Below are 128,301 nucleotides of genomic sequence, written 5' to 3'. Positions count from 1 at the left end.
GAGACCATCTCTGGTCTGAAGGTAGAGCCGGCAGAGTATCATCCCAATCAATTAAAAGTCCCAACATAATATTTCCAACCATTTACAACATTATGGCATTAATTGACATGGTATTGATTAACCAATATATTAATAGGAAAATGCAGGTTCTCAACCACAACCTGTGACTTCTTCATAGACATTTCAATTTTGGTTTACATTCAACCGTGTTCTATACACCTTAAAATGGCTTAGATTGCTATTCAGCTGTCTCATGCCTATTTTAATTTTAGTCTTTAGCAGTTTATAGCATTGAAGCATGATTTCGCTGAACCTGGCTGTTTTTCGGGTGGTCTAACTCTGTAATTCTAACAGGATATATGTCAACAGTTTAGGTGAGCGTGTTTAGGACAAGGTCATCGGAACAACAACCAGGATCCCTGAGCGGTCCACAGAAACAGAACAGTAAACTTCCTTCAGGACTAGGGAGAGGAGCTTTCTCTGGTCCTTGCCTGCTTCCAACTTTGAGTCCCCACCCCCTCTCGTAATAACCATCAGGAGCGCTCCAGAAACCCCTCAAAACAAACAAACAAACAAAACGAGAACAGATAGAGAACAACAAGGAAAGCTTAGAACCAGACAGGAAACGGTCAGTGGGGATGCACTTATACCTCACTGGGTGGGACACAAAGATTAGTTATTCCTCACTGGGGTATGGAAGATTTCTCTGCAGAATTAATATCTTTTTAACATCTGTTTTTAAAGACTTATTTTTATTGGAAGGACAGATTTACAGAGAGGAGGAGAGACACAGAGAAAGATCTTCCATCCACAGGTTCACTTGGTAGGTGGCCACAAAGGCCAAAGCTGAGCTGCTCCCACGCCAGGAGCCTCTTCCGGGGCTCCCACATGGGAGGGTCCAGGGCTTTGGGCCGTCCTCCACTGCTTTCCTAGGCCATAAGCAGGAAGCTGGATGAGAGGTGGAACAGCCAGGACACGGACTGGCGCCCCATATGGGGTCCCAGTACATACAAGGCAAGAATTTAGTCTCTGAGCCATAGTGCTGGGCTCAGGAAGAATTGGTATCAGAAGGCCCATATCACCTAACGTGATTTATGGAGTCAGTGCAACATACATTATGATACTATTGACATTCTTCACTATGAGAAAGACAGTTGTAAAATTCTTTGGCAAAACAGAAGACCTCCGCAGTCAAGGCAGCAGCATCGTGCAAGATTCCAGGACAAGCTACAGAGGCCTTACAACCAAGATACGATATGGGGCTGCCATAAAAACAGTCGCTTAGACCAGCAGAGCCCCAGAAATAGATCCATACGTATGTAAGGCACTGACCCAGGCACTAAACAAAAACAAAAGCTTTTCGGCAAAAGGACATTCACTTCCTATCAGTATGGGCACCAAGGACCATATCCCAACAGCCAAGGAGATCACAGGGAATTGAAGTGCCCTCACAGGCAGAGAACTCTGAGGTCAACCGTTCCCTGTGGTTTCTCCCACACAGGATGGAAGAAGCCCAGAACCCTCCTCACAGGGTCTAATGACATCAGAACAACAGCCAGGAGCCCTGAGCAGTCCTCAGAAATAGAACAGTAAACTTCCTTCGGGACTCAGGAGCTTTCTCTGGTCCTTACGTAGCTCCAACTTTGGCTCCCCACCCTCTCTTGCAGTGACCATCAGGGTCGCTCTGGAGCCCCCAAAATTGGATCAGATAGACAGAGACCAATAAGGAAAGCTTAGAACAGACAAGAAAAAGTCAGCGTGGACTCCCATATACCTTACTAGGTAGGACACAGAGATCAGTTACTCCTCACTAAGGTGTTGAAGATTTCTCTGCACACCCCTCCTGAAACTTCTGCTTCTCAGTCGTTAACATATGGCTTGGTAGAGTTATAAGCCGGTTAGGACTAGTCTAAAATCCGTGAAGCTCAGTAAAAATCACACTTGAATGCTATAAGCTGCTAAATATAAATATGAAGAAAAACAAAAGACACAAGACAGCTGGATAGTACCCTATAACCATTTTAAGGTTCATAGTAGTTGGTTATTTATAAACTAAAATTGAGATGCCAATGAAGTAGTTACAGGATGTGATTAAGAACTTGCATTTTCTAGCACATTGGTCACTCAGTACCATGTCAATTGATTTCATGATGTAAATTTCCATGTTTCTTCCTGTTGTTGAAGTTGTATAGTAGCTTTTCACTGGAGGGGATGATATTCTGCCAGTTCTACTTTCAGACCAAGGATGGTTTCCCAAGGAAACTGTTGAATTTATCTGGACAATAAGATGCTGGACTCCCTGCATGGTCTATGCTGCAATGATGGAATTATGACTAGTTATGAGCTGTACTGCTGTAATAATATGGAGGAAATCAGTATGGGGGAGGGTTTGGATTGGGGGAATCTCAGAGCCTATGGAACTGTGTCTACCCATATAGATCACTGATCAGGCTGGCGAGAGTTGAGGAATGGGGCAAAGCGAATGAGAATTGTTTCTGATTCTTTCCTGTGTCTGGGGATTGTCCGTGGCGTTCCGCCCTCCATGGTCCCAGACATCCGCAACCGAGGAGGGCCAGTTCTGGCAGAGGCGCTCCATGATGAATCGCTGTTTAATGTGGCTTTGGATTAGGCTTGCCAGCTGAATTGGTTGTGATGAATAATCTGTTTCACGTGGCTATGGAGTCATGGTGCTGTTGAGAAACTTGGCATGTGTGACCATTGGGGTGTAGGTCCGTTGTTTGCTTTCTGTTACTGTAATACCAAGGCTGAACGAAGACTGTGACACTGGTTGTGTGAAGTAGTTTGAGTTCTCTCCAGCTTTTGGAATCGCCCTTGGCTCCACTGTAACTGGTTTGTAGAATGCAGCAACAAAGATAGAAGCCGACCGGGCTGTCAGTCCTTCCCTGAGGCTCCCACGCGGTCCATTTGTGCATTTCGTTCACTAGATTGGGATAATACGCTGATAGCAGATGGAAGATCTGTCTCTCTGTAACTCTGCCTTTCAAAGAATTAAAAAAACGCAGAACTTGTGTGATGTTGAATTATGGGAAGCTTTGGCTTTCCAGGCTGTCAGTTCCACCTTGCAAATGTGGGATGTGACTTCATATCCTACAATACGAAGTGCACTAAATGGCAACTTGGGCTTGCAGTCACACATTTCATAGATCTTGAACATTCGCAGAGACTGCCACACTCATGTCGGTTAGTACGACAATTGGAAACCACTGGTAGGCTCGCACTGTCACAACAGCGTAGCATAAGCAGTGTCTTTGTTGGTACTGCCTAAAACTTTGCTTAATGTGCTGAGAAGGTTCAGTGTGTTTCACATAGATACTAAATAGTAAATTCAACATATTATAATACTGTGAACTGATGCCCTCCAAAGAAAAATTTGCTTCTGGAACTGGAGCATCCTGAATAAGTCCAAAATGAAATCAAGTGCATGGCTTTCTTTTAAAATTTATTTATTAGTATTGATAAGGTAGATCTACAGAGGGAAGGAGAGACAGAGAGAGAAGTCTTGTATCCACTGGATCACTCCCCAAGGTGGCTGCAATGGCCAGAGCCGAGTCAATGCAGAAGAGCCAATCCGAAGAAGGAGTCCAGTCTCCCACACGGGTGCAGGATCCCAAGGTGTTGGCCCATGCTCTACCGCTTTCCCAGGCCACGAGCAGTGAAAGCAGGAAGGGAAGTGGGGCAGCCAGGATATGAACCGGTGCCCATATGGGATCCAGGCACATGCAGGCTGAGGATTTAGTCATGAACCAGGCTGAAGCACACAGCTGTAGAGGTTTTCGATACACGTGCTGAGTTGTGTACAAGCAGCATGTCAGTGGTTGTTTTGTTTTTGAGGCAGTTTGGCAGCACCTCCTAAAGGTGAATCTGACCCAGCAAACACTGTCATGGACACCGTTGCCCAACAGGAATTCATGGTGATACGTCAGAACTAATTTCCTCAGTTAGCTGGTGGCACGTTGCTTGCTCACCCCAGCTGTGAAACACATCTTCCTCTCGGAACAAATGATTAAAATCATTGCTTGGCATGGTGACATTCAGTTCTGTGCCTCAAAAGAAGGAAAATTCTCATACCAAAGTGTGTTTTTCCAGTCAAATTTCAGAGTGTGTTCTATGTGATCCCATTTCTATAAAGAACCAGAGAGGTGCAAGAAACCACCGTCTGCCATAGGAAGCCGACCCCTCCTGCCTCATCGCTGGGAGAACCAGACAGGTGCAAGTGACCCAGATGTCACGCGCCAGGATCCGTCTCAGTGTCTTGGGAGACTTGGAGGAGTGTGTGGGGGGCAACCAGGGTGCGTTGCCTTGTTACTGAAAGCTGCTTGCCCAGCTGCGCTCGTGTGAGAAATTCTTGGGATTCGCGCGTGAATTTTGAAACACATTAGCAAATGGAAGTCACGTTTAGATGATAAACAGCTTAGTAGGCATTGTGTGCAAGTTAAGCCACCATTTGCAACACTGAATCCCATATTGGAGTGCTAGTTTGAGTATATGCTATTTCATTTTCTTTTTTTTTTTTTTATTACGTTGCATTATGTGACACAGTTTTATAGGTACTGGGATTCCCCCCCCCCGCCCAAACCCTCCCCCCATGGTGGATTCCTCCACCCTGCTACATTGCCACAGTTCAAGTTCAGTTGAGATTCTTTCATTGCAAGCATATACCAAACAGAGTCCAGCATCTTATTGTCCAGATAAGTTCAACGGCTTCTTGAGGAGGCCATCTCTGGTCTGAAGGTAGAGCCGGTAGAGTGTCATCCTGATCAATTAAAAGTCCCAACATAACATCAGCAACAATTTATAATGTTATGGAATTAGTGGACAGAGTATTGAGTAACCAATATGTTAAAAAAATACAAGTTCTGAACCACATGAGGTTGAGATAATATTGCATTTTACAGGTACTATTTTTCATATTGACATCATTTCATCTTAAATTAAGGCAAACATGTGGTATCTAACCTTTTGAGATTGGCTCATTTCCCTTAGCATTATGGTTTCCAGTTGGGCCCATTTGGCCACAAAGAACAGCCCCAAGATGGAAAAAGATCTAACCAGCAAGATACCATTCAAAATAACAGAGAAAAGTATGAAGTATCTGGGAATAAATCTAACCAAAAATGTAGGAGACCTATTTGAAGAAAACTACAAACTACTTAAAAAAGAAATTGAACAAGACCTGAAAAGATAGAGTAACATCTCATGCTCCTGGATAGGTAAAATCAATATCATTAAAATGTCTATACTGCCAAAAGCAATATATTCATTCAACGCAATCCCAATCAAATTGCCCAAAATTCTTCATGGAACTGGAAACAATGATTCAAAGGTTCATCTGGAAACACAAGAAACCACGAATAGCTAGAATCATCCTGAAGAACAGGAAGTTAGCAGGGGGAAATCACAGTTCCAGACCTCTGGACATACTATAGGGCAGTGGTTATCAAAACAGCTTGGTACTGGCACAAAGATAGAGAGGAAGATCAATGGAGCAGAATAGAAACACCAGAAGGAAACCCACACAGATACAGCCAAATAATCTTTGACAAAAAGACAAACGACAATCCAGGCAAATGGGAAGGTCTGTTCAATAAATGCTGTTGGGACAACTGGTTAACAGCCTGCAGAAACAAAAAGATAGATCCACATCTCTCACCATACACTAAGATCAGATCTACATGGATAAAAGACCTAAACCTACATCCAGAAACCTTCAAACTTTTGGAAGAAAATGTTGGAAATACCCTGCAAGATCTAGGGGTAGGTCCTGACTTCCTAAAAAGGACACCAAAAGCAATAGAAATCAAGACCAGAATAAACAAATGGGACCTCATCAAACTAAGAAGCATCTGTACAGCAAGGGAAACAATCAACAAAGTAAAAAAGCAACCCACAGAATGGGAGAAGATCTTCGTGCACTACGTAGGTGATAGAGGGCTAATCTCCAGAATATACAAAGAACTACGAAACCAAAATGCCAAAACAAGCCACTCAAGAAATGGGCATGGGAAATGGGCAGACATTTCACAAAGGAACAAACCCAAATGGCAAATAAACATATGAAAAAATTCTCAAGTTCCCTGGCAATAAGGGAAATCCAAATTAAAACATCAATGAGGTACCACCTGACGCCAGTAAGACTGGCCCACATGAATAAAAACACCAACAGCACTTGCTGGCGAGGTTGCAGGGAAAAGGGAACCCTACTCCACTGCTGGTGGGGCTGCAGACTGGTACAGCCTCTATGGAAATCAGTATGGAGAACATTCAAACAACTCAAAATCAACATACCGTATGATCCAGCAATAGCACTCCTAGGAATATATCCAAAACACCTGTTTCATGAGAAACGAACATGCACCCCTATGTTCATAGCAGCACAATCAGTAATTGCAAAAACATGGAAGCAACCAAAATGCCCATCAGCAGAATGGATAAGAAAGCTATGGTTCATCTACTCCATGGAATACTACTCAGCTATTAAAAAAAACAAAATACAGTGTTACTTTTTCAAAGGAAAAGATGAAGTTACTAGCTAGCTGCTTTTTGTGAATTATGCTATAATTTCTAGGTCACAATATTGAAAGACTAAATATGCATCAAACCACTCAAAGGAAAAATGTAAAATCTTGGAAACAGATTTGTGAGACATTTTCTGTTATCTTCTGCAGAATTCCATTTTCTTGAAAGTGTGATTTCTTGTGGTTGCAGAGTTCTACATTTTTACTTTCGTCTGATGGCTGTCTCACTGTTGGTTTGGAGCAAGCTGGACAGGACTACGGATTCAGGGCTCTTGTTGCCTCCCCACCCTCCGACTGCTACGTTACTTCTTTCCCAAAACTATGCTTTAAAGATACCGCTTCTACCACTTGCTCAGGGCTTTCTTCTCTTGCAGTTTGACTGGTATTGATGCGAAAGGAGGCATTTATCCTTAATAAATCTGACTTTGCTCACTGGAAAAAAAATTTCCTGTACATCAAACACTAGGTAACTTTGTTCAGATATTGCTGCCCAGAGATATAGCCAAAGTGAGAAAACCAAAAGCAGGCCAATAAAAGATGTATTGCATATACTTTAAGAAGATTAGCCAACTAGAAGAACACTAAACTAGAAAACAAAATAGATTTGCGGTTAAAGTTTGTCTTTGCTGTGGCTTGCATCAGGTTTTTTTTGTTTATTTTTGTAAAGGTTTATTTTATTTTTATTACAAAGTCAGATAGGAGGAGAGATAGAGAGGAAGTGGAGCTGCCAGGATTAGAACCAGCGACCATATGGGATCCCGGTGCATTCAAGGCGAGGACCTTAGCCACTAGGCCACTGCGCCGGGCCCTGCATCAGTTTTAATATAAAACTTACATTTTGCGTACTTTGGTTTGCAGGGATTGCTTGACGGATAATAAGCCCTGATAAACACATCTTTGCATGAGTGTGGACAAAGGTGCTCTCTTGTCAAATGGCTGTGGATCATGGTCATCCCGGTACGGGGATCTGACCACATAAGCAGAGCATTCGAAGGATGTTAAGACTCACGAGTCCCACAGACAGCGGTGGGTTTTCTGTTACTCGTCCAGGCCCAGCAGAGCCTGGACACGTTGGGGTTGCTTCTCATCAGCAGGAAGGGGCTGATTGTAGGGAAACACCCAGAAACAATGGCAGCCCCGTTCACCAGGACTGTGCCGGGGTCATGCAGGAGGCCTAGGAAAGCCTGGAAAATGCAGGAGAGGACGTAGAGATAGACGAAGGCACTCACCAGCAGCAGGATGCTGGTAGTCGCTCTGGTCGCTGGGGAGACGTTGGTACTGCGGATGTGTCTCACCTGCTGTTGGTGCCTGTGTAGGACAAAGACCATGTAGCTGCTGGCCCAGAGCATGAGCCCCAAACACACCACATCGGGGCACATCAGCAGGGATGTGTGCAGTGAGTCTGTGTCTTTGTTGTGACGCACAGCAGAGCAGTATCCAAAATCTTTCAAGTTTGTGGTGTTCGTGTTCCTGGATTTTGCAGTTTGATGTAGAGGGAAAAGAACATTTACAAGCAAGGACAGGAGCCAGTTCAGGTAGATGAAGGACCCAGCACACCTGAGAGCTTTGGCTTTGAGCTGTGACCTCGTGGAGAGCCAGGGGCTGATGGCGATTGCCTGGAGGATGCTCAGGAGACAGGTGCTGCCAATTGACACACCCCTGCCCACACGGGAAGCGTAGAACAAAAGTTTGCATTCAATGTCGCTAAAGGAACCTTTCAACTCAAAAGCTACCGTTGTGTTGGGCACAGATCTACCGAAGACATGTAAAAGGTTAGCAACAATCAAATGCCTAAGGATCAAGTAGGTGGACTGTAATTTGTGCCCCTTGAAGGGAAGGGACACCAGGTAGAGAAGAGAGAGATTGCCCACACTCCCCACTACCGTCTGCAACAGGAAGATGAGCCCTACGGCCACGTCACCGGCTGCCATCCTGTTGAGTTCCAACTCTGAGTCAGAAGCCCCTGCATGGATCACAGAAATTCCCAAGGATGTGTTTGTTATGCAGCAATGTTGAATCAGTGTTCTCTCAGTAGGAGGATACCAACAGCCGAATGCATCATTCTTGGCCTGTACGTTGCATAGATTCCTGCTGTGCAGTTTGTAGTCCAGGTGAATTCGTCACTCTGCTATGAGGAAAGAACCGCTGTGACTTCAGTCCGTACACGGAGCGCTCTTAGGCACAGAGACGTTCAGAGCGGTCAACATTCCTGCTACGATTAGGTGTACAGTGGTGTCTGGGAACTGGCTACGTGACCCATGTGATGGCACAACCACCCACTTCCCTACAGACACAGTTGGCTGGATCAATCAGACCTGCGTTGACCTTTACTTATAGACATTCTCGTTGTCTCGTGTGGCGTTTTATGGTTTTGGATGTAGCGAAGGGTCTGTTTTAGGCCCATGTCAGTTGAGAGGAGGTTTAGTCGTAGCAAGCAGGTGAGATGAATCTGCCACCTGTTGTCACAAAGTTAGGACCCAACAATCGAGGTCACCTTCACTAATTACAGAAAGGCTCCTTTGGGTCCGGTCACTGTATGTGTAGGAAATGTGAAGTTGACCCCATCCAGCAGCACAGAAAGCTGTGAATTTCAGATGATTATGCGTGCCTTACAAGAGCCGAGTGCAATGAGAGAGGACTTCAGGTCATCCACAGGAATCGAATTAAAGCTGAAGAAGGTTTACTCCATAAACATTTGACTCCCACCTTTTTTCATCACGCCTTACCTTCTGAAGAGAACTCACCTTGTGAGGATACAGCGTTTGTGAGCGGTATTGAAACAGGAGCCTTGAACGAATCATTGGATAAGTGTACATTTAAAACTGAAATAGAAGATGTAGATTACCAGTATATTTTATATGCTATATAGGATGCAGACTTACAATTTTTAATTCAAGGCAGAATGTTTTCATTAAAACCTAACTTGTTCAACATGTTTAGAATAGTTTTCAGTTGAAAGTCAAGTTGAGCAGAGCATAGACAGGCTTCCCGTAGAACTCCTGTGTATAAAATGCTCTCCACCATCCAATTCCCATCTTAGAAAGACGTTTTCTCAGCGAGGAAAACGTTTTGAAATAGATGAGAACCAGAGCATGTAGAATCTCACCGATGCTGCCAAGAGCCCGTAATTCCCCCGGGAGCCTGGGCACACTCTGCTTGGCAGGCTGGCAGGGAGAAATAGCCACCCCATCCCACAGCTGCTGGCTTCATTGTTCTGTGGATCCCCAAGTTGCAAATCCTTTCCTTGCCATTCACAGCAATGGAAGGACTTCTGTAGCTCCCTCCTACTCCTGGCTGTGAGACGATCAGCTACAAAGCACCATCTAGGCTGTCCCACCTAGGGCGCTCCAGGCTGACCGAGTTTAGAGCCACTGCCTTAAGCATCTTCACCATCAGGTCCTCTTATCCTTTGGAATAGATAGCAGCCTCATGCTTAGCAAGGATCCCATTGAATTAGGGTCCAGCAGGGACTGAGCAGGGTCAAGGACACCCCTCCACACACACACTTACCCCCCATTCCTCTTTCACAGCTCAGTCTATGCTCAGGGATGTTGTCTCCTCCCTGTGTGGATTCTGGACTCAGGTGTATGAGGCCAGGAGCTCTCTGATCCATCACCACCCAGACTCCGGTGGGATGGCCATCAGCAGCCCCTGCTCTCAGAGTGCAGCAAGGAATACTGCCTGTTTGCTGGGTGTTGGGTTCAGAGGGCTGGTCTCTATGAGCAGTCAGCAGGCACGAGGGAGGGTGCCTGTCCCTGAGACATGATTTGGGGCTCTGGGACCTCAACTGTTACACAGCAATTATCCTTTCAGCTACTGAGGCAGGTGTGCACGTTTATGAGACTGATATTTTCGGGAAAACTCTTCCCACTTTGCAATAATAATCAATTACCAGTACTCCCAAGCAGGTCTCCACAGCCCAGTAGTCTGTTGTGGAAGGCTTAGTTTTCTGTCATCTCTGGAAACAGAAGTAATGCTCGGGTCTCATGTGGGGCTGGTTAGGGGAAGCAGCAGATAATGAGCTTTGAAGAACTGATAGCAGGGAGCTCAAAGGTCTAGTCTTGTCTTTTGTAAATGGCTTGCCTCCCTTACATCTGGTTCCTCCCTCAACTTTCACCGAATGGCACTGTCTTTTAAAACACTGGTTAAGGAACGTAGAGACACAAAATGCCGAAGAAAGTAAGTGAATGGAAGCCCATCTTGATAATTTACATCCAAAAATGAACAGGTGCATTTGCATAGCTCAGATCCAATCCACTGCAACTCTCACCGTTCAAAGCCAATCAGCTGGAAATGTCTGCCGGAAGTTCTAGTTTACCATTGTTGATCCATGTCTACCGCAAGGAAACATGTAGCAAGATTCATAGGAGATTCGGAAGGCAGTCACCGGGCCAGTGCGAGCTCAGGCAGTCACCGGGCCAGTGCGAGCTCAGGCAGTGACCGGGCCAGTGCGAGCTCAGGCAGTGACCGGGCCAGTGCGAGCTCAGGCAGTCACCGGGCCAGTGCGAGCTCAGGCAGTCACCGGGCCAGTGCGAGCTCAGGCAGTCACCGGGCCAGTGCGAGCTCAGGCAGTCACCGGGCCAGTGCGAGCTCAGGCAGTCACCGGGCCAGTGCGAGCTCAGGCAGTCACCGGGCCAGTGCGAGCTCAGGCAGTCACCGGGCCAGTGCGAGCTCAGAGGGCTGCTCTGCCCAGTAACCATTCTTGCAACCATCACATGTGATTGATACTGAAGACTAAGCAATCAAACGACTATTGAAGAAATCCACATCTGATTGTTTTGATTCTCAGTGAATATTTGTTCCTTTGCTAATTAGTTAATGGACTACATTCTGAAATTTTTCTGGACTTCCCTACTGATTCACAAACCTATCCATGTTTACTCACCAAGCACTCTCGTGTCAACGCAGGCATTAGAATTAAAATCCTGCACCACCAAAAGTGCATCAGCCACAGCCTCATTCAACCGGAAGTGCGCAGTGACTCACGTGTGCAGGCAGTGAGATCTGACGCATCGACAGACGCACATACACCGAGTTGAACACACCAGCGTATATGCAATCTCCACAAATGCTCGTTGGCAGCTAAGTTCATAAGCGCTGGTGTCATTTGCTTACAGAAAAAATCTGCGCTGCGGGCAGGGTTGTGAGTGGCCTTGGGCAGTGAGGGGGTGCGGGAGGGAGGAAGGGGGGAATCGCTGATCCCATACGCGTCCCTTTCCCAGGGTGGGCACATGTGGGCCGGAGGGCCCTCGGCTCTTTCACTGTAGACACAAAGACAAAAATCACACTGTCATAAAGTCAAACAGTTGCCTTGTGCGTGTGTGTTGATGACACTGAGGTACAAAAGCCTGTTTGTCTCCCCATTTCTGATGTCACATGTAGAGATCTTGTCATTGTATGAAGATTAACAGGAAGATCTGCTCACAGCTCTGTAGTCACTCATTCAGTGCACACTCACGATTAATGCAGAGCTCAAGAATCACTACTCACGTGTTCATCAGTGCTGTATTGGCATGCAGTTAAACCCACAATGTGCTGTCTTGCCAAAATTTTTTTCCATTTCATTTTATTTTATCATTCTATGATATAGTTCCACAGACCCTGGGATTTTCCTTGTCTCCTCCTCGCCTCACTGAATTCCCTTATTACTATAGCATAGCTCTTCATAAACAGTCACATGTTCATCTTTGCGGGCATGGACAATGGCAGAGAGTCCAGCATCCTATTGTCAAGATACAGCTAATAGTTTTGTTAGTCGTTCATCTTTGATCTGGAAGTTGAGATGCACACTGTGCTGCCTCCTCATATCTGGACATGATAGTCTCCATTACACAGTCACCACACACACCCCCGTTAAATGAAAAGCCACAATACAAAAACAGTAGAAAGAAAAATAGAAATTTACAGAATCAAGATGGTGGCAAAGAGTGCAGACATGTTTAAGATGGAGGATTATTAGGTTAAAGAACAGAGCAGATTACAGAGAGATAGGGGTCAGGAAATCAACAGGGAGGTACCTGGACAACCTCTGGACAGAGAAGAGGTGATGATGGCCAAGTGCTGTTACAAGGAAAAAACCCACCAGCCACCAGTGAATGGTGATCCAGACTCCAGCAACAACCAGGGATCCAGGCCAGTCCTTGAGGCAGCCGGGTGGGAGCTCGGGAGGTGAAGGCAGGCTGGAACTAGCCAATCCTGCCAAACACTTTGGCCCAGCAATGAAGGAAAAGGGAGTTGTGGACTCCGCAGGGCAGACTGGTGGTGAGTCAGAGCAAACAGCACAGGGATCAGACGCAGGAGTGGTCACGTATCCAGCTCGGCACACCCGGCTGATCCCATGAGGACAGCGCCGGATTCGTGTCCTGCAGGATCGGTGTGGTTTCCCAGATTGGAAAGCCAATGGCCCCGGCTCTCCAGCCGTGCTCCAGTGGGCGCCATCTTGTGTGTTTAGACAAGATCAGTGCTGCCGGTAAACTAGTTATCTGGGACAGTTGGTGTCTTCCTAACCCAGGACACTGATTGAACATAAGAATTGACTTGTAGGCCTGTAGGTAAACATCTTAAAAAACTACACTAAGGAGAAAAATACACCAAATAGGATTGCAGTGTCAAAAGTTAAGAGACTGAGGCACAATGAATGTTACTGAGGACTCCTCAGTAAAGGAACAAAAGCCTCCACCACCCGCAGAGTTAATCGAGGAAGACGTTGAAAAAATGGGGGACGCAGAATTCAGAAAAATTGTAAGGCTTCTGACCAAGAATAAGAAACACATAATACAAGAGTTCAAAGAATTTAAAGAATTTGTTACACAGGAAATGAATCCAATGAAAGCTGACATTTCAGAAGTTCATACAGTGGAGCAAATTAAAGTACAGTGGGGAGTAAAAAATTGAAGCAGAAGAATCAGAATTGGAAGATATTTCCTGTCATCAGGCGAAACAAAGCTGGAAGCAGAGCTAGGCCAAGCTAAAAAAAGTATCCAGGAATTAAAAGATACAATTAAAAGACCCAACATAAAAAATATGGGCGTTCCAGAAGGCGCAGAAAGAGCAACTGGGATTAAAGGTGTATTCTGTGAAATACACAAAAACTTGCCTGAAATAAAGAATTGAGCAACATCCAGGAGGGGCATAGGACTCCCAACAGGGTTGACAAAAAGCAACCTTCACCAAGACACATCGTCAAGCTCTCCTCAGTTGAACATAAAGAAAAAATCCTTAAATGTGCATGTGATGAAAGTCAAGTGACCTGTAGAGGAGCCCCAGTCACAGCTGACCTCAGGCAAGAGCACATTGTGGGTTTAACTGCATGCTGCTGGGTTCAAGGACCTCAGTCGACACCCAGAAACCATCAAACCGTTAAAGGAAAACAGGAAGCACACTCCAAGATATAGGAACAGGGAAAGACTTCTCAGAAGAGATGCCCAAAGCAAAGGCAGTCAAAGCCAAAATGAACAAATGGTCTACATCAAACTAACAAGCTTCTGTACAGAGAAACGATGAACGAAGTGAACAAGCAACCAACAGAATGGGGGAAATTTTTTGCACACTACACAAATGATAGGGGACTAATATCCAGGATTTACAAAGAGCTTCAGAAACCCAGGGACATAAAGAAAACAACCCTGTGAAAAAATGGGCAAAGGAAATGGACATTTTTCAAAAGAACAGATTCAAATGGCTAACAGACATAGAAAGATGCTCGGGCTCCCCAGCCACCAGAGAGAAATGAAAACCACGTTGAGGTACCACTTAACTCCAGTGAGACTGGTCTACATTCAGAACTCAACACCTGCTGGCGTGGATGTGGTGAGAAAGGCACCCTCCCTCACTGCTGGTGGGAGTGTAGGCTAGTACAACCACTGTGGACATCAGTATGGCGAGTGCTTGGAAAATTGCAAGTAAACCTGCCGTAGAACCCAGCTATCCCACTCGTAGGATTATACCCAATAGAAATGAAATCTGCATACGAGGAGGGGAATATGTAATCCTGTATCTGCAGCAGCACAATCTACAATAGCAAAGACATGGACACAATCCAGATGTGCATCCAGAGTGGTTAAAAGAAGCTGGTACATCTCCATGGAATATTATTCAGCTATTAAGAAGAATGAAATACCATTTGTCAAAGTTCAGGGTCTGGCACTGCAGCCTAGCAGCTGAAGTCCTTGCCTTGCCCGCACCTGGATTCCATATGGGTGCCAGTTCTAATCCTGGTGGCCCTGCTGCCCATCCAGCTCAAGGATGGCCCAGAGCCTTGGGACCCTGCACCCACGTGGAAGACCTGGAAGAAGCTCCTAGCTTTGAATCGGCTCAGCTCTGGCCATTGTGGCCACTTGGAGTGAATCAGTGAATGGAAGATCTTCCTTGGTTCGCTTCTGTGTATCTGACTTTCCGGTTTTTAAGAAAGTCAAAGCTCAGGTTTCTCTCCCTCTTTCACATTTATTTAGGACTTGGTGATTACAGTGGCTCCAGTGCCTAATCCGTGATCATGTTCCACCTCAAGATCGAGTCAAAACAGCTACAAAGTCTTTGTCATGGAGGCTGATGTGGCTTCAGGGTCTAGGGATTAGATGTGCACAGTCGGAGGAGGCTTTGTTCTGTAGTTCTGTCCTGGGCCACTACACTAAGCCCTGGGTGTGACCACGGGTGTTATCCCTGTGTTATACACACCTGTTAGTACCCTCCGTGAATACACCATCTCTTGCAAGGTCTCATTGACACTCAGTTTGTACCTCCCTAAGATGTGTTTGCAGATGACCTCTTACACGGTAGTGAGAGGACTTATGATGTGGTTATGTGTACGCACACAAGCTGGGCATCCGTGTTCATTCCACTTGCAAATAGCCATTGAATTGCTTCATTCCATCTTTCCTGCCCTGCTCTGAGAAAGCACCATTTAGGAGGTTGCGATTCCACCTAGGAACCCTACTTCGAACCTTCAGAAGTAACGATTGGCAGCAAGAGCTAGAGTGGTGTGGTTGGTTTAAGTGCTCTCCTGAGATTTCTGTGCTCCTGTGCATGGCAGAATCCACCCAAACGTAAAGTCAGTGAAGGTAGTGGAGACAGTGAGGAGCACGAAGCCCTGTCTAGTTGCACACGGGTGTAGCCTGACCTGAGGTCTCGTTGACCCACACCTGCTGGCACCCCCTCATGTCCGTTGTACTGCCCGCCTTTTCTGCTTATCATGTATCTTTTCCCATCTTGTCCCTTGGTGGACCCTTTGATGAATCCTGTATCTCAAAGGGCTCATAGCAAGTCCAACACTAAGATGGGGGAAAAATCATTTTGTTAAATTATCTGCTGTAACTAAGTGGCTGTGGCAGTAGATCCCAAGGTTTAAATTCCTTAGTGCAGTTCCATTTAAAAAAGTGAGATATTTAGTGACTGGACACATTTGTGCCTCAACTAACTGTGGGATTACCAGGCTGGGAAATAAAACTTTGTTGCTCTAGCATTTGTTTCCGTCTTGTGGGAAAGCTACACAAATTGGAATTAGAGCCGGGAAGATTCTTCAAAGTCTTGTACCCTTCTCCCCCCCAAACGTTGCACGGATTGGTCACCTGAGGCTGTGAAAAGTGGGAGTATATTTACAATCATGGTTCTAGTGTTGCTGTAGCAGCCCTGGAGGGTCCTAGATATCATGGGTCTCAACCACTCCCAGGTTGTTGTACTGAATTGTGCCTGGCAACAATGGAACTTTCTGATGTGTGCACTCTATGTCCTAGTACCTAGCAGGTGCTCAGACAGTTGGACGAACACTTGACCAAGTGACGACAGGGTCTCAGAATCACAGGGATTTAGGACCTCTTGTCATGCAGCTGTTTCCAGGCACCTGAGTTCTCGGTCCTTACTGGAGTAGTTGTGACTTGGGTGCTCAAAGCCGACAGCTCTGACATCCACTTCCCCTTCCTGTCTTCAGAATGGAATCCTGATGACGTCAAGGGCAGCAGTGAAGGAGTGGAGGGTGTGTGTTCAGTCGAACATGCCCCATTTCCCAGACTCCCTGGCAACTATGTGTGCCCCCCGGCCTTTCCGCACGGGCCGATCCAGGGGACCCAGCTTGGATGTTCCCACTGTTCTGTAGGTTTTGGAGACGTAGCGGACTCAAATGCAGCTCCTGGGGCTCTAGCGCAGATCCAGGCAACTGAAGATATAGAAGTGAGGGGATTTTGGAGTGGGGGCAGTGCTGGAGTCCAGTTCTAGCCGAATGCGGAGCTTGGGAAGGTGCGTGGAGTCGGCGATAAAGACACGGACACTGTCACTTGGTGCGCTCTAACAGCTCAAGAAGCTGTTCTTTGTTTACTCAGACACATTACAAGCTTCTACACAAGCGACTCATTGTTCTATTTTTACTTCAAGACCAAGGGGGCATGTACAGACATTTGGTCATTCCGCCTGCACTTCAGGGCTAAGCAGGTGTCCCTAAAGATATTCTGCAAAATACTGTATTCATATTCTTCAAAGCAAGCCATTATTCATTCTTCAGCAGTAGCCATGGAGCGACAGCCAGGACTCCAAGGCCAAGGCACATGCGATTACCTGCTAATCAGTAATACATTCCTACCACATTTCTAGTTCTACAATTTACCCATTATTTAATGGGAAAATAGGTTACAAGGGAAAAGATAAAATCTAAAAAGTTTCAAATGTTAAATCCCCCTACAACTATAGACTCTACAACTCCATAAACAATGAAATAATCAAAAGCATTTTTCTTTAATAAAAACATCCTTAATTCCTCTAGCTAAAAAGTATAAAAGAGGTTAAGACAGTTAGATTTTCTAATGCTCCAAAAAACTTGCAAAGACAGGCTAGCCTTTGAGATAACGATAACTATTGCCATAGCAGCTTCAGCTCTCACGCCCATCACTTGCATTAGTATTTAGGATATTTTCAAGCCCCTTCCCAGAAGAAGTGTTACATGTCCGGGCCAGATTCTGAGGCAATGGTTAAGTACCCAATAAGGTGTCCAAAAATGGCATGGGCTTCATTGTGCTCCTGTGTGTCAATTGTCAAAGGCCCACTCACCAAGACATTATCAGTGACATGAACTCTCAAGCTCACATCACTTGCAAAAACCGTCTCACAGGGGCAAACAACAATGCCTCAATAGATTACAGAATTCTAAGTGGGGTGCTTGAGTGTCCATGCAGCCAGGGGGTGGAACAGCGTCAGGGTGCTCAGAGAGACTTCTGCCAGGCGGACCCCAGCAGGCGGGCCTCTCCCAGGAGGGCTCTCTGCTCAGTCTAGAGAGGGCAATGACAGGTGCATCACAAGGACTGCAAGGGCGATGGGCAAGGTAAGGCGTGAAAGGACCTGGCCACTTAAAGCATTGAACCAATGCTACTTGTTAGGATCTCTTGATGTTCTACTTTCGCTTTGGAAAAAGCTGCTTCACATATTGCGGAGTGGGGTCACCTGATTTAAATCACCTCAACTGTATGTGACCAGATTCAGACCGCCATGTATGCTTGTCAGTAAAGTTTGGTTGAGACAGCGCCCCATGTACCCTTGTTCCATAATATGAAAGGCTTTCGCACGCCCAGCTGTAGAGGCAGCGGAAACAAGAGGCTGCTCAAGCCCGAGACGTGGACTGCCTGGCCTTTGGCGAAGCAGTGCTGCTCACCCCCAGCCTAACGCGTGGAAGACAGGGAGAGTTATTTATGTCCTCCTCGTTATTGCTGCGTTTGGTTTTCAGCTTCTCTCGCCCTCCCTCAGTGTCACGGGCAGGAATCATTACATGATCTTTTCTGGAGCAGTAATGGCTGTGCAGTGTGACTTCTCTACAGATTAAATTTCCCAAGTGAATATCGGGACTGAAGAACTTACTGTAGGAAGACCACAGACCAAGGTTAATTCCTATAAAATGAGAAATCTGTGTAACAGATTCTTTGAATTCTGTGTTGCTTCAGTTCTTACTATTGGGTATTACAGCCCAGCCTTGCCTGGTCCACCCCCAGACCCAGCTCTCGCATGGTTCAGTGGGTGCTGTGACCTAGCCCAGCCTGTGTAACACTCACCTTGACTTTGAGCACCGGTGGGTGCTGGCATCTAGCCCAGTCTAGCACATCCTAGGCCCAGTCCTCCCCCATGCCAAGGTATACGTCAGCATGTGCAGCCCAGTTCATCTCCCTGTTCTGGTTCTTGCACTCGGTGTGAGCTGCAACCCAGTCAGGGCATCTTAGCTCCAGCCAGGCCTGCCCCATCACAGATCTTGCACATGCTGGTGATACTGACCCGGCCCAGCATAGCCCACCACCCTTCTCGGCCTTTGCCATTGGATGCTGCAACCTGGCTTGGCCCAGCCCTCCTCCCCCATATCCCAGTTTTCTCTGGTGGGTACTGTAGCCTTGCTCTGCCCAGTCTGGCTCCAGCCCTCCACGTACATGCAAACCAGTAGGTGTGATAACCTAGTTCAGCGTGGCTTGCACTCCACCCCAGCTTCTGCTCATGCCAGTTTACTACGGTTTGGGCCAGCTCCTTCCCCCAAAATCAATGCACACATTTTCCCAGCCTGACCAATACCCAGGCCTGAACCACATGCTCACCTGTAGATCAACAGACCATCAGGGGAGTTTCCCCGAGTTTCCCCAGCAGGCTCACTCCCAGACCCAGATCTTACACGTGCCAGACGGCGCTAGACCCTTACCCAGCAGTCTGTCCCCTCCGTCTTATCCTGAGCTGCTGGATGTCACCCAGCCTGCCCCATACCCTGTTCTTGGGTGCACCTATGGATACTGCAGCATGGACCAGCCAGGCTGTTCCCAGCACTAGTACCCAGGAGTGTCTGTGGTTCCATGGTCATGCCTAGCTCAGCTGGTCACTACCCCCAGCTCTTGAGCAAACCAATGGATATTGCAGCTCCACATGAGGCTAGCCCATGTGTATCCGACAGTCTACCCCCAGGCCTGGTTCCTCACATGCTGCTTAGTGTCATACCCAAGCGTAACATTACCCATCCCCTATTTTGATACTCACTGGCAGGTACTGTGGGCATCCAGCCCTGACAAGATTCCAGCTCTTGCTTTAATGTGCACCGGTGGATGGTGGTTGGCAGTGGTCAATGCTAACTAGCCCAGCTCCGCTCTCCCATGTAGGGGGGTCTATCAGTCTGATCCAGAAAGGCCCTCCAGCTTTCTTCCTCCAAACCACTTGGTCTCAGCCCCCTCACTGTAAGTATAGTTTCCTTATTGGAAGTCCCTCAGAAGTCATTCCTCACCTGCAACCTTTTCCCCCCAGCAGTCCTCCCTCCTACATATCCCCACACATTGCCCCGCTTCCCTGAGCAATCCACAGTGCCTGCATCCAGGAACACATGGATTCCCCAGCCGGGTCTTCCCAAGCCTAGTCTTCTGGTGGAGTAAGTCTGGAGCTCCGCTGACCCACCAGGGACCCAAGCTCCTGGCACGCATGCTGGCCTGGGATCCCACCCCTCCCTCCCATCCAAGATCTATGCATATTCAGAGTTCCTTCCCCAAGCCCAGTCCACTAGCACACCATGCCACATGCTTACAACCCAGGGCTCTCCCCTCCTCACCCCATCCTGCTTGAGATCAAGCATGTGTAGAAACCCCCAGGCTTGTTCTGCCTGGCTAGATATGAGCCCCCAAGTTCCTACAAGCCCCTGTGGGTACCATCGCCCAGGCTCCCTGCAAGTCCATACCCTCAGGCTCCCATGAGTCCGCTCATGCCAGCAGAAGTCCAATGCTAGTGCTGACCCTGAGAGCCCCATTCTGAACCTGCTCCACTTTAAGTGCTCCATGCTAGGCACCTTAGAAGTGGGCAGCATGATATGATGTTAAGTATAACATGTTATGTTTTGTATGTTATATGTTGTATATAAACTAAAATTGAAATGTCAATAAGGTGGTCACAGAAGGTGGTTAAGAACTAGCATTTATTTTTAACATATTGGCTATTCATTACTATGTCAATTAATTCCATAATGATGTAAATTTTTACTGATGGTATGTTGGAGCTTTTTTTTTTTTGCTGATATTTATGATCTAAAACATGCTAAGAGCCTGGTGCAGTAGCCTAGTGACTGAAGTCCTTGCCTTGCACATGCCAGGATCCCATATGGGTGGTCAGTTCATGTCCTGGTGGCTCCACTTCCCATCCTGGTCCATGCTTGTGGAAAAGCAGTCCAGGGCAGCCCAAAACCTTGGGACCTTACACACCTGAGTGGGAGACCTGGAACAGGCTCCTGACTCCTGGCCTCTGATCTTTCAGCTCATCCCTTGCAGCCACTTGGGGAGTGAAACAAGCATCTCCCCTCCCCTATGCATATCTAACTTTCCAATAAAAAATACATCTTAAAAAATAAAAAACAAAGCATGCTAATCAAGTATTAATTTGATACTTTCCAACTTGGCATTCAGTTTCCTGTTTCATAATTTTATTATGATAACTGCTTCTGAGATTTGCCTGATGGGAGCCCATCTGTATTTTGACAATTTCTTTAGGCTTGATTTTTAAAGAGAAGTTGACATATAGAAGTTACATAGTTAGGACATAATGGATATAATTATTGAGAAGTATCCAGTTGTTTTTTTTTTTTAAATTATGGTAGGACTCGGCCATCGCAGTTGCATACCAGATCAATCCTCTGCCTACAGCACTGGCATCCAAATTTAGGCAGCATTTCTGGTCATTTCCAAGCCAGCTCCCAGCTGATTGCCTGGTAAAGCAGAAGATGGCACAAGGTGTTAGGCCCATGCACAAACGTGGAAGAAACAAAGCAGCCTTGGCTCCCAATTTCAAATTAGCCCAACTCTGGTCATTGCAGTCATTTGGAAAGTGAAGCCTCAAATAGGTTTTTCTCAATATAGTAAAGCGTATTTTGCCTTAGTAATTGCATGAGTGATGTATTGAAGAAAGTGTATATAAAGTATCTGTTCCAGAAATGATTCACAGTGCAGTAATCTGACATGGGTTTCCTGTACCTTGAGATATTCTGTCATTGACACTTGAAAAACTTTTGGTAGTAGTGAGTTAGTAGAGAATTTCTGACAATAGTATTTCAAATTGAACTTTTAAAATTTCTAAAAATAAAATAATTTTTAAAAATTTTATTGAAAAATAGAGAAAGAAAGCAGAAAATAAAGACAGACCAATATTCCATTTCTTGATTGGCTTGTGGAATGCCCACAGCAGCACATATGTGGGTGATACTGAATTAAAACCTGCATCCAGATTTGCAGTGGGAGTGATAAGTACCCAAGTTTTGGACTATCACCTGCCTTTTCATAAGGTACACATTAGTAGGAAACTGGAATTGGATATCGAGATGGAACTCAAGTCAGGACAAAAGATGTGAGAATCATAGTCTCTACTTCGGACTTAATATTCTAATGTGTGTGTATACCGTGTTAATAAGTCATTTGGGTCCCTGCCATCCACACTGAAGATCTGGATAGAGTTCAGAATCTTGGCTTTGGCCAAGACCAGCTCTGGCTGTTGTGGATATTTGTGAAATGAAATTGTGTATGGAAGATCTATGTCTGTTTCTCTCTGTGTCTTTTTTACTTTCAAATAAAATATGAGAGAGAGAGAGAGAAGAGAAACGGAAATAAAATGGGTAAAATGGCACAAATTCACACTAAACAACAGAGATACACTGTCATGATAACTGTATGTGGAAATTACCTGAATGTTGGAGTGGAATACAGCCAGGGAATACAGAGAAAGAGGACAGTTTCTTTTCCTGTGTCTTCCTCTTTCGTCTTTCATGGCAGAAGGTATACTCTAGAGTAGGCATGGCACTCCCCCAGCATCATGTCATCACTGAGCCCTTGGTGTTTCCTCAACAAACCTTGAAGAGAGGCCCAGTTGATTTATTTATTTTTTTAAAATAAAGCAAACATTTATTAAACTGTAATAAAAACATCCCATCAAATTACAAAACCTGAGCAAGAAAAACAAACGGCACATGCTTAACTGTAGTTGACATTCAAATAAAATTTGAATATGGCAAATTGGCAGTTTCCGTCAGTTGCTGGCAATAGTTTAGAGTGATGACAAATATTACTTTTGATTTTTTTTGGTGTTATTTAGTTATGAGGAAAGTGTATGGTAAGCAGTCCATTTGATGGTTTAGTAATTTCCTCGTTGTTGAGAAGTCCGAGTTGATTATGTATTTAATATGATAACCATTTGTGTGCTGTGAATTGCATTAAGAGTTATGTAGGGCAGAGATGTTGGAGCTTTTAATTGATCGGGATGATACTCTGCTGGCTCTGTCTTCAAACCAGAGAGGGTATACCTAAGAAGCCATTGAACTTGACTGGACAATAAGATGCTCGACTCTATGTTTAGTATATGCTTGCAATGAGGGAATCTCAACTGAACTTGAACTGTGGTTATGCAACAAGGTGGAGGAATCCACCATGGAGGGAGGGTTTGGGGAGAGGTGGGGGAGAATCCCAGTACCTATGAAACTGACACATAATACAATGTAATTAATGAATAATAAAAAAAAAAGAAGTGGGCAGCAAGGCCTGTGATCCTGGCTGAGCCAGTGCTGAGCCACAGCTGGGGCTCCGAGATCATGTACATGAAATGGACGTGGACAGGGGCTTAAAGCACCGCCCCCCGCCCCGCCTTCTTCCTGCTCAGAGGCCCCCTGAGCGTTTGTAAGTCGATGTTGCCTGCCGAGGCTGCCGCTGCATCGCACAGGTCCCTCCCTGTGCCGGAGTCTGATACCTTCTGCTCCGGGAACATCTGCCGCGTTCCCCCAGGAGCCAGCCCCTGCCAGCTCGGCCACTCTGCATGCTTGCAGCCTGAAGATATTGATATCAGGCCTCGATGGAGCTACCCTTCTCTCCCATGCTCCACCCAGTCAGCCCCTCTCAGTGCACTGTGCACTTTCTAGAAGGTTCTGACACGTTTAATTTGGACAGGGGCTGGGGCCCAGCAGGGGCCCAGCATGGGCAGGGGCAGGAGGGAAGGGCAAAGAGGTGACCGAAGAAAATTCCCCTTCACATATCAGAGGGAGACAGGTCCAAACAGTGACCAGACCATCCTTGCAGGCCGTGACAGCCTCTTCGAACTTATCACACCCCAGGACTACATTAAGGCCCCGAGATTACAGTGTGGTTCTGTCAGAGGAACCTCTGTTGGAAGTCAGCATGGAGCAGCCAGATAGGATGGCTACAAACGCAGTCTGGGATGGCCAGGGGAGGCCACTTGGCTGGAAGGCAGAGTGTCCAAGAGACACCACTGCTGCCGGTCTCATGTCAACTGCACAATGGCCGTGAGAACAGCAGTGTTGTCCCCAGGCACAGCCGGAAACCAGGCTTGGCGAAGGCGAGAGGCCTGAGGCCTGGCCATTCACCGACGGCTTGATCAGCTAGCCTGCTTGACATGGGCTGTTTTCCGGGATAAAGGACTTTCAAAGCGAATCTGGGATGCTCCCAGCAGAGTAAGATGAAACACAGTATCCGTCTGATGCTAAAAGTTGTCCTCTCAGGGCAGGTATTGCGGTGCAAGAGTTAAACCCCACTCCTTGGGGCTTAACCTGGGTTCAAGCACCACCTGCTTCCAGACCAGCCAGGAGCTTCTGCCAGGTCTCCCACACAGGTGCAGGATCTCAAGGCTTGGGGCCATCTTCTACTGCTTTCCTAGGCCACAAGCAGGGAGCTGAATGGGAAGTGGGGCTGCCAGGATTAGAATGGGGGCCCCAATGGGATCCTGACATGTGCAAGGGAAGGACTTTAGCCACTAGGCTACCACTCCGTGCCCGCAGCAGCACTTATGTCTCAAGTCCTGTTCTAGAGACTCAAGACACCGTGCGGTAGGTGTATTTACTCCTGAGTGAATGAGTTCATGTTGACAGTATTAGATAAAGAAGCCTCACAATAGGATGTTGGACTTTTTACCACTGTGTACACCTACAATGTCACACACACTTCAAAGGCAGAATGATTGTCGAACTATGCGTTGTGATACAGGGTAAGTCAGCTGGGGTGGGAGGAGGATGGGAAAGGAGCAATGTCCGAGCCCATGGAACAGAACTAGAAGGAAAAGATAGCACCTCACGCTAGCCCACCTGCAACGTACGTCCCCAGCAGTCCTCCCTCCTACATATCCCCACACATTGCCCCCCAGTACCACCCCTGGACCACACGGGGAAGAGGTATGAAAGGCCAAGGAACAGAGCTCGTCAGTGGCGGGGCCGAGACCTGGAACTCACAGGAGGCTTGCTTTAACAAGGACTCCAAGCCACAGGTGGAAGCCATCCATCCCACTCCAAGGGCACCTGCAACTAAGGAACCGAGCAGCCTCCAGACAGTGGACGTGGAGTGGGGGTGGGGGGAAGCCAGAGGCTCTGGAAGAGGGCCAGTCTCGTTAGGCAGGGTCGGGCTAGGCCCCGGGAGGCCAAGTGGACAGCCATGGCTCGTGGATAGGGGCTGTAGAAACCCCAGCATTCACAGTACCTCCTGCAGCCGTGCTTCGTTTAACCCTACGCGGGAGTCTGATGACAGACCCTGGGCAAGCCACAGCCTATGTGCAATACCACCCGCCCACTTGCAGAAACAGAATCGCTATGACTGTCCAAGGAGGAGGCGTCGGAAAGTGGACTGCCAGGGAACAGGTGTAGCCACGAGTCCGGGTTAAATAGGCCCTGGGGCTACGGGGCGTGTCCCCAGGGAGGAGGGGAGCCAGCCAATGGGCAGTAAGGTCAGCCCCCAGAGCACAGTTTAAAAGGCCCTTTTTGGCCTCCTCGGAGCCACTCACTCCGCCCGGCTCACGGCAGCTTTTCTGTTCGTTGCTTTTTTTCTTTTCTGGGCGTTCAGATCAGCACTGCTTCGGGGAGGACCAGGGAGAAAAACCGGGAAGTTTGCTGGGTTTTTTTCTAAGCTCTTCCAGACTTTAGGCGAAAAGCTAAAGTGTCTTAGTAGCTTCCTGAAGCTGAGGAAGGAAGAACGGACTTAAGGCTGAAGTTGCTTTGGGTTGGAGAGTAGGGTACTGCGTGCTGGAGTGGGACGTCAAGTTCCACTAGGCTCTGTGCTGGGGACAGAGCAAGGGCTGAGAACAACGGGGATTGGGGGCCGCTGGGCTGGGAATCCTTACCGCTCTGGAAGCACTTCAGGGAGGGGGATGAGAGCCTCTAACGGCTTCACCTGGCAGGTGACTCCACTTCGATCAGCTGCTGGGGGCTTCACGCAGGCTAGGCAAGCGCTGGTGGGACAGGGGCTGGCTCACGAGAACCAGCTACCAACCAGGCTGCAGCCTAAGGTGCTGCTTGGATACCTGAACCTGCTGTTTGCCTTCGCCTGCTGTGGGAAGTCTGACTTCTAGCACAAGCCTGAGCCCAAAAGCCTAACCGCGGAAGGGTGGGTGATAGGAAGGATGCCAACACTGCCTGCAGTACCAGCAGGTGTAGAGAGATCCTTGACCAGGTTAAACTGTAGGCTTCATCCTTTTCCCTTCAGGATAGGGACAATGGGCCTAGAGCAGCCACTGCAGCTTGACCTACTTCAAGGTCACCACGGCTTCTGGGATCTCCAGTCCCACAGCCAAAATTGAGCATAGGCTGACGGGAAGGCAAGAGGAGCGTGGAAAGCCGTGTTAAAGCTGTGTTCTTGAAGCAGGGAGTTGAACTCTGAAGCGAGGCTGTTCACGCTGGAGCCTGTAGCTTTGCTTCTTGATGGGCCTAGGCAGGCCCGCCTCGCTGCTCAGTGGTAGCCCCTTCATAATCTACAGCTTAAGAGGAAGCAGGGGGCTGGGGAAAGACTCAAATGCTGGAAAGCAAAGCACATCTCTGCCTTCCCAGGCCTAAGCCAAGCCACATGCAACCCACAGGGGGAGCCCTTGACCTGGGCCTCCAGGCATCTGTGCTCCACTCCTAACCTTGGCTGGTCTGCTCTCCTCAGTTCCCCTAGTATGGAGGAGGGGCGTGCCTGGTGGCTCAGGCTTCCTTAGAGAATCCTCTGAAACGGAGGGCAAGAAAGCTGTTCCAAGTGAGACCCCTTTTCCTGTAGGAGACTGGCAAGGCCCCTGGGAGGGGCTGGTGTGCTCACCTGCCGAGTAGCCCTTGACTAGCCTCTAGTCCTCACGCTGCAAGCGGCTAAGCCCCGACACCTGGGAGTGCAGTGGAACATTGCCACTCTAGTAGGTCTTACAGCTGTTCACAGCATCTGGTGCCTCCGCACAAGTATCGCCCTCCTACGGCAAGATAAGCCAGTAGTAGTCGCAGCGAGCGGCCTCCGAGGCCTCTCCCGCTCAAACAAGGTTGAGCTGTGATGGACTCGCTTCCCAACCCCAGGAGCAGAACTAAGGCTTCCTGCAACGTCCTTAACGATGCTCAGCTGAACACCTAAGCTCTCCCAAGTAACACCTTGATGACTTTTCCAAACTGACTTAGCCTGACCTATGAGGGCTTCTAGCAAGCAGCAGCCTCTGAACTGGGGCTCTAGAAGCCCATGGTATCATGTGCCTTGTGAACATGCTGACATGGTGTGTTGCGTGCAGGCGTACCCGGGTGGTTTCCCCTTCCTCCACCTCACTCTGGGCATCACGCATAGAAAACCAGCACTGCTGGGTGTGCTCATGGCCTTCACCTGCCATGGGGTGCTCCCGAGTACTGACAGGCCTACTTCAGTGAGCAGATGAGGGCTAAGACACTCCCATGTGGACCTTAATGAGGGATGGTGAGATTGAACCATGCTGCAGTACTGTGGGCTGGATGGTTGGCTAGTGTGGGGCTGGGGTGGCCCTTATGAACCCCAGCGGAGGCTGCACTGAAGGGGGACACACCCTTTGTGACCAGGGATCCCTGGTAGCATCTCCAACAAACAAGTCCACTGGGGAAAGGACCTGCTCCTGCCAAGGGCATTGAGGCAGGTCAGTCTAGTGCACCCTGAGGCTAGGGGGCTGAATGTGGTAGCCATGACCTGAGCCAATCGGTTCTACCATGGTGAAAGTAAGCTCGCCTGAACTCTTCCCTCATTGGGACCTGTTAACAAACACTTCCTAGAGTGACTGTCTGTGCAGGGATGCAAGCCTGCGGGCTGAATGTTGGAACTCCTGTGGGGAACTATGGGCTCTCGAACGCACCTGAAAATGGTTGCCCTATCCTTACACCTGTCCTCTAAACTACAGGCAAATGGCTACTAAAATACCCTAATCCAGATTAGGCTTAAGTCTGTTGCCTAACGTTAAACTGCTACAAGGCATACCTCCTACGTGCCTTGCTTGGGTATGACTCTTGATGTCTACCAGCCGGGCACTTCCGCGTGCTGCCTTGACCCACATCTTGGCTCCAAACTAGAGCCCAGGGTAAAGTCCTAGTGGGCAGTGCCGTGGAGCGTGAAAGGTAGCACACCGGTAGACCAAGCGTAGGGTGTAAGCAAGGACTCGGCCAAGCTCGGCAGCCGCAGCTCATGCAAGATCCGCTGCACTGTACAGCCGGAGTTGGAGGGTTTGAGCTCCCTTCTCACGTGTCAGTAGCCAGGAATTACCGCCTCTCGAGTGGCACATGCTAGCTACCTTCAGGCCAGTAGGCTAGCAAGCGTGCTTAAAGCAAACTATGAACTACATGGGGTTGCCACCAGCTTCTCTGGGATCGCTCCACTCATGGAGCGCATTGGTCACACCTTCCGGAATCGGCTTTGGTCACTGCACTGAAGCTCAAATAGGGCTGAGCGCATCACCAGCTTATCTGTGTGCTGCCTTGGCTTGGGTCTCCAGCCACTCAGACCAAACCGCATTTTGGCAAATTTCTTGGCAAACAGCATGTGATGGCTACCACTCAGCTCGGCTTGTTCTCATAGCAGCCCTGAGGGTGTTGGTTAGGCGGATCGGGGTGCCCTTGATCCTGGGTGAGCTGGTAAGGTCAAAAGCATCCCGTTACTCACCTGTCTCCCAAATCACAATGGGGCTGTATGTGTTCCAGGCCTGTTCCTCTTGCACAAACCTTGGCGGTTGTACAAACATATGATGGGATACCTGTTGCCAGATCAGACTTCCTGTCAGATTCACTGCTAACCAAAGTGTTAGACTCGCCAGAACTCGGCCAGATCTAAAATTCAGACTGCCTTTATCTCGGGGAACCACGGTCACGAGCTTCTTCCCTGTGCAGCAGATCAGAAGGAATGAGCTGCAGGGAGAGATGGAAGGACCTTTTTAAAGGTCAGGGGAGGGGAAGACGGTCTCGGGATGCCTGCACCTGTGGGTAATTCTGTCGTCTGTATTGGGTTTGGTTGGAAGCAAACTCTGCCCTCCGGCCCCTGTGGCAGCCGTCACCCTCCATGTAACCCAAATGACTTGAGTAATGAACTCAGTGCTGGTAACTCAAGGGTGTAGATTACAAGGAAATAGTCTTAGAGGTTTGGCCAGTAACAGAAGCTAAGGCTGAGGTGTGGGAGCTGAAATGGCGTGTGAGCAGATGCGTTAAATGGTCTGGGTGACGTTCTAGGGAAAGCACCTGACTAGCTGGTGCAGAGATTTGAGGCAGAAACAAGCTTGGATGGGTGAGACCAATGACCAAGCCAAGCAGAATTGTCAAAGGGCAGAGTGACCCTGTCTGTGCAGGTCTTAACGGAAGCTGAGCTACCACCAGGGTAACGAGATAAACTGTCCCTAGCAGTATCCTGGATGCTGCAGCATGTCCGTAGCTGTAAAGCTCTCCTAGCTCCCAAAGGCGGGATGAGCAGCTGAACCACCTGTGCAAGCGGAGCTTGGCAATGGGGTAGCGGTTTACTCAACAGGATACTCCGTAGGAAAGGAATGAGGAACAAGCTAGCTCATCAACTATACACGGGAGCCATGGGAACTCCCATAGGGAAAACTGGGGTGGGGAGGGTCTTGGCGCTAAGTGAAGCTCTGGGCTTACAGAAATGGGTATCCTAAGGGCACTCTCCTAGAGGAAATGACCGCAAGGTCCCTCTATGCCAACCCAACGGTTGTGAGCAAAGGCATTGACACGTGGAGCCAATGACCTATGTACTCCAGGACTGAAAGATGCAGTACAACTCAGCCAAAATGAACAGACGTAGATGGGAACCTAAACTCTGAGCAAGATAACCCAGAGGATGACTACAGTGTCAAAGCAGCCTGCGAACTGTCGACTCTTGTGCTTCTCAAGCCATCTACAGGCATGAGGTGCTAGTAGCGACATGGTAACAGGAAAGTCGTAAGCCGTACTGGTCAGTGTCCTGGACATGTGACTCCAGAAGGCCAATGCTGCTGGAGGTATCGGCTAAATCGCAGGAACCTGGATTACTGAAGCATTCTGGGAAGTTGAAACGCCTCAAGGTGCAAGTGGAGGGGTTCCTGGGTCCTGGTGGCCTGATTGCCCTGCCTTGGGCAGTGAGTGGAAATGGAGCACGACTTGGCTGTCGAAGGTGGCAATGTTTTGCTCTGAGTTCAGATAACTGGAGTGCAGTTAGCTGAAATGACTGGGTCACTGTCCCAAGCCTTTCTGGGAGGGACCCAGGTGAAACGAGCTAACCGACCCAGGCGTGCCTAAATGGAACTCCAAGCAGGCAAATCCTGCAGGTCTGACATGCAGAGCTGTGACACTTGAGAACCAGGGAGCACAGGGCAGCTGTCAGCACAATAGAGCTGGTGGTGGGAACAGTGACAAAGAGCCACGGACGCCTGAGCTCCAGCACTGTGCCCCTTGGAACAAAGCTCAGTGCAGTCATGCTACAGCCTTGAGGATTTTAACTTCTGGTGTACCTAATGAACCCTGCTGAGCTGTGCTGGCACACCTATAATATCCAGCTTGGCATCTGGAGCTTCATACCACATGCCAGCTGCTGAGAATACAGCCTTGGGTATCTGGCGTGGGTTTGGAGTACGAACACCCAGGCAGTGAACCGTCTCACTCCCCTGAGGCTAGCTGGCCGGTGTCTGATGGGATCCCTCACAACTGTTTGAACCTGGCTAAAGCTTCTCTGAACTCGAAGCAGAAGGACCTGCGTGCAGATCCAAGGTAGCGGGGTTTCATGCAAGGCAACAGACGATGCTGTCCCAAAGTGAACTACAGAGCAGGGCTTGGAGTAGATGCCACAGGCTTAGAAAAGGTCTCCCTTTGAGTGGATGAGAAACGCCGAGCGTTGAGACTCGGTCCACCTCCAGGAGGGTGGAATACGGAACATGTGGCTCCCTCGCCTTCCCAGCTTCCGGCATACCAGGCACGGGGCCCATGGTAACGAAGTACACGCTCCTAGCAGCAGGTCCTGGAATACTCCTGAAATGGGAATAAACTTGGGATTAGAACATTGAGGGAACAAACAGGCCTTGGCCTGCTCGGCTGTGGCATACAAGGATGTCTGGGAGACGGCAAATCCAGCTAGCATGCCTCCGCTGTGCCCATTTAGGAGTTGCCTCTCGCACTTACAGAAGCATTAACCAAGCTGAAGCCAGTAGATGAAAGCCCCAGAACCTTAAGTCACGAGGGTCTTGTCTTGCCATAGGGTATCTGCTGTGGCCTTCATTGGGCAGCTGTTGCCCTGACGCACTTGAAGGTTGAGGTGGGCTACCACCATACTACAGGACCCCAAAGATGAGTGAAGCCAGAACTTGCCATAATGGCTGCTTCTGATCCTGTCTTCCCCTAGCCGCCTACAGTGAGATTAGCAGCTGTAGCTCCTGGCATGCAGTTAGGCACACAGCAATCTCCTGCAATACTGAACTGGCATCCTATGAAGTGGGATCTAAACAGACAAGGGTTCAAATCAGGTGTAGTAGGAACGGATACTAAAGCAGCAAACCTGGCTCAGACCACGGAATGGCAGCTTCACACTGCTCAGGTCGTGGTACTACATGACCCAGACTTCAAATGGGCAGCTGAGGTGCCAAGTGAAGTTGACTGGGGATCTGATCGGTTTAATGCTGACTGTGTAACCTCAGCTGAACAAACTCGCCCAACTTGCCTTGCTCCAAGCCTTGCCAAGAAAGCTTCTGGTAGAGTCTGAAGAGTGGAGACGGAGCTGTAACCTGATGGCTTTCCCCTTTATGCTGCAGCTAGAGTTCGTCCTATCCTCCACCATCCCAGGTCCTCCCTGCAAGCGGCCAGATCTAGACATGTGTACCCAGTTAGTCCAGCAGGTAGCAGCAGTACTGATCAGAGGGACTTGGGCCAAACGACCTCTGTTGTGCACACTTCCAGCAGTGGTCACTGCTAAAAACAACCCGCGTAGGCTCTTACCCTTTCAATCATGCCCGTCAGATGTGTAGATGGAAAACCTCCCCCGGTGGGCAATGCCCTGGGTGTTGTTGCTCTCCAGGGGAGCTGGGTACAGCTTGAGTCTCAGTGCACTGAGCTTGCCTGTGTGCTCTAACGGCTTTCATTGTGGCCATGGAGATTCTGTTCCCATAGAAACTTAAGGTGGTGAGCTGGTAGTGCTGGCAGGGCCGGTAGGATGGCATCTTTTGATGGGCTGCAAGATCACCGACTCCCGTCAAGTCCAGGGTCATGAGTGTGGCTGCCACTCACTCCAGCAGTGCTTGGAGGGGCTCCGGGCTGATGTAGGTCAGTGGGACACTGCAGAGTCCGGTAGCTGAGCTCGCTGAAGCATTGGTACTTGGACGGAGAGCAGGCAGGCCGTTAGAGAAGGCTTCCGGGGGCTCATCGGGCACCTGCAGTCAGGTTTTTGGGTTCAAGCACGTAGAGCCCATCCAACTCAGCTTTCAGGATGTCCACTTGCAGCCACTTCATGAGGGTGCCAAGCAGGAGGAAGTCCAAGGTCCAGACCCTCACCATGGCCTTCAGGATGTGCAGGAGCCTCGTGTTGAAGGCCTCCATGAAGAGCGCAGGGAACATCTCTGTGGGATAGATGATCCGAAGGATGGCCAAGGCCTCACTTCTCAGTAGGTTCTATGCCAAGTGAAGGAGCCTGCTGTTCATCCTGCTTAGATCTCAATGACAACCCTTCTGGTTCTGTCCCCCTGGAGACAGAGCCTGGGCTGGTGGGGATCCCTGTGGAGGCTGGTGACTTCCTGGCTCTGGACAAGGCTGGGGGGAGCAGGCACAGGTGCTGGGACCATTGGCTGTGAGTAGGGCCTCTTCCGGTCTCCAATCTTGACACTTCTGTGGATGGGTGCTGCCCCCTTTGGGTCAGGAATTCTTGTGTACTGGCCTCGCAATTCTGGGTGAAACAGGCCCAGGACTACCTCAAATAGAGGCTTACCTCTGGTCTTGTGGGTGCTAACCTCTGGTCTTGTGGGTGCTAGTCTGTCGGAACACTTCACCATCTGCGGGGCCAGTCTGGAAGACATGAATTCTTTCGAGTCTTAAAGAACTTTCACTTGAAGGACAAAGCTTTGGGTGCCTCATTCTAGGCTAATCGTGGCTTCCTTGAATCTGAAGTATAGCTCCACTCTCCTGTGGCCTGTAATGTTTCCCCAGGTCAGCCATGAGTCTGGAGTTTCTGGGTTAGTCTTGATCACTTACTGATGTCTATGTGCTCAAGTGAATGGAGCTTGAAGGTCATGTGTCAGTGAGGATCTCCTTTAGTCAACCCTATTGGGAAACTGAGAAGCCCAAGAGATGTAGTGAACGGTATTGAAAGGGACATCCATAACAGGTGCTTACAAAAATGCCTCCAATGATGTGTTGGACTTAAACAGAAAATGAACAGGAAACAAATTCAGCAAAAATACAAAATGACAACAAGCGCTTAAATGAGCAAAACCAGCTTGCCAAAACTATCAAGAGCAAGAAAAATTGAGACAGCGCTCTTGCTGAACGGATCCTTGGATCACTATGCGGTGGTTGTCCTCTCAACTTACACGTCCAAGTCTAAAACAGCTAAACCCTGTTCCTTGCTATTATCCTGGAGTCTCCCACTGTTCCTGCCTGTCTTGATGTCTCATAGGCAACAGATGGGTTTTTGTGATTCAATTGCTAATCTGACTGGAGGCCCTTTAATATCAGGGCTAATATTGCTAGGTTGTACTCTGGTCCTTTAAGCAGCTGGGTACGTTGTTTGCATTCTCCACGGCATCTGAGGGGGGCCAGTACTTCAAGCAGACCTGAGCTCTAACTGCAAAATGAGAACTTGGTGACTGCACAGCAGCCTTGGTACACCCTCTTGCATCTGTGGCGGACCTCAATCCACCACAAAACCATCAATAGCCTCTCTGAATGGAATACTGAAACCTACATTCTGCTACTAGCAGTCTACTTCAGTGTAGTGCTTACTATTGTCTACGATGTGATGGAACTCAACCCCTAATTACCTACCCAGTAGGTCAATGGGGAGTATCTGGGAGACTGTTACATTTTAACTCCTTTGCAACTTCTATCTGGTCCATGGTTTAAGAGGGTTGGGGGAGGCGCTGTTAACATGCTGCTTAGTGGCTAGAGGGTGTTGGCTAGGCACATCCCGGGGTACCAGGAGGCGCAGGCGAGCCCCGCCCATGGCCACTAGGCTTGGGCCATCCCTAGTTGTACTTCAGGGTGAGCCTTTCAAAGAGGTACTCGCCCAAGCCAGCTTGGGCTCCTTGGGGACCAGTGACTGCAGATGTTGGTCAGGCAGTTGTCCCTGGACAAAGAGATCAGACTCCTAAAGAGGAAGGGGTTCTGTGGGCATGGAATCAAGTTCCCGAAGGCCTGGTTCCAGTTCAGGTTCTTCAAGCTCAAAGCAGCTTCCGAGACATCTTGGGTTTCAACTCCTCTCGGGACAGCTTCTGCACATCCTGGAAGAGGGTGTGGCCACTGCATTTGTTTTACATTTTCAAGATGCTCGGTGCCCTCACACCTTGCCAGCTCAGAAGAATTGGCTCACACTCTCCAGAATTATATAGTCACGGTGGAAATAGCCCAGAGATAGGTGAAGGAGGCCCACAGGTGCAAACTGTTCAGGTGGTTGGCAGCCTCCACCTCAGTGGAGTAATTGAGTATCTGGGAGGTCATGGTTGGTTCTCCAAGAGATGACCCCAAGCAAGATATTTCAAGCAAATGGTAAGGTAAGACAAGCAGGAGTAGCCATTCTTATATTAGATGACATAGACTTTGATGTGAAGAGCATCAAGAGAAAGGATACCACATAATGATCAAAGGATACCTCCAGCAAGAAGAGATCAGCATAATAAATGTTTATGCTCCAAATGCCAAAGCATCTAGCTACGTGAAACAAATATTAATGGGATTAAGGGGAGAAATAGACTCCAATACGATCATAGTGGGGGACCTTAATACCCCATTAACACAAATGGACAGATCAAAAAACCAGAAACTCAGCAAAGAAACAATAGAACTCATTCAAACTCTAGAGCAAATGGACTTAGTTGACGTCTATCGAACCTTTCATCCTACTGACAGAGAATACACGTTTTTTTCATCAGTACATGGAACTCTCCAGAATTGATCATATTATAGACCATAAAACAAGCCTTAGCAAATTTTAAAGTGGAAATCATACCATGCATGTTCTCAGACCACCAAGGAGTGAAGCTTGAGACCAAGAATTCAAAACACCAAGGAAGACTTACACACATGGAGGCTGAACAATATATTACTAAATGAGCAATGGGTTAGAGAGGAAATCAAAGGGGAAATTAAAAAATTGCTTGAAACAAATGAAGGCATCAACACAACTTATCAGAACGTATGGGACACAATCAAGGCGGTGCTGAGAGGAAAGTTCATTTCAGTCAATGCTTATGTCAAGAAACAAGAAAAGCAGCAAGTAAATCAACTAACCTTACAGTTGAAGGAACTAGAAACACAACAACAAATCCCAAGATTAGTAGGAAAAAAGAAATCACCAAAATAAGGGAGGAAATAAACAGAGACCAAGAGGACTAGACACAAGATTAATCAAAGAGTTGGTTCTTTGAGAAAATCAACAAAATAGACTCCCCAGTAGCTCGACTAATTGAAAAAAGGAGGGAGAAAATACACATCAATAGTATTAGAAATGAGAATGGAGATATAACAGATACCTCAGAAATACAAAGAATCATCAGGAACTATTATAAGCAACTATGCGAACAAATCAGAAAACCTAGAGGAAATGGACAATTTTTGAACATACAATCCACCAAAATTGAATCAAGAAGCAATTAACAATCTAAATAACCCAACAACATGCACTGAGATTGAATCAACAATTAAAGCCCTCTCAACCAAGAAAAGCCCGGGACCAGATGGCTTCACTGCTGAATTCTACCAAACGTTCAAGGAGGAACTAACCCCAATCTTACACAAGCTTTTTCAAACAATAGAAAAAGAGGAAATTCTTCCAAACTCGTTCTATGAAGAGATGACCCCAAAGCAAGTGGAGATGGATGACTGACAAATGTTCCCCGAGGCTGCAAAGAGTCCCTGGGCCTGTTCGTTCAAACTGCAGAACCAAACACACAGGTCTGCAGGTCTCCTGACACGTTGCTGCTCTCTGTAGTCCTTACCCAGGCTCAACTTGAATAAGATTAGGTAAGAGGAAGCCCCAAGTCAAAACTGAGGCTACTTTGAGCTCAAACTATTGCATTTTAAAGGCAAAACATGTAAAGCCAGTGTCTAGTCAGAGGGAAGAACTTTTTATAGAAGTTCCAAGTCTGGACTTCCGTGTCTGAGGGTTGGATTGGAAGATTGGCTAGATTTGAGTCACTTGGCCTCTTCAAGATGAACAAATGACTCGCATGTTTGGCGGTCACATGTGGCTGGGAATTGTTGGCTGCTGCACGGAAGAGTTGGGTCAACTTTCACTATTTATGAAAACCCGGTCTTCATTCATACTTGCCATGGGTATTGATGTAGAGTACTGATGTCCTGGTGGGTGCCTTTTCTGGGTGACTGTATATGTTCCCAAGATGAGCATTAGAGGCATGTCAAACCTCACCAAGGTTTCAAGGTCTCTGGGGGTGTGAAAGCCACTGCCAAGAGACTGAGGACCAAAGCCTAGCCTTCAAGTACTTGGACCTAATCATAGTAATCAAAGCATTTGCTCAAGTCCACATCTGTGTCTGGAACAAGGTTTTGGAGATCCAAGCTCACTTGGGCTTGTAGCTTTTCAAGTAGGCTGAAGGCCAATGCTTCTCTAAGCCTTCAGGACCCGTAAGGCTAGCCGTGGCAGACCTTAGGAGGTGTGACATGATAGCTATCTCAAATCCTCTAGCTGGCGAGATGGACCTCTGTAGACCGACAAGACGATGGTGAGAACCTCATGAAAGACTAGGCAGGGAATACCAGGCTTGGTTCTACCCTCACTCCCAAGCTATGGTCTTGGGTAAATGACTTGACCATGCTCACCCCTTCACCTGACCTACAAGTGGCCCACACTCCTGATCCTCTGAACTAGCTTTTAATGAAGCGTCTGTTTTTGCAACCAAAACAGGGAATAAAAGACCCTGGTATCATTACAGCAGCTCCTGGTGCTGGTCTAGAGGATTACAAGACGGGACCCAGAACAGATGCAATGATGTGGCAAGTGCCAACTGCACTTCTCCATCTCTAACTTGAACGGACTCGGGAAGACCGAACGCCCCAATCGATGACACGCACGAGGTTGAAAGACGTTTCCAACCTCAGCAGGAAGCACCCAGAGGGGAGGAGGGAGACCCTTGGCTATGAGGTCCTCGCACGGAGCTGAGGCAGCGTGCTTTGCTTTGTGTCCCAGGTGTGATAGGAACTCAGGTAGTACTGCAACATGAAGTCCCCCGGAGGAAAGCCATAGTGCAGCTCAGGCAACGGCTTTTCACGGCAAAACAAGGGCACCCACATCGTGGCTATACTCATCCCTGACTCGGATTTCCTGCTTCACTTCTGCGTGCCCAGTGGGAAGCGGCTCAGCTGAACTCCTGCTGGTGTATCAGGCGTTTGAGCCCACATGAAACTGGCAGCTTGGGAAACTCCATGCAAGATGGCTTCTCCGGCTCCAGAAGGCGGATGGGGGAATCTGCGCCTAGCAGAGCAGGTGATCAGATGGCGTGGACAAAGCCCCTCGAGGTTTATCATGAATAGATCTCGGCATTAAAGCATCATGAGATCTTTGGGCGAGGATCCCAAACAATTCACTAAAGCAAGCATCCCGAAGACCTCATCCTGCTAGGGTGTGGACTTCTGCTGCAAGTGCCACAAGACACTGCCAACAAGGGTCCACATAGCTTGGTACAACTGCAGCTGTAGCGTTCAGAGTGGAAAAGCTAGCATTCACAGGTTGCCTAGATACTATGTCAGGCTACTTAAGATTTCCCTTTAGAAGACGCATGTAAGTTTGCCTGGAATATTAGTACCAAAAGCCAGTACTACAGAACCTCTATACGTGTTCTTAAAATGGGGAAATAACCAGCATAAGATTGGAAGCAAGTGTACCATCTGCTTGATGCTGGTTGAACCTCTCAAAGCTAGCCGTAAAGGCAGGAGTTAGAATTAGCAGTACTGATCAGCTGAACTTCTAGAGTATAAGCTTAAGCCATAAACGCCAAGCCTACCTTTAGGAACTTCAAGCACGGGGACCCGCCACCCCCCAACCTCGGGACCATAAACCTAATGAAAGCAAGCCAGGTGGGAGCTGGCTAGAGGTGAGACTTGCAGCAATTAGTCTAGCAGTTAGTCTGGCCCACTTAGGCTCGTCTGCTTAACACGAGCTGAAGTATGTTCCATGGGCTCCTGTGTTAGCAGTTACAGGTTTTTGAAATAATTGAACATCAACCTTGCATGTGCTAGATAAGTCACTTCCAGTTTGAACGTGGGCCCAGAATGTCCAAGCCCTGCCCAGCCTGTGCTAAGGAAACATACTTGGAACATGAATTATGGGACAGCTCTTCCGTTCTAGAAGCTGGACACCGTAGGTACAGGTATACTAAAGCAATAGTTCTAACAGCCTACCAACACCCAGGACTTTGTCCTAACAGTTCACTACTCTACGTGACCCAGCACTGGCAGGGATATACCTATTGACGGCACTCTGGTATTCAAATCCTCTTATAAGTTCTAGCAATAACTTAAGGGTCTCAAGTAACCCTCTGACCTGAGGGCTCTGGTCCCCTGCCTCAGCAAGGGTGGAAGCCCATGGATCTGGTGTAGTCATTCCTAAGCTTCTGAATGCCTGTGTTCAAAGAGGAGTCACAGAAGACTATCGTCTTCCTGCTCTTCACAATCGCATCAAGTAACCTTGCTGAAGCTCATGCAAGCTACACTGAGGTGCCAAGCTTAGCATACCTCAGCGACTTGGTTAATCATCTACCAAGATGCTCAGTCACGAGTATCACAGATCTTGTTATCCATGAACAATTATAAGCAGTATGCCTGAAACACTTAACCTGATAGTTCTCAACTATGAAAACTGGTTCCAAGTCACCAGCGTGACTCCCAATAGTGCTGTGCCCTCAGGATGAGGAATGATGGCTTGATTTTCCCTCTGGCTCGAATGGCCAGAATGACTGTCCACTTCCTAGTTCAGTTTGGGACAAAGGTCTTTTAAGAACTTTGCAGTACCTTATTGTAGTTCCAAAGTCTCGTGGCTCCTTTTGGCTTCTTAACTTTCTAAATCTACTGTCCTGAAATCTTGCGAAACTTGCGTGTAAATGCCTCGCCAGAGTAGGCTCCTAGATAGAAACATGTGACCGTAAGGTGCAGGCTTTCAGTGTGAGAGCTGGAGCAACTGCCCGAGTGCAGTCCTGCCACCCATGCCTCTGGGTTTCTCTCATCCTTCAGAACATGTGGAGTTGGCTCCGTGGACACTAGGCTGAGAACGGGACTCTCAAACAATCCCCTAATCGGGTGGGGTCAGACATATTGCGTCATGGCTGGCTCATTTTAAAATTTGCCCCTCAAAAGGAGACCTAAATGCCAAAAATGAACATTCCTAGTCCATGGAGTAGATTGGCAAAGGAGAACCATAATCCTGCCTTTCCCAGGAACTAACCTCTTGAATCTCAATGGTGTAGTCGCCTGATCTCCCTGTATGCTATCCTGTTCACTGAAAGGCACATGAGCAAATCGTCAGATAAGATGACCTAATATCTTCGTGGCCTCAGTGTGGACACCTGTACATCTGAGCCCACGTGGGTAAAAAGGATCCGGTCTTGTAACCAAAACACAAGGCTGCAGAACAGCACACGAAATCCTGGCTTGTCTCCCAGGCTTGGTTCAGCTCTCCTGGCCTTGGTTCAAGGTGGTGTCCTGTTGGTGGACTAAACTCTCACAGTACAGGAAACGGGTGGGAGGACTAGGGAACGGTAAAAGGGGAACTCCGAGATTGTGAAGCTATCGTGGAACTTATTCTAAATGTAGTATCTTTCTCCATTGTAATGTCCTTCATTAAACGTTCACAAAGAAACACAAGTTAGGCATTACTTAGATGTAACATGATGAAACTAATATTAAAAACGGCACTCAAGGACTGCCCATGTTAACCTTCTCACAGCTTTGGAACGAGCACAGGGTATTGCCTGGAAAAAGCACGGGACATACAAGTGTGTTCACCATCTGCCTGTCATCTCAAAGATGTCAGTATTTGTGGACCGAACTGTAGCATGGTGGGCTGAGCTTCCCTTATGGGTGCTGTTCATGTCCAGAGCGATCCACTTCCAGTCCAGTGTCTTTTGCCCGGGAAGGCAACAGGATGGCTCAAGAGGCTGCTGGCTCTGGATTGGCTTCTTGCCACTGCAGCCATGTGGGGAGTAAACTTAGATGTCAAGATGTCAAGACCTCACTCTCGCCTTTCTCCAACGTTGCATTACCTTTTGGTTTTTGAGATGCAACAGGGAACCAGCACTGTGGTTTAGCAAATAAAGCCACTGGCATCTCACGTGGCCATTGGCTTATATCCTGGATGCTCCGCTTCTGATCCAATTCCCAGATAACAGGCCTGGAAAGGAAGTAGAGAATGGATCAAGCACTTGTTCTCTGGACAACTCATGGCTCCTGGCTTCAGACTTGCTCATCTGTGCTCATTCTGGTTGAGTGAACCAAATGGGAGATCTCATACTTAGTAGCTCTGCTTTTTAACTTAATCTGACAAGATCCTGCAATAGGAAATGGCATTGTGGCATATCAGGCTAAGCTACCATCTGCCTCACTTCCAATCCAGGTCGAAGTTGATGTAAATTGGAAACCATGGAAAACTACTCAAGCACTTGGGTTAGACTCCTGGAAGATTCAGACCTCCTGGTTTGACATGATCCAGCCCTGACCATGACCACTTGGAGAATCGGTGGCTAGCAAGAGATGTCATCTTTCTACAAGTCAGTTGAGGGTGTTTGTTTCATGAAAGCATGCTGTGGTCTGCAGAGCTACAGCTTCCCAGCTGCTTGGGAGTCGGATGTCCTTGAGGGCTCCTGCAGGGGAGGAAGTTCACAGGGCAGCAATGACTGAGCTACCCTGGGGCATCTTGCGAACAGAATGAGCAAATTGGCTGTGGTTGCACCTAAGTGTAGCTTAAATTTTAAGCTCCTGATCTTGTTTGCTACTTGTACTACAGAGTCCAGCTGATCTGGCTAAGGCAAGCCCAGGCAGTGCCTATGAAGCCTCACATTAAACCATGTATTGTCTGGCTACCAATTCCTGAACCTCGAAGGAGCTGAGCCCAGCCAGGCATACTTGACCACAAGTGTGGCTGCCAAGCTGGGAGGAGCTGGAACCGAGGCCCCAATCTTGGTTCCCAGGTGTTGTGGGGCAGGTGAGGTGACCTGTGTTCAGTATTCCGGGTGATAGTGTGGTCTGGAAAGGGCCACTTCAAAACCCATGCTCAGATTTCATAATTCAGACTTGAAAGAACACAGTACTTGCCCCTCTTGGGTTAACAGCCTTAAATTCAGTCATGGGCTTTAATGTCCCACTGGAGTCCCAGAAAATGGCTGAAAGATCACTGTTCATCAATATAAGCTAAGGGCTACTGAAGCTAGGGTTGGATGACTTTGCTCTGAAGTCATAAACACTTCAGGTACTGCAGTACAGATACTGCAGGCTTGACTTCAACCTGCCCCTGGGACATCATCAAACCTGGAAAATGATGCCTGGGCCTGTTGCACTACTCAACCCTAAAATCAGTCTTCAGGGTGAGCACGGCTTAAGAGTACCGAACAGGCCTTCAGGCACGCAACACAAATCCGAAATAAACTTTCAAGGATAAATCTCAAAGTAACCATGAATTCACTTGCACTCGTGCGAAGTCAGGGGACCGGTGATCTGTCATCACTCAGGCTCCCACTGCACTGGGTATGCCATAGAAGCTTGCTGTGCTGCGGCTCCTCGATGGACTGAAGTTGCTTGGTTCAGTCACATCCTCAGGCCTGACCTGTCCATTTTATGAGCTCTTGCCTCATCTGAACACTCAAACGCAGTAGAATCACTTCCATACTTGTACTTTAACTTAGCCCATGCTAATGGTTCACTGTCTTGGCTAGCTTAGCATGTGGGACTTTCCCATCCCTTTAACCTGACTAGAAAGAGTCCCTTGGAGATAGGCATGACTTGCAGTTTAACCCAAATCAATGGATTCAGTTGGCCAAGGCTTGGGTACCAATACAAGATGGGCTGGAGGTAGGCCCTTTCCCCATTGCCACACTGCCTTTTGAGAGGCAGGATAGCTGCAAGTTGGGTGGTCTGTCCTCCCTCATCTGACAACTGTAGTGTAGCACTTCCTGTCTGGCATGAGGGGGCACAAGCCAACCAAGCCTTCCATATGTGCCTACCCACCCCCCATCACTTCAGAAATCCCTAACGGGGAGGTGGTAGGCAGTTAACGTGTCAACCTGCAAACCGTGTTCTCCGTGTTCTCCGAAGTCCGTGGGGCCCCATAACCGAGCGAGTGCTTGAACATGAGCGGCTGAAAGCATAGACTGCCCTGACAGTCGCCCACAGGACACATCTACTTCAGACCATGTGGAGAGGCACAGCTGTGCACACCGAAAGGCTGCGTGGCAAAAATGACTTCGGCCCTGAGCAGCTGTAAGAAGTCAAACACCTGTAACCTTCCCCTGAGGTCTGGGGGGATTGACTTAAGTAGACACTCAGTCCCAAAGGCCTTGCACATTAGGAACTAGGTCTCCCGTGGCTTGGTCTCCACCCCCATGCCAATGCTACCAAGCCCGAGGATACTCGAGTTGTCTTGAGACCTCAAGAGGTCTCCAAGTCAATCCCATAAGTGTCCCATGTGTTGCTGAGGTTGACTGTCCCAAGTAAAAGTCCTATAAAATGCTCAAAGACAAATTGTGTACTCAGGACATGAATGAACCTAGTCTAACTGCCTTTTAACTTGGTTCACATCATCTCCCTTGGTACCCCTAAGCAGAAACAGCCTAATGCTGCTCAAGTAACTGCTTATATAATAATGTGGTATGCCTGTCCTTGCATCCAAACTTGTCCTCAATAGAACTGAAAACAGGAGGCTTTCAGTCCTGTGGAGACGGCTGAAAATCCTGGCATCGAAACACAGGAGAAGTTCATGTTTGAACTTACGAGTCATCCTAAACGTTCAGCTTGACCTTTAAGCAGAGACTTGGGAAATTTCAGTATCTCAATACCTAACGTTTCCCGTAGTAAAGTTAATCTGCAGTACAAACGGAAGGGTGCCATGAAGGTTGCAAATGATTCCAGAGAGGATTCCCTAGGAAGCAACTCTGGCTTTCAAAGTGGTTTTTCTAAACGGAGCGAACAGAGATCCGTGTCCTCTCGAACCTGGCCTGCTGAAACAGGCAGAAATGCACAGCTGCTGTGTGAACTTGAAGCAACAGTCCTTCCTAACCCCAAAGGGTTTGTGACAATCAGCACGGCAAGTCAAAGCAGGGGAGGACCTACACATCACCTAATACTACATGTCTGGACAGTAACTCAGGAGTTGAGCAATCACCCACCAAATACCCATAGAAGTTCCTGATCAAGTCTGTTCACGTACTAAAGTGTTTCCTGTTGACTGGGGTCCTCAGTCGGACTTAGGTGACCCTGGGTGTTAGATCCCAATGTACTTCAAGCTGTACATTCTTAGTAGCTTCTCGCCCACCATGTGTTCTAGGCAAACATCTGCCCTCCTGCTCTTCAGTAAGCTCCGTGGAAGCCACATCCCTGCCACTGTAGGGGTACCCAGGTTGCTGACACTGCTGTGACCTCGGATGAGAAACACCGAGTCGTCCCATTCTGATAAGAATGTGTAAAGGAAGCCTTCAGACATGGGTAACCCGACAAGGCAATCTGTTACTCCAATGCACAAGTTCATCAGTCTCCTGTTGAACATGGACTTCAATGGCCTCAACCCCTTTCAGCTGACTGGGCGTATACTATGTGGCCAAGTCCGTTTGTGGCAAGACTCAAATGGCACGGCCCTTGCTATTGGATAAATAGGAAAGGACCTAGGAAAAGCCGAGTAAGTTTTGAGCTCTCCTTTCTTTGGGGGCACTGCTATGAGGGGCTGTCTTCCTGTGCAGAGAGGTCATCACATAAGTGCTAAGCTTGTAGCGTTTGCTCATCTATGTGGGACAGACCACCCTGTCAATCCTCTCTGCATGCCTGGGAAGCGCTGGAGATGCTGGAATACAAGCACGCAAGATGCTTGTGTGCCCGATGAATGAAGTAATGTTCTTAGACTCCTACCAAAGTCTCTTCACCGACATTGTCACCACGCCAGCACTTACGTCAGCCTTTAGTCCTTAGACTGGAAGCGTCCATGGAAGAACCTAACTTGCTTTCTGGGGGTGGAGAATTTCTACAGTGAAAGCAATTGTCTGCCTGATAGTTCTGTACAGTTCTTCTCTAAAATAATCCTATCCACAGGGCAAGATTTGATCCCTGCCTGCCTCAAATCGGGCTTTACCAGGTCAGGAGAGCCTGTCTGTATTACAGTGCTGCCGATCTGGCCTCTAGGGCTAGCATGATCTTGCAAACTACCTGGGCAAGCTAACACTTCCTGCTCCATTTCAAATTCTAGAGGTAGCCCTGTCTACCCTGACCACCATTCAGAGGATCACTTTTGGCTCTACTTGTATTCATTGACTGAACTTGAGCCACAACCCTCTGCTCCTGAAGACCTTGTCTAGGGCCACATAATCCTACCAGGATGGCCTATCCTACTGATCACCCCATTACTCTTCCGCACTGCCTCAGAAATCAAACACCATGACAAGAATGGGCATGGATGTTCTTGCAATAGTAAAACCTGACTTGACTATGGCTGCTCACCTGGTGCAGGTAACATATCTGGTTCATTGACTGCTCCTTCTGGAATGTTCTCCTGGAAAATGTTTACTGGCTTCTAAGCCTGCCTTCTCTGGGTGCTCTGTCATGAGGCTACAACAGATGGCATAAAACATCTACAACGCGCGTAGCTGAAGAATCTAACCTGCAAACTCAGGCTTGTGCTCTAACCTTGACACTCCTTGGAAACTTGAGTTATGGCCACTCACACTCGGCCCTGAGATCATTCCAAACCTGTTGCAGTTAACCTGGCCAGATAAAACTAACCCCAAAACACACACCAGAGAAGGCTCAAAGAAATTCTCCCAGACTGTCCATTCATTCCTGATGAATGAATAGACATCGTGGAGCTTCCATGGCCAGAACCAATTAACTTCAGGGCCATGCTGAGTTTTCAGCACAGATAGCTGGGGTGTGTGTGGGGGGGAGGGGAGACGACTGACTGCTCTGCATCTGAGCCTAATGAGCTGTGTTCTTCATCTAAGGTGTCCACCCCCTCAACTCCCTGTGGAGGCAGACACCGGATAATCACCTCCACAATAGAAGCAAAGATGGTCAGCTTCCCTAATAGACCTGACAGTGACTCCAGCCTCTGACCTTGAGACCCTAGAGTCTAGGAGGGCAAGGGCTGGGCCAGGCCATCTCCAGAGTGTCCCCTCCCTGACGGAGAACAAGGCGGTTCCCCTGCTGTTCAAGGGGCAGATGGGTTCCTTTTGCTCTAAGAGTTGTCTTGCATCAGCTTAAAGTCTTTCCACAACTTGGTCTCACTAAATTAAAATGTAATCCACCTGTTCCTTAGACCTAGTGATTGAATTAGGTTTGAGTTCAAGTAATCCAGACTCCATAACTAAGTTCTGCACTTACAGGACTGAACTTTCCACCAATAGAAGACCAGGCTGTGAGTGTAAGGATGCATGCCATCCATCCCCAATTGTATTGACTGGCTAACCTCTGGCTTAGACATAAAACCCAAGAGGTCTGTCTGCAAGCTCTGAACTTGTGAGGCTTTCTTATGGTCCTATTTGCTAAGGGGACCGGATAATGAATATGAACTGCCATTGTAATAACCCAATGCAGCTTCCTGTAACGGAATAGATGGGAAATCCAAATTTAATTGTCCTAGTCTCCTTTGTTAAACTCCCTAGGAGTTGAAGGCTGGAAAATGAGTTTATGGACAAGAGTACAGGCATTGAACAAATTAGTTTTCCTCCTTGCACCAAGGTTCAGTAGCTGACTTCAGCATTGCCCAAAATGAAGACCTTGTGGGGTATAAACTTTTAAAACCTTGTACTATACCTAGCACATCTGACTGCAGCATGGAGAAATTCTCCCTAGACTGGAAAACAAACGTTCAATGAAGCCACCAGGTGCGAGACTCTATAAACCATGAGGCTTGAACTCTAGAGTGATCAGATTTGCCAACTTAAAGGCCGAAGTCTGGAAGGCACACTTCTCGTCAGGCTGGAATAGTGGCAAGCAACACAGCTAGCCCTTCATCACTAATTCCCCAGGCCTCACCCACTTCCACTCTCTAACTTCCTTACAGAAATCCCAAGTATTCGGACACAAGCGCTCATAGCCTTAAGGCTTGGATCTGGACTCCCATGCTGGTTCAGAACTACTCACACCAGTGTTGACGCAGTTGAGACATCTTGGCCAAAGTGTCCTCTAACACGGATGTTTAGTCCACATGCTTCTGAGTTGTTCTAACTGGCCATGCTAATGGCTGGTTGACCTTTCTATCACTAACTCAGTGCACTTGCCTAAAACCCAAAACACTGAACTCACAAAATGCTGTCACGGAATCCCTCAGCTGGATTCTGGTATGTATGCTTAGAGCTATTGGGAACCCCTGTGTGAGTTCTCAGTACCAGCCTCCAGTGGTCACCTTGTCCACTGTGCTTGAAGCAATGCTGTAGGGAATCGCGCTTCATGGTCAGTTAGCTGCTATGAACCAGCGTAAGCCACTGAGGCTGGATAATGTGCTGCTCTTGGTATATGTGCTGCCGAAGCGAGCACAATGTGCTGCTCTTGGGGCACTTGAAGTTACCAGATGATCAACTCGGGATGACAACCGGAGCTCGCCTCAAGATGCTGTTCAACTTGCTTCAGCTGAAACACATGCCATACAGGGCAAAAGGAATCCTGGAAAACACAATTCTCTCTGCTTGATCTTTGGTCACGTTTTCTTGTTGGGTGTAAAGTACACTGAACTCAGTACTCGAACCTGCCAAGTAGGCATCTTGCAGAGAAATACATGCATCTTACTTCAAATGTATTTTCTGACTCTGACCTCAATTGAATGTTCTTGGGTCATCAGGTCCTATGGTTTGGGGGTGACCAATAGCACCATGGGCTCTTGGTGGGTAGCAGGAAGTGTTCCCTACTGTCTTCCAAAAGCCTCCTAGCTGAAACAAGACAATAACCATCATTCGGTGGGCTCTTCATGTGCTTCCAACCTAGCTTCTTAAATGTCCTGAACATAAATGAGGTTCTATCATGTGTGGATCCCACTTGGGTGAATAAGGCAATGTCTGACCTCTTGGATTTTCCACTTCAGTCACCTACAAATCCTCAGGCACGTACTAGGAAGAACTAGAGGCTAATTGACTCTGGTGACCGAGTGTCTAGGCTTGTACAGCTGAGAACCATGTCTAGGCTAAGCACATAGGTATGAATCCTGGAGGATTCTTACAGCAGCATGTACATAGCTACACGGAACCAATGTCAATGTCCTAAGTGATCTAGGGAGAGATAGTGTCAGACCTGGGGGGCGGCAACACTAGTGGCTTTCCTTTATGGACACCTGCCTACTGGGAAGATGTTTATGCCACTATCAATAGCTGACAACCGCAACTGGTCTACCCAACTTGCCTGATTCCCGAGTGGCCCTATCTTCCCTGGAACCACTGGGTGGTGTCACACTTCAATGGTTCAGCATTCTCAGAAACCAATAGCCTTTAAAAATTGCATCCTTTTCCTTAAAGATTGCAGTACTAAAAGAGCAGTACAGAAATTACTGACCTTTCAAAGCTACCTCCATCTGAAAGGGCTCCCTCAGGTTGACTAAAGCCCCACTGGTCGGGACTGAATCCACGGTGTTCTGGTTTCTTCAGCACATTGTTGCTTATGTTCACCTTTCTCTCCTTGACCTAAGATCACAATGACAAATGATTTTTTCTGTAGTAGCAGCTCGTATTTGGAGACCGCATGGATCAGGTGACCAATGTTTTCACAAATGAAGTATAGGGAACTGTGACGTTAGCTGATCCAACAGCATTTGAAAGGGTTCTAAGAAATACCCCAGGAGAAGGTCGGTGTTGCTCCCCTGCACCAGCTGTCTGCAGGAACACTGCTGTCAATCCTGATACGTCCTCGAATAACTGTAGCAAGACAGTACCTGTCAAATCCTGCTCTCAGCTACCTGCTTGCATAAACCAAGTATTTGGTCAGCTGTGTTTAGCTGAGCCTCTTTGTCAAGTTCTGATCTCCTGACTTTGTCTCTGCAACTCTTCATCTGAAAAGCTTACTGTTAATGTGCACACTGCAGGGCTGATAGAATCTTGATAACTTTGTCTTCTGTAGCTAGTTCTTGGCTTTACACTACTTTCCTTCCCCTTTGAACTAGTGTCACTCCTGAATCGGGCAGGAGTGACACTATACCAGCTTCGGCCTAAGCAAGAACAGTTTCAATGACACAGACCTCTAAGAGGGCCCAATCTGATCCACAAAGCATTAAGAGCTTTTCTGAAAGACCCAAAGAATCAAACAAGCCAGTTGTGCAGCAGCTTGAAGTCTCGAAGGCAGGGTTTGTGGACCCATATCCATTCAGGTGATGCTTCTATCATGGTTAGGTGTGCTGGTTCTGCAGTCTTGTGGATCCGCCCCAGCTCAGCAACTTGGAGTAAGACAGCCGTTTCCTTGAATGTGACTCTCCATGGAGTCCTCAAACGTCAAGCATGAAGGCTTGGTTGTCTGGGGTCCATTAGGTTCCCAAGTCGATCTTTAGAGCTCTGCTGTATCCCAAGATGTGCTTTAAAGCTTCTGTGAAGCTGATACAAACGTAGAGTTCAACTGCCCTGTCCCTTCATCCTTGGCACTATCGGCTCCATGTGAGGTCAAACCTTGTGCAGACCCAAGCAATGGCATTGTACACAGGTACTTAGTGCATATGGGAGTTCAGACAGACTCCTAACTTAAGCAGCCTCAGAATACTTCTAACCTTTGCTGGACATGCTGGGAACACTGCTTCTGAAACTTAGCAGACGTCAAAGCTTTGACTTTCCAGACCATGGCATTGGCAAGGTGGACTAGTCACTGCAAGATAAAGTTGAGGTAACACCGTCAAACATGCCAGAACTTTTCTCCTGGAAGCTATAGGGGCCATGTAAGAATTGAAAGATCTGAGGGCTTGGCATGGTAGCCTAGCAGCTAAAGTCCTTGCCTTGCACATCAGGGATTCCATATGGGTGCCATTTCTAATCCTGGAAGCTCTATTTCCCATCCAGCTCCCTGCTTGTGGCCTGGGAAAGCAGTTAAGGACTCCAAAGCCTTAGGATCTTGCACCCACGTGGGAGACACGAAAGAGGCTCCAGGTTCCTGGCTTCAGATCAGTGCAGCTCCAGCCATTGCGGCTACTTGGAGTGAATCAAAGGACGGAAGATCTTGCTGTCCTTATTTGACCTTAAAATAAAACTGAATCTGAAGTGAAGGATTTGAGTCTAGGGGGTAGACCTGCAAGCTTTTGAGTCAACTACTAATGACATAAACTTACAGCTCTTTAGCTTCTAACCTCATGGAAAGGACTAGAAGTGAGCTTTGTCAAATAAACACACATCAGTCATGGCTTGTTAATGCAAGGATTTGAACCATGAGGAATATCCCCTCAATACCATACTCTTCGTTAACTCCTGTCTTAATCAGTACAGTAACATCCATGGTATAGATGCTCGTAGACCTCATAGAGCCTCCAGAAAGTCAAACTTGCTGGAGTTGGCACCTCCTGGTCATAGAACCTGACCTGTTAGGGGACCCCTATCACTACTAAAACCAAATGAGTGGAATAATGCCTAGCTTGCTCCAGTAGTCCAAGTACAGCTCTACAGGACTGAGTCTGGATCTAGAATGGGAACACAAAGCACTTACGAACTGAAACAGCATTCAGACTGACCTCCTGATCACTGAACTTGACCTAGGCAGGTTAGGACCATAAGCACAAGACCACTTAAAGATCTTGTAAAACCATGTGTAACTCGACAGTGGCTGTCCAGTTAGCCAGGAAAGCTTTCAACTGCTATGAAGACTTTGAACTAAACAGTAGCTCTTACCCCCTTAACGTCATAGTCCTTGACTTTTAGCTCTTAATGTGGTGTTCCCTACTTCCTAGAGTATTTGGGCATCCTTGCTAAATGCCAAGGTGTTGTTGCCTGTCTGGTATCAGATTCCCCACATTCCTCTCCCGTATATACAGCCATCTATAAGGTAGAATCTTGGGAATGATGCCTAGAATGGGAGTTGGAGAACTCGGTTCCCAGGGCTGTGACTGCGGCTGAGGCACTGGGTCACTAGGCAGGAACCAGTAGCATGTCTGTGCCTCTTTCCCCAATTCTTTGCATAGAGCAAAGATCCCAATGTGTGACTTTCCAAACCCCGAACTCCCAGACTTTCTAGGGTAGAAAAAACTAGGAGAGGCTCAGCCTGTCCTGACAGATTGTCAGGTTTATGATCCAAGTTTTGGGTGAGTTTTAAGAGTCGACTGCTGAGACTTCTACCAGTAAGAACCACTGGACTAATCCTGTAAAGACATGGGGGTAGAGGGGTTGTAGTAAGAATAGCTGTAAATCGTCAGGTTTGACTTCTGCCTCCTGAAGGGGGCAGACACCTGTATGTAACCTTCAGTGAGGGTGATACTGGAGTTGAGGGAGGGTTGGTCAGACTTTCGATTATCAAGGACAACTTAAATATGGGGCAGAGTCGAAGCAAATATGGGGATTAAGAGGTGTGGTGCCAGTAGTGGGCTAGTACCAGGATTACTGCCAGGCCTCAAGCCTGTAGGCAAATCCCCTGGGCCAAGGCCGGTCTGCTTCTGCTTGTGTGGGCAGGTGGTTGCTCAAGCTTCAAGACTCCAGCTATTCTGTCTCTCCAGCTGCACTGCTGACGAGCCTGCTTTGTAAGTCCAACAATGACTGTTTCCTGTTCATCTCCATAGGTGTGTTCAGACTAAACATAGTTCAGCTAATGTTCTGTACATGATGTACTTATACCATTAGTTCTACAAAATTGCACATAGCCACGAAGTGATTGACAAGGACAAGGGTCGTTGTCTGTAGCTTGACAATGACACCTGAAGAGGTATACTGTTGGATAGAACCCTAGGAGCCATCAAGTTCCATGTCAGATATGGGAAGGTACTTTGAGCAGGCTTTTGGACATGAAAGAATTGTCTTCTCGCCCATTGGGGCTGGGGAACGCACCCTGATGAACAGACACTGCATTATGCTGGCTCAGACATCCTAGGAAAGTATGGGATCTTGGTCATCTCTTAAAGTCTCTGGCTTCGCAATAAGGCAGCAAGGAAAATGCATGTAGTTGGGGGTACAGGAGAGGTAGCACAATGGAAATTGAGAGGAGCTTGGAGGTCCTACAGCAAAATAGAAAACACTGAATTTAACACGTTCAAAAATGCTGATTTGGAGCCAAAGGGTGGTTCTCTTGTAAGTCTCTGCCTCACAGGACTAGACTACAGCAAAGACCTTGCTAGAATGTTTGCGTTCAAAGCCATTAGGACAATGACCCAACACTGATGTCCATTAAATCTCCAGGCAGAACCCTAAAAGCCCCACAAGCTTTTTGGCAAGGTTTCCATGCTTCCCCAGTAACTTCAGTGGCATGTCCTAAATACTGTGACAACAGCAGTGGCATGCTGGTGGCGCCAATGATTCAGCAGGCTAAGAAGCTGGGAAGCGACAGTCTTCTGGAAGTAGAGTGGCTTATTAAATGCAGGAAATTTTGGCCAGTAAATGCATGGGAATCCTCTGAAATCTGTCAGACAAGCTCTGTGCTACAGCTGCAAATCCCATTCTGTTAGGGACAGATACACACCTAGGTACAAGCTCACTTTTCCAAGGTGACGAGTAGTTTCCCAGCACATCATGAGATTAAAGCTGGTGTCATTAGAAGCAAAGTCCCTTGGCTCTGCCACTTGGAATAGTGGACTCTTCTAGCCTTTATCTATTCAGACTGAGCCATGTTGTAGCCTCATTTGTGGTCACCCAGAGGTTCCTGGGAGCGAATTCCCAGTAAGACATGATTAAGGAAGACATAGGAACTACATCCAAAGTCTCTCAAATCCAAGACTATCTTGGGTAATTCTTGAGCTATGAAGCAAAAGCTTCTATGCTGTCTTCATGGGATCACGTCAAGGAATAGGCCTGACCTAGATGGAAGCAAACTGAAGTGGCAAGCATCTCCAAGAAGCTGAGTCAGGGTTGATGTTGCAGATGAAGTCTCTGGAGGAAAAGCATGATGCAGCTAGGCATACTGGTATCCCTGGAAATTTGAGCATAGGCTTCTGAATCTAGTTCACTTCTCTCTTCACGCTATCCTGATTTCCCCTGTTGAGTGACAAAGTCAATGACTTTAATCCTTCAGCAAGTTACTGTAAAACTGGAGACTGGAGGAAAATGGGTATGCTTGTTTGGCGTGGCCTACGTGTTGAAGTAGCACACGTTTGAGGCAGAAGCCCAGGTGTTTATCTGATGAAGTGTCTGGAGGTGCCTCACACACCTCCAGGCTCTAGTCAAAATCCCCACTAAGTGATCAGATTCCCTTCAAGCTTCCTACTTGGCCACAGTGTCAAGTATGTTGCTTTGTTGAATCTCAACTGCCTGTCTGGTGCCTGACCAAAATCGGCTTTCTATGATGTAGTGCGTTGACCACTCTCTACATCTGTGACCCCACCTTACCCAGTTACTGTAGCCTCAAGTTGAACAAAGCTCTGGACCAACCAAATAAGTTTAACTGCATGTACTGCTTACCTCCAGATCCAAGGACTAAGTCTACCTTGAATGAAGCCAAAATCCTCAAACTTGCTGTCAGCATTTGTTCTGAAGTCCATGTGCTTGAAGGAACTTGGCTGTGAACATCCAGACATCCCATTGGTGACCACAATTCTAGTTCCCAGCATGACCAGGGACTTCTGATCCTACAATATCCCTAGATACAATATTTCTTGATTAGGGTTTGGGAGACACTTCTAAAGCAAAGAAGTCACATGCGGGGTAACAAGTCAACTTAGGCTTGCCTTCTCACTTCTTCTGTGAAGAGCTTACCTTGATGAAACTCTCCATGAAGCTCATGGCTGGGGGGAGGGGCACCTGTATCAATCTCCAGTCAAACGACTATCGGAAGGATGGGAACCTTCCCTAAAACCTAACGGGCCATATTGAACTGCTGGCTATGTGAAGTTGTTACCGAGTGGCCAGTAATGTTAGGTGACACATTGTGGCAGATCAGGTGGTTCTTGCAGTTTCTGAAGTGCGTAGGGCCGCTCACTAGCAGCCCATATTCTACCTTGTTTTGTACTAGAGTTCAATCCTACAATTCCAACCTAAATAGCAAAAGGGAACCAGGCCCAGTGAAGGTTCCTCTGAAAACGAGACATTGGAAAGTTGTCCACGGCTAAGAAAACTGACTGCACAAAGTCCTGAAAAGTAATGTCGCCATTTAAACCCTCTAGCTTTCAAGGCAAGTCATAAAAGCATGACATGGGAAAATGAACGAAACCTCATGAGCCTGGACTTCCAGGGCCTCCTATGTGAAGGCTGACATCTCTAGCCTGGCACTTTTATACTCCAACCTATTCTTGCCCAGAGGGTTCTCGAAATGTCTACATCCATGGCAGTTCTGAAGCTCGTTCCAGTTGAATTGCCTTACTTGATCACTCCAGATTGCTGGCGACAAGATCAGACTTCTTGCACTTGCATCCTGCAAAGGAGCAAACTTGGAGGTTGCAGCATGTTGCATACTTGCTTGGCTCCCAGACTACAAGTGGATACTAGGGATTCCTTGGCATCGAGTATTGCTAAGCAATAGTGTTACAGCTCGTTCTTCATTAGCTCTTCATCTCCAGCCAAAAGCACTAAGTGTGTAGATATCAAGATGAGAATTTGTTCATGTGGCCTTATAAGCAATGTCCTTGTGTTACAAGAAATGAGCCTCAGTGCCTGTCTTAAAATATGGCCCAGTTGGTGTTCCAGTGATTTAGTGTCTTAACAGGTTAGGATTGCAAAAATTACTCAGGCTTTGCATTAGCCTCATTTGGGCATGATGCTCTCCAGTTACATGATATTAATCCACAACCAAATCGGATTGAACACACAAACATCCTGACTCCTGGCCAAGGGTTAGTCTCCGGTTTGGATCTGGAATCTAAGTGGTCTGTGCCTCCCAGCTCTAAATGCATGAGCTTGCTCCCAAATAGTCCCATGTGCTGAAGAAAGTAGGCCAAGAGGAGCAAATTGGCTTTGCAGTGATCACTGCACCAATGCTTCTTGGGTGGTCGGGAGCTACTTCCAATACTGTGACATCTTTATTAAACAGCCCATGTGTTGGAAACAGCACTTGAGTCTGTAGAGGGAGCTACATACCAGAAGGCCTGGCCATTGAGACTTGGGCCACTTTCACAATTCTAGGAAAGATTTCAATGACACTCCACCCCTCCCTCAAAAGTGTATCAGACTTGACACCTCATCCAGTATCCCTACTTAACTGCAGCAGGACCGAAAGTAGCCACGGGTGCAGGAGACATAATGAACAGGAAACCAGGTGAAGAGCTACTGTGTAAGACTTTGCCCTAGTGGTCTGCATTTCCAAATGCAATTCCCTCCTCCACTAGAAACATCAGCCTGATGCTGCAGTGGGCCACCACTGGCTCAAACGGCACTGGACTTGCTATGCCTCAGCATCAACTTTAACTTATTTTGGGCATCCCTAAGTGTGCATCTGTACTTTTGGTGCAGCCTCAGTTTAACTGTAAGCCAAGGTTAGCTGAAGACTTTCCAGGTGCCACATTCCTCAAAGATGGATGCAGGACCCTATTATCCCAACCTTTACCTATGTTACCTTTAAGTGACCTGGGACTGAAATGGAAGAAAACGTATTACGTTCATGCCCCTGCTATCCTTACTTGAGGTTGGTCTGAATTAGGGACCACTCCATCTCCTACATCCACTGAAGTGCACTAAAAGTAACCGCCTGGTGTATCCCCTGCTCTGCCATCGCTCTGTCCAATGCAGTGACTCCAACTCATGTCCACTTCGGCCAGGACCCAAATCCATGTTCCAGTTCAGGTGGATGGAGGCTCCCAAAGTTGGCTGCTGCATACTTGGGGCTTCTTGGGGCTCATTGTTCCTCCTGTCTCGCAATCTCTGCTTAATACTGTTTGCTTCATGACTCGTGGCTCCGCTAGCTTTCTCTAGATATATCTGGGAGACTTAGGTTACCTGCACTGGATATAGGCCTCAAACACTCTGGCTGTAGCCAGAGTTGCACCTGGCATTATCCCTCTTCATCTTCAGTATTAAGTTGATTACATGGAGGGGTTCTCATCTGCTTTTTACCAGGGGTAAAAATGTATTCATCTCATGCCACTGTGCCTGGTAGAGCTAAAAGGGATGCTGAAGGAGGTGGTGTGATGTAGTGGGGGAGATAGATAGTTCCATTTGGGCGAACTCTGCCACACACGGAATTCGCCTCTTGAAAAGTGCAGCAACCCAGCCTACTGGCCTCATACAGTGAGGAAATGAGGGGGAGGACGAGTCTAAGTGCTCACTCCTTCTCATGTAGAAACATGACTCGGTCTATGTGCTGTTGTGCTTGATCCATGGGTTCTTAGTCCTTGGAGTTATTCACATCCAAATTGTTTGCCCAGAAAATGTCTTGGTATACTGGTGCTTTGAGACAACAGAATGCAAGTTCCCATGGATGTATTCGTCAACCTCAAACACCTTCAAGCGATTTGATAAACCATGATCGTGTTGGGTGAGGTGAGCATGGGGAAATGCCTTACGCAGGTCCAGCTGTGTTCATCAGTCCAGGGACATGCTGAGTGCTGAACTTAGGTTCTGGTTGCCATATTGACTGATGCCTTCACTGCCTCCCAAACCTCACAGTAGCTCCATGTAGCACCTCTGGAAGGTGATCTTTCTGAACCATGTTGGCTTGGCTTTGCTGGACCTGCTGTGAAATCTTTCTGCTTTCTTGATAGTCCACGGATGGACTGCATCCTGGAGAATTCAGAACTTCCTCTGTTTGGCCCTAATCAGTCACAGAACTAAGTAAACCCCAGGACTTCAACTCTGCTCATCTAATACTTGATCTTGTTCTCTTAAAGGTCTTTAACGGCACTTGAGTTAGGACCTTCCCTCATGTTCTTCAACCTCTTGGACAGTGAGCCTCATGATCCTGTTGGAGCAAAATACACAAGATTCCTGTAACTTTCACAAGTATCTTACGGGCAATGTGTTGCTGGGCCTGAGCTCTGAAGCGGCTGGAGCCTGGATTTTCAAGCAAAGAACATTTCAAAACTCTAAAACTGCTGGTTCTCACACTGGGAAAGACACGAGCTTGTCTCTGCCTTGCCTGTGGAAAATCCCAGTTGCAGAAGGCTGTGCCACAGCCTAAAATCAAGGGTCCAACAAGGAATCCAGAAAGCAAGAGTAGGCGACATCTTCTAGAAGACATGAGGTGGTAGTACACTTTAAGGACTGTCTTCACCAGTGTTGCAGAGATAAGACTGTCCTAGGGATCTAGTCTTGATGGTACAGCTGAGATCCTTAGTGTCTCCCAAGCCAGCTGAATCCTCATTCTCCTCCACTCCCCCCTCCGCACTCAGCCTTGGGAGGGGAAAACACAACATAATTACACTTGACTCCACTCCACACATGGAGAATTCTGCCTTGCATTAACATGCAAACCACTCTGAAAACTGATACTCGATCAACCTCAGAAGTTAGGATTCAGGTTAGACTGCCTTCAGTACAGTCAAACACGCGAGTTAACGCTAGTGGGAACAGTGCAGTCTGGCCAGTAGAAGTCGGCAGCAGCCTGTACTGCAGCTCGTTCCTCTGCTCCAGTCCCAGCCATAAGCAGCCTCCTCCAGGCCAAAGGCAAGGGTATTGAATGATGTACAAGGACAGGCCAAAGGAGGGCTGTTCAGACTTAATGGAAGCCTTGGGCACTGCAACAGTGTCTTCATCAGACAATATCCAAGCTCAGAGTTGGAGGCCAGGAGGCAAGCCTTCTATTCCTTGTTGACTGACCAAGAAATGAACATAAGCAATGGGCAACCCAAACGCATCAGGGCTGATGGTCTTAGTGAGTTTCCTGTTGACGAAGGCCATCCAGGTAGTTAGACCAGAATGGCATAGGTTCCAAGAAGGTCTTAGGCCAGTTGTGGCCCCAGTCTTGGTTGGGAGTTTAAGGGTGCTGTTTGATGCTCATATCAGCATTTGCAGTTAACAACTGGGGCTCATATACCTCTACATTGCATTGGGAGTGTCCATGAGGGGTGGCAGAACCTCCACATTAACCCAGAAGTGGCTGGGTCACTGTAAAAATGGGTACCATTGCACCTGTGACATGTGCTTCTGCTTTGAGTCTTCACCTTACCAGGATACCTTGACCACAAGTCAACCTGTGCACATAGCTTGCTCTATGAAGGCCCAGACAGGTTGCTTAGTTCCTCCTTGGAAGTGGTCCTCTCCCTAGCTGCTCACATCTAACTCTGCCTGACGTGACTGCTGAGGAGTAATAATGCAATCAGGGGCACAAGGGGTTCCAACTTCTCTCAGCTCCTATTGTAACTGGCAATTAGAGTTGAGAATGGAGTTCCCTTTTCTGTTCTACCAGATTATTGGAGTAGAATAAAACACTGAATGTGTCAAACTGAGCTTGAAGAAAGTTACATGAATTTTGACCATGTCATTGAAACATAGTATACATGACAAACCTAAGTATATAGAGGAATGGGTCTTTGGTTCTCCTTCTTGATCCAACCATAACCAGTAAGTTTAACAATGGTAAGAATCCTTTTAGAAGTAGATGCTAATACACTCCCTAAAAATCACTACAAAACAGTCTGTCACAACCTAGCAGGAATGTCTCCTGAACTCCTATCCTACCAAAACATCCTGATGTGTATATGGGTACTACATAGAGATGAATATTCTCATATTTCATATGGAAAAATGTATCAAATGCCACTAGTCCTGGACCAAGAAAATGCTTAGCATCTGCTATGATGTAATGGTTTGATCATTTTTGCTTGCAACTGATCCAGCCTCACCTGTCTCTGCACTATTCTGGGTCATCTGGTCTCCCTGAAAAGCTCCGGACCCACACAGCCAAGACTGGACACCTCGTGTGTGGAGGCAGAAACTTGGTGATAGCTAAGGAGGAGCTATGGGTAAACTAATGCCTTGTCAGTAACAAGATGGTCTTGCCTTGCAGTTCCTGGAATGGAAACTAATCTGTGGTGCACAAGATGAAGGTTATGACTGGAATAAATATGGCCTGCAAAGCCACGTACCTCTACTCCTAGCCAGTATCTCTGCTCCTAGCCTAGAAGCACCCTCTGCAGAGGAGGCTTCACAGAACTGGGAATAGGGAATGCTGGATCAAGTACTCACAGAATGCTGGTCTGGATTTAAGGAACCTACTTACCCCAAAGCAGTTAGATTCACTGTTGGCTGGTTTAAGCTTCAAATAGCTGCAACAGCTTAGCCTAGGCCAGGCTACAGCCAGGACCTGGAACTTCCTTGTCTCCCACAGAGCAGATTGGAACCATCTCGTACTGCTCTTGCAGGTGTTAGGGAATTAGACTGGACATAGAACCACCAGGACTTGTTCCAGCATCCACAGGGGATGCAGGATCACAAGAGGCAGCTTAACCTGTACAGCATTTGCCCATGGCATGCATGAAAGTAGCCGACTTTGTCACAGCAGATCTATATAGGTGACAATAGATGAAAGGCAACATACCTTATGTCCCCACTCAAGAGGAAGATATGGCAGGCTCTCATGACTGTCACACTGAAGGTACCATGTACTTGTTAACATCAACTCTTGGAGTTGTTGCCGAGATCATGAATTGAGTCTACACCCCATTCATCCTCAAAGGTGCCCCCTGGAGCCTGGATGACTTCCAAGAACCTGTTGCCCATTTCCCTTGAGTATATGGAGCTCTCTGAAGTGGTCTGTTCCAAATCCTCCACTTCTCTTAACTAAGGATGGATAGGAGGAAGTGACTTCTTAACACCCTTCACTGGTCTTTCTTGGGATAACTGGTGAACTGGTCATATCCGGACACCTGGAAACCTTTGCAGTGACATAGCTAGTCTTATTCAAACTCTTGGTTGCAGCTCTCCATCACTTAGCTAAGCACATGGGACTAGATGAAGAATGTGGAAGTTTCCTGTTCCCTGAGTAACTGCCACCACTGGAATTCCTTAGCTGGATGGTGGTGCATACCTTTGGCACCATTGAGGAACTCATTGTGTCTGTAGGCTACCCTAGACTACAGCTCTGCTCAGTGTTCCCATTGCTGCCCCACTGTTCTTGAAGGAATGCTCCTAGGTGTGGGGTTATGCTGCATGTTGGTCATGGGCCAAGTTGTAACCACAATGACTATTCATTGGGGTTATGGTCCTGTTCCTGCAATCACCAACTGGCCAGCTCTACAGGAACACTTCAAGGGCTCATGCCAAGATGACCATGTCTGTTCTAGACTAGGAAACGATTGCCTTACATACATGGGAAGATCAGCCAAGCTTGCCCGAAAAAATGAAGTAATACACTGATGCAATAAAGCTTCGGCTTATCAGATCAGCAATACATGTGGCCTGTAACTTGGGCTGTGAATTTTGCAGTGATAAACTTGTTTAGGTTTTCCTTTCTGAAAGGATGTGACCAGTACATGGTTCATTCCTCAGCACTTGGCCTCGAGTTGTGGGATTGAGCACATAAGTGGTAAATGGGGGTGGAGTAGCCCAAGGGAGGGGCTGATAGACTGGTGGGAAAGCAGGTGCTGCAATTCTCCCAGCTCTGGGGGATCTAAACAGAACAACACCCCAGAGAAGATGGTGTTAGACACTTGTGATCCTGCAAGCATAATCCTGGTCACCCTCTACAGCATTCCATCTTCCTGAAAGTGAAATGGGGGTGCAATTCTCATGAGGAAACATGAGTTAGAACACAATGGCAATAATACTCCTGCAGAAAACTGAAATCCTGATGCCCTTCTGAGGCAAACTGTCCCCAGAGAAACCCAGGGAGGAGACTAGAAAGCCAAGGAAAATGGTGGAGGGCTCTTACTGCTGCTCTGCTCCCTGGTTGGCCCCTTCTCAGTCTGCCCCCTCTGCATGTTCAGAACAGCCAGGTGATTGAGCCATATCCTAGCACCTCATGAAAAACTTCAACCTTGTCATGTACCTGAGGCCTTAAGTTCAGCTACGCTGATGAAGTAGGGAAGTTAACTGTTGTGGCACACAGGTGTGATGTCCGTGTGTGGCACACCTACCACCTGTAGGATTATGGTGCTCACAGCGTCCTGTCTACAGACCTGGGGGGAGGGAGAGGTACTCTGGTGATGGCGTAACACCGGCTTCTTCAGGTAGGCCACATAGCAAAGGAAGAGAAACATCAGCTAGCATGAGAGTGTGAGGAAGATCTCCATCTGTACATCCTGATCTTCTCGAGGAAGTGACTTGCGGATGAACCACGGACACTCATTTCTGCTTGTGTGCTCAGCTTCACAAGCTCTTACAGATTAGACTGATACTTCGACATCTTTGTCTGCTATTGCCAGAGGGTTCTGGGCATGGATCTGTTAACAGGCAGCATTGGAAAGATGAGTTCAGGCTCATGGAAGACATGGCCAACCTGAGAAGCCTGTCTGACTCCCCATCACTACTTGTGGCAGCAATAGCATTGGTCCTAAAATGTTGCTTAGTCATCGAGGAGCCAAGCTGGTCACTAGGTAGAAGCAGGCCCTCTCAACTGCTGTGGAAGTCCCAGATTTTTCCACTGCTAAGGCACACTTAGCAAGCAGATGTAAAGACAAAGGGGGTGAGCATCACTCCTGCATTGGCTCCAGTTGGTGATCAATGGTTTGAGTTGAAAGTTCTTTCCTCACCTGGTCTGCATCATCCCAAACTCCTGATTGTGGAATTTCTAAGGCTAAAATTCCACAGTTGTAGTGTTTAGTCACTCTGGTCTTACCCACTTGCAGCGTATAGCTTTTACTGTAAGTGTTTCCGAGTATTCCTGAACAGGCAAGTGTTAGCCAGAAGTCCAATTCCAGTACTTTCTGGTTGAAAGCACTACATATACACTGACAAACCATCAAGGTGAATACTCATTTAAGTGATGCATGGTCATTCTTCCTTTGAAACCATGTTCAATATCTTCATAGATCCAGAAAAATATAACCCAGCTGGTATACCTGTTCTGACCAGGTTGGGTTTCCAAGAAATGATCCAGGTCCTTCCTATGCATTTGAACTTTCATTGAGTATCAAGTTCAGTGGCACTAGACTCGTGTAGAAATATGATCTCCATCAGTTTACCATTATCCGTGACACCTAGCCCTTGATTATCCACAGCCAAGCCTTCCTGCTTCAGAAGGACCACAGAATCTAATCCATGCAGATGACTTTGTCCAAACCTTAAGTTTCTCCACTTCAACCGGATGCTACGATTTCTGGCTGTGTTGGGAACTCAGGCCTGCTGCAGATAGAATTCAATTTTGAATGTGTGCCTCATCTCAAACAGAAGCCATGGTATCTCGAGCATTTATGCAGACATGGGATCAGGTTTCCTGTCAGCAAAAGCACTTCATGATGAACACGAGCCATCTTAGTGCTTGGAGGCTGATACAAGCTGGTGGTCCTGTTGCTCCTTGATAAGGCCAGGTGGAGTAGAGCCTCAACACCGAGTGATGCTTTGGCCTGGAGACACTACCCCCAAGGAACAGGAGGCACCCAGAATGTAAGACATGGGGATGCCAGCAGGGCTGCTGCCTTGCTGTAGCTCCACCTCATGAGAGGGTCCCTCGTGAAGCCAGGCCTACCTGCATGTGTCCAAGTCCAGGGCAGATAGGGACTGGTGACTCAAATAGCATGACCCTGGACAGGATTTTAAGACCCAGGATCCATTTGGCAAGGTTGAGCCACTCTGGCCAAATTCCTTTGGAGATGGACTAAAGATCTGCAAGAAACAGAACAGATGTCAATAGGAGTAACACTGTAGAACGGTATGCCAGGCTGTGGGTAACCTGAGATTACCTACGTAGGTTCCCTTGATAGGAACATGCAAACGTCTGATAGTAGATCAGCTAAAACATCGAGCCAGCAGACCCAGCACTATGGCTCAATGTCCAAATCCAAATACAGCACTAAGATCCTATACAGGTACCAGTTCATGTCCTGGCTGTTCCACTTCTAATCTACCTACCTGCTTGTGGCCTGGGAGGCAGTGTGGGGGATGGCCCAAAGCCTTGGGACCCAGAAGTTCCTTGGATTGGCTCAATCATAGATGATTCTCGAGCAACCTTCTCGACTGAACTAGTGGATAAAGACCCTTGTCTCTAAACCTGCCTTTTTGAATTACAGAAAGCTTAAATTCAGTCAAAATGCTCGCAGTGTTACATTCAAGACCTTGCCAGATTGACAGGTGCCCATTCCTCCTAATCCAGTTGAGAGGGGATCTGGATCTACTGGATTGCATCACAACCCGTTAAAGGTCTTAGAGCTGTTGACTAGCACATCCTGAGAATGAAACCTCACAGCAGGTAGACCAGAACCTTGAGCTAGGAACCCCAGTGTTGGCATGGGCACCCACGTCCTTGCTCATTCAGGAGACTTGGGAGGCGAAGGCTCTGTGCCTTAACCCTGACCACTACTGCCAAAGGAGTTCTCGGGACATAGCCCTATAGCCAGCAGAAGTAGTCAAAAAGAGCTGTTCTGCAGACTTTCTAGAACTCTTGCCCAGCCCAAGAATGTCCTGACATGCTAATACCTTTCAAAGCTATTGGAATAGAGGCAAGAACGTCGGGCCTCCATTGTGTTCAAGATAGTCACACCCTGAGGAAGTTCCCTTGCACTGAAATAACGCTCACAGGACTGTAACAATTTCTTACCAAAATAGGAAAGTGTCCACTGAGGAAATAGGCTCCAAGAAAACAGTCCCATAAAAATGTCAGGGCCCCATTTTCTTCAGAGCTCTTATCCCTAAAGCCTGTGGATGCTGAACAACATGACATGCTCACAGTTGGCATCTGCGGTCAACATCTGGAGGTTCCATACCTCTGGGCTTGCTGTTCTAGTGGCTGCCTAGAGTATACTGGGATTGCTCACGGCAGGAGGGCGGTGTGCAGCATTGCCGATCATGACCCTCAAGTTACACTGTGTTGAAGCCTCACTGTTCTACTGCATGCGTGCCACAGACTACTCGGCTTCAGCTGCATGTCTAAGCCTTTACCAGCCAGCTCCTGTTAGTCATCAATGTCAGTTTCTCATCCCTGTGTTACTGAAGTAGGGAAGCAAAGATTTCTGGAGTTTGCTTGCCTTTTCTGTTTGCATCGGCACAGATGTGCCTCTTGAGCAGATCAAATGGTTTCACAGTGAAGGTGCTGTAACACCAGAGACCACAGCGACTTGTATAGCTAGTTGGACCATCTTAAGCTTATTTCAACATAGCATGCATACCAAGAAATGCTTGAACATGTGTGCATGAGTCTTAGCGCACTCAAATGGTTGGTTGCATCTTAACGTTAAGATCACGTACGTAAGATAAATGCTAATGACATTCCCTGATTCCCTAAAGGCGGAGTCCAGCAGAGCCTACTGCACTGAGTACATGCTTTGGACTGGGAAATGCATACGGACACCCTATCAAGATAAGAAATCCCACTCATGTGAGTGACTGTGCAATGACTTCTAAGTTAGCAATGGCAAGTGTCTGTTGTCCTGGGCAAACAAACATGGTCCATCAATACATCATAGGAAACTCGTGGCTTTCCACAAGTGACCCACTCTGCACACAACCTGGTTTGTTTGACAGTAAGGGTTTGCCCAGTTTTCTTTGGCTGTGTCTGAGTAAAAATGGCAAGTTATGGGTACTGCTCATCCCCTCGGGCGCACAGGCAGAATGTTAATATCCAGCTTTCATTTAGAAAAACACTTGTCACCAAGTGCTGAACCTAAGACCATCCCTCAGAAAACTGAGGGTACCAGACTGCCAAGAGAACTGTCCTTAAACAACCAATTGCTTATTAGAAAGATTGCCCAGAATGAAGACTTTCAGGCTACTCAACAGTCAAGTAGTCAGGAATTGCAGTTACAGGGCTGCTGCTACCTAGCATTCTGCTCCCCTCCCCAGGCTGCCAACTGCTGAAGAAGTGCTTGGCAGGTCAGGTCCTAAGGTTGTAAATGGGGGGTGAGTATCTCATTCTTGCACCTGTTGCTGGGTGAGCCTGGGTTTCCTTTCAGCTTGCATTACCGCTGAACTTTCTAAATAAAATGCTTAGACCTCTCTGTCTGCAGTACAAAACTGGAGGCTTGAGCATGTTCTGTAGTCACACTTGAGTCGGCTAGCTCTTCTAAAAACATGCAAGTGGCCAGTTAGACTTGGGCAGATCTCTACAGCTCGAGGAAGAACTGAGCCCTGTTCTCATTTCCCAAAAAGGGAAATACGTTTTCTTGAACATCTCCTTCAGCATCCCTCGTTGAATGACAGATTGGAAGTATGTTCAGTATCCTGCACTACAGCCATTGGGTGGCAGACTGCCCCATTTCATGCCTCCTACAGCGTTTCCAACTATCCATTGAAGAAAATCAAGGCCTTGTATGCTGGGTCCTCATGCAAGCTGGGCTATGATAGACTTATTCTGTTACCATGCCATGGTATCAACTTCATTTGAGCCTGCCCCAAGTTAATCTGTACATTTAGCTTTCAATTGAATAGCTAAACTGAGGTGTGATGTCTCATCTAGCTGAGATGCCACCTTGGTCAACTTGCCCCAGTACATGGAGGCTTCTACAGAGAACAGTCTAGCCTTGATCCAGATGCCTGTAAAGTCAACCAGGCATGGAGTGTCAGGAAAGCTGCTGCTACTCTTCATGGAAGCTCTCTTGTGGAGCCAGGTCTACTGGCATGTGAGTTCAGGGCAGACTGCTTTCTATATTGCCACCTGATCAAGAACCACTTGGCAAGATCACTGCCATTCCTTAAGTGCTCTGCAGCAAACAACAGGCACATCAATGGGGACAATCCTTGGAAACTAGTACCTAGCATCACTTGCCCAGCAGATTACGCAAGGTGCCCTTGAGGCAATGGTGTGTAAGCTTCTTGAAGACCGGTCTGTAAAGGAGCTGAGGGTCCCAGCCAGTATATTCCTCAATATACCCTGAGGAAATGCATCACTTTCCAGGTAGACCCTCTACTATAGCAGTGTATACATTGTGACAAAGCTTGGATCCGAGTAGTCAATCACAGGTCTGACAATGTTTGTCTCCCACAGCAGGGGTACTGCATCCTTGACTGTGATGCCTTAGGCTCAAAATGAGGACTCGGGTCTCTGCTTTAACTCCTGCCTACTAAAAGTTGCACTTTCACTTGTGGGTGTGCTCTGAATGCCCCATGCCCCATAGCTATTGGCTGCTGGTTGTGATGCCTAGATTTGGCAAAAGATTGCCATGATGGCTGTCTTTCTCTGCAGGGGAACAAGTGTTTCCTCAGCACTGCCACACAACATGATCTCCTCAGCATAAAATCAGAGCTGGCCTTCTGTTTTCCCTTCCTGGGATGCTCTTCAGTCTGCAGTCCCACTACATCTTGCCAATAAATGTGTTTGTCCTGTGGTCTTGTCCTGAGTAAACGAACATCCGATCCAGGATGTCCTGTTCTGGATCCCATCTCTGCTTTCTAATCTAGTGTACTTGCCTAAGACACGGGAGCATGTTCCAGCTTCTGTGTGGAAATGAAGCCCTCTTCCATCAATTCACCAGAAAATGGGGATTCCAGAGAATCAAGCGGTTTAAGAACCTTTACTGGGTCTTCGTCTACCCTAGATGAACTTTTAATGCTGCTCCCACCACAACTCTCTGGTTTTTTATCCCACCTGTCTATAGGAACGTTCTGGAGACTATAACATATTGTGGATACTGACCATCAAACTAGCTTAAGCCACATTAACCCTGGTTACTACTGTGATCACTATCCTAGATTCTACCTTTGCTCCTATGACTCTGGGAGGGTATCTGGGAGACCATACTAGGACAGTCTTTGACATTCTTCATCTTGGTCTGTTCCAGGCTAGGTCATTGCCGTAAGCTCAAGAGTGACTACTGGTCCTGAAAGGAAATTTAATATGCCAGGGTAAGATGGCTGTCCAGCTAAAACGTCAGCAATAAGACGTAAGGGCTTACAGCTTATACAAGGCCAAATGAAGGCCAGTCCACGCCAGGCACTGACCTAAAACCCAATGGCATGTGTGAGAATTCTGTCTGGGAGGGGATCAGGGGAGAAACGTGGGACACTCCTCTGAGTCACAGCTCCCACTGGTGAACAGGTGGTTCAGACCTGGGGTTGGACAAGCTGCGCAAAGTAGCTCCAACTACTTGTCAGTGTATGAAAAGGCGATGGAACGGGCACACCGGGCAGTACTGAGCAAACCCTAGCCCACAAGTTAAATTAGGCCAGGATGGGGCACAAGACATGCAAAACTAGGTTCTTGCACCAATTGGTCTGCATGAACCATGGACACTGAGCCACAGAGTCTAAGGCAGGGGTCGCGACAGGTGACGGACTGTGTCAAGCTGAGTCGGAGCAACCACTGGCATACTGAACACTGGCAGGGAACAGGCCCGGTTGGGGAGCTAAGGGGAAACCCTAGCTGGGAGGATGAACCCACTAAGGGCGTAAGAGCTGGAATGGGGCTGCGTTCTGATCGGGCTACAGTTGTAGTCTCCCTTGGCAACAGTGTGAACTGGGACTTGACGCACCGGGCCAGGTCAGACTGCAACACCTTCTGGTGTTCTGGAGCACCAGGGTAGATGTGGGACGGACTAGGCTAGGTCTTCACCCCCAACTGAGCCATGTATGAGCTATATGTGGGTATGGACGAGCTGTGGATATACTGAAACATCCAACAGCAAGAACCAGAATGGGTTGAAGGCCTGTTAAGAAAAGCCATTGTTCCTGCTAGGACAGCAGGTGGAGTGCTGGCTCATGGACCCACTGGTATGCGCAAAACCTGGCACTAGGAGGATTCTGATGGAGGAGCCTGGGCGGCAACTCTGACAGGACACAGACCCTGCAAGTAAGCGCAAGAAGCATGCTAGGAAACAGCCCAGAAGAGGCCATGGAGACCAGGGTGACTCAGTTCACGTCATCCACTGGCAAATCCGAGCATCAGAGCAGAGTGTGGGTCGGGCTGGGTTCAGTCATGATAAAAACCAGTCCATGATACGGAATGGCAGGGTGAGGTTGCCTGTAACGGATGTGACTGCAGCACCCATCCAGCACACGTGAGAACCAGGAAGGGAGGGGCAGAGCTGGCAGGGGAATGAGGGATGGTTCCCTTGCGGACAGCTACTCCCACTCGAGAGCGTGAACTGGGATGGGGGTAGACCAGACTAGGCAGGGCTACAACACCTGTGTGCCTCATGTGGGCCAGATCAGGGAAAAGCCAGGCTGGGCTGATTATTCCTATAGGTGCAAGCACAATTAGAGTGGGTGAGGGTTGTTGGGGCTTAGTCGCAGCATCAGCTGGCAGAAGCTGGCACTGGGGGCTAATTCTGTCAAGTCAAACCACAGAACCACCTGGAGAGTGCACAATCTGGGAGTGAGACACCTGGGAGGGAAACAGTGGGCTCCTCCCTCTTGGGGTACCACTCCCATGGGAGGGCACAAAAACTAGCACAGGGGCTGGGGTGGCTAGACAGAGGCACTCAACAACATCCGTGAGGGCTGGATAGTTGAGCTGGTTAGATGGAACTAAGCTTCAGTACTCATCGACATGACATGGACGAGAGCCAAATGGGACGTGGGACAGATTGGACTAGTCTGCTACACAGACTGGCAAACCAGGGTAGGGGCGGGCCTGGTGGGGGTTATTGTGGGTCGCTCTGACTGGGTTGCAGCTCCCACTGGTTTGTGAGGGCTGAGTGTGTGCTGGGCAGAACCAGGCTGGACTGCAACACCCATTGGTTTCAGTGGAAGTCGCGGCTGAAAACAGAACCAACCCAGCAATTGCAACCACCAGCTGATCGGGGCGATGGGCTGTGGCGGCCCTGTACTTGCTAGTACATATAAGACTCTGGTCTGGGAACACCTCAAAGTTTCTTTGGGGATCTCCCCAATAGAAAAGGCAGACTCAGAACCCTGACCAAGAAAAGACGGAAGACAGAACAGGTCAATCAGCCACCTCAGCTGTATGTTGGCAGCGAACTACTGGGCAAACGGAGACTCTAAGATGGACTATGTTAATCAGTGGATTCTTCAACGACCTCATCGTGCTTGGAGTGGTGAGATTGGCAGAGATTCATAACTGCTGGACTATCAAAACCACTTGAGCAAGGATCTCAGAGCATGCCCCACATCCGGGACCTGGGGTGGGTGGGAGACTGGGTGGAGCTTCTCCCTCAATATTCCTTTTACCTTAGATGAATAAAACTAAAATAATCACTACAGCAAAAAAGACTTAAGGGTTTAAATGGTCTGTGGCATATAGGCATATCTAAAACAGTTTCATGATAGAATTACAAAGCTGCTTTGAACAGACATGACTCCCCCCTTGCCTTCTAGGGCATCCTCAACTCAAACTACTTTGCACTCACCTGGGAAAGCTCTCAAGCTAAGGCAAATCCAAAGCTTTTGGGGAATAGATGGCTTTCTGGCAGCATATCATGCCTTTGTCTTGACCTGGCAGGCGGGGTTGGGAGAGGCTGGGAGACTCTCAGGTGAAATGCTTAGCTAGTAGACGGCTGGACTGAATTTCAAGAGCTGTGAGAAAGAGGAAATGCCCCATGGAATGTCCACGGGGGGATATTCAAGTAACTCCTTACAAGGAATTTCCAGGTTCTTGCCTTTCTGATTTTGAGACTCAATGAAAACATCCTCCATGTACCCTAAAGAGCCCACATCTAACTATGATCCTAGCTGCTAAAGGAATTGTGGGGTGCACATAAGGATCGCCCCATCATACCACTTCGAAGTAAATGACATTGGGATAGATGTCTAACTTCTAGTGGGATCTGACCTTGATCACAAAGTCCACTTCTTCAGGCACGTGGAAAGAATGATAGACCTTAAAACTCAAACCAGATGAATTCAATACTATGGGATAACCTATAAAGCCACTAACTTTGACTTGTGAAAGGCATAGGCTTACCATAAGATTCAGAATGTCTCTGAAGGGTTACTTGTAGTTGACGGGTCTTTTATGACACTGAATGTCGAAGTACATGGTGAAACATTTACATTGCTGTTGAGGCAGAGTTGGTCTTCAGTGAGCTGAACATCTCTCCTGTGGGGGGATAACTTGTTTCCAGGACCTGTAGGGATTACTTCGCATCATTACAAATGATACCAATGCTTTCCAAATGTTAACTCTGTGCTGGAAGTTTAGCAACTGCTTTTCCTTAATCCCTGAGGAGTACTAGAACTTCATCTTTTTGCTTTTAACTCCTGTAGAACAGGAACCTGGTCAAGATAGCCACTACTGCGTATCATTCAGTACCTCACTTCTGAGCCTGTGACACAATATTGCTTATTGTGCTACGTCCTGCATTGGGTTATGTAGCTACTAAAAGATGAAGCAGCGACACACAACACAAATAGCATACCAAGTTGTTGCCATACCAAGTCTAGTAACCCTGAACAATTTGGCATTCTCTAACTGAGGAGTGGCTTTAGTAAATGTTTTGGTTGTGGAGGACTTAATTTAGTTCTGGAAGGCATTGCAACTGATTTGGGAGTTTTGTGGAATGTTACTTCAAGACATTCTGACTTCCAAGCTTCCCACGGGGAGTAGAATTGGAAGAACCCCGAAATAGTTAGCTTAATCTGGGTGAGAAACTGGACCACACTCCAGTGGAAATCATTTTCTAAAAATTCATGAGTGGTAATTCTCAGCTGTTTGGTCACTAATGATCGCTTTCTCCTGCACTGGCAGGGAGTGGGGCTATGCCCCAGGCTTGGAGGCTGCTGAACTGAACTTGGCTGAGACTTCAAAGAGGAGCTAGTATCTGCCTGAGCTGTGAGAATGGTTGAATCTGAACTTAAAATCCCAGAATGAGGAACATAAGCCGACGCAGGCTCCCTGAGCAATTCCTCACTTTGAAGAATGCTAAACCAGACCCTTGGAGTGACTTGGCACTGGGGCCATGACATGGAAGCTTCTTAGAGCACAATACTGCCAGTCCCTTCCATAGGAGTGCTACTGTTCTCCCTCACCATGACTCTAGAACGTGCGATCAGACTTGGCAGAAGCATCCTGCGTGGCATTCACGTCTCTGGCTGATGTCGGCCTTGTCCTGGCTTTCAGGTTTGCTTAGAATCCTTGTCACTGCCACTGTGCAGTAACAACTCGAGTGTTGACTGTTCACGATAGTGAATGGCCTCGATTTGCCTTCCAGTCCTTGGAATTCAAGTTGACAATTCAAACATGCCTGAACTAGCCAAAAATAACACTTAGTTCCATAGAAAGTAATCCTGGTCACATAGACTGTTGCTATGAAGTCAACAGAGCCTTTACTCGAAGAGACATAATGGGTCAGGACAGCAGGAAAGGCGACATAACTTCAGGGGGCTTCTGGCTAGCCTGGAAAGCTTCCTTGATTTGCCACTTAGGGGTAGATTGTTTATATGAAGTGTCTCTAACATGAACCATGCCTAACAATCCACTGCTGTGGCATACCTCTACTCCTGGGAAACACTGAAGCTGGGATTAGAACTTCCCTATACCTACAACTCCTCAGTACATCTTAACCACTTAAGTTCCATGATTGACTCATTTTTGATGCTTAGCAAACTCGCAAGTGTCCTAACTTAGTGAATTCAAATATATCCGACTAAAATCACGAGGGTCCCTTCATCCTCAAGATTTCCTTCCAGGCTTCATCCGAAGAGGATTGCTAACGTCTTGATGCCACACATCTCTAGCTCACATAGGTCTAAACTGTTCACTACTTCCTGTGATGAAAGCAATCTGGTTGGGTTTACATCTTGCTCTTTGAGGCTCCATTAGATGTGAGGAACTCGAGGTCTCGGCAGTGAAGGCTTCTATCCGAATGCAGTGCTGAGGACTGGTTTAAGGGCGGAGAGAACAGTAACTAGACAGACCTCTGAAGAAAACTGCGGCATTGACCTACGTTTCCAACTGCTGCTGAAGTGCTCACACTAAGAACCTTGCCAGAGGGCTACCCTGCATCTACGTCATTCCTTCCCCCATTCACCTCCACTACAAGAGGATTTGCAGTAGGCCTGACTTCACAATGCTACGAGAATGGCACACCATCCTCATTGCTGTGGTGGGGAACCACCTCACCTGGACCTGGAAATCCACGAAGGCTGGAGATGGAGTACCTGTCTCAGGCGATCCCTTGTACAAGTCCTAGATACAAAGCAGCTGCCATTCTGCTGTCACTGGTCAGAAGCTTCATCTCACATAAGCCTTTTTCTAAGTATATTCCATGGATCTTACAGTCCAGAGCAGAAGATGAATAAGACTAGTACATCAGGGAGAATTTAAGGCGCTATGAGCTTTGTTCATGGTGGGAAAATGGAGTAAACTTACCTAGTTTTAAACATTGCCTAGTGCCCCTACTGGCTAAAGGGTTCTAGGCAACCTCTCCCTAGTGGCAGGAATTGCTTCTCCCTTTTCAAATATTGCTTTGAAACTAGAATTTGCATGAAAATTTTCTGCGAGAAAAGAACTAAGGTGGTTGCCGTGTTTTGCATCAAAACCTCCAACACTGACGTCATTGCTTGTCATGGTACTCCCAGTTGGACCCCAGGGTTCTAGGCAACCTCTGGGGGCACAAAGTAGACCTATGGAGACAGAAATTGAGAGATGAAGTGGTCATATGACATCACAGCCAAACTAGTCGAACTTTGCCAGTAGTTCTCTGGCCGTGGTGACTTCTGAAAGGGGCTAAGATGTGAATGGTCTGCACCTGGGGCTGAAGGAGCTAAGAACATCCGGTATTTGGGACCAACCAAGCGCCAGTGCTGTCTCCCTCTGGTTGTAAATGGGTTGTAAATTACGGAAGACCCCCAACCCAAAAACTGCTTCAATGGGAAAACCAACCTGAAAACTTAATCATGATCTTGGATAGAACTAACAAAAGCTTGCATATATTGGCCTTCGTAACAAGAGCTTTGTCACACTGGCTTTTTGGGATATGTCTGTTCTTACACAAGATGTGTCATCCTTAAAAGCATGAATGATGGTCAGCTTAATTTCATTTCTAAGTTAAGCATCTTGCTTGATTAATCATGACACTTGGCCATCAACCAGAGCCACCATGAAAGGCTCCAGACTGGCTGTAGCACTGTGACCTATTGTGCCTCTCGGTATCCCAAGTGCTCATGGAGTTGTGTATCTAGACTCCCCATATGCTGCAGTACTGGGTTTCGGACAACCAAGAAATAAAGATGACCCAAGAGGCCTCCTTCATACTCACTTCCCTTACTTTAGAGTGGGTGAAGATGAAGTGATCTACTTTAGCACTTCCCAGATCCCTTTGGAGAAAACCAGGACTGACATGAAGAGGTGTGCCTTCCACACTTACTCTTAATCCCTTTGGGATGCTGTCGAACAACTAGGTGGGCACATAGGCACTGATACGTTCAATGTATGAGTTTATGTAGATGAACCCAATTTTCCCATCTCGTAGCCTCAGCACTTGGTTCTGCAATAAGGTGTCTGCCTGGCTAACATGTCATTTATGGATAGAGAAAATGGCTCCACCATGATCTCACCAGAGGTGGTCTTGTGTGTACTCAGAGCTCCTGTTGCTCATGTTTTTAATTGTTCCAAGATCTTGTACTCTTCATGTTAGCTGTCCTTGTAAGAGTGTCCTGTGTATGTGTTACAGGTCCTGAACCAGTTCGTGTTGCCCTGGCTAGCATCATATTCAGCACCTTGCTTTGCTCTCCAAGTTCCTAAAACCACCAACTCTGAAGGGATTCTCCAAATTTATGTTAATAAATACCTTAGGTTCATTCTCAGTATTTCCCAGGTAGGAAGGATCACTGCATCACATTAACAGAAACAGCAAGCTGCCCTGAAAATGAGGCATGATAGTTAAGTCACTAACAATACAAGAATCAAGACTAGGCTGCTATTGCCTGATCTAGATGTACAATACACACTTTTATAATACACCAAGCAGTCCCTCTTAAGAAACATGACTAGTGGTCGAAGCTTTTTTGCAAATCTCATTTCATCTGAAGGCATCACTAGGCTTGTATCTGGATACAGGGTATAAATGGTGTAGGCAACCTCATCTTGAGCTGGAAGTGTCCAGCTTTGCATAATCTTGAGCTTGTCATCTGCAGTGACCACACAGCACATACCTGTCCCATAGGCTTGAGCCCAGTTTCTGAAGGGACAACATAATACTGTGAAGTCAGATGAGATAGTAGGCAGCTAGGATTTTCAGGGTCCCAGAGTTATCCTTGAACATAAATGGTATTCTACATGTCTCAGGAGAAATGCATTGAGACAATAGCCAAATTAACACAACTTCCCACCTCAGTGCCCACCCAATTGCACCTGCGGGCCATTGTCAAGGGGGGAGTGTCTGATAAGTTCATTAGAAAGGGACTGAGGATGTCAACTGACAACACCTTTCTGAGCTTTTTGTTTGAGCCAGGTACCACGGAAACCGAATTTGTTTCTGGAGAAATGTCTTTCGGGTTTTAAGATGCCAGTACCCCCTGTGCCCAGGTCTTTGCTGCCTTGGAGTTCTCTCCTACCACTAGGCAGGGGTTGCTTCTCCCTTTTCAAATATTGCTTTGAAACTAGACTTTGCATGAAGATTCTGCGAGGCAAGAACTGAGGTGGTTGCCGTGTTTTGCGTCAAAACCTCCAACACTGACGTCATTCCTTGTCATGGTACTCCCAGTTAGACCTGACTGAAAGGTCATGAGATCTAGTAGGATCTTGGCCCAAAGACGTGTCTGGAGGTCATTATGGTTTCATGACAGGGAGACTTGGATTGGGCAACCATCCACGCTTTTGAAACTCCCAGGCTAAGTTCCAGGATCTAGAATAGTCTAGGTGACCATCTTGGGCTCAGTTATTTTCCCTCCCAGATTCTGGTTGAATCCCTCCTGGGATGAATTCCTATATAGCTGATAGCTACTTATGGTGTACCTAGAGCTACGTATGGTGTACCCAGAGCATGGCCAGGCTAGCTAGTGTTTCTAATTGAGGAAGAAACTAAACCTTGTTGACATGAATATCCACTGGGAAACATAGCTCGTGAGATTAATCTGGAAACAAGTATTTGGTACCGTTAAGTTGTCAGGCTTACTCAAATCCTTAATACTAATGGCTTCCTCCCTGTGTCATGTACCAGGTGGTGACATTTCTAACTTGATCATTCTAGTTAACCAGAAACAGGTAGTGACTCTCCTCCCTTCTATATATCATCGCAGTCTTTTGCTTCACTTCAAGTGCTGTCTAGCAGGAACTCCAAGTCAGCTACTGTACTGATTGCCCAATATTCCTAACTACTTACTTGACAGCACAATATTGACCATGATCAAACAGGGTTTCTCTACCTTAGTTCCTTGACCTATAGTCTTCACACAAATAGTTCAGATACTACTTGTTGGAGACACTTGGCAACCGTATGGATACAAGTGTGCTCATTGCCCTAAGACCTGGAGCAGTTTGACAAACTACTTAGGATGTAGAATCATTTGCCTAAACTGGGAATGCCTAGAAGAATCTCCGCTCTCTACTATCAAGCAGCCAACTGTTTGTCACTGCCATGTAACTTATTACTGAGGAATGATATTCTATGAATAGCTGCTAGCCAACAGTATTCCTTAAAGGTCTTCCAGAGACCAAGAGTGCATACAAACGAGACTGAATCACTCGCCATAAGGTGGCTAGTGAAGTGATCAGCTTGAGCTTCTCAGATGTTCAGCCACTTGGTCCTATGAAATCATCTGGCCATCACTCTCTGGCTATAGTGTCAAGCTGTTAGACTAGGTTGAAGACGTGATTTTTGCTATACTTGATCATCCTGAAGGAGTAGACAAATTCTAGCTCAACTGCCTGGTAGGACTACCTCAAAGTCCCCCTTTCCCCTCTACCCAAGATATCCTGACCTGATCTGCTTGTTCACTCAGGATTCTTGGGCAACTGCAGCTGTAGGCTCTAAAAATCTGGAAAACATTTGTTTGAGCCCAAGGATTTCTCAAGGGATGTTAGCTGACCTGAAATCTCAACATCTTAGACTTCAGACCCCCAAGTTTGGTAGAAAAACCGGTATACCCTTATCTAGCAAGTATTCTATCCATTTAATAGCTTGAGAAACACTGAACTGGTCATGAGAACAGACTTGACAATTGAAACTAAACAAGTTCTAACTTGCTGGATCTTGGCTGGGGAATCTTCCTGTATGTATATCAGAGAGCTTTCCAGCTGTGGAGTGATCCCCTTACTAGCTTTAGCATCCTCTTGGCTTATAAACTCTGCTGGTCCACATGGGGGACACCTTCTCTGTGATACTGGACCACGTATCAGATTGAATCTGATATCAAATGTTTATCAAGTGACCATAAACAGAATGGGTCCTGACCACCTTGGTCATGTTAAGATCCATGTGTCTGAATGAAGGTTCTGAGAACTTTGGAACTAAAGCAGTGGCTCTACCATTTGAAAAAACTGCCCATAGGTAACAGTTAACTGCACTCCCATCCCTGCATTAAAATGGAGCAGTGAGCTTCAATTATTACTACAGCATGCATGTATTAACCAACTCAAGGTAATCGCAAACCATAAAATTGAGCAATCAATTTAAACATCACGTTCTTGGCCATAAAGTGCAAAAATCCATACTCCTAACCAGTTGGCATCACAAATACCCTTCAAACTGCGTGAGTATTCTCCATCTATCTAAGAATACGGTCTCGGATGTTCCAAGTCTGTCCACTGCTTCCTGGAGTATCTGCATGGACACTCGGTCTTCAATATTGTGTCCACAGCATGAGACCAGCATGATGTAAGATACACTGAACACTGAAGCCAAGACTGCCCTGTCCTCTGTATGGGATCCTGAGGACTGGGATTTGAAGAGGGCAACAGCTACTTTGAGAAGACGCTTCCTTCCTGGTTATTTTCCCATTGTGTTCCTTCTAAACACGGGACATCCTATGAAAGTTGACTTTTTCCAATCTGGTACTTTACTGGCCTTTCGGAGTAAGGAAATAGCTCTTGAACGGTAGGATACAGTCTTCCTTTATCCTGAAAACTGAGGAAGGGAATCCTGTAAGTCAAACACTTAAAGAATTTCCTGAGCTGAAGTCATTAGGATAGAAAGGCTTCCTTCAAAAGTCCCACCTGGACATCTGGCCCAGGACAGACTCAGCTTCTGGGAGGTACCAAACTGGAACCTATGAGTTGGTCTTGTTTCATCATTGCATTCCAACTGCTCCAGTACTTACCCTAATTTCTTGGTCATCAGGGTTTGTGTATGTGCTCATAATTGATACAATATCTGACCTCAAATGAGGCTATTGCCTTGGTCAGTGCTAAGCATACTTTTTCAAGAGGGTAGAACTTCACAGGATGCAATGTGTCTTGCCAAGTTTTCCTGACGGGCTCATCCTGAATGAAACAGAACATGCAAGATGAGTGACCCAGATTCACCAGTTGCTCAACAGACTGAAGATTGTTCAGTGGTCCCACAGAGGTGATAGAAATGTACTAGTGTCTTGTCTAGAGGCATGTACTCCAGAATACAGTCACTGCAGGGTTGGATGCTACTGCCTGTTTAATCTGAACATGCTTGCTCTACATTGGTTCTTGGTTTCATCATTAATATGTAGGACAATTGACGTTCTTCAATGGCCTTATTACAAACCTCACCAGATGTTAGCTGTTGATCAAAATGTCAATCTCCCTTCCATGGCTAGAAAGTGCTAGACATCTAGTTCTGTGGCAGACAATGAGGTCTGTCTTTCAAGCTGTCACTTTGACTCAAATTCCTCATGAACTTCCAACATAACGGGATACACGACCCAGGATGATCACCGTGTTCTCTGCCCCTAGACTGCCAATTGTCTATGTAAGATTGTCTTGTTAGAGAAGCCTGTTTGGACTAGCCTAAAATTTGCAAAGTTCAGTAAAATCACACTTGAATACTGTAAGCTGCTAAATATAAATATGAAGAAAGACATGAGACAGCTGAATATACCCTATGACCATCTTAAGGTTCATAGCATTCAGTTATTTATAAACTAAAATTGTCAATGAAGTAGTTACAGGATGTGGTTAAGAACTTGCATTCTAACACATTGGTCACTCAGTAGCATGTCAATTTCATGATGTAAATTTTCATGTTTCTGTTGAATTTGTTGTGGCTTTTCATTGGAGGGGTTGATATTCTGTCAGCTCAGATCAAGGATGGTCTCCCAGTGAAACTTGAATTTATCTGGACAGTAAGATGCTGGACTCTGCATGGTCCATGCCCTCAATGATGGAATTATGACTGGTTATGAGCTGTACTACCGTAATATGGAGGAAATCAACATTGGAAGGGTTTAGGGAGGGGTTGGGAATCCCAGAGTTGATGGAACTGTGTCATAAAATGAAATAATAAATAAAAATACATTGTCTACATAAAGCCTGTGGCAGAGTGCACTCTGCTATGAGTCTTTGAGCTTATTGAATCTGGGTGCTTACATGCAGTCTGAGCCATTCCCTTCCAGGGTCCCTACAAAATGAATACAACTTCTCAGGTAAGCTCGGATATTGATGGCCAAGAAGACTCTACCATTTAACAATATTGTACCTGGCCAGTGGACAACTCAAACGTATTCATGGGAGACCCTAACAAAGAAGGTAGCTAGTAAAGTCTGACAGCTGAAGGTTTGGACTCATGGATTCCAGGTCGGCTTCCAGTGCTACTGATCCTGTAGGTCTGAGTCAGAGCCGTATATATATATAGCTTCAGAAAGCAAGGAATGCTAGTCTCCTTTACATGTTGGCTAGCCATCTCCTCTAAAGTGAACTGCTGGACCACTGGATCATGAAACCTCTTGTTGCATCCTTAGGATGCACATGCATGGGTTGGTGGTGGAAGCTACAGAAGACAGCTGACCTTTGAGTAGCTCTGTTCTGTGATGTCTCAGAACTACATAGGAAGGACTGTTAACCTGTGTATCTTAAGCCTACTACTCTGATTCCGCACTGGGCTCTGTCATGGTGGAAGGCAAGGAACGTAAGATCATGGAAGTTGACTTTTCTACAAGCTGATTAATGACTGAATGTTGTGATGAAGATAGCTTGAGGCAATCTGGAGTTTTCCATGTTGCCTTCAATTGGATACCCCGTTCTTCATGTTAGGAAGTTTTCAGTTTCACTGAATAGGTCTTCTAATCAGTGAACTCAATGTGAATGTCTGAAAGAAAGCAATGTAATGGAAAGTGGTAAAATCCAATCTTCCAGGCCTTGAACTCAAACATTCTTGGTCAGTGTCCAATCTCTTGGACACTTTTTGGTCTTAGTAGTTCATCTGCTCTGACTCAGTGGGGGCCACTGATGTATCCTTTCCACAGAGCCCGCTAATTATGCATGAGTAATTAGAGTTGGACACATGACTCCCACAGCAGAAGGACTGGGCATCTTAAGTGGTCATTTATCTCAACTTTTCCTGGTGCCTTGCAGTAGAATGTGGGAACAGAGCCTGTTCCTCCCCCACAATGACCTGCCAGGCTCTCTGCCTTACACTGGCACTTGTCTAGACCTGGCATCAGTATGGGTCTCTGTGCCAGGCACTGTCTGGTTCTAGACATGCTATGTGCCCAGTCTCTGCCTCTTCCTTGGCCCCAGTGACTCAAAGCGGCAGTGAACTGCAGTTCAAGCCGTGGACTGCTCTGCCCAGGCGATTGAAGTGGCACTTCCAAGCTCTGTGCCACGGAGTTCCCAAGTTTCTATTCTTTGCCTTTGCTTCCTTACTGAAAATGCTTCAAACCTCTGAAGATGAAGCCTCCTGTCCTTCTGCAGACAAGCAGCACTAGCAAAACAAAGGCAATCCCTAGCAATGTCCTCTCGCAAGCCAGTTAACTCAGAAGAATGTATCAAGACCTGATTGTCCTGTATCATTTGGACAATCTATCGCATTAAACCTTTGCTCACGGGGGCTGTCCATGCTGGCAGTTGGGAGGATCCATAGTATGTTGTCTCCAAGGCAAAACAAAGTATTAGAGTGAAAACTCCTTATTCTCTTCTCCTTACCAGCACTTACATAACAGGCATGGAAGACCAGTTCAAGAGATGAGAACAGGGTAATATACTGTGCAATCGTGGCAGGGGTAGAAAATCACAGGCAGCAATTGCAGAGTGATGCCTATCTTGAATCAAGGTGTGTCCAGCATGAGGCAGAGTCCAAAACACTTGCCTTTCCGGGGAAATTTTTCCCAGGGATCTCAATACCACCTGTTGCCATAGCCCTCTGACTGTATTGTCTCTACCTTCCTGGCCCTGGTTGGAGCCACGGCTGAGAAGGTAACAGTCTCCTGAGTAACAGATGTCATCATGGTTCACTGCCTTATGAGTGGCAGATCCAGTCAGGGAAGGTGACTCCAGTGAAGTTTGCACTGATGTTCTATTATCACTCATCCTTTGCCTGCCAGTCACTGTTTATCCTACTGATGCCTTATTCCTGATATTCTGATCAGAAATCCTTTTGCTGTATGTTGCCTACATGAACTGCTAATGCTAATTTCAGCCTCCGGTATTGAGTTGAACAGATGGCTTTGGGACCACTCACATCAGAGTGAAGCAGATGCAATGAGCATTGGGGCAAGGGGAGATTGGCAGGTGGTATAAGGACCTCTAAAAGTGACAATGTCAGACCAAGCTTTCTGGCCTCCCATGGATCTTTGGCAATTAATCTTCGCTTGAAATACCTGATGCAGACGGAGTAGGTATTCTAGATACTCACTGTCCTAGTCAACTTGTAACAATGCTTGCTTAAATCTGGAATTCTCATGCTCCTCAGTTTGGAAACTCAACTCCTTTTCTCTTGCATTCTCCATCTTCAGAAGAGAAGTTCAGTTTGAAAGTAAACTTACAATCAAACTATGACCTCAAAGATATCCTAGCAGGTAAATGCAGATCCATTCTGACCTCTACACTGAACCATGTGGATGGAAAATCCAGATTTCAGCCATTGTCATTCTTGTTTGCTACTTTGAAAGTTTTCCCTTCAAATTTCAGCCCAGCGAAGTTTAATCTTGAGTCCAGAGCTGGCACACCTGAGGCAGTGCTGGGGTCTGTGCATGTGGAGGACATGAAGGTGTGAAGAATACTGATCCATTGCAGGCAGGGCCGCAAGGAATCTCCTGCTCTATGGCAGGGCCCAGATATCTCTACAACCACCTGTATGCAGCTCCACCTTCCTTTGGACACTGGATTGCCCTGTGGAATTCGGTAATCCATTCAGGCATTGCTTGCTGTGGAGTTGGCTTTTTACTATCAATGTGAGCTTGGAGGTTAATGTCACTAATAACATCTTGCAAAAGGGCCTTTGATTATTCATGCTGTCCCCATCGACCTTATGTTAATCAAGGGACCTATGTTTAGGGTTTCATTCTTTCCTCGATCTTTAGGGATCTTTAGGTTCTGTTCTTTGTGACATGTTTCTTCCTTTAACTGATTTAAGATTGAGTTGTAGAATAATTGTAGGAACTTGAGTTTTTAGGTGAAACAAACTGAATTATTCTTGGACACACCCACTTGACCATGACGTCCAAAGTCTGTGCCAGAGCTCGTAAGGGTTTCTGTATAAAGGGGACAGCTTTCTTGCATTGTCCATTATGATCCTGAAATTGTACTGGCTCATTTATTCTCATGCCTACTCTATGCACCCTCTTCGAGTTTTGAGCTCAACCAGAGCTGGACTCCGGCCGGGCAGGGCTTATCACCAGGTGCCAAGAAGCCTCTGACGACTTCCTAACCACCAGTTTTGAGATCATGGAGGACAGATTTGCTGACTGTTGGAACTGCTCTTGGAAAATCCCATGTGTGCCAAATGGAACGGTGTATGCACACATGAGCTGTGTAGGTCCTTAGGTTCCCTCACTGCAACATAACTTGGCTACAAAGTTCATTTGGCCACTGTGTCTTTTGAAAACATACTAGCTGAATTCCATCCTGTATGAGAGCATACCCGAGGACTAATGGAAATGCATTCTTAAGCCATCATGATGTAGTTAGTGGAAGATTTTTGGAAGTGATTTGAGCTCTAAGTTCACTACAACAAATTTCCACAAATCTTCTTAAAGAGGGGCTCTTCAATTAGTCATTGGAAACCTACACAATACTAAGCAGGATGAGGGAATCCTTCATCTTCTGACTTCGAGTAGAGCATAAAGCTCTATTGGCTAATGGAAAGGAGCCTGTCGGCTCGCTCAACTGAATTAGAACCTGGAGAAGCTGCCAGCCTCTGAGGCCCTTGGCTGAGCGGGAGATCATAACAATAGTCACTTCACTACGCTCCTAGAGGGTTCCAGAAACTTGAAGCATGAATTTCTCCTCAGAGGAATTCTATAATTGGTCTCAGATAGCTTGATCTTTGTCTCAATTAACATAACTGTGCAACATGAAATTATGAACTTCCAAGGCAATTGTTCCTTGGCAGCCATAACTTGTCACGGTCACTCTGTCCTAGGTCTGGAATCCCAAAGTCCTCAGGCTTGAGCCACTGTGCTGGAAGAATTGGGTTGAAAATGAGTCAGAGTGCTTTGAAGGGTCCCCAACCCGCTGCCCAGTATGGTCAGAAAAGCCTTCACTCAAGGCTCTCAAATTATCATGTGTCTCCATATGTTTTAAGTGATTCCAGCCATACAACTTCATAACCTAAAGGTATGCAAAGGTATGTAGAACTAAAAGCTATGAGAGCACCCAAGCCCCATTTAAGAACCTGCCAATATTTAAACCCAAGAGCACTGGTCATTTTTCCAGCCTTGGAGTTGCCTTGTGATAAATTTTGATGTTGCCTCCTGAGTTACACAGTAATTTGAGACATCAGACTTGGAATGCCTGTGCAGACGGTGCCCAGAATGAAGACCTGAGTCAGCCTATGGCTCCTGAGAGAACCTTGCCTGGCATCACCTTGGATTACGAGTCCCTGCTAGGTGTACAGAGAGAACAAGTGATGGTGTTGGATATCCACAAGAAATCTCGAAACTAGAACTGTCCATGAACTGACGTTGTAACCCTTCCTGAAATGTATCAGCAATCATACTAAGTAAATCACGGAACAGATGGTCTCCTCCTGGTTCTCCTACAAGTTGAGGCTAGAATGTCAAGCTTAAGTTGAAGCCAGATGACACAGTATGCTCTGGACTCGAGCTTTCTCCAGAATACATAAGGATTTACACTGTGTTTTGGAGGTACCAAAATCATGAAACCACTGTGGCAGAGGACACAAAATGCACTAAAGTAGCCAATCCCCATGGTGGGGTCAGGGGAGGGTGGGCAGGATGGGCTGATGCTCCATGTGGCTTCTGGAGGCTGTTTGAAGTTCCAGTGAAAGTCTACTTCTAACATTGCAGAATCCACTTCCAAGTCGGTCCTCAGGCTTAGTAGGGGCCTTAAAAAGCTTACAAGGGGAAACACCCATAGGTGACAAGTCCCATGCTGTTAGAGGATCCAACTTGTTCTGTCTCTCCCTTGATCGCTAGATCACCCACCCCAGTTCAAGACCACCATGTGTCAAAGATGTGTGATAGAGGGTACCATCACAACACACAAATCAACAGTAAGACTAATATATAGGAAGCAGAAAGGGAACCACAATGTAAACCTGCAGGGACATTGGCCCCTAAGCCAGAAGTTGTGAAGTTGGTGCCCCGTGGGAGGTCCCAGAGGCGTTCTCCACATCCAGGCTACAGTCCAGTATGCATCTCTTGGTGCAGACACGCTGGCCTTCACCTGAGTTGCTGAGTTCCTCAGGCTTAGGAAGCCTGTGTCCTCCGGGATGTCTTCAGCATCCAGGGCTCCAGGCATGATGGAGTCCTTCAGGAACGCAAACTTACAAAGTGACTTCTCAGGCTGGCATAGAAATGGGGGCACCAAGGGGCATGTCTACTGTAAGAAGTGACTACCCTGAGTCCAGCTATGATTTCGGACAGCTTGAAGACATACCGTGAACCACTTTAGCAATGAAGTGCCCCAGTATCTCCTATGCACAAATAAGGGATCTGATATGGCTTCCTTACACCTTAGGTGTGGGATCTCTTCATATAATGCCTTGTGGAAATCCCTACTCTGTGCCTCTTCTACTGGTACTCGGATTTTAACTGAGTCTTGGCAAAACATGAAGATCCTCTTGAAGTACACCTCAAAGCCCCGAAATACTCAGCTCTGCTCAGCATTACTTAAAACACCCTGAAACAAATGTGTGAAGATAGGGTAAAAAGATAATTCAGAGATTTGAATGACTATCTATACTTGGAATGTACTGCAAGTTTATCACGAGTTACTAGACTAATTTACAAAGGTCATGTCAAATTCTAACTTTCTGTCTGTATAGAGGGGAGACTAAACTCCGCACGAGTTACATTCTAAGTAAACTCCCGACTCGGCCACAAGTTCACTACCAGTTTGTGCTTACAAGAAGGCTTCTGTAAGAAGCGAATCCGTTCTGAGCCTTAATGCCACGTAACAGAAGCCTGACAAGCCCTTGTTCTTCCAGACTAGGCTTTTGGCACGACCTCATGTGTCAGGATGCTAGGGTTGGGAAAAGAGAACATTAACTTAATGAATACAGCATCCTTTTGCTTATCAATTGCTGTTGGGACACAACACTCAAAACATGTTATCCTTGGACGTTGTATGGCTTCAAATCTTAGTTTTTCAAAAGACATTGAGGCAAATGTCAAGACAGAGAGGCTGACAAACAGCCCGTGGGGTCGGGAAACTTGAGTACATCCTTTTCCTTCACTTCATAGTATCTGTGTGGCTCAATGCGCTTGTGGTTCAAGAAGGTTCCATTGCCTGAGCCAAGCTCATTGATGCAGGGCCTCACCCTGCGTCCCACGGTGCCATCTGCGCGGGTGTACTCCACCAGGCGGTACTGAAAGACGGCATGCTGCTTGGAACACGAGGGATGGTCGATGGGGAGGTGTGCGATGCGGCGGGAGTGCGATTCACGTGACGTCTGCCCGTGTGGGCGGGGCTCCGAGGGCGGCAGTGCTCAGTCTGCAGGTTCGAATCCTGGCTGCTCCACTTTGCCTACTTGTGACCTGGGAAAGCAGAGGTGGACGGGCCACGTCCCTGAGCCCCTCCCAGGAAGAGGCTTCTGGCTTTGGATCAGCTCAGCTCCGGCTGTTGAGCCCATTTGGGGAGTGAAGCAGCAGGTGAAAGGTTTGTCTTTATTTAAAGCAGGTAGCTTGTCAAGCCTATTCGTGGCCGTGCATTGCATGTGGGCCGCCGAGTGCACAGCAGTGGGGAATTCTTTAGCCAATTCACGGGTGTTAACGCGGCTGTCGGAGATGTTCTTTAGCAACCATCTACAGCCGACCTAAACGAGAAAGTGGGACACAGAGCTGTGCCCCAACGGTGTGGAAATCCGAAGTGACGTGAGTGAAACGCTGCGCTAGCAGCCGGCTGCTTCTCCATTTAATTTTTGAAATCCCTGAAAACAGCCGGGAACTTCTAGAAATGGTCCTCCAGCCCTTCCGTGAGGTGGCTAAACAGGGGCTCGGCGAGGAGGACCTGCCCAGCTCACCCAGATCGCGAAGTAGCCCGGGGCAGGGACTCGAACCCCTGTTCTCCCTGCTCCCGAGGAGGCCCAGGAAGCCGAGAAGGGGCCGAAAACGAAAACGGAACCCTCCCTGCCCGCCGGTCGGGAGGAGGGTTTCCATGGTGACGGCAAACAAGGCCCATCAGGAGAAGGTGCCTGCCAGGGGGCTGCCACCCGCACCGCCACCATGATCCCCCCAGCCGACTCTGCACAAGTATGACACTCCCGCGTTGCTAGCAAGGCATTCCTCATTTTCACTGTGTGATACTTTTCACTTATAGCTGTTCACATAGAAATACAAAAATCACACCTACTGACACAGGAAAACCACTTGGGGTTCCATTTCTATGTACGCCGTGATTTCCCATTGGAAATTACAAATACTAACCTTTCTGAAGATACGCAACTGTGTCGCTTTCCCCCAGTAACTGCATACGGTTTTATTTCTATGCTGAGATCTTTACGACTTTACAAAGGCGGACGCTCCCTCCGCCCCCTCATTTTTCAGGATTCCTAGTTTGAGGTGTATAATTTCTCACAGTAAAAGCAGCATTCTGAGCTCATGAGGCCGTGCAGCGTTCGAAGGCAGACCCTTTGCACAGAAATTACAAAACAGAGCAATCACTACACTCACAGTTCTTCATCGAACACGATGAGAAAGTTTTAAAATAAAAACGGTCTTAAAAATAGGATCAATGTTTCATTCCAAAAGTTCCAAAAAGCAAAGTTTTTTTGGAGCATGGATACCGAGAAGTAACCACTCTCACTTGGGAAAACCACTCGTGGATGCACACACAATCAGGGAATCACCCAGTGAGAGCAACAGCTTCATTCCATTGTCATGAGGGCCACACATCCGCTAGTACCTGAGACAAAGCCTGGGACACAGCACCTATGTGGTTCAACAGCCGTGGGGTTTGGGGAAAACCTGGAAGCGCTGCCGTTGTGGGTGAAAGGAGGCTGCTATGGCAGCAAGATGGCCGTCAGCAGGCAGCCGGAGCTCGGGTTCGACACCACTTCAATGCCAGCCTATACTTGCTTCCTTGGGCAGGGCTAGCCACATGTGGAAGGAGACTCTTCAAAGGCAGGGGCGCCTCATTGTGAGCTCTTTCTACTCGCTTCACCATGTAAACTGGATAAGATGCTGCAAGGTGTCGCAGCTAGCTTCTAAGCTGGACACGGCACCAATACTGCACACACAACTGAATGATGACCACATCTTCCTGGTTCCTCCACTGAGCAGGCTCAGAATGCCTGTCTGGATTTGACGGGTGTGATCTTGTTTGAGAAAAGCGTGTAAACAGAAAGCCAAGTCTTATTAGTCTCCGTCCCCTAAAACAAATACTCCTCGGCTCTTGTATAGCTCAATGACTGGCTTCGCGGCGTCCTTATAGCATCTTAGCTGGGCAGCAACCACTTTAGGTTTATCTTCCTCTTGATGACATCACTGGGGAACCATTAATCCAACAATTCCAAGCACATGAGGCGGGTTGAAGTCCACGTTGTATACTCTTCCGCTGGGAGAGTGAACAACAGCTGAGCCGATCTCTCCACGTCTCAAATGGAATGTTCAAAGTGATCACTAGATCCAGGTCACAAATTTTGTCTAAAGCTCCAGCCTGTACTAGTACCCTCGGAAAACCAGCCAGAAGCCAGTGCTGGCCACTCCTGCTCTCCAGGTCTGAGAGTGTCAGGCATGTGATGACATGATCTGGGACCAAATGGCCTCTCTCTAGGTATTACTTGGCCATACCACCAACTTCCGTGCTGGCCTTGATGTTCTCCAGCAAGAACAGAGAACTCAGTGGGTTCTCGCGAGCTCGGCACATGCGCAGTTCACTGTTGTCCCCTGCAGTCCTAAAGCGTTTGCCACCATGTACAAAATGGCGCCTGACGTAGAGTTCTTGATCTGTTGGCTGCCAGGTCTGAGGGCTACCCAGACCTGTCTTGGGTGGAACCTGTAGAATGCCACGTTGCTGCAGTTCACTGAGTCAGAAATGAGTTCACTCCCAGCTCAGCGTATGCTCAGTCCTTTCCCTTGGCTTTGCCTCCTTACGCAAAATGGTGCCCAACTCAGTTGTAGAGGGCTGATCAGGCTATGAAATCCACCCTGTTCTTGCACTGCCCGTCTGTGATCTGCTGCTCTGTCTCTGCTCCTGGTCAAATCGAATGGACCAGCAGGACGGATGGTTCTTTGTCTGGGTTCACCTCCCAAGCTCCCAGTGAAAGCCCCTTCCCACCTGGTTGATGGTGGAGTTCCAGCTGCTGGTGGAGTTCAGATCGCCGTTAGCTGAATGCTGCTGGAGTATCAGTCACTGCAACACCACACCGTTGTGTCCGCAGCTTTCCTGTGTCTGTCAGTCTCCAGGTACCCTCTGCTGTTGTTCTGTCCTCTCCTATTTCCTGGAATGTGTCTTCTCTGATTCATCCTGATTAAATGTTTCTCCGTCCGTTTAAACGTGTCCTTACCCTATTCTGCCATTTTGACTCTCCAGGAATCTCTTTCTCCGTCACATAACCTGGCTCTGTCCTTTCCCACTCACCCTGCCAGCTGCCTAGCTGCTTAAACCTACCCACAAAGGATGCGAGGCAGGCTGACATCTTTCTAGAACCATGCTCCTTCCAGGGACCAGGTGCCTGCCTCTGTTTAGCCACAGCATCTGTTGGTAAGGCCATACATTGGGAGGCTCCAGATGAGGTCAGGCCTGGTCATCTTGCTGATGGAATCAGAGTAATGAATGAGGAGCTAGGTGTTCATATTTTGACGCTCGAGCTGAAGAATGCTGCTGTTGAGTTGCTTGATAAACTCGGCACCCATACATCCTGAGTCAGTGATTAGTCTTAAGATCCCTGGGGGAGGGGCTGGGGTAGACCCTCCCTAGGACGGTCTTAGGGTCTTGCTCTGATGTGGTTGGCAGATGAGGCTTGAAACCAATAAGGGAGGCTGGACTGAAGGAGTTCCTTGATTGAAGACTGGCCATCAAGTGCTTGCTGTTAATGTCAAGACCCAAATCCTTGCACACGGCTAAGGGTTGAACGGTGGCCACTACCCTGCCTGGGCAGTGCTTCCATTTGTGTTGGCAACCATCTAGAAGAGCCCAGGAGCTGGGAACCCAAACAATATATGCTGGCAGTAGATTAAGCCTGTGAAGGTGGATTATTCTGGACAAGCTGAATTTGCAGCTGTCTTGCTTATAGTTGCTACTTCAATGCATTGACTACTGGGGACAATCGATGCCCGCCTCTGAGAGGGAGGGTGCGGGAGCCAGCAGAGGGACTGAGCTGAGCTGCAGTGTAGAGCTCAGCAGCCTTAACTCGAGTGAGGATAACTTCCAAGACTCTCATGACTACCTGGCCATGGGGTTCAACCCCTTAAAACTATGAACATTACTGAGCTACCCGGGGAATGGAGGAACGTTAGGCTGGGCCTGTGGGACAATGTGAGGGGCTGACGGGTGAGCTGAGCTCCAAAGTGTGGCAGAATTCAGTGTGGATCATTCTGGCGACCCTTTGGGCACTGCTGAATCAAGATGAGGGTGGCTTATGTGAACAGGATCTTCCAGTTAAGACAGCTGAAGCAGGTACTTGAGAGCCAATCACAGCTTCTTTCCTGCAGGAATCATGTTCCACCGACTTCCCTCACTGCTCTGCTCAGCATCGATGAAGCGTGTTTTCCTAGAACTTGTCAGTATTCCCACTTCCAAGTTGATTTGCATTGTGTGGTCTGAATGCGTCCCGTGACCTCTCGTGTGTGTGTGTGTGTGTGTGTGTGTGTGTGTGTGGTTGACATTATGTTCTGCCTATACTCTCCTCTGAGGTCCTTTGGGGACACGTTCCCTGTTTTTATCTGAATGTTCAAACATGATGCAACTTTTGGATTGCTAAATCCAGGATTCACTTCTCGGGATAGAACTTGGGCAGCTTTGGATCCAGTGGGACACAAAGGCCTGGTACGTGAGGCAACACTTGACACACCTGTCGGAGATCTCAATGTGTCCTCAGAGGTCGTGAGAAGGGGATCTCCAAAGGCACCAGAGGCTTGTAATGGGCTTTCGTAACAGCAGCTGACAAAGCCTGTTGACATGTTCTCAGCTCCCCAGAGTGCCACCACAGATGAAATAATTGCAATTCCAAGGGGAAGGAAGGTTGCAGAAGTGCAAACCTTTATGGACCGGCCAGGCTGCGTTCCCTAATGATGCTGCCTGCCACAGCCTTTGCACTGAGCCCAGCCACTGTGGCAGAGCAAGAAACTTCGGTGAGTGTTTTCGGTTTCTGTCTGAAAGGCAGAGTTGGTAAAGCAAGTCTGTGTTAATGTTCAGGCGGCCTCTGGGAGAGCTGTTGTTCTGGGGGCAAAAACCAGCCACTGAGGGAGAGTTGCTCTTTAGCTTCGGGCTGAGCTAGCAGGAAGAGAAGGGTCCCAGCTCCCAAGCCCGTGCCTGGTGGCTTTTGATGTTGAAATCGGGCTCCGAAGGGCTGAAAGATTGATGTAATGGGCTCAGTCCACCATCCGTATCACCTTGCACAAGTCAGATTCCAATTGTAGGATTCTTGGGAGTGTGGTTAGAACTGCAGGCTTATACTCCAGACTCAATGGAACTATACAGAAACATCTAAGTCTGTTTAGGAACCATGATGTGAACTTGCTGCTGAAGTTTAAAATGCACTTTTGTCAGACTCAGCTTGTAACCCAGGATGGAGGCAGTGCCCACCTGTGTGCTGGCTGACTGTTGAGCAATGAGGCATCTCCTCCACGTTCAAGTTAGCAGCACACACTAGGGAAGGAATGCTGAATACAGCTGGCCCCGCTGGCCGTTATCTCGTGCCATTTCCTCTTAATAGTCTAATAGCCAAGCTGATCAAACATTTCCCCGTTTCCACGTATGTACGCACACTTCATATTCTCAAGACTTCTTGTAAATGTCTGTGCACTGTTATTTGTCATAAATCTTGTTTCACTTTCAAGGTAGTTTCAGTTAGCTTCAGCGCGTATCTACACAAGTATACAGCCTGAAATAAGTACCTGGATCCCCACTGAGCCAACTTCCAATCGCAAAGTAATGTTTAATGTGTTATAAATCAGAGCAAAATTAATGTTCATAATCGGGACAGGTCAGTCGCACCTGTGTTCCATAAACTTCCTTCTGGTACAGACACAAAAAACAGGTCAAACACGCATTTTTATTGAGTTATAAATGCACAGCTCACAGGAACTTCACCAATGAAAGGCCGGTGAGTGCAGCGTCCGGATCAAACAGCAAAATACTGCCACCTTGTGCCCCTTCCTAGTACTACATCCAAGATTGCAGTTCTGTTGGGTGTCACCTGTGGAATTTTGGAACATACTTTACATACATTCTGGCATTTTGGAGATTAAATCATTTTTGCCTGTCTTTTTCCTTTGGTGTAAATGGAATTCTATATCCAAAAGCATCTTTTTAAATCCCGTGATGTTTGAATGTGGTGTTGACGTTCATTGTATGGGAAGGTTGTATTTGTATAATGTTACTGTAAACGTACGGGAGTGCACGGTGTGCGTATAAAACAGTGAATGGAGCTATCCTACCGCTAGTGGGGATGTCGGTGGTCTTCAGGTTGATGCTGTTATCACCAATGCTGGTATATAAATTCTGGAATCATTGGTAACACATACAAATTTACCTGGGTGGATCTGGAAGACAAATTGTTGGCGCATGTGTTTATGCTTGCCTGGGTTGCACCACTTACCGCCAGTGTGTGAGGGTTTAATCCACATCCTTTCCATTGCTGGCTATTGCAAATTTTCATTTTTCATCCATTTGAAAGGCATAGGGACGTTTTCCTTTTGCCATTTCACTCCCCCCAATGCCCACGATGTTGGAGCTGGGCCCAGCTAAAGCCAGGAGGGTAGACCTGAATCTGTGCCTGCCATGTGGAGAGGGCAGGGACCCAGCTCCTCAAGCCACCACCTGCTGCTTCCCACAGAGCAGGAGGTTGAACTGGGGTGGAGCTGGGACTTGACACGAGGCGTTCTAGTGTGGGAAGCGGGCATCTCAACAGGTGTCTTCGCTGAGCTGAAAAGTAAGAGGACAGAGAAAGCAGTGGTGTGGTGAAGGGGCAGCTGAAGGGAGACAGTGGACTGTCTGCTGGGCCCGTCCACACAGCCAGGGCTCAGTGAGACAAAGCCAAGAGCCTGCGACTCCATTGAGGTCTTCCAGCAAGGGACCAACACTTGAGCCTCCCGAGAGTTGCTTTAATGGAAAGTTGGATCTGAAGCAGATGAGGGGCTAGAGCCCAGGCACTCCTCCGAGGTGGTGACTTCATTGCCGTGCCGGTCACCTGTCCTATGCCATTTGCTCTCTGCTTGGTGTGTGATCATACCAGGTAGTGATTTTATGTGAATTTTCATGATAACGAAGAACACTGAACATGTCCCACATTTAACAACAGACTATTTTGGAAGCCACTGTTGAACTGTTTTGCCTGTATTAAATTCTGTGTGTTCTTTAGGGAGTCTTTGCATTAAATACAGTCTTGTGTGTGCCACACCTGTCTGCTTTGAACAGACCCAGCTCTTAACACGATCTAGTTTGTCATTTCAACCGTAGATAATGTGTTTTGTGCTGTTTAAGCATCATTCGCTTATTCTTTTTTTTTTTTTTTTGAGTCAGATGTACACAGAGGAGAGACAGAGAGGAAGATCTTCACTCCCCAAGTGGCTGCAACAGCCAGAGCTGCACTGATCTGAAGCCAGGAGCCAGGAACTTCCTCCAGGTTTCCCACGCGGGTGCAGGGTCCCAAGGCTTTGGGCCGTCCTCGACTGCTTTCCCAGGCCACAAGCAGGGAGCTGGATGGGAAGTGGAGCTGCTGGGATTAGAACCAGTGCTCATATGGGATCCCGCACATTCAAGGTGAGGACTTCAGCCACTAGGCCGTAGCACTTGGCCCATTCACTTATTCTAAGATCATAAATATTTCATAAAATTTCTATTGTCTATCTTCAAAATTCAGACCAGCAACAATCTGACTTGTTGTGGTGTGGACAGTACCTACTGCGGTCTGTTAAATTTCTGTGTCGAGAAGATATCGGTTTAGTCTGGCAATATTGGATTTGGTTTCTTTCCGTTTGCTCATTGCTTCCCCCGAAGCACACCACCTCACGCCTCCAGTGGATTCGGAATTAACTGGAAATTCCCCACCACCATGTACATCTTGCTATCTGAAGTTACTCTTGGTGTCAAGATCCTCATGTTTTTGCTGAGAGAACCGATCGCGATCATTTGAAGGCGAGTGGAGGGATGGTCCTCAGGGATTTCTTCAGCGGAATGGTGTGTTTAGCACAGAACACTGTCGGGATCCTGGGCAATTTCTCTGTCCTTTGCTACCACACGTTCTTTCACGACTCCAAACACAAGTTCAGGCCTACGGACTTGATTCTCAAGCAGCTGATGATGGCCAATTGCCTGTTGCTTCTTTCTACCGGAGTTCCCCATATGACGACAGCTTTCGGGTTCAAACATCTCTTCATTGACCTCACATGCAAACTCACTTTGTATGTTCAGAGAGTGGGCAGGAGTGTATCCGTGAGCAGCATCTGCCTCTTGAGTGTCTTCCAGGCCACCACGATCAGCCCGCTAAGCTCCCGCGGGAAGGATCTCAAAGTGAGAGCCACAAAGCACCTTGGGTTCTTCATTTCCCTCTGCTGGGCGCTGTGCATGGTGACCAGCCTGGTTTTTTCTTTGTTTGACTCCAACACATGGAATAGCAAAAACGTGACAAAGAAAACGTTCCTGGCACTGTGTTCTGTGGAACAGAACCGAGTGTCCGGCTCGTTGTACGTGGCACTGATTGTGTTCCCTGAAGTCGTGTTCTCTGTGCTCATTATCTGGTCCAGTGGCTCCATGATGCTCATTCTGTATAGGCACAAGCAGCAGGTGCGACACCTACATGAATCTCGGCTGTCTCCGGGCTCCTCCCGGGAAGTCCGAGCCACGCAAAGCATCCTCGCCCTGGTGTGTATCTTTGTGTGCTCCTACACGCTCTCCTGCGTCCTCAACGCATACCAAGCCATCTTAGATGATCTTAGCTGGTGGCTGGTAAGCATCAATGAACTGAATACTGGGGTTTTCCCCACTGTTAGCCCCTTTATCTTCATGAGCCGTGACTGCCGTGTGTCTAGATTCTGCTTTCATTGCGTTAAGAACACAAAACTCCATGTCAGAAAGCCACAAGTTGAATTCATCTCTCCTCACCTGTTACCATCCAAATAGATATTTATGGAAGAAATACTTGGCTCTCTAAACTTGGGTGAATGTTGGTTGAATGGGAGACATATGTCCCTCCAGGGACGTGGCAGAGGTGATCACAGCAGATTCTCCAATTTGATGCCTTGTGAAATACCCCTCAGGCAGGTGCTGTGGCAGCCAGACTGCAGGAACTGTCTTTCCAAACCAGCACATTCGTAGAAAATGTTGCTAGGAGCACATACAGTGAAGGAGGTTGGAAGACAATTCTCCATGAGCTTATCACATGCTGGCCTTCTGAGCAGCTTTGGGTGTTGACTGCGTCTTGTTAGATGTTGGTGTGAACCCCAGCCTTGGGAGTTGGAAGCAGTAGGCAGACCTGTTCCTACCTAGAATAAAGGTGATTTCTCTTTTTTGAACAAAAAGTGTGGAGGTTGTTCAGGGATTGTCTAGAAGAGGCAATTTTCCTCTCGAATTTTCCCATGCTTAGGGGATGCTCTGTAGGATGCAGCCCTGCTCCGTGTGAAGTTTCCATAATAACAGCATGGGGTGCAGGGCTGCAAGGCCACGGGGCAGTTGGAATGTTCGTTCTGCCTGCTGTGTCATAACAAAGGCCTTGCAATTCAATGTCTGACTGTTCCTGTCTTCTGCCGCAATCTATGAGCAGGTGTCAGGCTTAACTCAGACTTCCAGAGTTTCCAAATGGAATGTTACGTGTTACTGAATACAACTTATGTAGCTCCCTAACTATTCTATTACATTGGACTGATTGTCCACGTCGTAATTCATCAAGATTCAGGCTCAGGGGTGCTCTTGGGAGAACCACTTGGTGTGTGCCCCGCTGGAAGAGAATGTGGAGTCAGTGGGAGGGGGGCTATGGAACAGCTAAGAGCATGGCTGGAAAGTGTTCCACTGCCCAGGTCACAGGAGAAATGAGAGGCTCCACGGGCAGGTCACAGGATCGGGAGGCAAAGCAAGTGCTTTAAGAGAATATTAATCATGTCTTTAGATGCACTGCACACCCTTACAAACCTTCAGGTTTTCATCAGGCATTTTCAGACTGCAATTGACTGAGGAAAACTAAAGCCATCGTGAGGGGCTACAACGTGAGACACGTGGTGTAAAATTAAAAGGGACTAAACTGTGCAACAAGTGAAGGGTCTTGGGGGTGTTAGGATTTGGGTGGAGAAGGAATGTGACAGCCCAGGAGGCATTAGACATTCCACCGTTAGCCAGTATCCAGCTAAGGTGGAAACGGCGAGTGAAGAGCTGTGTTTCGGTGTGAGGAAGGGCGATACAGACGTCGTGTGTTGAGTGTAGTGTAGGTGAAGGAGTTGGAGCCTGAGACAGTTAGCTTGGTGGGGAGAGGCACGATGGACACAGGCCAATGGAGCGAGCTGAGGAGGATGGACTGGGTATGGCTAAGGGATCAGTAGGAGAACATGGACTGCAGGGCTTGGAGAGGCCAGACTCATGGGGAAACTGAAGAGGAAATCATTCCTCAAAGTGCTGGGCAGAGGACTGAGAAAAGAGGCTTGAGTGATGCTGGACCCGAGCACAAATCCAGCGCAAGAGGCAGGAGGACATGACAGTTGGCAAGAACAACTGAAGAGGATGTTTCACACGAGGCTCCTGGTTGGGTTCCAGGGATGGGTGGGGTTGAGGAAGTTGACCGGATTTCTACATTTCTACACGGGAGATACAAGAAAGTGCTGTAACAAGAAGGCCTCTCGGGGCTCCTGAACGCCTCTCCGTTCCTGGAGCTTGCGCCTCCACCTGCTGCTTGCTGCCACATCAGCAGGCTGTGCTAACACATCTCTCGGGGCTCCACGTCCATGCCCACGTCATGTGAAGGTACAGATGTAGTGCCGTCCACCCATGGTCGTGGGTATCTTTCAAGGCCAGACCTGCCTGCTTGGCTCTTTATGTGTAATGGGCTGATCACCCCTTATCTGTATCATGAAAAATGTGAACTCTACTCCTATAAACTGACGATAAAAGATCCTTGATCTCACCGATCATTGAAACACAGCCATGCCTGAAAATTAGTGATTCTGTCTCGCCCCTGCTCAGAACTCCACTGTGAAACTGACCCTGCCGCCTGCCCCCTGGCAGTCCACCAGAGAAGGCATGGCACCTATGCCCCAGCCTCTGACTCCGGAATCATGTCTGCAACCTGGCATGCAGGCTCCGTAGCTGCTATGGGGAGCCATGCACACTTCCCAGGGCACAAGTCTTATCCTGTGTGCGTTTGTGAGTGGTGTGTGCTATGGGACAGATGAGCTCCTCAGCAAAGAAACAGTGTTCAGTCTACATTTAAACTAGGGTTTTGGTAGGTATGGGGGTGTAGTCTGCTCACCATACCCCTCTTCCCATCCTCTCCTCTGGAGACGTTGCTAAGCGATGAGCTTGCTAAGTGTTGTGTTTCTCCCAAGGCTTGGTTACCTGGTGTTATCAGACTGCATGACCCCCTGGATCCTTGACCAGGAAGTTTCAGGGGTCATCTCTAGGCTGGATCTGGTGGAAGAGAGAGGAGTGTTAGGGACCCCTACAAGGTGTATGTATCATTCAGGCGTTATTGGGAGTTTCAATGATTTACAGAACAATTATCAAACTGGATTCAGTTCTATGTGGCGGTAAACAGCGAACTTATCCCTGGGAAGCCACTTAATCACTGTAAGACATGGGGTGTTTGTGAATTGACGTCACTGCGCCCTGGGAGATTGCTGTGGGGACATGAATGCGGCGGAACAGCAGAGGGAGACAGCCTGGGGAGAGACGTGCCTCTGCAAAAGTGATCCCCCAAATGGCAAAACTGTCAAGTCAATATCTTCCTAAATCTAGAAATCCACCAAGACAAACATCTGATAGTGTTTAAGAAAAAACAAAAACTGGACCTGCCTACAAACAATGGCATTTGTGGACGTCAACTTTTGTCTTTCTGACTGGCAGAGAAAAAGTTTTTAGTTCATCTTCCTCATCTTGTGTTTGAAACCACTTCTCTGGTAGGCTGGTCTATTTCAATAATTCACATGAATTGAATTACGTGATGGGGCTCTTACTGCTTTCTGCTCTCTGATGGGACCTCGTAACTGGGAGTCATGACGGCTCACGCTGGCTCACGCTGGCTCACGCTGGCTCACGGTGGCTCACGGTGGCTCACGCTGGCTCACGCTGGTTCACACTGGCTCACACTGGCCCATGCTGGCTCATGCTGGCTCATGCTGGCTGGCTGCTGCACACGGCTCAGCGGGTTACAGAGAGGCACAGGACGTGCCCGTGTGTCATCTCCCCAGCTCACGGAGAACCTAGGATCTGAGTGTGTGCTGTGGCTATGATAAATAAAGGTGCCATGTGTATTCACAACAAATCGGGACGTCCCGAGCCCTGCTGTCTTCACCACCAGTGCCTGAGAGTGAGTGTGACTCAGCCTCTGTGCAAGGTCTTCAGTTACAGCAGTTCTAGCCTCTATCCAGCAACAGTTTCTTGGGTTATAATCTACTTTGCACAGTCAAGGTCAAAAGTAACTTCTCCTACGCTTGTGTATGCTCTCTCCTCTCAGTGTCTGTTCAAATCTTTTTTAATTTTGATGACCTTACATAGTTGATTAGGGCACAAAGGGCCAAGGGCTACAGGAGACTGGGTAAGACCATTGTTTCCACAGTCTCTTTTTCCCTTCCTGTATCTGGGGGACAGGGGAAGATGAAGGGAGAAGCCACACCCACCTCCCACCCATCCCAGGGTCCCTGATGTGGGGCATGCTCCCAGGGCACTGCTCCAGTGGTTTTGATAGTTCCACAGTTCTGAATAGCTGCCAATTCCCCCATACCAAGCACAATGAAATCTCTTTGTTCACCTTAGCGTCTTGTTCAAATCTTTTGTTAACTTCTTATTGATTTTGTTAGATTGGCATGTTCTGTATATATTTTGGATGCAAGTCATTGTATCAAGTATATTTTTTTGCAGAATTTTTACTTTAGCCTGTGCAGTTTTCCTCATTTTTAAAAATGACATGTTAAGAAGATGGTAGCATCTTTCTTCTAAGATTTATTCATTTTTATTAGACAGCCAGAGATACAGAAAGAAGACGAGACATAGAGGAAGATCTTCCATCTGATGATTCACTCCCCAAATGGCCACAATAGCCGTTGAGCTGCGCCGATCTGAAGCAAGGAGCCAGGAGCTCTTCCAGGTCTCCCACATGGGTGCAGGGTCCCAAGGATTGGGGCCGTCCTCAACTGCTTTCCCAGGCCACAAGCAGGGAGCTGGATGGGAAGCGGGGCCATCAGGATTAGAACCGGAGCCCATATGGGATCCTGGCACATACAAGGCAAGGCTATCACACTGGGCCCAGATTGTAACATTTTATAACTCAGGTAGTCTGTTATCTCTTTCTTCTCTATGCTTTGTAAGAAATCTTTACCAAGTCTAAATTCACGACATTTTTTTCTGTTTTATTCTAGAAATTGTCTAGTTTCAACTCTTACGTTTGCACATCCAATTGCTTTGACAGCATTTGGTAAATGCTTTCTTTTTCCCATCATCCTCATGCTTTTCCCTAACTTCTTGGAAATATGCAGTTGGGGGTAGGGGAGGCCTATGGTAGCCAGACTTGGCGGAGGAAGCTGCATTCAGGCTGTCTAAGGGGCAGCAAAATCCAGTCCCTGCAGGTCGCTGCCTGCCGGGTCTGCACCAGCCAGAATCGGCCGGCAGGAGCTGCTGGTGGACATCAGCCCAGGCTCAGCGAGCGGCACGTGGGCGTTCTCACCTGCGGTTTCAGCCAGGAGGGTGGTTGGGTCCATGCCAGCCATGGCCTTGGTCTGACCTTGCCCTCACTGTCGTGGTCATCGGTGATGTGAACCATCTCTCTCTGTCTCAAGTAAAACGAGAAATGGCACACTACAAACTCTTAAAAAGCACCTTTCCTGCTGATTTTGACGTTTGGCCCAAAGTCACCCGCATGGTATCTGGAGCTGAGAAGCACGCGGGAGAGGAATGCGTGGGGAGAGCGCAGGTCAGTGGTCAGCGGTCAGAGGCGTTGGCCGGCTTGTACCGGGCTTGCACCGGGAGGAGCAGTGGCAGCGCCCTGGTTGGGACGGGATTCCGGCAAGAACCCCCTGGCTCCTCTGTCTCTGGAATGAGTGTTCTGGAATGCAGGGAACTTCCCGGATTTTTTTTTTTTTTTTCTGCCAGGTCCCCGGTTCCCATTACTTGGAAATCTCCTCTAGGGGGAGCTCAGAGGAAAACAACGAGGCGCCCTGGGCTGCTCACAGCGTGGTCACTGCTGGACCGACGGCGGACTTCCCTGTGTGTGTGGCAGCAGCCGCAAGAGGGCAATCGACGCCCAATTGCAGGTCCTGCGAGGACGGTCCAAGGTGGCCGCCTTGGCCCTCTCAGCCCGGTCCCTGCAGACTCAAGCCCGCTTAGGGACAGAGTTCGCTTCGTTAAGATGGGCTGCGCTCCTACGGCAAAACAGACTGGAGCATAACGGATTCTTCCCGAGTGTGAAACTTTGAGTATGACCTATGCCGCCACCCCTCCCACCACATCCCCCAAATGAATAAAAGATAAGCCTGGCTCTTAATGTACAGTGTTTAATTTGGGTGATTTCCCTTGTACACAAGAAAACAATTGGATGTACTCTGTTGTGTGTTGAATTTTCTTAGCGTACTGTCTAAGATTCATCTGTAGAGCTAATAAAAATAGTATTGCTGGAGAATTATTGACTGGCTCAATACACACTAATTGCATCCTATTTTAGATAAACCTTGGTATTATTTACAGATTTCAGCTACTCTGAGCAATGTTGCAATAAACATTGGTGAACATGTGAGCTGTTGAGTGTGTCCATATAGTTAAGTCTATTTACCCAGGCACACAGCTACTGAGTGGGAGACAATCTTCCAAAAAATATCGCAATAGGAATTTCAAGTATACCTAACAGTAAAGAAATAGAATGGGTCACCACCTTTAATAATTATATTTTGGGGCCCAGCACGATAGTGTAGTGGTTAAAATCCTCGCCTTGCACGCGCCTGGATCCCATGTGGGCGTTAGTTCTAATCTCGGCGGCCTCGCTTCCCATCCAGCTCCCTGCCTGTGGCCTGGGAAAGCAGTCAAGGATGGCCCCAAGCCTTGGGACCCTGCACCCATGTGGGAGACCCAGAAGAGCTCCTGGCTCCTGGCTTCGGATTGGCTCAGCTGCAGTCATTGCATCTGCTTGGGGAGTGAATCATTGGACGGAAGATCTTCCTCTCTGTCTCTCCTCCTCTCTGTGTATATCCGCCTTTCCAATAAAAAAAAAAAATCTTTAACAAAAAAATAGATTTTGCCATTTTACTTAGCCTCCTCATTCTTTTTTTTTTAATTTATTTTTATTGAAAAGTCAGATTTACAGAGAAAAGAAGATACAGAACTATCTTCTACCTGCTGGTTCACTCCCCAAGTGGCCGCAACAGCCAGAGCTGAGCCAATCTGAAGCCAGGAGCCAGGAACTTCTTCCAAGTCTTCCACGCAGGTGCAGGGTCCCAAGACTTTGGGCCGTCCTCAACTGCTTTCCCAGGCCACAGGCAGGGAACTGGATGGGAAGTGGAGCTGCCGGGATTAGAACCGGCACCCATATGGGATCCTGGTGCATGCGAGGTGAGGACTTTAGCCACTAGGCTACCATGCTGGCCCTAGCTTCCTCTTTCTTCTCTTCTGAAATGTTTTGAAGGAAATTGCGGAAATTCTATCATGAATCACTTCAGTTCTGTGTGTATGTCAGATAAGCATTTTAAAACAGTGGCCATCAAGGACCCGCCTTGGTCAGTGTTGGTGAGAAGCTGCTTCTAGGGACACTGCATCCGTATCTGAGGGCCTGGCTGGTGTCCCGTCTGCTCCCAAGTGCAGCTGCCTGCAGACGGGCGCCGTGGGAGACCACAGGGATGTCTCCGGGGCGGAGTCCCCATGGCTCCCAGGGGAGGCTGAGACGGAGTCCCCATGGCTCCCCTGGGAGGCTGAGATGGAGTCCCCAGGCTCTTGGCTTCAGCCTGGCTGAGTCCCAGCCACTGTGGGCATTAGAGAGCAAATCAACAGATGGAGATCTCTGTCAACGTTGCAAATAAAATGAAACTAAAAGTTTAAAGTCTAAACAATGGTAGCCACAATGCCATTGTCACATCCAACAAACGACGGTATTTCTTTCATTGGATTGAGGCTTCTTAGTCGAGTTAATTGGTTTCCAGAGACACAAAGCAATGTCTACCTGAGGTTGAGCGCTTGGCTTTGAAGCTCTGACGATAGTTAAGGGAAATCAGCTAAATCATACACTGTCTGTTTTTTAAAGATTTATTTATTTTTGTTGGAAATTCAGATTACAGACAGGAGAGACAAAAAGATTACTGGTTCACTCCCCATGTGGCCTCAATGGCCAGAGCTGCGCCAATCCGAAGCCAGGAGCCTCTTCCAAGCCTCCCCCACGGGTACTGGATCCCAAGGCTTTGGGCCGTCCTCTACTGCCTTCCCAGGCCAGAGGCAGGGAGCTGGATGGGACACGGAGCATCCAGCATATGAACCGGCGCCTTACTGGGATCCTGGCACATGTAAGGCAAAGGATTTCAGCCACTAGGCTACTGTGCCAGGCCCCATATACTCTTTCAATTTATCCTGGAAACAAGCACCTCGGGCATGCAAAAGGGCCCGTGTGTGCTGTTATAGCGCTGTTGGTAAATTCAAACAGTTAAAAACTATTTAAAAGCTCATTAATATGTAACTGGTTAAGTGTATCTTTTCACGTCTGTCTTTAACGTCAGAATTCAAAAGAATGAGTAACCTTCAGAAAATGCAAGCCAAGGAGATACTCCCAAATGTGTATTATGGCCAGTGCCACCCTCATACCAACTCCACATAAAAACATCAGAAGAAAACTGCAGACCAATGTTTCCCATAAGCATAGATACAAACAACAGCATAGTATTAGCAAATCAAGCCCAACCATGTAAAAATTATTATGCATTAATGTATAAAACAAAGCCTAAAATCGTATCCTACATTTGAAGCTTGGTTCAACATTGAAAATAAGGTATAGTCCGCAACAGTAATTAACAGAACCATTGGTGGTTAAACAATGTAGCAAACAAGCATCTGACAAAATTCAACATCAATACATGGTTAAAAAAAAAAAAACTCCCAGTAAACTCTAAGTAAGAATTTTCTCAACTTGATAAATGTATCTACCAAGACCCTACAGCTAGCATCACATTTAATAGGGACAAAGTTAAAAGTTTCCTATAAAGATCAAGAATAAGGCAAACACGTCCCCTCTCCTACTGCTTTTCAACATTTTCTGGAAAGCCCCAACACAACAAGACAAGAAAATGAAGGAGCTAAGTGAGAAACAGACCCATGCGCCTTTAGTCTGCTGATGAAGAGGCAGAATCAATGTGCAGCCGTCAGGATTCGATAGGAGATGAGGGGGAATTTATCAGGCAAATCGGCTCAAGTGATTGGTGCTGAGACGTTCCACCGTAAGCCATCTGCAGGCGTCTGCAAGGAGACCACTAGTAGAAGTCCCAGAGTCCAACGCCCAACCACCAGTGCAGAAACTGACCTTACCCGCTTGTCCACTGACATCATCCGAAACTGACGGAGAACTAGAACGGAAGGTGAGTTGCTGAGTCGCACTGAAGACCTAATGCCAGAAACAACTGGCATTGAGGTTCACAGAAAGTCCTGTTACCTGGGAGCTAGGCTGCAGGGCGTCTTCCCACGCACGGCTCCGGCCAGCACAGGCCTCAGCAGTCACCAGCCACGGGAGGTCCACACCCTTCACAGAACCAGGTCAGGGTGGATCCTGGAATGCTTTCTCCCTAAGATAAGAAACTTGGACCCTATAGCCACTTAAGCTGTATACCAGCCAGGTCTGTGTTCAAACAAAAATTGAAGTGTCAATGAAGTAGTCACAGGATGTGGTTAAGAACTTGCATTGTTTTAACATATTGTACTCAATACCATGTCAATTAATTCCATAATGTTGTAAATTGTTGTTGATGTGGTGCTGGGGCTTTTAATTGATCGGGATGATATTCTGCCAGCTCTACCTTCAGACCAGAGATGGTCTCCCCAAGAATCTGTTGAACTTACCTGGACAATAAGATGCTGGACTCTAGGCTTGGTATATGTTTGCAATGAAAGAATCTTGACTTAATTTGAACTGTAATATTGCAACAAGGTGGAGGAATCCACCATGGGGGGAGGATACGGGGAGGGGTTGGGGGAATCCCAGAGCCTATGAAACTGTCACATAATGCAACGTAATTAATAATAAATAAATAAATAATGTAATGACAACTTCACTTAACAAAAAAAAAAGAAAGAAAGAAAGAAAAGAAACTTGGACAAGCACGCTGCTCTCACTGTACCTTCATTTTGTTTGAGGTCCTAGGGTAATGAGATGAGAACAGTACTATTTGAGCGGGATAAATTGCCAGCTACTGGTGTTCCTGAAGAGGGAGGGACGGCGAGAGGACAGCTGACAGGCTCTGTCAAAGCCCACCCCCTTGGCTGTCCAACATCCTTGAGGGTTCTCCTCGGTCAGAGAAATCGCCGCATCCTTCCCGTTTTAGATCCTGTGACTCAATCAGATACAGACATGCTTACTTGGTGATAATTGTCTTGTAAGCTTTGAAAGAACCTTCAGTTTTGTTTTAAATTTATTTTAAAGAATTCTAGAAAGAGAAGGAGAGACAGTGAGAGGAACCTTTCATTTGCTGGTTCACTACACAGACGGTGATGACGTCCAGGGCTGGGCCAGTCGGGAGCTTCTTCCTGTCCTCCACGGGTAGAAGCCCAAGCCTTGGCGCCATCTTCTGCTGCTTTGCTTAGGCCGTTACCAGGGAGATGGATCGGAAGTGGAACAGGTGAGTTTCAAACCAGTGCCCATATGGGATGCTGAAGTCTCAAGCAGCTTAACCCACTACGCCACCATGCTGGGCCAGCCCTCAGCTTTAAGACCCCAACATTCAATGAGGCAATGGGTATCTAGAAAAAACTCCTGGTGAAGAAAAAACTGGAGAGTGTGCCATAGGCACTATTCTATCAACGAAGCCAGGGTGATCGGCAGGAGTATTAAGAAGTGCCTGTGTTGGCAGTGGAGGAGGGTTTAACTAGCCAATGTGGAAACCCTGGTTCTCCCATCTAGAGATTATCATCTATGGTTACCATCTTTTTCCTTTTACCCTTTTTTAAATTTTTACTGGAAAGTCAGATTTACAGAGAAAAGGAGCTAGAGAAACATCTTCCATCCACTGGCTCACTCCCCAATCCAAAGCCAGGAGCCTCTCCCAGATCTCCTACACAAGTGCAGGGTCCCAAGGCTTTGGGCCGTCCTCGACTGCTTCCGCAAGCCACAGGCAGGGAGCTGGGTGGGACATGCAGCAGCTAAGATACAAACTGGTACCCATTTGGGATCCCAGTGCATGCAAGGCAAGAATTTTAGCCACTAGGCTACCACACCAACCTCTTTTGCATTCTTTTTAGCCGCTTGTTTCCTGTGGCCATGCCTTCTTCAGAATTACATTGTGTGTGTGTGTGTATGTATAAACTTGAAAGTGTTTACAGGAGTCAAGAATGAGAATTAAAGGGATAGACTTCTGTGCAGGGCCTGGCATTGTGGCCTGGACAGGAAAAGGAGTAGAAAGTGGTGAGTACAGCAGTGATGTGATGAATTCTGATGACCTAATACTCATTCTGAGCTGTTTCTTTGCCAGCACATCAGGAAAGTGGAGGGCCATTTGTGCAAATGGTGTGGTACCATTGCAGATCGACTTATTCAGAATAGAGTCATGAGGGAACACCAGATGGACCACTGAAGTGGAAATTAAAAATGAGATATCACAATGCAATCCAGGAGGCTGGCTTTGTGATGTAGCAGATGAAACCATGTGCATCTTGTTGGGGTGATGGCTACGGTGCCTACTGCTCCACTTCTGGTCCAGCTCCCTGATAATGGGCTGAGAAAAGCAGTAGAGGATGGTCCAAGGGTTTGGGACCCTGCACCCGCATGGGAGACCCAGATGAAGCTCCTGGCTCCTGGCTCCTGGTTCCTGGTTTCTGGCTTCCCAGCCGGGGAGTGAACCAGCAGATGGAAGATCTCTCTTTGTGCCTCTCCCTTTCTCTCTGTAACTCTCAAATAATAAATGATTTTTTTTTCAAATGTAACCCACATGGGAATTTATAAATATTGTTCGCAGGATAGTAGGAATTCACTGGATATGGTTTGTTATAAAAGGTGGAGGTAATTATTCAGTTAAGGTTCTCACTTGCTACCTAGGTGATGCTACTACTTACTGATTCACTAATGCAATACACATATATAAGTCTTTATTTAAAAACGGGCACTATTTTACACATCAGCCATGCTGAGCAGCACAGATTCTAATGTCTGCCTGAAGCTTCCTTACATTCTCATGGAGAGAAACCACGCCAAGTGTTGTACACAATACATTTGACAGTTTGAATGAAGTGATCAAATTCCAGTAAAAATCACATTTTCTCAAAACTGAACGAGGAGGAAAAAAAGACCAAGAAGTCTTACAGCTATCATCTGAATTGAACTTGTAATTAAAAGCCTTCCCAGGAAGAAAGTCTAAGACCCCGTTGGCTTTATTGGAGAATTTTAGATGTATTTAAAAGACGTACCATCAGAAGAGAGAGCTCGTTTCTCTGTCAGTTTGATGTAAAACCTCACAATGACATTCAAGGAAAGTAGGAAAGCCGTCTTTTAGTAAACACAGAAACAGAAGAAATTCATTGACACTGATTTATAAACTGTGTCCCAACCAAATGAAGTTCATCCAAGAAATGCAGTGCTGGTTGGGTATTTTTAAATTAGTCAATATAATGTATGATGATGTAAATAAAATGATGTAATTTTTAATAAGTACACTTGACAAAATCCAACATCCAATTGTGAATTTTTTTTTAAAGATCACTCTTACAGGAAAAAAAATAAACTAGGAATAAGGGAAAATATACAGTCTAATTTTAAAAAAAAAAGTATTTCCACAAGATCTTATACAGTTTCCTTAATGGTGATAATAAAACAATAAAGCTTTTTCCTCAGTCTGTCTTCATCTAAGTCTTAGAAATCCCATTACGTGTTCAAGTGTTCTTACACTCTTTTCCCATGTCCGCTTAGCCCAGGATCCAGCCGGAGCTCTCAAACCCAAAAGTGACAGCCACGGTCTGTCTACAGCACCATCGCCTGTAGGATCAACAAATCAGGGGGTGCAGAAGCAATCCCTGAGGCACTCGTAGTCCGCCGAGCGGCCCCAGACAAGGCAAGGCAAGATGCGGCTGGAACTCGGGCCAGGGTCCAGTGAGGCACAGTTCCAAGGTGTCCCTGAGCCCCTTCCTCACATCCTCCGTAACTCGGTCTCCGGACAGGGGGAAGCCAAGTTGGCAGATGTGTCACTGGTCGGGTTGGGGTCCTCACTCAGGGCCCTCTCCAGACTGGCAGGCAGGGAGTGGAGGAGTCTCTCCCGGAAGTCCTGGCCCACGAAGACGTAGAGCATGGGGTTGAGGCAGCTGTTGAAGAAGGCCAGCGAGCTTGTTGGGTTCACCAGGACATCGAGGATTTTGTGCTTGCCAAGAAACAGCATCTCTTTCAGCCAGACTGTGCTTAGAAGGGCAACCAACTGAAAGGGGAACCAACAGACAAAGAAGGAAGCCACAACAGCAGTGAGGACACGTAAAGGCCGGCTGGAAGTTATCATGCCTTTCCTGCGCATCTTGGCAGCGATGAGTCCGTAGCAGATAGCCACGATGGACATGGGCATACTGAAGCCCACAACGAACCGGATGATACCTCTGACCGTCAACATGGTCATGGCCACTGCCACCCGTTTCTCGACGGTGTCACCCCAGGATTCAAAGCTGAAAGTACAGTACGTGTTCCCTTTATTATCCTCTGCCGTCGTCAGGAAGATGAAAATGGGCAGGGTCAGAACCAGGGCAAGAATCCAAGGTAGTACGATCACCCTCCTGACGAGGCTGACCGAGCGGTGGTTCTGGGCCCAGATCGGATGCAGGATGCAGATGCAGCGGTCCAGAGCAATGAACGCTATCAGGAACACGCTCCCAAACAAGTTGATGTCCACCACGATGTGAATCAGCTTGCACAGGAACAAGCCAAAAGGCCACTTTTCTCTCATAGCTATGGAGACCATAAGGAACGGTAGGGTGGCCGTGAAGGAAAAGTCGGCTACGGCCAGGTTCAGGTAGCAGATGGTGGTGACCGTGTGCGTCATCCGGAACCCGGTTACCCAGATCACAAGCCCATTGCCCAGGACACCCAAGACAAAGGTGACCCCAAGAATAAGCAATGAGAGGATCCACAGAGCTCTATGACCAGCAGATTCATAAGTCATTACTTCAGATCCATTCAGAAGGTGCGAGATGTTGGCTTCCATCTTGACCGCACCTGAAACATTTAAACATTCATTGGCTGTGGAACCATATTAGAGAATCTCTACTCATGGACCCAACCGCTGACCTCTGTGGCGAGCGATGTTGTAAAGTTGGACGTCACTTCCGTGTGCTTTTGGGAAGAATAGCTCTGCACGTGCTTATAGTTATTGAAGTACGTGCCACCTGTCCAGTTGATTACCAAGAGAATTATAAAGTTCCTTCCACTAGCACAAATACCAAACCGAGGGTGTAGAGACAGCGGGAGCTTGATCACAGGAGATTAGACATAGCATAGGCTCAAGTTCATTTCAACCATGACTCATTGCAAAGTTCCTGGCGATCTGCAATGTTTATTCGGTGTCAGGTTCTCCCAGCCTCCTAGTTAACAATTTTAACCAACTGTGAGGAGGCTTGACCTATGGCGTGGTGGGTATTTTATCCAAAGTGTTAGGGTTTGGCTTGAGTTTGTTGAAGTGATTGTTAGACCCTGTGGATTCTATGCTACAGGAGGTCAGTGCAGGAGGACCAATGTCTGCTTTCAAGCCAATGCTTTTCCTTGTCCCTGCTTGATACAGAGCTCTTCTCTTGAAGGGAAAGCTTGTCACTGTGTAGGTTTAGTGTTCTACGGGATAAAAAGTAGGAGTGTCAGAAAATGTATTAATATTTATGGGATAGTAGTGAGGGAAGACCTCAGTCCAATGGCCTAATCCCCAAGCAGTTGTTCTGCTACACCAGGTATGGCAGATGTTGCTGGCTGTCCACCAAACGTCTGTCCACCCATTCTTGTATGTGAACCAAGTCACAATTGCTAGTTCATTGCTTCCCTTGGGGAAGATGTCTCTTTCTCCATCTTTGGGGATGAATCTTGATTGGTCTAACCAATGTTTGGAATCCCTTTGAGAGAAGGACAAATAACTAAATTCTGGATGCCAATACTATGGGAAGATATTTTGGGGGAGCTTCTGGGAAGTATTTCCTTGGTTTTAAAGAAAGGATTTTTAGAACTGCAGTCACGCCTTCTTTGAAGCAGGTCACACCTGTCGCTGTTGCTTCCAGTTCAACTCGGACGTCTCTGTAACCCCCACGTCTCTGCCACTTGAGCAAGTTTCCTTTTACTACACTCTGTCGCCTATTGCTGAAATATCCAGGATGTCTGTTAAAATGCACATTCACGAGCCCCACCCTTGAATATTTCAGAGTTACAGCAAGGGTGATTTTTCTCTGCAGCTGTAAGAATTTGAGCATCATCTTAAACTGCGCTGTTCTCTCCCTTTAAAGGAAATGCAATCCCCAGGCACTTGTCCACATCTAATACTCATTTTATGAGACAGTCCTCATCATTATCCTTTTGCCAGGGAAAACGGTGACCCAGGAGTTTTGTCAGTCTCTTCAATGTCCCTTCCACTTGACTGACCCCAAAGCCACTGCCTCTGTTGCTCTCAAGTGTTCCTTTGCAGACTGTCCCCCAGGTTGTCTGGGTGCGGCCATATCCTAGGATGATGATCTTACACCCTCCTTCCCCCACTTCCTCCTTCTCTTATGGACCTCACCTATCACTTTCTTTTTTTTAATTTCTTTTTATTACAAAGTCAGATATACAGAGAGGAGGAGAGACAGAGAGGAAGAGCTTCCGTCCAATGATTCACTCCTTAAGTAACCGCAATGGCCGATGCTCTGCTGATCCGAAGCCAGGAGCCAGGAACTTCCTACAGGTCTCCCACACAGGTGCAGGATCCCAAGGCTTTGGGCCGTCCTCGACTGCTTTCCCAGGCCACAAGCAGGGAGCTGGATGGGAAGTGGGGCTGCCGGGATTAGAACCAGCGCCCATATGGGATCCCAGCGCGTTCAAGGCAAGGACTTTAGCCACTAGGCCACGCGCCGAGCCCACCCAGCATTTTCAATGAGATCTTCCTGAGACATTGCTTAATATCATGCAGACTTTCTCAATACTGGCACTGTTAACATCTATGGCTGGAAAATCCCTGATTGTGGGCAACTGTCCTACATGATGTAACATGTTCAGCAGTGTCCTCGTTGTCTGTCCACTAGATGCCAGTTACGATAACCAGAACTGGCACATGTCGTCAGGTCGTCAATGACGTGCCCTGGAAGGCTGACTCACTCCCCACGTTGAGATCCCCTGTTGTATAGAGTACTGAACTATAGAGTCAGATAGAGCTATGTTCTCATCTCATCCCCGACACCTTCCTGATATGAATTCTTGCCCAATGGCATCTCTTTAAAATATTTATTTGGAGGACAGAGCATGAAAGAGAGAGCAATCTTCCCTTTGTTGGTCTACTCCCCAAATCACCGTAGCAGCCAGTTTGAAGCTAGAAGCCAAGAACACTGGATTGCAGCAACCCAAGCACTTTGGCCATCTTCTGCTACCCTCACAGCACGTTAGTAGTGAACTGGACTGGAAGCAGAGTAACTAGAAATGTCCATCCTGCTCTTCAACATGAGGCATTGGTGTTGCAAGCAGTGGCTTCATCCTTTGCACCACAGTGCTGGCCCCAATGACGTCTCTTTGAATCTCAGCTTCCTCTTCTACAGAACAGAGGCAGTGTGAAAACTGACTTGCAGGTAAGGATTACATGAGAATAGAGAAGGAAACCTTCCAGGCTGGACCACAAGCGTCTAACAGATGTGGACTCCTGGTCTTGTCCACGCTTGGCCATGTGTGTGGAGTATCAGGACCAGTGCTACCGCTCATGAACTATTATGCACAAGCACACAGCTCCTCTCACGGATGCTTGTTAATTGCAGGTATCAATGTGTGTAAAGCACAGGGAATACTTTGAGATGCTGTCAATATCAAATAGTGTTAACTACAACTAGCATAACCGTTTCCTAGAAGAGGAAGCTAAGACTTACGCTAGCTACACTCATTGTTTAAATCCCCCAGCTGGGAAGAAGCAGAGCTCGAATCCCAGCTCTGCCTGACTGAGGCCCCAGGACGTGTGCTTCCTCAAGAATTAGGAACTCTCCCCCAAGCCTTGCTTCCTCAACATTCCTGGGTTTTCCACCTGCCCACTAAGTATCTTCCCACATTCCTACCTCTGAGTAGCACACAAGAACCTCTAAAGCATGGATGTTTAGCTGTTCATTCATAAAGTGAGGACAATGACAGAGACATGACAGGCAGGGACAGGCCAACAGGTGAAGCATCAGGTCACCCTGGCTGCACGGTTAGGGACAGGACCTCTGCACCACAGATGCCACTACTGGGTGAATCCTGCTGTGTACCAGCCTCTGTACATTTTGTCCTCTCAACATTCTCGCCATCATCATTGTGTGACACAAGAGGAAACCATGGCTCACCAGATGGAAATGATGTCACAATTATTTAAGGGCACAGTTGAGTTTGTGACCACAGGTTTGACATGGAAATCAGCAGTTCCTTCTTCATTTTGCTTCTCTGGCACATTCAGCTTTCTCATCCTCACAGCCATGATTTCTGCCCTAGCTTGTCCTCCAACAATCTAACTTTCTTTCCTATGGCAGTGCCCTTAGCTGGCACTGTACTGAGAACATGGCAATAAGGAACCATGAGGTTTTTAGCTTTTCCCTTCATAATCCCTCCAGCCCACCTGTGAACAAAGCATCCATGCTTGTTCCAAAGATTCCCTTCCCAGGTTTTCTCCAGATGTGCCCCTCACCCTCCCAAGAAGTTTCCCCCTATAGTTTATAAATTTCGTGTAATCAGAGAATCCTCCTTTTTATATAAACATGGCCATCTGCCTGCATGGAAAAAGAATCTATTGTTGACATTTTTCGACACTTTTCCGACTTCAGCCCTTTATCTCTTCAGAGCCTTTGTTGGAGTATTCACATCCAAACACCATCGAGGAGAATCTCCAATTGCTCTCTGTACTTCCTCGGCTCACATCTTTTGCACTCATGCCAGGTGGCCCCAGCACACGACCACCCAAACTCTCCCCAAGGATGCTGAGAAGTCTTTGCTGTCAACACCAATGGCCTCTTTTCAGTTCTCAGTGTGACGTCATGGTGACATAGAACCCATTAGATCTCTTATTACTTCTTTTAAAAAATTATTTTTTAGATTTGAGATTTATTTATTTGAAAGATAAAGGTATCTTCCATCTGTTGGCTTACTCTCTAGATGACCACAATTTGATCAGGGTTGGCCCAGGTCGAAGCCAGGAGCCTGGAGCTCTATCCAGGTTTCCTATGTGAGTGACCAAGGTCCAGGTACTCAGGCCATCATCTTTTGGCCTCCTTGACATCTAAGGAGGGAGCTAGACCAGAAACAGAACAACTGGATGTTGAACTGGCACACACATATGGGATGCTGTGTCACAGACCGTGGCTAAAGGGACTATGCAACTACACAGACCCCTTTTTTTCCTTCTCAAAACACATTTTGTTTATTCTGCAAAATATAAGCTATATGTAACACATTCTTGGTTAGAGTTCAGTTGGTAACCCTCTCTTTAGTCCATAGCCTTTTTCTTCCTGTAAATTTGAATCTAAATTTTGGGATGGACTGTGGCTTGCACCTGTTCCACCGACCCAACCTCTGTCTCTAGACCTTGTACGGTGTTATCACACTACATCAGGGCTGAATTATAACTTACAATCTAATCTTTTGCCTCGGCCACTCCCCAGGACCAGGGCCTGACTGAATCGATTCACTTCTTAACATCTCACTCGGGGAATTCCTAACATTGCCCAAGCTGATTCTTGATTGGCTCATCCTGCCAAACCTACCATGCTGTCAACATTCAGGAACAACTTAGAATGTCAACAGCACCAAATCTAGAACTTACCTTTGACCTCCATTTTGTCCATTATCATTCAAATCCAATCCAAGCCTTTATCAGTCCTAATGACAGAATATGCTGGACACGCAGCCAGAATCATCCCCCTCATCACCACGCCCCGGGCCAGTGTATTTACACTAACCTCGCAAATAACTTTTGCTTACACCTGCTGTATCCTATGATTTGTTCTCCTGAGAGAAGACAAAGGACAAAGAACAAACACCCTCCGTGGACTTCCGTCTTCCTAACTTACACTTACCAAGCACCCATGGGTCTGCCTTGTTGATTCTCCCACTCCCGTCTTTCATAATCCTTTGAGAAGTCCAGCTTGACCCACCGTGCAAAGCAGTTGCCCCTGGCAAGTCTGTATCATCAGTTTACTTTCCTTTTTATGCCTTTTTTATTCATGCATTTGTGGCCTAAGCACCCTCCCTACTGGGGTGTAAGTTTCAACAAGACTACCACCTTTTTTTTCAGTGCTATACCTCTGGAGTTAACACTCTTCAATACAGATGTCATGCAAAGTTTAAATATGAGCCACATAAAGATTTTTCAACTAGCCATGCTTAAAATTTTCTTTGAATCCAGGGGAAACCAATTTTATTGAACTCAGCATATATAAAAAAAAAAACAGTACCATTGGAACCTTTAACCAAAATGAAAATCAGTAATGAGATAGTTGAACTCTTTTTTCTACTAAGGCTTCAAGTACATTAAATACATTTTATACAACAGCACACTTCAGCCCACACTGGAAACACAGCAAGAACTCAGAGCCACACAAGACAAGCAGGTGCCACACGGACAGCATGCTTCAGATTATAGGAGTTGCTTGTTACATAACAAACCTTCAAAAAAATTATTTTTAAATGATCAGACTCCCCTCCTCCCATCACAACTTACCACAGGCTGAAATTCTCTTCCTGTGCTGGTTTCTGGCTTCCTGCGGAGCTACTGGGCCTCTGAGAACTGCTGCAGAAGCTTCAGGGAGGCACAGCGGGAGGGGCAGTGGAGCTGGGAGGGGCAGCCGTGTTGGAACCAATCATTGCACGGAAGCTTGGGAGTTCTTGCAATATCTGAGAGGCCCCAAGAATACATTGGGAGCAGGCTCCTCTTAGGACGTACCTGAATGTCCCTCACCTCACAAGCCTCTGGGGTGCCGGGGGTCCTGTCCTTTGACAGTTAAGGGTCATGTGGTCCTCCACCCTTTCTTCTTCAGAAAAAGAAACAGTGATCGGTGTAAGAAGTAGAGGCAGGCCATGGAAGACAGAGATGATGTGTAAGCAAAATCTTGTTTCTCTACTTACAACACAATACTTCTGGCACCAAACACGAACTTCTCTCTCCCCACACCAAGCAATTTTTCAGTTCTCTACAAGTAACCACCTGGGTAACCTACAATTGATTCAGCTCCTACCCCGTTTAGATTTAGGGGCAGAGCGACTAGACCACACCTCTTCATGGGAAGAGTATCAAGGAATTTGTGCCCCTTCTCTTTATAACCACATCACCAAGGTAACTGGGCAGGCTAACTGGTCATCCATGAGAGAAGCAGAGTGTATAGAGACTTCAGAATACAACGCCACAGACTGAACGGATCATATAATAGAAAATGCGTTTGCCCACAGTTCTGCAGTTTGGAAGTTCAAGGTCAGGGTGTCAACAGTGTTGACAGCTTCTTAGGTCTCTCTCTTTGGTCACCTATGAAGGTGACTACCTTCTCTCAACATGTCCTCACATGGTCTTCTTCCTTTTCGCGTCCTTCCCCTATTTTTCAAAGATTTTCAGTGCCATGAAATATTCGTACAGGACTTTGACCTAGTATCCTATTGTAATAAGGACATGATATTGGATCAAATCCACACTGATCACTGCATTTAAAAAATTTCTTGGAGTCGTTGTTGTTGTTGAGGCTGTTGTTCTAAGTCATGCCAGTTGTTTACATTGTCTCATGGCTTCTCAATTATGGAAGTGTATAATGATGGAGTACTGGGGTCTACCTTATCCAAATGTGGGGGTATAACTCAACTTGCATCCCTGCTTCCAGACGAAAGATGAAACTGTTGGACGTGTGTAGGCGATGTACCAGCGAAGCTGGGGTACACTTAAAAAGGAGACTGATGGAATTGTGACTCCTTATGGAAACTATACCACTGTAGTAAAATGGGGAAAATCTGTTGAGGGGTGGGAGTTTGGGAGGAAATTCCAGTCTATATGAAACTGTACCACATAACTCAAAAATTCAAAGTAAAATATTAAAAACTCTATTGAAAAAATGGACTGATAGAGAGGCAGAATCAGAGCTTCCACCTGCTGTTTCACCCCAAATTGCTGCAACAGCCAGGTCTGTGCTGGTCTGAAACCAGGAGTCGAGAACTCCATCTGGTCCCCCTCAGGACCTTATCTGCTATGCTCTCAGGCACATCGGCAAGGAGATGAGCAGGGAGCAGGACAGCTGCACCTGGTGCCAGCATCGTGGGCGGCAGCTCAACTCCCTGGGTCACTTCATTTTAATTTCGTCGCCTCTTTGAATGTCTCCTGAGGTGCTGGGCTGAGTAGGGGGTCATCATCTAGTCCACCCCAGCAGGTTGATGAGAGAAGATGGTGAGATGGAGATGAATGAATGAGCAGGTGAACCCAGAAAGATGTGTCTGAACTTCCAGAGCAAGATCTGACCTGGAGATGGAGATCAGAAGACCATTAGTGGAGATAGGTTTGAATATTAATCACCGCCAAGTTCACCCAGACAGATAAACTCTGAGACACAATGTTGACTCCTGATGACTAGAATGTAGGTTATATGAGGGAACTCCAAAAGAGCGTCTGTGGGGCATCCTCTAGTCCCAGGACCAGGACTGTTGGCATTCCAAGAAACAGCATCAGCTGGACTCTGCCAGCAGGTTCTGAGAAAGGGTCCATCCATACCACCCAGCCCTAGAGAACTGGCACGTGAATGTGCCAAGTCCTGGCATCCCTCACAAGGGGACATCCACCTTTTGTCACCCTCAGCACCAAGCACTAGGCCTTGATGACCACAGACACTGGAGAGGTTGACATGAAGCTCTCTGAACAAAGCTGCACACCCAGGAAGCCCAAATCCATCATCTCAAAGCCACATTTCTACCTATACGCACTGCAGCCGACTAGACCTCTGTGCCACCCGCACAACTCATGTTAAAACAAAAAGTCACGCAGAGGCTAAAGTCCTGGGCTTACCTAGAACCAAAGACAAAGCAACAAGTCAATCGTACCCTGCATTCCAGCTAACCTAGCAGTTGCCCTACTCCCTGGATCTCCCTCACTTATTACACAGGAACCTATGCTATGTTCTTAAAAAGAAAAAAAAAAAGGCCTGTAGATATTTTTCTTCCCAATTCACAGCTCAAGTGACTAAGACCGGGTATAGTTAACTGGAGCCCAAGTTCAGCTCGCTGCTTGTTTTTGTCACAAGGCAAGAATGGTTTTACTATATTTTTTTAAATACTTACTTACTTTTATCTGAAAGCTTTACAGAAAGAGAAGGCGAGAAAGAGATCTTCCATCTGTTGGTCCACTCCCCAAATGGGTGCAACAGCCAGAGACGGCTCAGTCCAAAGCCAGGAGCTTTTTCTGAGTTTCTCACATGAGTGCTCGAGAACTTGAACCATCCTCCATTGCTTTTCCAGGTACATTATCAAGGAGCTGGACTGGCAGTACAACTGCCAGGACATGAACCAGTGCCCATATGGATGCCAGTGCTTAATGGTGGAAGATTAGCCTGTCGAGGCACGGCCCTACTCCTTTTTTTAAATCAAGTTTTATTGGCATGTAGTCATGCTCACCATTTACCTGCCATCCAAGGCCCTAGTGGGGCTCTCCCAGCAGAGCTGCATAGTTGTGCCTGAGACACAACTACGAACGGCCTGTACCATGTGGAATAATCACCTTCTAGCCCTTTACAAAAAGGTTCTCTGACCCTTAGGCGAAATGACTTGCCCATCTCCAAGCAAGTGATAGTGGACCTGAGACTCAAGCCCAGGCTGGGCTTCTTGGGTCAGATACTTCTGCTACTGCAGGTGTCAGAAACAGTTGTTGCACGGCCATGGTCAGGGATTCCCCCAGCCCAGGCCAGTCCCGTGCCACTTCCCTCTTGGCCTTACCCAGATTAGGCAATATGGTCACACCAGGAATGTAAGTGCTGGGTCCTTCCTCTTCTTCGCTTTAGTCACTTGGGGCTACACACAATTGCCTCTGTCCACTTGGGCAACCTGCTGAGTGAGGGCCCATTCGACAGGGAGGACCAAACCTCCTTGGGCTTTAGTAAAAGATGATAATGGGAGATGTGGGGGGGCATGCCAAGGGGAAAAGCTAGACCAAAGAGTTAAACTCTTTTCAGCTGCGTCCTCGCCATGGGTGTCCCCATCCCCCGTCCTTGTTTTCTTGGTGTGCAATGGTGGCCTCTGCCTCCCTCTTCATTTTCATCCCCACACTCAATTTCAGTTTTCTTGCCACTCTCAGACACCTTCACACTCGTTGCCCTTTTCATGTTGAGTAACGTTGGAAATATAGCTTTTATGCAGGACTCCAAACAAACTCCTCTAAGGACACAGCAGAAAGTGTCCCATTTATGATTTAAAATATTCAGTAATTCCCCATCCCATTGCTGTCTCCCGGCTGGAGGTGCTTTCTTGTGAAGTCAACAGCTATGGCAGTTCTTTTGTGACCAGCAGGAGGGAATTCCCAGCAAGAAAAGCACCATATTGTGGATGATAACATGTAAGAATCAAGATAAACAGAGGTCTCAATGACCTTATTTGTCTAGAAATCATCTAGCTGAGATTGAGTGCCCATAACCCCAAGCTCTGGAATCCAAAATCCTCCAAAATATGGAGATTTTTGAAAGCCAACAGGAAGCCACAAGTGAAAAATTCCATATCATGAAGATGTTGCATAAAATTTTGCTCAGGGCATAGCTGTCAGGTACGTGGAAAGGGTGATCCTGTCCCCAAGATCATTACATATATACAAAGAGCCCACGATCTGACAAAACCCACAATCTGAGATACTTCTAATCTCAGGGCGTTCGGGTCATCTGTACTGTTCACCTCCAAAATTCTTCTTATTTATTTATTTATTGGAAAGGCAGGTATACAGAGAGAAGAAGACACAGAGAGAAAGCTCTTCCGTCCACTGGTTAACTCCCCAAGTGGCTGCAACAGTTGGTGCTGAGCTGATCTGAAGCCAGGAGTTTTTTCTGGGTCTCCCATGTGGGTCCCAAGGCCCTGGCCCATCCTCTACTGCTTTCCCAGGCCACAAGCAGGGAATTGAATGGGAAGTGGAGCTGCCGGGATTAGAACTGGCGCCCATAAGGGTTTCCAGCACAGTCAAGGTGAAGATTTAGCCACTAAGCTATCGTGCTGGGTCCCCTCCAAAATTCTTGTAAAATAAATTATAAATATTGGCTTTGGTTTCCTCTGTTGTTATACTTTTAAGTTACTTATCATTGAAAGTGCGCTGAAACTGCAGGAATATTGCTTTTGGAATTATTGTTCTTACTTCTGGGACAGTATTGATCCTCCTGTCTTTGTTCAAATACTCTGATCCTCCTGGGTAACACCTAATTGCAAAGAGAATGCCATTTCTTTGAGCCAGAAAGCTACAAATGCAAGCAGAGGACCATGGGAATGGGTGGGTGGAAAAGACTTTGTCTTGTCCGACTGTCTCACCTTCTCCGGTGGTCTTATCTGACTGTGTCTTTCTGGTTCCTGCTTCTTACTTCCTCCTCTGTCTTTCACTGCTCACTGACTCCGTCTCAGTGCCTGCTCCTTTCTCTATCTTCATTCTTGGAAGGAGAAGGAGCCTGGACTCGGACATTCCTTGGACTTTGAGCTTGACAGGGCCAAATCTCTGCGTCCCATAGAAGCCTCGGGCTGAGGAAAATCAGGTCCAACCCACGCTTCCAGTGCTATGAAGATGGGCACCGTATTGTGCATTACTGGGGGCACTGTGAGTCACCAGGAACCCTAATTTCTTGTTTCCTGTTGCTCAACGTTTTCAGTTCCTCTCTCCCTCCCATCCTTTGATGTGTCGTCTTTCCTGAGACTATTAGAACCCCAGTCACTCTCCCTAGGAGCCCAGGACTCGGAGCTACGCAGTGAGGACCACAGCTGGTGGAGTATCCAGGTGAGGCCCTGGTGCCTGGGTGCTGGGGAGTTTGACGAGGGTAGACTCTCGAGTACAACTGACTATTTGGAGTGAAATGTAGGAGGCCAAGAGCCAAATACAGAAAACATTGAAACTCTTTCAGGATGTATTTCTGCAGAGGAGAGTTAAGGAAGTGTCTGGATGTGGAATCAAAAGGAGGATGTGGAATGAAAAAGATGTTCAGATAAGAGACCGAGGAGCCTGTCAGGTGCTTCTGAGAACGGTGGGAGAAGATTGGTGCCACGAGAGAGGGGAGACGTGTGAAGGAAGGAATGGCCGATGAATGAGAGTGGGATCTGGAGGACAGCTGGAGATGAGAGAAGAGCAGTTCAGGAGGACACAGAGGGCGCGAGGTGCGTGGCAAGCAGAGCAGTTGTGAGTGGGGACAGGAGAGGAGGCTATCCCTGGAAGAAATCGAGCGTGGTAGGGAAAGAGGAGTCTCCACATGAGGAGCCTGGCGCTGGGTGTTACACAGACACCATCAGCAGAATTTAGCCGTGCCTGCTGCGGCTCTGAATAAGCCACTTATGCAATTTTATTTTTAAATTTTTTATTTATTTCATTATGAGCGAGAGGTGATGTGAGAGCACACCCTCTCGGATGGATCCTTCTTCCTCAAATGTCTCCGTCAGCTGTGGCTGGCCTGGTTTGCCAGGAACTCAGTCCAGATCGTCCACATGGGTGGCCAAGCCGCCAGCTGCCGCCTCCCACTGTCTGCACTGGCAGGTAGTTGGAGACATGACTGCAGCCAGGACTTGAACCCAGGCCCCGTGGTCTGCGGTGTGGGCGTCTTAACAACTGGGTTAAATGCCTGCCGCCCATGTACAATTTGTCCTGAGGCAATTTTTTTTAAACAAGAAAAAAGGTCAAATTAATTTTACTCTAATATTTTATTTGAACTTGACTAGGCCAATTATTATTTCAACATGCAGACCTCATAAAAAGTATGAATGAGATATTTCACATTTCTTTCTTGATACGAACCCTTGGAAATCTGTTGGAAATTTGACTCTTTTCAAATGCTCTAAGTCTGCAATAAGCAAAATAAACACCCCTAACTGTTAGATAATGACCGCGGACCACCCACTGGTGGGATGATATCAGCAAGTTGTCCAAAGTTGTAAGGGAAACTTTATTGGAAAATCCGCTCCTGGCCCCCCTTCGCGCAGTGCAGAGGGAAGAGAAAGAAAGCAAAAAGGGTGGCTGAGCTATGTAGGGGGGAGTTTATACCCCTCTAGACACGTGGGCGGCAAAGGGGCTGTCTGTGCCCTAATTAGGTGAGGAATGTCCCTTCAGTTGTCATTGGTCTGCTGGAATCCCACCAGGCCGGTGCTGTAACTGGCTCCTGTGCACCAGTCACTAACTTGGTCTGTAAGGTGTCCACTGATTTCCTCCTCAGAAGAGACTTTTTTTTTTTCTTTTTAAAGATTTATTTACTTGTGTTGGAAAGGCAGATACACAGGGAGGAGAAGAGACAGAGAGGAAAATCTTCCGTCAGATGGTTCACTCCCTAAGCGGCTGCAACAGCTGGAACTGAGCCAATCTGAAGCCAGGAGCCAGGAGCTTCATCCAGGTCTCCCACGCAGGTGCAGGGTCCCAAGGCTTTGGGCCGTCCTCGACTGCTTTCCCAGGCCACAAGCAGGGAGCTGGATGGGAAGTAGGGCCACCGGGATTAGAACTGGCGACCATATGGGATTCCCGGCAAGTTCAAGGTGAGGTCTTTAGCTGTTACCCTATTGTGCCGGGCCCGAGACTTTTCAGGAAGCTGGCTGCAAATTTAGAAGCAAACACACACACACACACACACACACACACACACACTCTTGGCAAGGACTGGCATGGACTTTATCAGATCTGAGCAGCTGTTTCTGTCACACCCACCTTCACCCCAGAGAATGCCATCACCCCCATCCCACGCACCTGGACAGGACCATCCCAGGCCCACGTGTGCGACAGGGTCTCCTCTTCTGACTTCCTCTAGCACAGATCACGTCCCCATGACCCTGAGATCCAGGGTCGCCGTGCACGGATGGGTCTGAGCCGGCTCTGCTTGCCTGTCGGACAGGAGTGGAAGCAGGCCTTCGTGGCCCACGTGAGGGAGGGGCGGAGCGTGAGCTTGCTTGCAGGTTCTGCAGAACATATCCGTGAGTGCCTGTCCAGCTCCGGGTCGCCGAAGCTGCCTCTCCCCATTTTTCTTGTGCCCACCTACCATTTTTAAATGGAAACTCTGGTAAAATAACATGTAACACAAAGTTGGCCACTTTAACTATTTTAAAAAAATGTTTTAGCCTTAACTTTACTATTTCGGGGGAAAAAAAAAGTCTTTTTTTTTTTTTTTTTTTTTGATGATCTTTACACAGTTACTTAGGGTGCGAAGGGTCAAGGGCTACAGGAGACTGGGTAAGACCATTGTTTCCACATTCTCTTTTTTCCTTCCTGTATCTGGGGGAAGGGGAAGATGAAGGGAGAAGCCACACCCACCTCCCAACTGCCCCAGGGTCCCCGATGGGGGGCATGCTCCCAGGGCACTGCTCCAGTGGTTTCAATAGTTCCACAGTTCTGAATCGCTGGCAGTCCCACCTTTCCAAGCATCATGAACGCTCTTCAGAGTCCACTGGCTGACACAGTCCACCTTAGAGTCTCCACTTGCCCAGATTTTCACTGCCAGCACTTGGCTGGGGCAGTTGATCAATTTGTTCTGTTGTCTGTCATGGTGTCAAGAGTCCTTGGCAGGCTCCAATGGAGTGCCATATCCTCCATGTGCACCTGGATATGCTGTCCACTGCTCCATCTGAGCCACTGAGGAGGCCCAGCTCTGACACATGCACTCCACGGTCAGACCACGGAACCTGCAATTCTATTCACGCTTGGAGTTCTGAGTCCAGCAGTTTAGTTGGGGGATCCCCAAAGAAATTTCGTCTGAGGTGATCCCATACCAGATTCTTGTGTGTGCTTGTGAGTGCAGGGTCAGGCACAGACCGTTGCCCCAATCAGCCTATGCATATGCTGGCAGTTGCAATTGCTGGGTCAGTTCTGCCTTCAACCCCGTCTTCTACACAAACCAATGGGTGTTGGAACCCAGCCCAATCCTACCCAGCCACACTCGGCCCTCGCACAAACCAGTGGGAACTGCACCCTAGCCGGAGTAACCCACAATAACCCCCACCAGGCCCGCCCCTGCCCTGGTTCCCATGCTTGCCAGTATGTACAGCAGACCAGTCCAGGCTGTACCTCACCCCATTCCACTTTAACCATTTTAATGTATGACTTGGTGGTGTTAGACACATTGGTCATGTTTTGTAGTTGTAACCACCGCGTGGTGCCAGAGCTTTGATCTCACCCCAGCACAGTCCCCACAGCCATTTCCCAGGGCATCCCTGCTCTTCCTTTCCCCAGGCCCTTGATAGCCACCAGTCTGTTTCTGTTCTGCATGCATTGGCCTGTTTGGGGGTATTTCATACAAATGAAATGTGTGTAGTCCTTTTCTGTTTGGCATAACATGTGCGTAGTTCATCTATGTACATGCTATGTATCGGTGCTGTGTTCCTTGTGAAATGTCAAGGGGTGGATAGACCACGCTTGGCAGGCCAGTTTATCTGTGATGGAACATTTGGGCTGTGTCTGCCTCTGACTGTCGTCAACATTTGCATACAATCGATCTTCGTTTGCATAGCTGTTTCACATACACTTTTGGCCCAATATTTTTTCGCTTAGAGGCAAGAAACTTGTATTTAATTTTTAAGTTTTATCTCATTGATTTGAAAGGCAGAATTACACACAGAGGGAGAGAGAGAGAGAGAGAGATTTAAATTCCACTGACTGACTCACTCCCCAAATGACACAATGATCAGGGTTGGGTCAGGCCAGAGCCAAGAGCCTGGAACTCCAACTGGGTCTTTCATATGAGCCATCTTCTGCTGTTTTCCTGGATTCATTATCAAGGATGCTGAACTGGAAGCAGAGCAACCAGGATTCAGGCTGGCACTCCTAGGGGATGCCGACAGCATCACAAGCAGCAGCTTCAGCTGTGGGCAACAGTGCCAGTCCCGGGAATCTTGTATCATTCAAGCAGGGCAACAGTGCCAGTCCCAGGAATCTTGTATCATTCAAGCAGGGCAACAGTGCCAGTCCCAGGAATCTTGTATCATTCAAGCAATTGGCCTAGTAGGTGACTTGCATGTTGAAAAGTGTAGGAATGTGTTGTAAGATTTTGCCCAACAGATGTGGTGGCAGCTGGCTGACTTACATCTGTGGGTAAGCATCAGGCATGGTGCCAAGGATGTCTTAGGTGGAAAGAGCTGGGAAGATGAGGGAGCTGAAAATGGGAAAGCTGCTGGGTGCAAAAGAATGGGGACATGGAGGAGTTGCCTGCAGGTTCACAGCTGAGAAATGACTACTGCTGACCTGTTCCAGGTGTGGACAAGATGGACGCCAATTCCTCACTTCCCATGAATCAGTCCGCAGCAGTTCAGGTCATACCTGCTGGCTATGTCGTCCTGAACATCTTCTCGTATCTGATACTTGGCGTCACCTTCGTCCTGGGTGTGCTGGGCAACGGGCTTGTGATCTGGGTGACTGGCTTCCGCATGACACACACGGTCACTACCATCTCTTACCTGAACCTGGCCCTAGCCGACTTCTCCTTCACCTCCACTCTACCGTTCTTCATTGTCACCAGGGCCATGGGGGGACACTGGCCATTTGGCTGGTTCCTGTGCAAGCTCATTTTCACGATAGTGGACATCAACCTGTTTGGGAGTGTCTTCCTGATCGCTCTCATCGCTCTCGACCGCTGTGTCTGTGTCCTGTTCCCAGTCTGGGCCCAGAACCATCGCAATGTAAGTCTGGCCAAGAGGGTGATCTTTGGACCCTGGATTTGCGCTCTGCTCCTCACCTTGCCGGTTATTATTCGTGTGACGACAACGACTCTTCCGATAGGAAAAACAGCCTGCGGTTTCGACTGGTCTCCCTGGACGAGAGACCCCGCAGAGAAGATGAAGGTAGCTGCTACCATGTTGCTCGTCAGAGGGATCATCCGCTTCATTATCGGTTTCGGCACACCCATGTCCGTTGTGGCCATCTGCTATGGGCTCATCGCCAGGAAGATTCGCAGACAGGGCACAGTGAAATCCAGCCGACCTTTGAGGGTACTCTCTTTTGTTGTAGCTTCCTTTGTCCTCTGCTGGTCCCCCTATCAGATCGCAGCCCTCATAGCCACAGTCAGAATCAGGGAGATCCTGCTAGGCATGGGCCAACAACTTAGAATTGCATTGGATGTGACAAGCTACCTGGCCTTCTTCAACAGCTGCCTCAACCCCATGCTGTATGTCTTCATGGGCCAGGACTACCGAGAGAGACTCCTCCGCTCCCTGCCTGCCAGTCTGGAGAGGGCCCTGAGTGAGGACTCGGCCCAGACTAGTGACACAGGAACCAGCTCGACAGCTCCCGCAGGGGCTGAGTTACAGGCCGTGTGAGAAGCGAGCAGACAGCTCTGGAGCTCCCCTTCCCTGCTTCATTCCAGCTGGAGCTACTGAACCACACACATGCCTTGCCCGTCTTAGTATTGCCCACTCACCACACGGAAATTTCTTTGTGCCCTGGATTTGGGAAGAAGAAATAGACTTAAAGCTACCACTGGTGCCTTTTGTCATTGCTGTGCTTGAGCAGGTGGGTAGAGAGGTCGTGTGTTCTAAATAGCCCAAAAGAGTCCTGAGTGACAGCCATTGCTCTGACATAAGTAATAACGTCCATCTTGCTGAAGACCCCAAACTACACGATCCCTCTAAAGAGAATGAAGTAGTAGGGGAAAGTATGAAAAATAAGGCTTCCATCTGGACAAGAAGCAGAAGAGGGTGGGGACTGGGTACAAACACAAAGCTTTCAAGATGCCAGCTGTAGCTCCTTAGACCCGTAAGCTAAGCGTAAGACTGCCTAAACCCCTTGTAGAACACATTCTGGGAAATCATCTCTGCTCTCCACAACATCTGTGTTCTGAGTGGAGTCGATGAACCCAGCACAGAACACAGGCATTTCCCTCAAGTTCCTTAGCAGGTTCTTTCACAAGGCTTTTCAATGTGGAGCCCAGTTTACAAAAGTTCAGTAGTGTGGAAATACAGACGAGTTGGCCGGAAATGTGCAAGTTTCCTTCTGGTTGGACTCAAGATGCCTTTATTCTTAAAAGCCTGCCCTCCCACCCACCCCCCATCTAAGTTTCTACTATTTATTTATTTATTTTACATTGCAGAGAAATTTACCTATCATGTTATGCACGCTTATCGTCTAAGTCTCTTTTCTTAACCAAAGCCAATGAACAAAGACACCATTTTCCTTAAGGTTTCTGGCGTCAAATCTTAATGGGATCATTACAAATAACACCCACAGCCATCACCATTATGTTATAAATAAGAAAGAGAGAAAACTGGCAGAAGGAAGGGACTAGAGGAACAGCCTAGGAGTGTCCAGTGTCAACAGAAAAGATCACACACTGATTTCATGCCAGATCACGGGCAGGCCACTGAGTTCTAACGGCTTAATGGGGGCCTTTCTATGCAGCCCCCAACAAGTAGCCAGGTAAGGCTGCCCCACTGACCTCCGAGCCTCTAGGGGGCACTGCCTGATCTTGGCCACCCACCCACATACGAAAGACTTCAATAAATGGTGCTTTGAACAGTTTCCTTCTGGAACTCTTGCGATTGTGTATCCAGTAACTTTCCAACTCACCCACCCCCCTGGAGCCAAGCTGAGCTCTTCCTGTTTTGACATGTGGAGAAATCGAGACCAGAGACAGGATATGTTAAGTTGGGACCCAGTGCTCTGAGGACACAGACCTCACCAACGACTATCCTTGCTTCTGATATCAACTGGAGGGCCTGAAACCAGATGGCCCTGGTTTCAACAATTTGTTAGAAAAAGCGAGAACAGAGCGCGTGAGCTGAATCAGGAGGAGATGTGAGAGGATGAGAGCTTAGACTGCAAGGTGCAGATAGCAGCCACCTCATGACATTCGGTTCCCCCAAGGCCAGGGTGCTCTCTCTGCAGCTAGTGTCCATTAACATCACCATGCGGTTCCAGGGAGCAGTTTTAACTCGAGGTTGGGCTTGAGTGGCTTCTGTAACTTGCAACCAAATTACTGATTCCAAAGATACCTACAAATGTAGCCAGAATGGACACAGACTGTGCGTGATGAAGGGATTGGAGAGGCTGTTACATCCCATGTAGCTCCCCGGGCACCTTCGGGTCTCACATGGGCTCACAAGGGAATAAATGAACATGTGGTACAAGAACAAGGGTAAATGGCAGTCCCCTTGTGCCCCTCAGTCCAGCAGTATTAAAGTTCCACCGTGAAGGTGCCGCCACGGAGCATCAATCCCTCTGACAGCACCTGAGCATCGAGCATTCAGGTGCTGGGGGGAGCGCTGTGGAGCCGTGGGATGCCTGCTTCGAGTCCCAGCTGCTCATTTCCAGCCCGTTCTCTGCTGATGTACCTGCAAAGGCAGATCACAGCACAAGGACTTGCGGCCCTGCCACTTACATGGGCGCTCCTGGCTTCCGCCCAGTCCAGCTCTGGCTGTTGCAGCCACTTGGGGAGATGAACCAGATGATGGAAAATCCCCCTCTCAATGTCTCTGTCTTTCAAATAAAAGAAATCCATTTTAAAAAAAGTAGACTACACTGTCAGACACCGTATCAGTCAAAATTTGCACTGCTTTAAGTGCCTGAGGCTGAGGTAATAGAAGAACAGATTTATGTTGTCACAAGGTTCTAGAAGTTCGGTCTGGTGGCCACCTGCTGTGGTGGCTTTCCTGCCAGCAGAGTCCTGTGTAGGCTGTCACATGGTGAGAGACGGGAGAGTAATTTGAACTTGTATGGCTGTCAATATATCCTCTGGTCTCTCCCTCTTCTTAGAAAGCAACCAGTGCCTTAATCACGGGTTCCACTGATGTCCTACCAGAATCCTGACAACTGTCCCATGGCTTTGCTCTCTTAACGTCACCAAGAGATGACATTTTCACCCTCTTCAAGAGCTCACCAGGGGGACTCAGTCCTAGCATCAGTGTTGGGGGACTGAATCCCAAAGCCGTAGCATCCATAGCAGACCCTCATTCGGTTGCCTGCAAAGAATGGACTTTTTTCATCATGAAAAACCCACATATTTGGTGTGAAAAGCAAAAGTGTTGTGAATGGCAGAGTGGGATTTTCCCTCAGTCCTCCGACTGATCATCACAAATCAGCGCCAAAGTTCTGACAGCCATAAACATGCAGAAGAAGGAAGCTCTGGGTCCTGGGGTCCCGGGGGGGGGGGGTGGTTCTAGCCCAGCGCCAATGGCTCTGACCCAGGGAGCCCTTCAGCTAGGCCTTCTGGCAAGTGGGAGGACCTCCCCAGTTTCTGTCACTCAAGTAGCCCAACTTCATTTCTGTCTCTTCTTGAGCAACTTTGGTCAGATGTATCTGAAGCTTGAGACATGCTCTCCGCCTGTCTGTAACTCCGAGAAACTTGGGGTGAGGATTGCACAGGAAGTGTGCTTGTATGAGGCGACAGGTCTACGGGGGGGCGGGGATACTCGGCGGCTCAGCTCCTGGTTCCCTAAGAGGTGGTGCTGGGGACCCAGGGTCCTGGGACATGTCTATCCCACTTCATCTGCTGGGCTCTCATATGAAAAAGGAGTACATGAAGAATCCCTCCCACGGGGTGGTGTGATGGCTCACCTGACCAGTCCTTTCCCTTCAAGTGCCAGAATCCCATATGGGCACTGGTTCATGTCCCAGCTGTTCCACGTCCCATCCAGCTCTCTGCTTGTGGAGAGAGGCTTGTGGGGGGAAACAGAGAGAGCGAGACCCACAGATGAAGGAGACAGAAGAGAGAACACACACAGGAATGGAGGGGGGAAAAGGAGAGAGAAAGAAGTGAACACTCTGGGTGCATGAGAATGATGAATTTTAGGCATTTTTCTGACTGAGGGATTTGGCAGAGAATACTTCTCAACCTCTGATCTCCCAGCCCCTTAACTCTACATACATCTGGAGACCCAGAGGGCAAGGACGGAGGCAGTGACAATTTTCAAGTTTCTTCCCCCGGGCTGGGGACAGCCTCAGGTCCCCAAACCTCTTGATTCCTAGAACTCTGGCTTAGTGGAGATGCCATGGCTCTCTCCCCTGTGCGTGTGGGGGGGAGTCGCCCTGGTGACGTGCCAAGATGGTTCCTACCAGCTCACAAAGGGGTAAGTATGGCAATGTCTACAACAAAATGAGTGACGCTAAAAAAGGCACAGATTTTTTTTTTTAATTCACCAGTTCACCACTATTTTGCTATATTTTAATGAGTCAAGTCCATCACGCAGCTTTCTCAGTTTAACTCTTAAATACCAACATCACGCTGGACTTGTGCGCATCGGTGGAAATCAGTTCTTACGGCCAGTGTGATATCGAGACACCATTGTTGGCAGCAATCAACCACGTCTAAAGAGGAACTGGATTTTTGCAAGACGCAGCAAGTCACCCCAAAGTTAGACCTGCATGGCGCACGCAGTCCAGGCTGTATGGTATCAGCTGTAAGCTGAGTGTTGTGTACCCTTTTACAGTAAGTTTTATCACGACCATGTGATTTTCGATGTGTCACTCGGCTGTGCGCTTTGGAAACGTAAGCCCACTCTGATGCAATGCTGCCAACAGTGGCAGCTTCTCTAGGATGTAGGTCACGAGAGCTTGACCATCACGGGTGGGTCAGAGCTTCATCACGGGGTGAGAAAAGAGGATTTGGCTCTTCCTCTCTCTCTTTCTGTCAGCATTTTCTCTCTCTCTCCCTTTCTCTGCCCCGTTCCTCTCCCGCCCTCTCTCCCCTCCCTCTCTCTCCCTTTTCCTCTTCTCCTTTCTGTCTCCTTTTTCTCCTCCCTCCCTCTCTCTTCTCCCCCTCTCTTCCTTTCTCTCTCCCTTCCTCCCTGCCCTCCACTGCCCCACCGCTTCTCTCCGGCTCTTCCATCACGGAGTAAAAGAAGAATTTCCTCACCAAGTGTGACCACTCAGTCATGAACTGCCCAGCTTGCAGAGCTGTAAGAAACTTCTCGCCTGTAAACCATCCAACGTCCAGGACTGTGTGGGAGCCCACCCCCCACCCGCCGCCAGTTCACTGCAACAGCCTGCGTCTCAGATTCTGTTAACAGCCACGTTCAAACCCTGCCTCTGCCATTAACCTGTGTGACCTCAGGTAAGTTACATCCCTCCTCAAACCTCACTTGTCTTTACCTGTAAGATCTACAAGAACTGTGTGAGGCGCTCTTTGGGTGGCGGCTCGTGGATAAAAGCCAGAAGCCCCGACCCGGGCACACGCGGCTCCTCCCACCTGCTGAAGATGGGTCTTGTCTCCGCCAAGCGGTAAGCGTGGACGTGAGGACATGGTGACCTGCTGTCCCCGCCTGCCTTCCTTGTCATGCTCCCATCGGCAAATCAACACACTGGGGAAGCATTCACTGGCCTTCGGAACAAAAGCCCTGGAGCTGGGGCTGTGGAAGAAGACACTCCTTCCTCATAACTCGCCCCTGGAAGAGGAAGTCCCCTCAGAGGATCTCCCAGGGCAACCACCATCTGCTTGTGCCCAACACTGGGCTGCTGTGCTAATGAGCCAGGCCCGCCGTGACTCATTACCACAAACCCAGTGGCTCGCAACCACAGAAATGCATTATTTCACATTATCTCATACTATTTCAAGGTGTGAGGAAGTGCAAAGGGAGAATCCTTCCCTCCCCTTTGCCTTGCTTCTCCCAGAATCCCCGAGGCCCTTGGTGATGTGGGTTCAGTCATGTCCCCATCCTGCTTTCCTAACTCCCACGCCGCCCCCTGGGACCAAACAACATGGCCAGGGTGGGGTGGGGTGCATGGCCCAGGTTCTTAGGAGAAGAGGGAGCATGGGTGCTAACATGCACCAGGGAGAGCACCCAGTGACGGGGAAGGTGGAGATTTTAGTGGTGCATCCACGGGGTCAAGGCAGGTC

General features: G+C 47.7%; 4 protein-coding genes and 1 pseudogene across 5 annotated transcripts; 2 read left to right on the top strand and 3 right to left on the bottom strand.

Annotated features, from left to right (window-relative positions):
* Positions 1 to 7,534: 7,534 nt before the first annotated feature.
* Positions 7,535 to 8,467, bottom strand: LOC101518256 (vomeronasal type-1 receptor 4-like). Its single transcript, XM_004597126.2, has one exon. The coding sequence runs from the start codon at positions 8,465 to 8,467 to the stop codon at positions 7,535 to 7,537; it is 933 nt and encodes a 310-aa protein (XP_004597183.2).
* Positions 8,468 to 20,564: 12,097 nt separating this feature from the next.
* On the top strand, positions 20,565 to 123,075 carry FPR1 (formyl peptide receptor 1). Of its 2 annotated transcripts, none has more exons than XM_058674580.1 (2): positions 20,565 to 20,579; positions 121,731 to 123,075. In XM_058674580.1, exon 2 carries the CDS (start codon positions 121,742 to 121,744, stop codon positions 122,789 to 122,791), a length of 1,050 nt encoding a protein of 349 aa, XP_058530563.1. In that variant the 5' UTR covers positions 20,565 to 20,579; positions 121,731 to 121,741; the 3' UTR covers positions 122,792 to 123,075. The 2 variants fall into 2 exon arrangements, with proteins under 2 accessions (XP_058530563.1, XP_058530562.1); XM_058674579.1 differs by lacking the exon at positions 20,565 to 20,579 and adding an exon at positions 117,218 to 117,296.
* Positions 85,925 to 86,466, bottom strand: LOC101518736 (adenylate kinase 4, mitochondrial-like; annotated as a pseudogene).
* LOC101518976 (vomeronasal type-1 receptor 4-like) lies at positions 91,954 to 92,934 on the top strand. Its single transcript, XM_004597127.2, has one exon. It carries the CDS (start codon positions 91,954 to 91,956, stop codon positions 92,923 to 92,925), a length of 972 nt encoding a protein of 323 aa, XP_004597184.2. The 3' UTR covers positions 92,926 to 92,934.
* Positions 104,963 to 112,261, bottom strand: FPR2 (formyl peptide receptor 2). The gene is made up of 2 exons (XM_004597128.2): positions 112,038 to 112,261; positions 104,963 to 106,360 (listed from the first exon to the last, which is right to left on the bottom strand). The coding sequence occupies exon 2, from the start codon at positions 106,347 to 106,349 to the stop codon at positions 105,294 to 105,296; it is 1,056 nt and encodes a 351-aa protein (XP_004597185.2). The 5' UTR covers positions 106,350 to 106,360; positions 112,038 to 112,261; the 3' UTR covers positions 104,963 to 105,293.
* Positions 123,076 to 128,301: the final 5,226 nt, after the last annotated feature.

This window comes from Ochotona princeps, chromosome 16 (genome assembly GCF_030435755.1).
Source record: "Ochotona princeps isolate mOchPri1 chromosome 16, mOchPri1.hap1, whole genome shotgun sequence".
Taxonomy (NCBI): domain Eukaryota; kingdom Metazoa; phylum Chordata; class Mammalia; order Lagomorpha; family Ochotonidae; genus Ochotona; species Ochotona princeps.
The sequence above is the reverse complement of the archived record's forward strand: the minus strand, read 5'-3'. Positions and strand labels throughout refer to the sequence as shown.

Excerpts from the sequence above, each read along its gene's own strand:
- FPR1 (XM_058674580.1), top strand. The coding sequence starts at position 121,742 with ATGGACGCCAATTCCTCACTTCCCATGAATCAGTCCGCAGCAGTTCAG.
- LOC101518976 (XM_004597127.2), top strand. The coding sequence starts at position 91,954 with ATGGTCCTCAGGGATTTCTTCAGCGGAATGGTGTGTTTAGCACAGAAC.
- LOC101518256 (XM_004597126.2), bottom strand. The coding sequence starts at position 8,467 with ATGGCAGCCGGTGACGTGGCCGTAGGGCTCATCTTCCTGTTGCAGACG.
- FPR2 (XM_004597128.2), bottom strand. The coding sequence starts at position 106,349 with ATGGAAGCCAACATCTCGCACCTTCTGAATGGATCTGAAGTAATGACT.